The sequence below is a fragment of the Equus asinus genome, chromosome 21 (genome assembly GCF_041296235.1).
Source record: "Equus asinus isolate D_3611 breed Donkey chromosome 21, EquAss-T2T_v2, whole genome shotgun sequence".
Lineage (NCBI taxonomy): Eukaryota > Metazoa > Chordata > Mammalia > Perissodactyla > Equidae > Equus > Equus asinus.
In genome coordinates, this window is record NC_091810.1 from 10,307,651 (window position 1) to 10,451,829 (window position 144,179).

Below are 144,179 nucleotides of genomic sequence, written 5' to 3' on the forward strand. Positions count from 1 at the left end.
AAATAATGGAAAGATCAATTAAATGGTGGCGTTTTAAGAAGGCAATGGTATACCGCACAGCAACAAAGGACAGACTACTAATCTTTGCAACAACGTGGGTGAATCTCACAGGCATAATGTTGAATTTTCATCCACGCAAAAGGGCACGTGACTATGGATTCCATTATGTAAAATACAAAACCAAGCAAAACTGGCCTATAGTGTTAGAGGTCAGAGTACAGATTTGGGGACAATTGTCTGGGAGCAGACCACAGGCTGCCCTCTGAGGAGCTGTGAGTGTTCTATTTCTTGATCTAGGTGCTGGTGACACGAGTATGTCCACATATAAAACTTCATCACACTGTACAATCAAGATTTGTGCCCTTTACTGTAGTAAGTTGTCCTTTAGGAAAGGAAAAGAAAGAAAAATGCCAAACTTCATCCTTTACCTTTCTCCTCAAAACAATCAGGTGTCAGAGACCTGTGGCAGAAACTTCTGGCGCTGACCACAGCCAGTTCCTGCTCCATTTGTAGTTAGCCAAGACCATGTGACCAGTTCTGTCCCATAGGTTGTGAAAAGAAATGATGAATGTCAATTCTAAGCTGAAGCTTTCCATTGCCAGCGCTGGGCCCTCTGGTCCTATTTTCCTTCTGCAGCAATCCCAGTGAAGTTCCAAGATCCATGTGGTCTACACAGCTGAGTCCTTGCATTGAGAATACCATCTGGACATGCAGTGGACTCTGGGGTTAAGGGAGAATACAGCTTTATTGTGTTAATCCAATACCATTTCAGGGTTACTTGTTACCACAGTGTCACCTTGCCTTTCCTGACTAACACAAGGGTGTTCAGGAGACTGACAGAGCTTGTTCTTGGCCTTGGCCATGTATCACATCTAGCATCAGACCACCAAAAGTCCTATGTCTACATTTGATGGAGCCCACTGTGGTGGTCCCCGGGGTGACATTACAACCGAGGTGAAGTGCTGGCCTGCAGCCCTCTCAGAGCAAGCCTCCTCAGCATGCTGCTCCCTCTCCAGCTGCCCCAAGTAGCTGACATTCTGTTCGGTGCACACCCACTGCCCACAGCAGATAGCCTCCACTGGGCATAGTCGGGACTAATAACTTCTCTTCCTGGGGCTATTTCCTTTACTACTTCGAACTCTTGTTTCTTGGCAATGGAATCTGCCCAGCATTTTGGGTTACCTGTTAACAGGAGGTGGAAAAATGGTCCAATAATTTTGACCATGTTGAAATGTGTGACTGAACACAGCTTGGTGGGGAGGTGAAGAGCTCGGCGCCAGGAGCCCAGATGGGCCGAGTGCAAACCTCGTTCCCTTCCTTGGCTAACCATGAGGCATGGCCATATTATTAACCTGGTGCTTCAGTTTCCCCATTTGTACTATGGACAGGATGATGGTACCAGATTAGAGGACTATTAAGAGTATTAAATAAGTTAATATGTATAAAGTGAAGTAATTTTTAAAAAATAAGCTATAGAAAGACCTCAAAGTGTGTCCACAAACTTCAAAAACAGTCTTGAGGTTTCCAAATGGAGTAGTTGTTTCTTCTCGTTTTCTAGAAAAGTGAGCATAGATCCCCAGCACCTGCATCCCTCTGGGGTAAGACAGATCCGTCTCACTAATCACACTGCTTGGCAGCATCCATTTCAAGCGTCATACCTGGTAGGTCAAAGAAATCAAAAGATAGTTGGAGATGAGCAAACTCTCGAATTTAGCGAGCAGGCAGTCACCTTACATGTTAGCTGACTGGTCACAGAAGACTTTGAAACAGAGACTTGTAGTGTGAATCAGTGATGGAAGTGTGCAAGACACAGCAACACAGGCATGCTGCTATAGGAAGAATTAAATAAAAAACGGGTAAGGAAACTAAAAATGCAAAACAGAGAGAGCTCCAAAGGCAAGATGCCAGTGCTAAGGGCTGGGATTATCAGGAGACAGACTGGAGGTCAGTTTTCAGAATTAGAGCTTAGTGACAAGGTAGCCTTGCGCAAAAACCCACCTCAATTTTTACCACTCATCAATGAGGCCTCTGCTTGGCTCTTATTCCAGAGAACCTGTTCTCCTAAACTGCCTCTGCCAGGCCTCCTGCATGCCAGCCCCTCTCTTGCTTATTGGGCATTGAAACTTCCTGGAGGTTCTGGCACATCAAGGTGAGTTTCCTTTTATAGGATGCTCGTGGCTTCATCCATGGCAAATGGGATACATTAAGGAGTTATTTCTTCTAATATGAAAGCTGAATAGAGAAAAGATGGACCGTGTTCCAGAAGCTCCCCATCTCATATCCAACAAGATGATGAGAAAACAATGCAGCCACAAAGTGTTAATTTTCCTTTCCTGGTTCCATGGATCTACTGAATAGCTTATTTAGGGAAGTAATTTTAGATGAACTAAAAAAAATAACAAGTAAAGAGATTGAATCAACATTAAAAACCTCCCAATAAAGAATCAGGACCAAATGCCTTCACTGACGGATTTTTAAAGAAGAATTAACAACCATCCTTCTCCAACTCTTACAAAAAAATTGAAGAGGAGGCAAGACTTCCAAGCTCATTCGATGTGGCCAGTGTTATTCTGATATTAAAGGTATGTAAAGACATCATATGAAAAGAAAATTGTAGAATATCCTTTATGAATATAGACGCAAAATTCCTCAAAAAAAATACTAGCAAAATACTAGAAAATCAAATCCAACATCACGAAAGGATTATACTTCATGACCAAGTGGGATTTATGTTGAATTTTGCTTTGTTCAACATAAAGGAAAAAATCCCACATGAACATCTCAATCAATGCAGAAAAAGCATTTGACAAAAGCCAACACTTTTTCATGATAAAAATAGTAAAAGAACTAGGAATAGAAGGAAAATCCCTCAATATGATAAAGGAAGTCTGTGAAAGAAACCACAGCTAACATCACACTCAATGGCAAAAGACCATTAGCTTTCCCCCTACGATCAGGAACAAGACAAAGATGCCTACTGTGATCGTCAATTGTGTGTGTCAACTTAACTAGACCACAGGGTGCCCAGATTAAACATCATTTCTGGATGTGTCTGTAAGGGTGTTTCCAGATGAGATTAACATTTGCATCAGTGGACTCAGGAAAGAAGATTGCCCTTCCCAATGCCAGGAGGCATCATCCAATATGTTAAGGCTGGAAAAGAACAAATAGTGGAGGAGGGGAGGAATCATTCCCTTCCTAGTACCTGCTTGATCTAGGACATCACTCTCCTTCTGCCTTTGGACTAGGGTTTAAATCATCAACTTCCCTGGTTCTCAGGCTTTTGGACTTAGACTGGAACTACACCACTGACTTTCTTGAGTCTCCGACTTGTGGACAGCAGAATATATATAATCTCCCTTATTTGGTCTGTTTCTCTAGGCAAACCTGACTAATATTCATTATTTCACCACTGCTATTCAACATTGTACTAGAAATTGTAGCCAGAGCAATTATACAAGAAAAAGAAATAATAACTATCCATATTGAAACAGAAGGAATAAAATTGTTTCTATTTACAGGATGGCATGATCCTACATATAGAAAGTCCCAAAGAAGCTAAAAGAAAAAACCTCTAGAACTAATAAATTCAGCAAAGTTAAAGGGTATACAAAATCAATGCACAAAATTAAGTTGCATTTCAATACAACTGAAATGAACAATCTGAAAAGGAAATTAAGAAAACAATTTAACATACCATTTAAAAAAATAAAAAATCTAGGAAAAAATTTAACCAAGGACGTGAAGGAATAAACTGATTAAAAAATGAGCAAAAGATCTGAACAGACACATCACCAAAGAAGATAGATAGATTGAAAATAAGCATATGAAGAGATGCTCAACATCATATGTCTTTAGTGATTGCAAATTAAAACAATGAGATACCACTACACACCTATTATAATGGCCAAAATCCAGAACACTGATAACACAAAATGCTGGTGAGGATGTGGAGCAACAGAAACTCTCATTCATTGCTGGTGGAAATGCAAAATAGTACTGCCACTTTAGAAGACAGTTTGGCAGAAACAGAAAAGAAATAGAAAACAGAATAGCCACAAGAAACAGAATAGCCGTTTGCAAGCTAATGTACCCCAATATCAAAGTTTGATCAAGGCAGGGAGAGAAGGCTTGGAAAGTCAGAGGGCAAAATGCTTTTTAAAAATCCTTTAAAAACAAGTCTGGCATTTTCCTTTTCCAAAATGAAAATATCCTTACATTTTTTAACTATAAAAATAATAGATAGTTGAAGTAAAATATTCAAACAAAAGATAAAAGTTTAAAATATAAAGGGAAGTAATATCAACAAGATGAAGGACTAGAAAACTACAGTCCCTCTTTCCCCCACAGAGACACCAAGTTAACAATATATGGACCAGAATAACTTTGTGAGAACTCTAGAGACTAGTTGAGAAGCTACAGCACCCAAACCATTGTAAAACTAAGAAGGGATTCAAGCAAAAAGGGTGGAAAAACTCACAGCATTGGTGTGTTCATTCTCGCTTCATCCTACACAGATTTAGTGGGGAGCAGCAAGGAAGACACTCCCCATACTGGGCCTCCTCTCTTGCAACAGAAAGAAAAGAATGGACCGTGCATCCAATGTCCTGTCTTGTCTGGGGGGTGCCTGAGGGACTGGGATTCTGTCTTGATGGACTCAAGGTGTTGAAAGAACCAGTGACAGAGTTTGGAATATAGAAAGTGCTGAAAATAGAAGCGAGCAGCACATTAGAGTGGCAGTTCTGCAGGCAGATGCCAGAGGGAGCAAGAGATCAGAAAAGGTTTAGAGCTCCTGGAACTTCCAGCCAGTTTGATTGGTGAAGGTCTCCTCCAGCAGCAGGCTAGTAGGCATAGACTAGGAGAGGTGGTTGTTTTTTCAAACGCCCAAATCCTAGCAAAAAAATTACAAGGCATACAAAGAAAGAGAGGAAAATAGCCCAATCAAAGGAACAAAATAAAACTCCACAAACTGACCCTAAAGAAATGTAAATCTATGAACTACCTGATGAAGAATTTTAAATAACTGCCATAAGGATGCTCAATGAGCCAAAAGAGAACACAGATAGCCAACTAAATGAAATAAGAAAAGCAATACATGAACAAAATGAGAATATCAACAAAGAGTTCGAAACTATAAAAAAGAGCCCAACAGAAATTCTGGAGCTGAAAAATACAGTAACTGAATTGAAAAATGTATTGGAGAGATTCAGCATCATACTTGATTAGGTAAAGAAAGTACCAGTGAACTTAAAGACAGGTCATTTGAAATCTTGACTCAGTGGAGCAAAAAGAAAAAAGAATGAAGAAAAGCAATGAAAGCCTAAGGGGTTATGGGACACTACAAGTAGACTAATATAAACATTATAGGAATCCCAGAAAGAGAAGAGAGAGAGAAAGGGGCAGAGAGCTTATTTGAAGAAATAATGACCCAAAACTTCCCAATCTGAGGAAAGAAATTGACATACAGTTTCCAGAAGCTCAAAGAGAATCACACTGAGCCACATTGTAACGAAACTGTCAAAAGTCAGAAACAAACAGTTGGAATCTCGAAAGCAGCAAGAAAAAAGTGATTTGTCACAAAAAAGGGAGCTTCCATAAGATTATCAGCAGATTTCTCAACGGAAACTTTGCAGGCCAGAAGAGAATAAGATAATATATTCAAAGTGCAGAAAGGGAGGCTGTCAAATGAGAATGCTGTATCTGGCAAAACTTCCTTCAAAAATGGAGGAGAAATTAAGACTTTTCCAGATAAACAAAAGCTGAGGGAGCCAATTACCACTAGATCCACTCTACAAAAAATGCTAAAGGGAGCTTTTTGAGTTAAAACAAAAGGATGGTAGACAGCAACATGAAGCCATATGAAAATATAAGGTTCTCTAGTAAAGGTAAACACATGAACAAATATAGTAGTCTGTACTGTTGTAATTTTTAGTGCATGGAATTTAAATGAAAAAAATTTTTTTAATTATAAATTAATATTTTATGGGCATACAATATTTAAATATGTAATTTTTGATATCAATAAAATAGGGTGTGGAACTATAAAGGAGTAGAGATTTTGTGTGTACTTGAAGTTTAGTTGTTATCAGTTTAAACTAAAATGACATAGCTTTAAGATGTCTTACATAATTGCAATGGTAACCACAAAGAAAATATCTGTAGGATGTGTTAAAAAAAAAAGATGAGAAGCGAATCAAAGCACATTACTACCAAAATAACCAACAAAATACAAAGGAAGGCAGTAAGAAAGAAAAGGATAGACTAAAAGCTACAAGACATACAGAAAACAACAAAATACATGAGTAAGTCCTTCTCTATCAGTGATTATTTTAAATGTAAATGAATTAAATTTCTGAATGGATTAAAAAACAGAATTCAACTATATGTTGTCTGCAAGAGACTCATTTTCGATCTAAGGACATACATGGGCTGAAAGTGAAAGCATGGGAAAAGATGTTCCATTCACATGATAACCAAAAAAGACCAGGTGTAGCTACAATAATATCAGAAAAATAGACTTTAAAACAAAAACTGTTACAAGAGATGACGAAGGGCACTATATAATGACGAAAGGGGTCAATTCACCATGAAGATATAACAATTAAATATATTTATACACCAAACCTCAGAGCTCCTAATTATGTAAAGCAAACTTTAACAGAATCGAAGGGAGATAGACAACAACATAACAATAGTAAGAGATTTCAATACTCCACTTTCAATAATAGATAGAATAACCAGGCAGATCAATAAGAAAATAGAGGACTTGAACAAGACTACAGACTAACTGGATCTCACAGACAGACACAGAACACTCCACTGAACAACAGCAGAATATGAAATCTTCTCAAGTATACGTGAAACATTCTTCAGGATAGACTACATATTAGTCCCCAAAATGCCTTAACAAATTCAAGAAAATTAAAGTCATACAAAGTTTCTTTTTCAATCACAAGGATATAAAAGTAGAAATAAATAGCATAAGGAAAACTAGAAAATCCATAAATACATGCCATTAAACAGCACACTCTTAAACAGCCAATGGGTCAAAGAAGAAGTCACAAGGGAAATTAGACGATACCTTCAGACAAATGAAAATAAAAATGCAAGATACCAAAACTTAGATACAGTGAGAGAGTGCTAAGAGGGAAGTTTATAGCTATAAATGCCTACATTAAAAAACAAAAAGATTTCAAGTTAACAACGTAACTTTATGCTTCAACAAACTAGAAAAAGAAAAACTAACTAAGGTCAAAGATAGCAGAAGAAAAGAAATAATAAAGATTAGAGCAGAGGTAAATGAAATAAAAAATACAAAACATTACAAAAATAATAGAAAAAATCAACAAAACTGAATTGGTTTTTTGAAAAGAAAGATCAACAAAATTGACAAATCCTTTGCTAGATTAACTTTAAAAAGAGAGAGAGAAGATTCAAATAACTAAAATCAGAAATGAAAGAGAGACTATTACTACCAATGCCACAGAAATAAAGAGGATTAAAAGAGAATACTATGAACAATTGCATGCCAATAAATTAGATAAATTAGAAGAAATGGATAAATTCCTAGACACACACAACCTACCAAGATTGAATCATGAAGAAATAGAAAATCTGAACAGATGAATAACAAGCAAGGGTGTTTATTTAGTAATCAAAAACCTCCCAACAAAGAAAATCCAGCACCAGATGGCTTCACTAGAGAATTGTACCAAACATTTAAAGAAGAATTAACACCAATCTTTCTCAAACTCTTCCCAAAAAGTGAAGAAAGGGAACACCTCCTAACTCATTCTGTGAAGCCACCATTACTCTGCTAACAAAACCAAAGACACTATAAGAAAAAACTACAGGCCAATATCTCTGATGAATACTGATGGAAAAATCCACAATAACATACTAGCAAACTGAATTCAACAGCACATTGAAAGGATTATACACCATGACCAAATGGGATTTCTTCCTGGAATGCAAGGATGGTTCAAGATACAAAAATCAATGTAATATACCATATTAATGGAACAAAGGACAAAAGCCACATGAATATCTCAATTGATGCAGAAAATGCATCTGACAAGATTCAACACAATGTCATAACAAAAAATACTTGGCAAAGTAGGGACTAGGAAAAGAAGAGAACTGCCTCAACATAATAAAGATCATTTGTGAAAAGCCCAAAGCTAACATAGCATCAATGGTGAAAGACTGAAAGCTTTCCCTCTGGATAAAGAATAACACAAGGACGCTCATTCTCACTACTTCTATTCAGCATAGTATTGGAAGTCTAGCTAGAGCAACTAGGCAAGAAAAAGATACCAAAGGCATCCAGATTTGGAAAGGAAGATGTAAGATGACCTCTGTTCACAGGTGACCAGATCTTATATGTAAAAAACTCTGAAAGTTCTGCAAAAAAAAAAAAAAAAAAAAAACCTATTAGAACTAATAAATGAATCCAGCAAAGTTGCAGAATACAAAATCAAGACACACAAAAAAATCAGTTGCGTTTCTATATACTAACATCAAAAATCCAAAAAGAAAGTTAAGAAAATAATTTCATTTGCGTTAACATCAAAAGGAATAAAATACTTTGGAATAAACCTAGCCAAGGAGGTGAAAGACTTGTACACTGAAAATGGCAAAACATTACTGAAATAAAATAAAGAAACAAATAACTGGAAAGACATCCCCTACTCATGCATTGGAAGACTTAACATTGTTAAGAGTCCATACTACCCAAAGCCATCTACAGACTCAACACAATCCCTATCAAAATCCCTATGATATTTTTGTAGAAATAGAACAATTCATCTTAAAATTCATGTGGAATCTCAAGGGACTCAACATATCCAAGAAGATTTTGAAAAAGAACTAATTGGAGGCCTCACACTTGCTTATAGGAAAATATATTACAAAGCTACAGTGATCAAAACAGTGTGGTACTGGCACCCAGACAGACAGATAGACCAATGGAATAGAACAGAGAGCCCAGAGATAAACCTTCACGTGTACGATCGAATGATCTTCCACAAGGGTACTAAAACCACTTGATGGGAAAAGGACAGTCTCTTCAAGAAATGATGCTGGGAAAACTGGATATCCACATGCAAAAAAATTAAGTTGGACCCTTATTGCGCACCATATACAAAAATGACCTCAAAATAGCTTAAAGACCTAAATCCAAGACCAGAGAAAACATAGGAGGAAAGCTTCATGATATTAGACTTGGCAATGATTTCCTGGATGTGACACCAAAAGCAAGGCAACAACAACAACAAAAATAGATTAATGGGACCACATCAAACTTTAAAGCTTTCATAAACCAAAGGCACAATCAACAGAGTGGAAAGCAATGTACAGAATGGGAGAAAAATATTTGCAAATTATATATCTTATAAGGGATTAATAGCTGGATTAAATAAAAACTTCTGCAACTCAATAATTAAAAAAGTCACATAACCAGATTTTTAAAATGGGCAAAGGACTTGAATAGACACTTCTCCAAAGATGATATATAAATGGCCAACAGCATATGAAAAGGTGCTTCACATCACTAATCACCAGAGAAATTCAAATCAAAACTACAATGAGATATCATCTCATACCCATTAAGATGGCTACTATCAAAAAAACTCCAGAAAATAGCAAGTGTTGGTGAGGATGTGGAGAAATTGGAACCCTTGTGCACTGTTCATGGGATTCTAAAATGGTGCCATCACTATGGAAAACAGTGTGAGTTTCTTCAAAAAGTTTTCAACCCAGTAATCCCACTTCTGGGTATATATCCAAAAGAACTGAAAGCCCAGTCTCACATAGATATCCGTACACTGTGTTCACAGCAGCATTAGTCACAATAGCCAAGGGACTGGCCCTGTTGCCAAGTGGTTAAAGTTCCATGTGCTCCACTTCAGCGGTCCAGGGTTTGTGGTTTCAGATCCCGGGTGCAGACCTACTCCACTCATCAGCCATGCTGTGGAAGCACCCCACGTACAAAGTAGAGGAAGATAGGCACACATGTTAGCTCAAGGTTAATCTTCCTCAAGCAAAAAACAAAAGGATTGGCAATAGATGTTAGTTCAGGGCTAATCTTCCTCACCAAAAAAAAAAAAAAAAGGAAGAGAAGAAGAAGGCATAATAATTAAGAGGTGGAAGCAATTCAAAGGCCCACTAATGGTTGAATGGATAAACAAAATGTGGTATATCCATACAATGGAATATTACTCAGTCTTAAAAAGGAGGAAAATCCTGTTACATGCTACAATGTGGTTGAACCCTGAGGACATACGCAGAGTGAAATAAGCCAGTCACAAAAGTATAAATACTGTTTGATTCCACCTATCAGAGGTATGTAGAGCAGTCAAATTCACAGAAACAGAAAGTGTGATGGTAAGGGACTAGCGGCTCAAGGGAGGGGTGAAGGGAAGAGTTTGTGTTTAACGGGCACATTTTCAGATTTGCAGGATAAAAAAGTTCTGGAGATCTACTTCGCAGCAACGTGAATATACTCAACACTACCGAACACTTAAAAATGGCGAAGATGGCAAATTTTCTGTTGCATTTTTTACACAATTCCACAATTTATACTTCCAAAATATAAATATATTTATATTTATTTGTATATATTTATATGTTTTGTATATTTATATATGTATAAAATATATAAAGGAAAGGGCCCCCTGTCATCACACACAGTCCCCAGGCTTTCTTTCCATCCTCCCTCCAGCTCCATCATAATTAGCATTTCAAGCTTGGTCCACAAACTATCCTATCACTATGTTTTAAATGCATATATCAACTTTATACATACATGGAAAAGGTTTAAGTAGTATCATGTTATCTACTGGTGTTTCTTAATCATGTTTTGAATAAATAACTCTCGAAGAATCTAACCAAAGTTTACATGTTTCTGATTCTCACGTGTTACATGCAAATCTTAATGAGGACTTCGGAAAAAAATATGGAGTAACTCCTCTGAAAAATGAAACAGAAATACAATTTAACATGAGAAGGCATGGCAGCATGCTCATCACCTTTGATAGCCAATTGATTCTAACTTTGTGTGTGTGTGTGAGGAATATTGGCTCTAAGCTCACGTCTGTTGCCAATCTTCCTCTTTTTTCTTGAGGAAGAGTGCCACTGAGTTCACATCTGCTGCCAATCTTCCTCTTTTTTCTTGAGGAAGATTGTTGCTGAGCCCACATCTGTGCCAATCTTCCTCTATTTTATGTGGGACGCTGCCACAGTGTGGCTTGACAAGCTGTACTAGGTCCACACTCAAGATCCAAACCCGTGAACCCAGTGCCACCAAAGCAGAGTGCATGGATTTAACCACTATGCCACCAGGATGGTCCTTGATTCTGACTTTTTGTTTCAACAGAAACAAATGCATAAAACCCTGACTCAGAAAGCATGCCAGAGCAAACAGAATTTAGCTGGATGAGGGTTGACTTGTGTCAAGGGACAACGGGGTTGTCCAAGACTCTCAGATGAGCTTCTATCACATTCCCTTTGATTTCTCTCAAGCTCACAAAGAAAGAGGCAGATTGATGACTTTTGTACCAAACACCAGGGTTGTGGCTCTGCCACTTACTGACTGTGAGATCTTGGTCACGTTACATAACATCTCTATGCTTCCGTCCTCCCAAATCTTCACTGGGGCATTCATAGCACCTACTTGATAAGGTCATGGAGAAGATGTAATGAGTTAATACTATGCAGCGCTTGGGACAGTGTCCAGGATAAAGTATCATGTAGGCCCTTGTTTATTCATTTGCTAGGGCTGCTGTGACAAAGTACCACAAACTATGTGGCTTAAACAACAGAAATGTATTGTCTCACAGTTCTGAAGACTAGAACTCCAAGCTCCAGTGTCAGCAGGGTTGATGTTCTCTTTCTAAGGACACTAGTCCTATGTGATTAGGGGCCCACCCTATTCCAGTATGACCTCATCTTAACTAATTACATCTGCAGTGACTCTATTTCCAGATAAGGTCAAATTCTGAGGTACTAGGGGTTAGATCTTCAACATACGAATTTAGAGGGACACAATTCAACCCCTGACACCTAGCTATCCTTATCTTTGGCAAGCTCAACATCAAACGGCCAGCTGTCTGGGTTTCCCCTTTAGAGTTCTGTAGCGTCGTATTCCCAGGTGTCTACAATTCTGGCCTGCAGAGAAATCAACAAGGATTATCACTTTTGACTCTGGCCTGAAGAAGCCTTTCCTCCAGCCTTTGGAAGTTCCTAAGCAGAGTTGACTATGCCCAAATCCACTTCCAGTGAGCATCTGGGCCAAAGACCTTGTTATTGCTCACCAGCATTCACAAGGGTCTTGAAACCAATGATTTACCTGATTTGCATAGCTATAAATAGCTTTGAAATAAGCCAGATCATAAATAAACTCTATCAAATGTCATAGAATAGTTTTCTTTCTCTCCCCACCTCCCCACCCCCAAAGGAACACCAGGCAAAGTTCAGACCAGTTCTTTCAGGCTTGTCTTCAGGAAGCTGGAGACTATGCAGTACCTAACTGCTGTCTGGTTCATAGGTGGCACTCAGTAAACTTGTCAAATGAGTATTCTGTTCCCAGTTTTTGGAAAAAGACCTTGAAAGGCTCTAGCCTAGCATGGAAGAATAAGCTAGCATGAGGAAAATATAAATATAATCACAAGGATGTGGAACCCTTTTTATGCACCTGTGCAAAGGCAAAATCAATATGGAACTTATAGATTTGACCACTTAAAATTAACAATGTTTATATATCCTAAAGTGCCATAAACTAAATTAAAAGCAAACTACCAAAATGTAGATACCATGTTAGTGACATAATCGTCAGAAAAAAACATGTACAATATTCTTTATACATATATAATGTAAACACTACCACTGAAGGGAGCAAAGGACATAAGAGGGCCATTCACAAAAGAGAGAACAGACAAAATGCTAGGAGTGAAAGAAAATAAAAACAGCCATAGGGCATCATTTTTTACTTAAACTGGCACAGAATTTTTAAAAGTCTAATAATGGTCATTCAGGAGATGCACACTATTCAATACTTGTGATTCTAATATGTGGTGTTTGGCTGATTGCCACACAGCTGTGAAAATGTGCACATATTTTCACCTATCAAGCCTGATTCTAAGAATTTATTCTAAAGACAGAGTAATGGATGTTTGTCAAGATTTGTCGGTTGCATTGTTTTCATCAGTAAAATATTGTAAGAGTAGAAAATATGTCTTTTTTGTTCATCATTGTAGTCCCAGCCCCTCACACAAGGCCTGGTGCCCAATGGGTATTTAATAAATTTACCTGCGAGATGAACCTAAATGTTGAACATTTAGGATTGTGTACACATATTGTAGCACACCCCCATGAGAAAATATTTTCAGACGTTAAAACAGATGCAGCAAAGGAATATCCGGGGCCAGGGAAACAAAAGGTTCAGTCTACTCATCTTTTTTCCCCCACTCCTTTGTTGTGACTTGGCTTTGAGAATTCTTCTGCTGCCAGACCCGGCTTCTGTGAGCCGACGGCCTCAGGACTGTGCCGGTCACATGGGACCCAGGCTCTTAATGCTTTATTAACTGGTAAGAAATAATGAAAACAAATGAACAAGAACTACTTCCGTGGAATTGGAAAGAGAACCACAAAATAAACTGAGTGCAAGAGAAAAGAAGTTAACAAAGATAAAAGCAGAAGTTGATTAATTAGAAAGCAACAATTAGGCAAAATTGAGAAACCAAATTAAGAATTATTCATTTTGCAAAGATCAGTAAAATAGACAAGTTTCTGGCCAGTCTGACAAGAAAGAGAAAAAGAATGAGAAAGAATACAAATATGCAGTATTAGGAATGTGAAAGAGGACAAAATCACATAAAATAGAACTGATAATTGATTGAGAATAACGTGTATATCTGTAGGCAAAAGATTTTTTTCTTAGAGTTTCCCTCTCTGCTTACATAATCTACCTGTTCTTGCGTGTTGTCCACTTTTTCCTTTAGAGCCCTTACTATATTAATCATAGTTGTTTTAAATTCCAAGTCTCGAAATTCCAACATCTCTGCAATGTCTAAATCTGGTTCTGAGGCTTGTTCTTTCTCTTCAAACTGTGTTTCTTGTCTTTTAGTATGTATTGTGATAAATAAATGAAAAGCAATAGGATATATTTGAGGATATGAGGAAGCCATTTGGCTTAAAACTAATTTGGCCTGAACTTGTCTTCCCAGAAAGCCCTGACATGGCCTGTTGTGCATTCATTGTCCCTCTGCTTTAAACATTTATTGCGTCCCAAAGCCAAGAATGATGCTCTTAAAGATAGGGATGTTGCCTCCCTCATATCAGCATTTCTTTAAGGATAAGCGTTTCTTCTGGGAAACTAAGCATTAGTTACTGACCTGCTGACCACTGACTTCTTGTGCTCACCTTGTGACCATTGACCTGCTGTGCCAGCTAAGCACAGCTAAGCATGTGACCATAGTGAAAGAGATATCCCTGTCATATGTGATGTATGCTCTTTGTTCCAAGACCGTATATAACCCCTCTGTACACCCCACTTCTTTGGACAGCTTCCTTCCTTGGTGGAAAGGTTTTCCCAGGCTATAGTTTTCAAAATTGGCTCATAATAAACTCACCCCAATTTTGATTTACAGATTGATTATGGATTATTTGCATTGACAATTGTGAATTTTTGTTGAAAGCTGGACATGATGTACTGGGTAAAAGGAACTGAGGTAGATGGACCTTTGGTATGAGGTTTGCTCTTCTTCTGGCTAGGGGTCAGGCTGTGTTTACTGTTGGCTGTTGCTGTAGGTGTCAGAGGCTAAAATTTCCTGCACTGTCATTGTTTTTGTCTCCTCTGTGGTGCAGGAGCCTTACTGACGTGGTGGTGAGGTGTGTGGCAGGGAGCATTTTATAATCCTCTGAGCAGGTCTCACTCTTTTAGTGAGGCTGTGTCCCGTGACTGTGACTGTTGTTATTGCTTCTCAGTAGTTTTGTCCCTCTTAGGAAGAGACAGGAAACGAGAAGGGGCTGGAGTCAGGTAGTTTCCTATTGCCAAGACAGCTGGGCTCTGATAAATAGTTTCCCTAAGGGCAGGTCTTACTAAGAAGAACTGAGTGTTCTGGTTTTATTTCAAAATGACTGCTTTTTTCTCCCCCTGCTAGAAGCACAAGAGGCTTTTTCTCCAATCTTCACTGTGATAACAAGCAAAGTTTCTGGAAGCAAAACTTACAAAAGTATACAGACCCACACCTAAGATGAGCCCCCTAAAGTTTACAGCTCTCAAGCTTGTCCATACTGAGCTTCAGCAATTCATCAATTACAGCTCAGGTTTTTCTATCTGAGCACTGATTCCGGCAGAGGTTTCTACTTGGAAGTTTCTCTTCCATTAACTTGCGATTCTGTGTGTCCACCTCTCTGTCTCTCAAATTTGGGGAGCAGAAGTTTGCCTTGTAATCTCAATTGTCCAATGGATCTGTCAACTTAAAAAGCAAATTTGCCAGTTATTTTGCCCTCTAAATGAGTTTACTCAGGAATAGCCAAAGAATCGCAATTCAGGATATGCATGCAATGGCAAACCATAGGCAAATTTAGAGAGACTAAGGAAGGGACTTACTTTTATAGGAAAAAAGGAGTAGGGAGGGGTTTCTCTAAACAAAAGTCCATTGGAGGAAAGTAACAATTCAGGATGAGGATGGCTTCTCATTGACTGAGCTGCAGCATTTCTCATTGGCTGGACTGCGGTGTTTCTCATTGGCTGGGCTGTTGCCAGGTGGGGAGAGAAGTCTTCCTTCAGCAGTAAAGGGGTTATACTTCCTGCCAGAGATGCAAGCATCTGTCTTTTCCTGTTTTGTGTAATTAACAATATGTGATAGGTCATCAGAGCTCCCCTACAGGCCTTCCCAACTCCAATTTAGTTTCTTTCATTCATTCCACATTTTCCCCTTTTGATCAAGATCTTTCTCTGAAAGCATCACTGATCAACAGTCAGGTTCTTTGCACATACTGCTCTTGTCCCTCGGTGCCAGGAAGGACCTTTCTTGGTTGCCATGTCCCACACTGGAGAGAAAGTGCATAGTAGTTGGAAGCCATTTAGGCCACATTTCAGAAATAGGGAAGGTTAAGAGGGGAACTCTTAGGCATTTCTCATCTAAAGTCTATAATCCTCCAAGGTCATAGACATTAGAGTTCATCTCAAAGTGCCGAGCCAGCATCAACTTATTGGGCACATCATTTTTACTGATGCATTTACTGAGCATTTATTGCTCAATAGGCAATAGGTACAGACCTTCACAACAAGGATACAGGGTAAGATTAAGAGCAATACTATAGGCCTGGCCTGCAGGATGGTTCTAAACCAGGAGCCCAGACCTGAAGGTCACCAGCTGAACAAATCAAGAGACGGTGGATTGTCAGGTGAAATTTGTTGTAGCCAATGTGCTTGCTCTATAATTTTATGTAGCTGAGTCTCTACTTCCCAGAGGAATTTATCTATGTGCAACAGGAAGTATTTTCTATTGTACAGATGCCTCCTGGCTCAGCAAGTAGATAATCAAGGGCTATATGATTATCCAAAACTACCTCAGCCAGTGAGTTAAGTAGCCATTGCTGAGCTGAAATTGCTTAGGATGTGGAGTTGGCCTACTCTTCTATTGTCAGGGAGAGATTCCTGATCATTTGTTCATTGGTGCTCACTTTGATCCATGGGAAGAAATCTCTTCCCGTGGAGGCAAACTCAGAATCATGCATGCCTCCTGGAAGTTCCGATTTAAGGCAACTGTGGAGCTTGTATGGCAAAGATGAATGTGTGGTCTCTGGTCATGCAGAAACAACAGGACAGTGAATACAGCAAGGGCACATTGTCCTTGTATTCTCCAGCTGTCAAGTCAATGAGTTGTCTGGGCATAAAGGCCATTACTGAAATCTCCACAGATGAAGATCTAACCAAGGGATGAACATAAGGCTCTCACATCAGTGATATGATCTATAGGCTCATTCACTGTCACAGAGTTGTTAGCATCATATAACCAAGATTCAGATACTATGTTGTTAGATATCAAGGTATTCCCTAAACACATGGACATGTCAAGAAATATACAGATGAGTTGACTTACATTAGTGGTACCACAAAATTTTTTTATACTAATATTCAAAAGATCTTGTTTTTCCTTCAAAGACTGGGTTAAGTTAATGCAAGGTACAGGTTTAGATGGGCTTAGCACCCTGACTCTATGAAATGGGCCAGCAGAGCAATTTAAACAAACAGCAAGATCTGGAATCCAAGTGAAATTACTTGTAGGGTGAACTAAGGGGTCATTATTATCTTGGACAGACTGAGGTTTCTGTTGGAAAATCCAGCAATCAGAGAGGTTTCTCCCTTTTGCAAGGGTTTAGAAAACACAGACAAGAGCATTGTCATTCCAGGAAAGAGTGGGAAAATACAAGTAAAAGACAGCTGTGAAAGATATCTTGGGAAAGATCCAGATATCTTGGGAAAGCTGCCTGCCTCAGACATCAGCTGCTTCTCTTTCTAGTCAATTGGATTTGGAGGTCTCCAGCATTTGTATAGGACCAGATGCCAGGTGGAGCCTTTTTTAGCTGTGAGATGTGTACTCATGACTCGAGTCCCTAAAGTTTGGCTGCCATCTAGGTAGTGAGGAGGACCTAGTATGGTCCCTCCCAAGGATATTTCAAGGGTAGTAAAAATAGGAAACGCTAGTTTAGAGAGTCATAGCCAGACATTTAAGGGGAAAAAAAAGAGTTTATAATCCAGTCAAGTTTGCATGCATATAATACAACATTAAAGACAATTAATAGGACTAGAATTTAATATCTACAAATATGCAAACATACTTTCTCTCTCCAGAATTACCTACAATTTTATTAAATATAATCATAGTAAAATTGATTTGTTTGTATTAAATTTGGTGTTATTATTTACATAAATGCAGGAAGAATAGTAATTGACCATAAAAGCTCCTTTAAGATTGCTTTACTGAAATCTTGTAAGCAAGGTATTATGCTGATTTTTTTTGCAGTTTCTCAAGTTTAGAAGAGTTTTGCATAGACAACACCAAAGGTGATAGACAAATTCGGTTTTACTCTATTTTTAAGGAAAAATGAGAAACAAAGATGCTTTTTTTTTAGTTCATAATAGTTTACATCAATGTGAAATTTCAATTCTGCATTATTTCTTGATTGTCACCACATAAGTGCTCCCCTCCACCCCCTGTGCCCACCCCCACCTCTCTTCCCCTGGTAACCACTGAACTGTTCTCTTTGTCCATGTGTTTGTTCATATTCCACATATGAGTGAAATCATCTGGTGTTTGTCTTTCTCGGTCTGGCTTATTTCACTTAACATAATTCCCTCCAGGTCCATCCAGATTGTTGCAAATGGGATGATTTTGTCTTTTTTATGGCTGAGTAGTATTCCATTGTGTGTATATACCACATCTTCTTTATCCAATCATCAGTCAGTGGGCACTTGGATTGTTTCCACGTCTTGGCTATTGTGAATAGTGCTGCAATGAACATAGGGGTGCATATGTTAGTTTGGGTTGATGATTTCAAGTTGTTTGGGTAGATACCCAGTAGTGGGATAACTGGGTCATATGGTAGTTCTATTTTTAGTTTTTTGAGGAATCTCCATGCTGTTTTCCATAGTGGCTGCAGCAGTTTGCATTCCCACCAGCAGTGTGCAAGGGTTCCCTTTTCTCCACACTCTCTCCAACATTTGTTATTTTAGTCTTGGTGATTATAGCCATTTTAACAGGCATAAGGTGGTATCTTAGTGTAGTTTTGATTTGCATTTCCCTGATGATTAGTGCTGTTGAACATCTTTTCATGTGTTTATTGGCCATCTGTATATCTTCTTTGGAAAAATGTCTGTTTCTATCCTCTTCTCATTTTTTGATTGGGCTGTTTGGTTTTTTGTTGTCCAGTTGTGTGAGTTCCTTATATATTATGGAGATTAAGCCCTTGTCAGATATATGATTTGCAAATATTCTCTCCCAGTGGTGGGTTGTCTCTTTATTTTTGATCCTGGTTTCTTTTGCCTTGCAGAAGCTCTTTAGTCTGATGAACTCCAACTTGTTAATTTTTTCTTTTGTTTCCCTTGTCAGAGAAGACATGGTATTTGAAAAGATCCTTTTAAGTTCAATGTCAAGGAGTGTACTACCTATATTACCATGCAGGAGTTTTATGGTTTCAGGATTTATCTTCAAGTCTTTACTCCATTTTGAGTTTATTTTTGTGTATGGCATGAGATAATGATCTGCTTTCATTCTTTTGCATGTGGCTGTCCAGTTTTCCCAACATCATTTATTGAAGAGACTATCTTTTCTCCATTGTATGTTCTTGGCACCTTTGTTGAAGATTAGCTGTCCATAGATGTGCAGTTTTATTTCTGGGCTTTCAGTTCTGCTCCATTGATCTGTGTGCCTATTTTTGTACCAGTACCATGCTGTTTTGATCACTATGGCTTTGTAGTACATTTTGAAGTCAGGGATTGTGATGCCTCCAGCTTTGTTCTTTTTTCTCAGTATTGCTTTTGCAATTCTGGGTCTTTGGTTGCCCCATATGAATTTTAGGATTCTTTGTTCTATTTCCATGAAGAATGTCATTGGGATTCTGATTGAGATTGCATTGAATCTTTAGATTGCTTTGGGTAGTATTGACATTTTAACCATGTTTATTCTTCCAATCCATGTTCATGGAATCTCTTTCCATCTCTTTATGTCATTATCTATTTCTTTCAATAACATCTTATAGTTTTCATTGAAGTCCTTCACCTCCTTGTTTAAATTTATTCCTAGGTACTTTATTATTTTAGTTGCGATTGTGAACGGAGTTTTGTTCTTGAGTTCTCTTTCTGTAAGTTCATTATTAGAGTACAGAAATGCAATAGATTTTTGTAAGTTGATTTTGTACCCAACAACTTTACTGTAGTTGTTAATTATTTCTAATAGTTTTCTGATGGATTCTTTAAGGTTTTCTATATATAAGAATGATCTTACAGACATGAGTCGTCTGCAAATAGCAAGAATTTCAATTCTTCACTCTCTGTTTTTTGTTTTTTTTTAAAGATTGGCACCTGTGCTAACATCTGTTGTCACTCTTCTTTTTCTTTTCTTTTTACTCTTTCTCCCTAAAGTCCCCCAGTACATAGTTGTATATTCTAGTTGTGAGTGCCTCTGGTTGTGCTATGTGGGACACCACCTCAGCATGGCCTGATGAGCAGTGCCAAGTTTGTGCCCTGGATCCAAACCAGCGAAACCCTGGGCCGCTGAAGTGGAGTATGTGAATTTAACTGCTCAGCCACAGGGCAGCCTCTTCACTCCCTATTTGGACTCCTTTTATTTCTTTCTCTTGCCTAATTGCTCTGGCCAAAACCTCCAGTACTATGTTTAATAAGAGTGGTGATAGAGGGCATCCTTGTCTCGTCCCTGTTTTCAGCGGGATGGCGCTCAGTTTTTACCCATTGAGTATGATGTTGGCTGTGGGTTTGTCATATATGGCCTTTATGATGTGGAGGTAATTTCCTTCTATCTCCATTTTGTTAAGAGTTTTTATCATAAATGGCTGTTGGATCTTGTCAAATGCTTTCTCTGCATCTATTGAGATGATCATGTGGTTTTTCTTCCTCAGTTTGTTGATGTGGTGTATCACATTGATTGATTTCTGGATGTTGAACCATCTCTGTGTCCCTGGAATAAATCCCACTTGATCATGATGTATGATCTTTTTGATGTATTGCTGTATTTGGATTGCCAATATTTTGTTGAGGATTTTTGCATTTCAGTGACATTGGCCTGTAGTTCTTTTTTGTCTTGGTCTTGTCAGGCTTTGGTAAAATGAGTTAGGAAGTTCTCCATCTTCCCTAGTTTTTTGGAATAGCTTGAGAAGAACAGGTATTAAATCCTCTCTGAAAACTTGGTAGAAATCCCCAGGGAAGCTGTCTGGTCCTGGGGTTTTATTCTTTGGGATGCTTTTGATGGCTGTTTCAATCTCTTTCCTTGTGATTGGTCTATTCAGATTATCTATTTTTTATTGATTCAGCTTTGGGAGGTTGTAAAAGTCTAAGAATTTATCCATTTCCTCTAGTTTATTCATTTTCTTGGCATATAGTTTTTCATAGTATTCTCTTATAATCCATTGTATTTCTGTGGTATCTGTTGTTATTTCTCCTCTTTCATTTCTAATTTTGTTTATCTGAGCTTTCTCTCTTTTTTTCTTTGTAAGTCTGGCTAGAACTTTGTCAATTTTATTTGTCTTCTCAAAGAACCAGCTCTTTGTTTCATTGATCCTTCCTACTGGCTTTTTTGTTTCAATAGCATTTATTTCTGTTCTGACATTTATTATTTCTCTCCTTCTGCTGACTTTGGGCTTTGTTTGTTCTTCTTTTTCTAGTTCAGTTAGGTGTAATTTGAGGTTGCTTATTTGGGATTTTTCTTGCTTGTTAAGGTGAGCCTGTATTGTAATGAATTTCCTTCTTAATACAGCTTTTGCTGCATCCCGTATGAGACTGTATGGTACATCATCATTTTCATTTGTCTCCAGATATTTTTGATTTCTCCTTTAATTTCTTCAATGATCCATTGCTTGTTCAATAGCATGTTGTTTAGTCTCCATATCTTTCTCCCTTTCTCAGCTTTTTTCTTGTAATTATTTTCTAGCTTTATAGCATTGTGATTGGAAAAGATGCTGGTTACTATTTCAACTTTTTAAAATTTATTGAGGTTTGCCTTGGTTCCCAACATATGGTCTATCCTTGAGAATGTTCCGTGTGCACTTGAGAAGAATGTGCATTCTGCTATTTTTGGATGAAGTGTTGTATGTATGTCTATTAAGTCCAACTGTTCTAGCTTTTCTTTTAGTTCCACTGTTTCCTCATTGATTTTCTGTCTGGATGATCCATTCATTGATATGAGTGAAGTGTTGACATACCCTACTATTACTGTTATTATTAATATCTTCTTTTAGGTTTCTTAATAGTTGCTTTATGAACTTTGGTGCTCCTGTGTTGGGTGCATAGATATTTACAAGTCTTATGTCTTCTTGATGGAGTGTCTCTTTGAAACGATCAAAGTAATAATGATTATTGCCCCTCTTTGTCTCTCTTTATGTGTCTTATTGAAGTCTACTTTGTCTGATATAAGTATTGCAACATCTGCTTTCTTTTGTTTGCTATTAGGTTGGAGTATCATCTTCCAGCCCTTCATTCTGAGCCTGTGTTTGTCACTGGAGCTGAGATGTGTTTCCTGGAGGCAGCATATTTTTGGGTCTTGTTCTTTAATCCATCTTGCCACTCTGTGTCTTTTTATTGGAGAATTCAATCCATTTACATTTAGGGTGATTATCAATATATGAGGGCTTAATACTGCCATTTTATCACTCATTTTCTGGTTCTCCTGCATTTCCTTCGTTTCTAATTCTGTGTGTTTTGGTCTACCCATTGATTATGTAGTTTTTTATGATGTGTTTCTTTGTTTTCTCTTTATTTATTATTTATGTCTCTGTTCTGCTTTTTTGTTTAAGGTTACCATGAGGTTTGTACTCAAAATCTCATGTATAATATAGTCCATTTTCTGATGGCCTATATTTCCTTAGTCTAAACTGATTCAGTCACTTTCCTCTTCCCCTCCCAAGTTGTTTTTCTCACATCTTATTCCATCTTGTGTTGTGAGTTTGTGGTTAAAATGACAGGCTTATCTTTGTTTTTGGTGTCTTCTTTCCCTTTATCTTTAATGCTACACTTGAGTATGTGCTATCCTATCCTGATTCTATCTACCTATTTATCTCCTTACTCTGTGCTTTGTAACCTGTTTCTCCCTGTTGGTTTTTTTTTTTTTTTCAGGTCGTCTTGAGGATTTCTTGGGGGGGGGGGGTCTCATGGCTACAAACTCCCTTAGCTTTTGTTTTTCTGGGAAAGCTTTTTTCTGGTTTTTCTCCCCAAATCCCCCAATTACATAGTTGTGTATTTTAGTTGTGGGTCCTTCTAGTTGTTGCATATGAGATGCCACCTCAACAAGGCCTGATGAGCAGTGCCATGTCTATGCCCAGGATCCAAACCAGCACAACCCTGGGCCACCGAAGCAGAGCATGCGAACTTAACCACTCAGCCACGGGGCTGGCCCCTGGGAAAGTTTTTATTTCTCCATCATATCTGAAGGATATTTTTGCTGTGCAGAGTATTCTTGGCTGAAAATTTTTGTTTTTCAAAGATTTGAATATGCCATTCCATTCTCTCCTAGCCTGTAAGCTTTCTGTAGAGAAATCTGCTGAAAGCCTGATAGGGGTTCCTTTGTAGGTTATTTTCTTCTGCCTTGCTGCCCTTAGTATCCTTTCTTTGTCATTCAGTTTTACCAGTTTCACTACTATACACCTTGCAGTAGGTCTTTTTACATTGACAGATCTAGGAGATCTGGCAGCCTCTTCCACATGGATTTCCATCTCTTTCCCTAGGCTTGGGAAGTTCTCTGCTATTATTTCTTTGAATATGCTTTCTGCTCCATTCTCCTTCTGTTCTCCTTCTAGAATACCTATAATTCTTATTTAGTATTTCCTAATTGAGTCACATATTTCTTGGAGACTTTATTCACATCTTTTTAGTCTTAGTTCTCTCTCCTCCTCTCCCTGGAGCATTTCAACATGTCTTATCTTCAATTATGCTGATACACTCCTCTATGATGTCCACTCGCGCATTCATAGAATCCATATTTTGTTTTATTTCTTCCATTGCGTTTTTCATCTCTAATAATTCTGATTGATTCTTCTTTATAGTTTCAATCTCTTCTGTGAAGCAGCTCCTGAACTCATTGAATTGTTTCTCTACATTCTCTTTTACCTCATTGGATTTTTAGATGATAGCTATTTTGAATTCTTTGTCATTTAGATTATATATTTCTGTGTCTTCAGTACTGAATTTTGGGTACTTGTCTTTTTCTTTCTAGTCTGGAGATTTGATATAATGTTTGATATTGCTAGAGGAGGTGGCTCTGTTTTTACTCATCCTGGTATTATTTGGTTGCTGTTACCTCCCATCACCCCTGGGTGGGGGTCAAGAGCCACGTATTCGGAGCCCTCCACCTTCAGCCAAGATCACAGGCAGTGGAGCAGGCATGTGTGGGTGGGGGGAGGGGCACTTTCTCCTGTGTGCTCTCTGGGCTTTCTCCCTCTGCTCTTGTTATCTGCTTTCCTGGGGTGGTGTCTTGATGAGGTCAGTCCCTGTGAAAGCTCTCCCCCAGATAGAGGTCTTTCCTCTAGGCTACACAGGCTCCCAGGGATCCTTGCTGTTCCCATGAATGAACATCCCCTCCCCCATTCCTTCCCTCTCAGAGGCCTCAATGGTCCCTGATCACAGTCTTTAGGGGAGGGAGCAAGGTTTTCTTTTACTCCATTCCACCTCCTCCAAGGGGGCTTCAGCCTCTCTGCCATCCACCATATGGCTGTGTGGGTCTTTCTGACATTATTTGTGTTGTGTTTGGATGTCTTCTGTTGGAGTATAAATGTTTTTTCATTGTCTATTGGATGGGAGAGATCACCCAGAAACTTCACTCTGCCATGATGCTAACATCACCCTGTACTATGCTGATTTTTCCAAGGAGTTTCTTAAAGTTGTTTGGTCATATCTGAGTCTGTGTACATATCTCTCAAATATGGCATTCTAGTCAAAGCCCTAGTAATGTAGCCAATATTTTCAATTGTTTCCTGTGACAAGAACAGATTTTCATTGAACTTATGCCAATGCATATATTACTGTGAAAATAATACTTAAGAGTGTTTGAATTCTGGAGCGATCAGGTGGAGAGAAAAAGATAAATGCTTCAAACTTAGTTGCAAAGATACACTTTACCAAATTACTGTAAGTTATAGATAGCTTAAAAGAGATGAAAAAAAAGGTGTCCTTTACATCTGGAAAACAAAACACTGAAGCAATCAATTTTCCATTAGAGTTTTAGAAGTTCTTACCAAGTTCAGTGTTATGATCTTAAAGTTATCAAAAGCTTGTATTCTAGAATACTTGTCAAAATATTTTCCATGAATCTCTTTGAAGATGAAACATATTTGTAAAAGCATCACAGTAAAACAACTATCTATAAACAAATAAAGGTGTTTTTAAAAAGGCAATGGGTAAATGAAATGGACGAGGAAATTTGGGTATTTATAAATGGTGACATACAATTGTAAGTAGTAACTAGAACTACAGTGACAACACCATGGCAGAACATATCAGAATCCCAAGAATTTCATATAGTTTTAGAACATTCACATTAATAATATTCACTCATATAACCTAAAAAAGCATATTATCACTTATTTGACTTATGCTTCCCATGTAATTTGACATATCAAATAAGCTTAATTAGTTGAAAATCTCTCTTTTTATAAGAAGAGAGAAAAGTCCCAGGGACCTTCTGGAAATTCTCAAAGTTACTTTCAGGTCAAAAATACTTCATTTGGAGTTCAATTCTTTGGAAGTTCCTTAAAAATATCAAAAGGTTTGGACACTAGACCAAAAAGAATCACAGGTTATTATGAAATAATATTTGAGTATATATTCAACCAATGTAACAATAAAAGGTGTCAAAATCAAACACAAAAGGTTACATGGCTGTAAGCAAAACTTAATACTAAGAAGATTCAGTTTTTCCAAAGTGATTAAAGAATTGAGAAAAATAACACAGGACACTATTTTGATAAAAACACAAAATCTCTGTTTTTTAAGTGTATTACTTAAAAGGTAAGAAAGCTTTCACAATCTGTTATTAAAAGTAGCTAATAGTTCAAGAAAACCTTGTCCTTTTAACAGAAAAGAAAGCCAAATTTTAATTTTGCATCAGCTTACTTTTGATATTAAAAGTCATTCATTCTAATCTTAGCCACATGGAAAATTCCTCTCCCAAGATTCCTTTCCTCAAGCCTTTTACAACTTTCTCTTTACATTCAGATTTTGTCCTATGTTTTTCTCTTTCCCATTTTGAAATAACAAGCCTCTCTTTAGGAAAAAAATGAATTCTTTTCCCTCAACAAAATACATTTCTATTCCTCATACCTTCTTTTACTGAAACACACATTCTACTTTCCTTTGCATAAGGAGATATTTCCCTTTTATTTCTAGTAGCTTTAGTTACATATATTAGAATTCTTAACCCTTAGAATCCTTAACTAAGAAGTAAGAAGTTGTGAACTGGCTATTATACCAGCATGCTTTAGATCGGCAAATATATAGATGCATTTCATAATCCCTAGCAGTATGTTTTCCTCACAGAAGGTTTTCTGATGTAGCATAAAACTGTTTCCGAATAGGCCCAAATATCTTTCCTTTTCCTGAAATAGGAAGCCAAAAGAAGACAAATCTATTTTTAATAATATTTCAGTATTTCATATTATTTGGAAGTGATCTATATTTTTAATCACTATCTGTCATTTAATTTGATTTAGTGAGACTCTAAAATTTAAAGCTATCAAAAAGATTTTGAAAGCTATTTTTCAAGCACACATACCATAAAACATAATCATTGCACCCAAAAACTCTTATATTCATCCATCTAAATCATTTGTTGTCAACAATTTTTAGATTACTCACAAAAACTTCATGTGACATTAAAGTGGTTAGCCATAATCTTGTTTTTTTGGCTGAGAAACTTTGTAACAGAGATAACATAAACTAAATAAACCCAGGTAGAATGAAAGTTGCATGTCCGCTTTATTCAGTGTTGATAACTAAAGATATGCCTGTTTCAATTAAATCAACAACCTTAAGCTAGCTTTTGTTTACTAAAGATTAATTCTAGATCATGTAAAATGAGAAGTATTGGGGTTAGTTTCCATATTTCTGAGATTTAGGAATACTTAACTTATAAGCACTTAATTTCAAGCCCATTAAATAGACAGCTTTACAAATCAATATGGCAATACTGTCTGGGGATAGAAAAATGTCACATCTGTATAACACACATCCATAGACACACAGACATAAGCAGAGATCTTATAGATTTTGTTTTAAAATTTTTAGTCATGTCTCAGGTACAAAACTTAAAAGATTAGTTGGATCCAAATTGTAGTTCTGGCAGATTGATAAGTTAATGTTACTTGTTCAAATGGCAAAGTCTTTCTACTAAAGATTTCTTTATTTGCATGCTATAACAATCACTTTAGAGCTGTCTTTGGAGTCATTTTGCCTTTTAGAAATTCTTCTAGGAAGCATCAACAAACAAATAGAAAATAAGAGTGCTCACCAGGAAGGGCAATGCCTTCATAAAAACAGAAACAGAAAGCAAGTTTCCTTCTATGAGTTTTGGAGTATATTTGTCTATTATCAAAAGTCTAGGGTAATTGTTATTAAATTTTTTTCTTCTAGGTGTTTATTTGCTCCAGTTAACTTAGAAATAGTAACTACAGTTTTAGTATCTGAATCCGGAGAGAGTCTGATTTTAAAGGGGTAGGTTTTTGCAGAGAAGAGAGAATGATGGTGCCGGGGGCGTCGGGGTGAGGGTGGGGGTGGGGGTTGGGGGGGTGGGGGGCATGGAAAGCCTGAGCACAAGATGGCTGCCAAGGCAGAGTCTGAGACAAAGGGCTCTGGGAGGACAAACAAGATGGTGCCCGAGACAAAGAAGAAGGAGGAGGGAAACATGAGGCTTCAGAAGCCATTTTGTTCTCCTTCAGTTTTTTAGTTGTTTTGGCTTATTTGGATATGGTATCTTGTAGTGAGGTGATTTTAGAGCTTTGTGTGTGTCCAGAAGCCTCGAGATACCAAAGAAAATAGACATATCATTTGTTTTGCTTGATTTTAGAGCCACGGTCTTCCAATTTGGTTTTAAGGAAAGCAATTTTGGGGAGACAGGAAGTTCCCCATAATGGCCATTGCAGTTCTGGACTGCCCACTTAGTTAATAATGCCCATGTAGGGGGCCCACAATTCTTAAACATAAACCCAGCCAGGGTCTGTGAAGGAGGCTTTCCCTCAGAACACTTAAATGACTGGGATCCTATTTGTGAAATTTCCTCTGAAAACCCAAGAAAGTTTCTAGAGTCCTAACTCTGATCCCCAAAGGAATCTAGGAAAAAAAGAAAGTTGCTGGATTCCAGCCCTGATTCCAAAAGGAATCTGAAAACCAAAGAAAAACTCCTGGGTTTTCAATGAACCTGAGCCCCAAAATGAACTGTGCCCCCACTTCAGAAAATAACAAGTACTCATCAGGGACAAAGCCTTGAACCAAAGGATAGAGCCTTGAACTGGGAAGGAAAAGTCCCTCCTTCAAAAGGACAAAGACTCTCCTAATCCCAAATAAAGTCAGAGAGCTCAAAACACAAGGATAACAGAGCTCAGAATCTGAGAGGAGACTTACCAAACAGAAAGTAGGTGGCAGCAACTCACAGAAGCAATGAGCACAAGGATCTCAGTGCAGGTACCTCACTCAATTCCAGGGATGGCCATCTGTCAGGGGTTGCCTCCTGGGATCCCACTTTCTGACCCCATGTATGTCAACTTAAAAAGCAAATTCATCAGTTATTTTACCCTCAAAATGGGTTTGTTCAGGAATAGTCAAAGAATTGCAATTTGAGATGGGGAAATCCAGACAGACAAAGAAAGGAGCTTGCTTTTATAGAGGAAAAAGGGGAGTAGGATGGGGTTTTCTAAATTAAAGACCACTGGATGAAAGTAACAGTTCATGGTGGTGATGGCTTCTCATTGGCTGAGCTGCTGCCAGGTGAGGAGAGAAGTCTTCCTTCTGAAGGAAAGTAGTCACACTTCCTGCCAGAGATTAGTAATTGATAATGTGTGATAGGGCACGAAAGCTCCACCTACCGGCCTTCCTGATTCCAGTTTGGTTGAGGTTTCGCCTAATCATTTCACAGATATAATGAGTTGTTGATTTTCAGTTGTTTAGCTTTTTATTTGTGAAGATAGAATGATGACTACATGCTGGAACAGAAACCAAACTGTTGGTTTGGAAGTTCTAAAACACTTTTAAGTCTAAATATAATGGATGCTTTTCACAGGAAATAGAAATGACCAAAAAGTGGTAGAAAACATAAGTAGATCAATAGATATGGATGGGATGGAAAACACCTTTACTTAATTAAAAGTTATCTGTCACAAGCCAACAGCTAATATCAAGTTTTATGAGTAAATACTCATAAAATGGCACGGGTAGTATAGATAATTTATAACAGAATATTCACAATGCATTCCTTCTGACCTTATAAAAGTATTGTCATTCCTTTTATTTACCCATATGTTATAATCACCCAATAGATGGTTACTATTATTACTTTGAATAAGCATTTACCTATTAGATTAATAAAGAATAATAAAAATAAAAGTTTTTTATTTTACCTTCAGTTAATGCTCTCCAATGCTTTTCCTTTTTTAATGTAGATCAGAGTTTCTGACCTACATAATTTTCCTTTTCCTTCAAGAACTTCTTTTAACATTTCTTGTGGGACAGGTCTGTTGACAAATTCACTCAGTTTTTTCTTGTCGGAGAAAATCTTTATTTCTATTTTACTTTTGAAAAATAACTTTGCTTGATATAAAATTCTAGGTTGGTGGAGGTTTTTTCTTTCAACCCTTCAAGTATTTCACTCGACTCTCTTCTTGCTTGTGTGGGTTCTGACGAGAAGTCTGCTGTCATTCTTCTCCTTGCTCCCCTTTAAGTAAAGCATTTATTGTCCTCTGAGTTCTTTAAATAATTTTTCTTGGTCTTTCATTCTCTACAGTTTAAATATGATATCCCAGGCATAGATTCAATAGTATTCATTCTGCTTGGAGTTTCCTGAACTTCCCGGATCTGTGATTTACTTTATGTCACTAATTTTGGAAAGTTTCAGCCATTATTACTTCAGATATTTCTTCTACTCTGTTGTCTCTTTTCCTTCCAGTATTCCCATTACACATGTTACAACTGTTTTAATTGTCCCACAGTTCTTGGATATTGTGTTCTTCTTTTTTCATTCTTTTTCTCTTTGCATTTCAGTTTGGGGAGTTTCCATTAACTTATCATTGGGATCAATGATTCTTTGGCCATCCCCAGGTTATTGATGACTCCATCAAAGGCATTTTTTATTTCTGCTAAAGTGTTTTCTATTAGTAGCATTTTCTTTTGATTCTTTTTTAATTTTCCTGCTTATGTTTTCTCTGCTTACATTACCCATATTTTCTTGCATGTTGTCTACTTTTTCCATTAGAGCCCTTAACACAGTAATCATAATTAGTTTCAATTTCCTAGTAATTTCATCATCTGTGTCATATTTGAGTCTAGTTCTGATGCTTGCTTTGTCTCTTAATACTGCACTTTTTTTCTTCTAGCTTGTTTTGTAATTTTTTGTTGAAACCTGGACATAATGTACTGGGTAACAGGAAAAGAGGTAGACGGACCTTTAGTGTGAGGTTTGATGTCAATATGGCTGGGAGCTAAGCTGTGTTCAATGTTTGCTGTAGCTAAAGTTCCAGAGGCTTCAAATTCCTCTAGTGTCCTTGTTTTGACTCCCCTGTTATCTTTGGGTTTCCCTAAGAATTCTTAAAAAGTTTCCGAGCCTTGCAGATTTTTCAACAGTAATCCACAGATATTATGCTGGAAGGCTGCTGGTGTGATAGTAAAGAGTGGGAGGAGGAGAGCGTTCTGTAATCTTGTAATTAAGTCTCAGTCTCTTAAAGCACCTGTGTCCCTGGGTTGTGACCTTCACAAGTGTTTCTGAGAGTTTTGTTCTCTCTCCAGCTTAGGTGACATAGGGAGACTAGAGAGGACTAGAACTGGGCCATTGTTGTTTAGCCTATAAAAGATAAGGATACGACAAAGTCCTCTTCAAAGTCCTCTGTTATGGAAGATCCACTAGGTATATTTATAAATGATTACTTTTGCCCTACCCCTGTGAAAAGTTCAAGCTGATTTTTCTTGGCTCTTTACCATGAGAATCTCTGGACTTCTAGGAGGTAAAACCCATGAAAGTGTAGGGACTCTCCCAAGACTATGCCCCATCCCCAATAGCTTCCCACTCTCACCCTAGTTCACACACAGTCTCTAGCAGTTTATCAAAATACCATCTAAGTGTTGTGCACATCTACGGTTGCAGTGGCCTCTGCTCTAGGGAAGCTGATCTCGGCAGTGTTTCTCTGTGTATAAGTTTGCTGGGGCTCCTGTAACAAAGGACCACAAACTGAGTGCCTTAAAACAACAGAAATTTCTTTTCTCACAGTCTGGAGGCCAGAAGTCCTAAATCAAGGGACCATCAGGACCACGCCCCCTCTGAAACTTACAGGGAACGATCCTTCTTTGCCTCTTCGCAGATGCTGGTGGTGGCTGCTGGTCCTTGATGCTCCTCAGCTTGTGACTGCAGCGCTTCAAACTCTGCCTGCAGCATCACTGTGCAATCTTCCCCCGTGTCTGTGTCTCTGTATTTCTCCTCTTCTTCTGGGGACACCAGTCGTATTGGAAAAATGCCCGACCCTACTTCAATATGACCTCTTTTTAACTTAACTAATTATATCTGCAATAACTCTATTTCCAAATACGGCCACATTCTGAGGTACTGCGGGTTAGAAACGTAGCGTATCTTTTGAGGGAACACAGTTAAACCTGTCAACGAAAATAATCCATAGCCAATCTATAAATGAAAATTGAGGTGACTTTATTCTAAGCCAAATGTGAGGACCATACAGCCCGGGGCCTTCTTTCCCCAAGGAGGGAAGGGCACCAAAGAAGTGGGGTGCACAGAGTGGTTATATCCCCTCAAAGAGCATGTTTCACATGTGATTGAAATGTCCTTTTTACAATAGTCACAAGACTGCTCTGTCAGCACAGCAATTAATGGACACAGCAGGGTGGCAGTTCTGTTGTCTCAAGCTGGGTGGTCACAGGTCAGCACAGCACTCAATTCCTAGCCTAGGGAAAGATGCTTACCCTTAAGGAAATGCCAATGTGGGGGAAGTTGCACTTTTATCTTAAGGGCATTTGTTCTTGCCTTTGAGACACAGCAAATGCTTAAAGCAGATATGCAATGCGTGCTCAATGGCCATGTCAGGCCCTTTTGGAAAAACAAAGTCAAGCCGAATTAGGTTTACACCAAATGGCTTTCTCATATATTCCAATATATCCTATTGCTTGCCATTTATTTGTCAAATCCATAACACTCTGTATTCACTTGTCTCTCCAGATTTTGAAGTGGTGGTTTACCCTACAAACTCAATTCTCTGAAAGCTGAAAGAAAACTCAATGATTACCAGTTTCTTCAGTTTCATTCTTGTTGTGAAGAGGGGTGTGATGACTTCCAAGTTTCTTACATGTTGGGGCTAATATTGGAAGTCAGTTACTGATTTTTTAAATAATATACATGTATGCTTCAAAATAGTACATTTTTATTATGTATCCTTTAATAAACACTGAATTCTATATGGAACTTAGTTTGGAAATCTCCCTGTTATATAGTGGCCACCAAAACAGTCAAAGTCAGCTACATGCAGTAGTTTTGGAACATGTTTTTTTTTTCAAAAGTCCATTTGTCCACTTTGGGGTCGTTCCAGCTCACTCTGCATGCGGGTCTTTCCTCTAACTGCTGTGGCTCTATATATTCTTGGATTTAAACAGTATAATCCAAATAAACAATAGTAGCACAGTAATTACAAACTCAACTTACTTCAGTTGTCACTTCATGTGACCAATATAATTTTTACTTGTGTTTAAAATCTAAAACAGTGAAACAGAGTGCAAACTTCAAGATTCAGTATTTTGCTTGGTAAATACAATTTTTAGCTTATCCCTAGAATATTTTACTGAATTTGAAAGATATTCTTTAAATTGAAATTTCGTGTTTTTTAATTGTTCTTTCAAACTAAAGAAAAATTAAGAAAATCGTGATTATTACCTGGAGTTATTCATGAAAATAATTTTGTCACATAGAGTGTGAGAAAAAAGAAGATCTCTTCAGGATGTCAAATATACTGTTACACCAGTGCTTTGGACTATGCGGACTCTGAAAGTGAGACTACGAGAGAAGGCAGTTAGGGAAGGGGGAAGGGAGTGGAAAGGGGAGGCACCAGCTTATAAGCGGTAGAGGAAAACTGCTTTTGCCTAAAGAATAGTCTGAGCTCACAGATTCAAGCAATTTATCAAATTGCAGAGTGGACCGATGGTGTATCCTGGGAAGATTCCTGAACTCCAAGAATGAAGGAAAATATCAACAAACTTTCAAGAGGAAACAACAAATTTCTTACAGAGGAAAAGGAATAAAAATTGACTCTGACTCCTCACTTGCAACACTAGGAGCTGGAAGACAGGCCTCTAAGAGAAAATGAAACATACACAAGAATTCAGAAGGAATGTCAGAGTGTGTCACTTATCTGAAACAACACTTAAGAACAGTCTCCTGACACACAATGAATTAACCAAAGAGACCTCAAGGTGCAGGGAGGTAAAGAGAAGAGAAAATGATGGTAAGCAATTGAGTACACGCATTCATGTATGAACATATACAAATGAATCTGGATGAACTCTTCAAAATGCATGTCCATATGTGTACATATTTATGCTTGCACATTCTAGATAAGATTCTTAAAACAAAAAAGACAGAAAGAAAGGAAAATTGTAATAAAAATCTTGAACTCAGTAAACTATCTTAGCAAAACCTAAGAGTTTGGGAAATATGAGAATAAACAAGAATTAGGATGGAAGACTTTGACATATCTCTCCAAGAATAGGAAAGATGTTACAGTTAAAAAATAAGGGAAGATTTTGTGCATTAAGGGGCATTATCAAGAAAATGAAAAGACATCTTAGAGAATGAGAGAAATTATTTGCAAATTATATGTCTAATAAGGATCTAATATCCAAAATAGATAACTAAATCTTATAAATCAACAACAAAAACACAAACAATCCAATTTCAAAAATTAGCAAAAGACTTGAGTAGACATTTCTCTAAAGAAGATGTATGAATGGCCAACAACCACATGAAAAGATGCTCAACATCATTAGTCATTAGGGAAATGCAAGTCAAAACCACAATGAGATACCACTTTATACTCACTAGGATGGTTGTTATAGAAAAAAACCAGAAAATAACAAGTGTTGACAATAATATGGAGAAGTTGGAATGTTCATGTAGTGCTGGCGGGAATGTAAAATGGTGCAGCCGCTGTGGAAAACAGTTTGGTGGCTCCTCAAAAAGTGTAATTCTATCTCTAGGTGTATACTTAAGAAGTTGAAAACAGGGACTCAAACAAATATTTACACACAAATGTTCATGGCAACATGATTTTCAATAATCAAAAGGTAGAAATAACCCAAATACCTGTCAGTGGATGGATGGATAAACAAATTGTATTGTATCCATACAATGGAACAATAATCAGCCATAAAAAGGAATGAAGTACTGATATATGCTACAATGTGGATGAACCTTGAAAATATTATACTGAGCGAAAGAAGTCAGATACAAAAGGTCACATATTGTATGATTCTATTTATATGAAATGTCCAGAATAGGTCAACCAACAGAGACAGGTAGTCAACAGGGGCTAGGGGGAGAGAGAAGGAGAGAGACTGGCTGCTTAATGGGTACATGATTTTATTATTGGATAATAAAAATGTTTCGGAACTTGCATTAAATGTAGTAGATGCCACTGAATTGTACACTCTAAAATGGTAAATTTTTGTGTTATATGAATTTCACTTCAATTAAAAAATTAAGGAAATACAGGAATCAAATTTGATTCTACATATATGTGTTATTTACATAGACAGATAATTTTACATCTCTACACCAGAGAATGTGCTTTTTTTTAATCCGTGAAACATTTATAAGGATTTATCATGGAATACCTTGTGTCTAAAAAAGGAAAAATTTTAATGACCAGGATCTAATAAAATTAAAAACAACTAATAAAAAGAGGAACAAAAGTGATGTATATTTATAAATTAAAAACATGCTTCTAGATGACCATGTATCACAGGGTGGTTCAAGAGAAGAGTGAACATTAAATACAAGCCAGTAGAAGAGAAGCTCTTCTTAACAGAACGCTATGGCTTAAGGGACAAAGTGAAAAAACAAAGTAAATACTCAGATCTTAACTTTAGACAAAAAAAGGGAAGAGAAAATAGATAAAAACAAAAGATTAAATTATTAAAACGTAAAATAAAATAGAAATAGAAATGAGAAGAAAAGACAAACATAGGAAACATTCAAAGAATTACAGGTGAAAACTAAATATACATCTGTGGCATAAATTTGAAAAGCTAGATGAAATTAATGAGTTCCTAGAAAAATGTGAATGATGAGACTAAACCCAAAAGGAGTAGAGATCTTGAATAGAACATCACCACAGAAGAAAGAGATTGGAAATGTGATGGGAAATCTGCTCTTGGATAAGGCACCAGAACCAGATGGGACAACCGCTGAATGAACTGATAATTCTAATGTTATTTAAAGTATTTCAGCCCACAGAAAAATTCCCTTATAATCAGCAGAACTCTAACACCCAAATTGGATAAAAATAATGTAAGACATCTGTACACTAATTTCACTTCTGAACATAGATTTGAAAATTCTAAATAACATACTAGCCAAACAAATACATTCTCAAGCAGAGTTTATTCCAAGGATGAAAAAGTGCCTAATGTCAAGAAACCAAAAGGAGAAAACCCATATGGTTTTATTAATACATCCTGGAAAGGCACTTAACCTGATTTATCAATTGTTCTTAATAAAATCTTCTGGAACCAAGAGAAATTACTTAATGAAGATTACCCACAAAAATTAACAGGAAATATTATCCCAAACTACAAAATGCTAACATCATTTTAATTACAATCATTGACTAGAGATGGATCCTCACTCTCATATTATTTAATGTCTTGGAAGTTGTGGTGAAGGCAACCAAATAAGAACATGGGAGAATTTAGGTAAACATTGGAAACAGAGAGAAAGTAGCCTCTGTTTAGTGTGATATCATATTAACATATAGAAAACTCAAGAGACTTTTCACGGGGCAAAATCATAGAGACAGAATGTAGGTTAGTTGTTGCCTCAGGCTAGAGGTGGGAATAGGAGTAAATACAAATTGGATTGCAGGGACATTTGTACAATTTTTTAGTTTAATAAAAATCACTGAATTATATGCTTAAAATGAATTATTTTTGGTATGTAAATTCTGCCTCAATTAAGCTGTTTTTTAAAAGAAAAAATGCTCCTAGAGTGAATAAGAAAATTTAAGATGGTTGAATTTAAGCACATTAAAAAATATTTTTCTTGGAAAAATATCTTATTTAGGATATTATTTAATTTAAAAAGTACAGGAACTTTAAAGAAAACCAATAAATTATATTGAAAGACATAAAGTAAGAAATGAAGAAATACAAAACACAACCATGTTCTTAAGTGGGAAGACTGGTAGTGTTAAAATGCCAATTGTTCTAAAATTCATATAAAATTTTAATGCAGTTCTACTTAGAATCCCCACAGGATTTTCCTCCTCATTAGATAAGATGGTCTTAAAGTTTATATGGAAAATAAATGTCAAGGATGTCAAAAGAAAGGTATGGAAAAGATCAACAGCACAAAAGGATTTGTCTTACTGGGAACCAAAGGATATGATAAAACTACAGTAATTAAGTCAATTGGGTCTTGCTGTAGGAATAGACAAACAGTAAATCAGACTAAAGAATCAAGTGTGATTTGTGTGTCTGTGTGCGCGTGCGTGTGTGTGTGGAGGGAGAGTTCAACGCTGACAAAGATTGTGGTTACGTTTGGTAGGAAAATGAGGAATTATGTAATAAATGACACTGGAACAACTGGCCCTCCATTTGCAAAATAACGATACTAGACTCTCATGTCACATACAAGAATAAATTCCAAATATACTGGACTTAAATATAAAAGGAAAATAATGAAAATTATGAAAGAAAATTTATAAGGTTATATAAACAATCTAAACAGCAGGAAAGAATCTTTTAACCAATGTTGGAAACCAAGAAGTTATTTTTTTTTAAAGAAGCATATTGAAAAACAAAAAAAAATGGAAAATCAATTTCTGTTGAGTGAAAGATGGCATAAGCAAAGTCAACAGAAAGATGCTAGATTTGGAAAAATATATTACAGAAAATAAAGCTATATCTTTAAGATATGATGTATTCTCACAAAGTAAAAAACCCTTTGTTGATGTTTGTACAATAGACAAAGAAGATGAGGAAAAACCTCCATGACCTGTTGATAATGATTGACACATTGATAATGATTGACAACATGATAGGAAAGGGCAAAGAGTGAAACAGATGATTTATAGATGGGCAAATTCAGACGGTCACCAAACATATAAACAAGAGGGTTAAATGGATCAATGGACAGGAAAATGCAAATGAAAATAATCATGAGATTTTACTTTACTTCCATAAAACAGGCCAAGTTTTATAACATTCAGAGTACCCATTGCTGGCGGAAATGCAGCAAAAAGAATACTCTCAGATATTACTGGAGGAACACATGTGTTAAAGTCTTTTGAGTTGAGCAACATCAACATTTGTTACAACTAAAAATTGTACAGATATGAATATAGATACAGATAGCCTTTATTGCAACATTGTTCATAGTGGCAAAAAACCAAGCAGCCTGGAAACACCAGAATGGCTATAAGGAGAAGAATGATTGAAAAACTATGTATTACCACACTAGGGTCTATTAGTCATTCATCAAAAAAGACTGAATTAGAGCTAGACCAGTTGCCTTGGGAGGATTTCCACAAGGTACTGTTGAGTGAGAAGCAAGATGCCAAGAAATGCATATACTCTGATCCCAGGTTTTGAAAAATGAGCAATTATAAGGAGATTGCATATATGAATATTATGTGATCGTATATGTATATGAATACGTCTATATATGTCAGTTCATCCTTATTAGAGCATGGGCAAAAATAGGAAAGTACACACTAAAGTTGTCATGAATTCTCTGAGGGCTCCTATATGGGTGCAATGGGGATGGGAGAGGAAGGGGCAGAGGATGTCCAGCAAAATTATTTTAAGAAAATAGAGAAGGTGATAATAATTATGTATAATATGCTTACCGTCACAGATGTATGAAAAATTATGGATGTACGTATGCATACTTTTTCAAATAGAAATAAAACCAATTTTCCAGTTAGGGGACTAGAGGGCAGAGTTGGAACAGGAGGAAAGATGGCAGCATAGATTAGAGCTGACAGCTGGGACTCCACTCACAGCTTCACGCAAACCCTCCCAGGTAGGTAAGCTCTTCAAGGACGACTTCAACTCAGAACTCATTCCTTACTCATTAGCTTGGACAAACCCAAGCAGGACCTCATATTTGTCACGTTGTCGGGGTCTTTTCTTTTGCCCTCTTTCTTTTCTCCCTTTTGTTCTATTAAACGCAACTAGGTGAAGGAAGAACCAACCTTTGAAAGAACACGAGGACCTCTCCTTTTCTCTCACCGTGGGGCAAGAAAGTTTGTTGCATAGAAGCAATTAAAAACCTCCATTAGGGATTTTAAAATTTAAAATTTTCCTTGACTTTATAAATGAAATAAAGAGGATGAGGAAATATCTACTTGATATGTTGATAAGGGAAAAATTCAAGTTGCATGAATAAAGGATTTCCATTTTAAATATATTTCCCAACTTTTTTTTTTTTGCTTTTTTTTTAATTTATGTTATGATAGATTACAACCTTGTGAGATTTCAGTTGTACATTATTGTTAGTCATGTTGTGGGTACACCACTTCCCCCTTTGTGCCCTCCCCCCACCCCTCCCCCTTTTCCCTGGTAACCACAGATCAGATCTCCTTGTCAATATATTAACTTCCACCTATGAGTGGAGTCATATAGAGTTCGTCTTTCTCTGACTGGTTTATTTCGCTTAACATAATACCCTCGAGGTCCATCCACGTTGCTGTGAATGGGCCAATTTTGTCTTTTTTTATGGCTGAGTAGTATTCCATTGTGTATATATACCACATCTTCTTTATCCAATCATCAGTTTCTCGGCATGTCGGCTGGTTCCACGTCTTGGCTATTGTAAATAATGCTGCGATGAACATAGGGGTGCAAGGGACTCTTGGGATTTCTGATTTCAGGTTCTTAGGATAGATACCCAGTAATGGGATGGCTGGGTCATAGGGTATTTCTATTTTTAACTTTTTGAGAAATCTCCATACTGTTTTCCATAGTGGCTGTACCAGTTTGCATTCCCACCAACAGTGTATGAGGGTTCCTTTTTCTCCACAACCTCTCCAACATTTGTCATTCTTGGTTTTGGATGTTTTTGCCAATCTAACGGATGTAAGGTGATATCTTAGTGTAGTTTTGATGTGCATTTCCCTGATGATTAGCGATGATGAACATCTTTTCATGTGTCTATTGGCCATCTTCATATCTTCTTTTGAGAAATGTCTGTTCATGTCCTCTGGCCATTTTTTGATCGGGTTGTTTGGTTTTTTGTTGTTAAGCCATGTGAGTTCTTTGTATATTATGGAGATTAACCCTTTGTTGGATAAGTGGCTTGTAAATATTTTTTCCCAATTAGTGAGCTATTTTTTTGTTTCAATCCTGTTTTCCCTTGCCTTGAAGAAGCTCTTTAGTCTGATGAAGTCTCATTTGTTTATTCTTTCTATTAGTTCCCTCCACTGAGGAGTTATAGTGTCCGAAAAGATTCTTTTGAAACTGATGTCAAAGAGTGTACTGCCTATATTCTCTTCCAGAAGACTTATTGTTTCAGGCCTAATCTTTAGGTCTTTGATCCATTTTGAGTTTATTTTGGTGTGTGGTGAAAAAGAATGGTCAATTTTCAATCTTTTGCATGTGGCTGTCCAGTTTTCCCAGCACCATTTGTTGAAGAGACTTTCTTTTCTCCATTGTAGGCCCTCAGCTCCTTTGTCGAAGATTAGCTGTCCATAGATGTGTGGTTTTATCTCTGGGCTTTCAATTCTGTTCCATTGATCTGTGGACCTGTTTTTGTACCAGTACCATGCTGTTTTGATCACTGTAGCTTTATAGTATGTTTTGAAATCGGGGATTGTGATTACGCCGGCTTTGTTTTTCTTGCTCAGGATTGCTTTAGCAATTCGCAGTCTTTTGTTGCCTCATATGAATTTTAGGATTCTTTGTTCAATTTCTGTGAAGAATGTTCTTGGGATTCTGATTGGGATAGCATTGAATCTGTAGATTGCTTTAGATAGTATGGACATTTTAACTATGTTTATTCTTCCAATCCATGTGCATGGAATGTCTTTCCATCTCTTTATGTCGTCATCAATTTCTTTCAAGAAAGTCTTGTAGTTTTCATTGTATAGATCCTTCACTTCCTTGGTTAAGTTTATCCCAAGGTATTTTATTCTTTTCGTTGCGATTGTGAATGGGATTGAGTTCTTGAGTTCTTTTTCTGTTAGTTCATTGTTAGTGTATAGAAATGCTACTGATTTATGAATGTTGATTTTATACTTTGCTGTAGTTGTTGATTATTTCTAATAGTTTTTCTATGGATTCTTTGGGGTTTTCTATATATAAGATCATGTCGTCTGCAAACAGCGAGAGTTTTACTTCTTCATTACCATTATTTGGATTCCTTTTATTTCTTTTTCCTGCCGAATTGCTCTGGAATATTTCCCAACTTTTTATCAAAAGTGTTAAACATACAGAAAAGCTGAAAGACTACCACATTAAACACCTGTGTATCTGTATAGTCCAACCTAGATAACAATTATTAAAACGTTGCAAGGCTGGCCCCATGGCTGAGTGGTTAAGTTCTCATGCTCCTTTTCAGCAGCCGAGGATGTCACCAGTTTGGATCCTGGGCCCAGACCTAGCACAGCTCATCAGGCCATGTTGAGGCGGTGTTCTACATAGCAGAGCCAGAAGGACCTACAGCTAGAATATACAACTATGTACTGGGGGTCTTTGGGGCAGAGAAGAAGAAGAAAAGATTGGCAACAGATGTTAGCTCAGGGCCAATCTTTAAAAAAAAAATACAAATAAAATGTTGCCATATTTGTTCTCTCTTGATCTATCTCTGCTCTGTCATTTGATTGTCAATGCTTCACTCCCAAATACTTCAGTCTGCATGCCCTGAGAAGAAAGAAAATCTACAAACCATAATGCCATTATCACATCTAATAAAATTAACAACAATTCCATATCATCTACTATCCCATCTTTACTTAAATTTCTCCAATTATCCTACGAATACCTTTTACAGCATTTTCTTAAAGTGGGATCCAATCTACATTTATTCATTGCATTTGGTTATTGTAGCTTTTTAGTCTCTGTGGGTCTAAAACAGTTCCCCTCCCTTGCTTTTCCTTTCTTTTTTTTTTTTATGGCATTGACTTCCTGAAGAGTCGGGGTTTGTTTTATTGTAAAATGTCCCACATTCTGATTTGCCTGATCTTTCCCTATTAGAGTTATCAGGGGGGAGGAAATTCCCCCCTCTATCCCCCTTGAGTTCTTATGGCTGGACTAATAAAATTGACACAAGACCAGATTCACAGAAAGAAACAATTTAATATGTACATATTGGAGATCATAAAAAATGATGCTCTCTGAGATGAGCAAAGCAGGCTGCTTTTATATCCTATTACATAAAGAAATAATAAATTTGTGAGGAAATGACAGGACAAAGAAACTTAAGTTTGGGTATGTAATTAGTGAGGAACTTAAGCACAGTTTAGGCTTGAGGTAGTAAATTAGTAAAAGTAACAAAGTGGTTTTTTTTTTAAAGATTTTATTATTTTTTTCCTTTTTCTCCCCAAAGCCCCCCAGTACATAGTTGTATATTCTTTGTTGTGGGTCCTTCTAGTTGTGGCATGCGGGACGCCACCCCAGCGTGGCTTGATGAGCAGTGCCACGTCCACGCCCAGGATTCGAACCAATGAAACACTGGGCCGCCCGCAGCGGAGCACGCGAACCCAACCACTCAGCCACGGGGCCAGCCCCAACAAAGTGTTTTTATACAGGATTCTTGACCTGACTTCCCTAGCCCTGGTGATAAGGATGTCTCTGTCTCCTGGTGTGGAGAGGGTATCTTTCACAAGAGAGATTCATTTCCTGCTTTCAGGGGGAACAGAGAGAGAAGGGGGAAATGCCCTTTGTGATTGGCTGCTTCTCAAGTAAGCTTAATTCAAAATAATCAAAATACTATTGTGGGATATTTTGAGCTGGCCTGCCCTGGGCCACAATAGTTCCCTCCTCTGAAACTTCCCTGAACGTTTCACATAGTAAAAGTTGAGCTGGTAGCTTGTTCTATTATTTCATTGACTAGGCCAGTTTAGTTAAATAGTCGTATCTCATTTCAGGAGGTGGTGATGCAGATGGGCTTCCAAAGTTAGTTTTATGGCGCAAGCAATTAGTTATTTAATATAAGGCATTTCTATGGAAACAAAGAAAAACAAAGGTTAATGTTTGGAGAAAATTACAAACCAGTTTCTGAGCCTAGGGGGCAGCCAGTCAAGGATTTTTCTAGAAGTCAGGGTAAAAGTATATTTTTCAGTTTTAAATGTCTCTGATGATGTCATTAGTGTCCAGGTAAACCTGAGTGGTCTACACAGCAACAGGCATAAAGATTGTTTAAACACTGGCCACTGTGGTTCTCTCTTAAGTTTATATCAAACTGTTCAGCTTCAGTTTGCACGGCTTCAGGGAAAAGGGAAGCTTGAGTTCTCAATGATTCTGAGTCAAAAGTGGGAGAAAAATTGGAAATGTTAGTTTGGAGAGTTGTAGCCAAATGTTTTGGGAAACCAGAAGAATTTAGGGTTCAGTCCAGTTTCTAGGTAAATAACAAAACTTCAAGGAAAATTAACAGCACTAGACTCTCCTATCTAAAAGTGTGTATTATAGTTTCTACTGAAACATAACTTTTCTCTCTGAAATCACTCTCATTTTTACCAAAGATAGTCAAATCAAGACTAACTTGTTTGCAAATAAGTCTAGTTATGGTAAAGTTGGCTTAGTTATTTGAATAAGTGCAACAAGCATAGCAATTGATCATATAGGCTCTTTTAATTGCTTTGCTGGAAGTTTGCATAAGGAATCTCTAGATTAAACTTTTAATAACCTCTTGAGGCTAAGTCAAACCAAATACCTACCACCAGATTCTACCTGCACTACCTATAGATATGGGAGAATTCCCCTTTTTGAGGCTACCAACATATCTTGAGGTTCCTGCACCTGCCAGGAAGTGACCTTCTTTACTCACCTGGTTAGGTTATTTGGAACCCTGTGAGTAAGGCACCAGGCTGTTTTTCCAAAGGGTTTTATCAGCTCCATAGAATCAATCTTAGTTCTTTAAAGCTGTTCGGTCATATCTAAGTTTATGCATGTCTCTCTCAAATATGAAATTCCAGTCAAAGCCTTGGTAATGTAACCACTGTTTCCAATTGTGTCCTGTTACAAGGAAAACAGATTCTTACCAAACTTATGCAAATAAATATATTGTCATGAAAATAAGAATACTCAAGAGAGTTTCTAAATTCTCAAGGGATCAGGTAGAGAGAAAAAGTAAATGTTTCAATTCTGCTAACAAAGGTGTAATTCACCAAATTGATGTAAGTCATAGACAGCTTAAGAGAAAAAGGAAAAAAGTTTCCTTAAATCTGGAAAAACAAAACATTTAAAAAACAGTAATTTTTCAGACAAAAGGTCATAGAAATTAAATCATCCTCACCAGTTAATTTACTCCCACGTAACTAACTCTTGTTCTGCTTGAATTCAGTTTTTTCATTAGTCCTCTTGACCTTCTCTGATGATTGAGGGTGATAGGGACAGCGATAATCCCAAGAAGTTTGCAAGTTTTTTGTTAAGGCTTGTATGATTTGGCCAGTGAAATGGGTGCCTTCATCACTGGAGATTGTGGAAGGTGTACCCCAAATGAGAAAAAAATTTTCTAACAGTTTATTGTTGGTTTGAGGGCATAAGTTTTGCAGCAAGAGAAGGTTTCAGCCCATCCAGAAAACATACGTACAATAACAAGAACATATTGATGACCTGTACTAAGTGGGAATAGAATGAAGTCCAGCTGCAAGTGCTCAAGGGACCCAGACAGAGGAGTTCTGAGGCCTCAAGGGACAAAAATAGTTTTTTCTAGGGTGTGTAAGGAAGGCAAAAACTGAAAAATGGGGTTTGCCAGCGATCCAGGAAGAGCCAAGTGGCCGTACTGGGTTTCTCATAGCCCCCACTGTTTGTTTAATTTGCAGCCATTGTTTACCCAACTTAATTTCTCTGATTCAGGAGCAAACTGTTTGTATATTATAAGGTCATTAGGATGGGAAAAGTTTGGCAATGAGGGGTCATTTTTGCAGAAGCAGAATGGACTTCATCTATGTGTGCTACAATCTTTATAGATTCTGTTGCTGCTGTCATTGCATGAAAATCAGCCAGGGCATTTTTCTGATACTCAGGTTCAGTTCATTTAGTGTGAGCCTCAATTTTGATGATAGAGACCCAGTTCAGTCTTACAAATTTCCTTTCTATAAAGCATTTTTGCAAAAGCATCAGATAACTATAAATTACAAAAGACTTAAAAATGGGTCAGTATAACACAATTGACAATAAAATTGGTTATTTCTGTGACATGGAACATTTTAAGATAATAATTAGAATTACGATTAATAACATTAGACTAGGGCATATCAGAATTTTATGAATTTCACACAATTTCTGGAACTCTTTTAAAAGTATAGATGAAACATAAAGAAGGCCTAATGTTACTTCTTATTTGACAATACTTCCCATGTCATTTAACATGACAAATAAGCCTAATTAGTTTAATATCTTCCTTTTTATAAGGAGAGAGAAAACATCCTTAGAACTGTTCCAGGGGCTCTCTGAAAAACTTCAAAGTCAGTTGAGGTCAAAAGACTTCATTTATAATTTGATTTTGGGAAATTTGTCAAAAATATCAAAGAGGTTTTAAAACATTTGGTCAAATAGGATCATAGGTCACTATGAAACAATACTTAGTTATCCATTTAGCCAAAGTGATAATAAAAGATTTTAAAGGCAATTACAGAAGCTTACATAGCTGTTCACAAAACTTGGCTCTTACAGTTAAGAAGGTTCAGATTTTTTGAGTAATCAAAGATCTAATATAGCATGGAAAATCACCTTGATAAAACATAAAATCTTTGCTTTCCTTTCATAATCTCTTATCAAGAACAGATTAATATTCCAAGAAAGCTTTGTTCTTTTAAGAGATGGAAAGAAAATTTAATTTTAGTTTACATAAGTACACTATTGATATTTAGGCTTATTTTTTAAATTCTTATAATAATTTAATTTTAGCTAATTTGACCACATAAGGTAAGATTTTTTCTCTCTCTCTTCCCCACTTTCTATTTAATTTGTACTTTTAACACAGGAAAAAAAACAAATTTTAATTTTGTACCAGCTTACTTTTGATATTAAAACTCATTTACTTCATTCAGCAAAATACCCTCAAGGTCCATCCATGTTGTCACAAATGGCCAGATTTCATCATTTCTTATGGCTGAGTAGTAGTCCATCGTGTATAAATACCACATCTTTATCCATTCAAATACCATATGATCTCACTCATAAGTAGAAGATAAACACAACAACGAGCAAACACATAGCATTGGAGATTGGATTGGTGGTTACCATAGGGGAAGGGGGGAGGGCAAAAGGGGTGATTAGGCTCACATGTGAAGAGATGGAATATATTTGTTTTTCGGGTGGTGAACATGATGTAATATACAAAAAATTCAAAATATATTATGATGCACATCTGAAAATAAATAAATTAATTAATTAATTAATTAAAATAAATAAAATAAATAAAACTCATTGACTTAATTAAAATCATTCTGATTTTAGTTCACCTTGACCACTCATAAAATGTCTTTCCAAAGATTCTTTTTACATAAACCTTGTATAACTTTCTATGTCATTGTAGTTTGTCCCTGTTCTCTTTTTCATTCAGAGATAACCAGATGTATTTTGGGACAAAAATATTTTTCTTTCCTTCAACAAAAATACTTCTCTATTTTTCATATCTTTTTTTTACCAAAAACACGTCAGAGAAGGGAAAGCTTCTCCCTTCCTTTCTTTGTCCTCCTGGCTGGTCAAATGATTATATAACAGACTAATAGGAGTAAAACCAACGTATTCTGTGCATGCAGGGAATCCACATTAATACAAGATTCCAAAGACAGACTGACAAATTGAGGTACACATGTCATTGTGGACTAAGGAGAAAGGGGTTGGGGGTCTGGGACTTCAGAAGGAAAGAAGACAATTCACAGGTAGGTGAAAAAGAGCAACTGTTTGGAAACCAAGTGTTTGGCCACACAGAAAGAGAAGAACAGAGATAGTGCCTGATAAATAGGCTTTTCTAGGATCCTCCCTGTAGACCACCTCGTTCATGTGAGGCTAAGGTGACAGCTCACTTCCTGAGACAGGTTTTTTTCTATGAATTCCTCCAGGCAGGGAAGGAGCAGGGAAAAGCTCTTCTTGAGTTTTTTGGGCTTTAATTGTCTTCAACTCAAAATAATCCACAAGCCAAAGTGGTATGGTTTAAGGTGGCCTGCCCTGCACCTCTTCATACACATCTTATTTTTCTTGCATACAGAGATTTTTAGTAGCTTTAATTACATTTATTAATTAGAATTCTTAACCCTGAGAAACCTTAATTCCTAGTGGAAACTAATAAGTAAGCAATTGTGAACTTTATGTTATACCCGCATTCTTTAGACTGGCAAATTTATGAATACATTTTATAATTTCTAGAAACATATTTTTTATAATGTAATCTTGCAATGTGGCACAGGACATGTTTATTAAAAGACCCAAATTTATCTTTAGTTTTTCTGCAATAGGAAGCCAAAAGTAGATAAACCTCTGTTCTGTAATTAATGTTTTACTATTTTATCTTATCTGGAAATGATGTAGATATTCAATGAATTTCCCATCATTTAACTTTGCAAAACTCTAAAGTTTCAAGTTACAAAAAAACTAGGGGGAAGCTATTTTAAGTACACATACCATAAAACATAATTATTGCACCTAAAATTTTTATTTCATTTACATCTATATAACTTATTTGTTCTTAAAAATCATACTTAGATTATTCACAAAAATTTCATGAGACATTAAAGCAAACTATTATCTTAAATTATTTTATTCTTGGTGATAGATTTTGTAACAGAAATAACATGAGCTTATTTTACTAATAACCCAGGTAGAATAAAAGTTGCCTGTATGCATCATATCCAATGCTGACAATTCTGAAGACATGCCTATTTTAATTAAATCAACAAACTTAAAGTTTTTATTTACCAAATATTATTTTATATAATGTTAACTTGAAAAACATTTGGATTAGTTTCTACTACATTTAGAAATAATTTACATAAGTGCTTACTTTAACCAAATAGAGCTCTTTCAGAAATTAATTTTGCTAACACCATCTGGAGGTAGAAAAATTATCATGTGTATATAACATATATCCATAGACATACATAGATACATAGACACAAGCAGAGACTTTAAATAGTTTTTGTTTTGAAATTTTAGCAATGAAATAGGTATGATAATGCAAAACTCACCAGTTTATAAATAGCTGTGTTTCTAGCAGATGGAATAAATTTACCTGCATAAAAGTGGGTTTTTTTCTTAATTTTTGTGGAGAAGACTTTTAAGATTTATATTTGCCCTAGATAAAGAAGCTGTGAATTACATTTTGGAAAGACAGCCTTTCCAACATCTTGCCTTTTAAAACAGAATACTTTCCCCTTTATTTTTCTTTAACCCCAGGCTTTACTGATTGAGTTAGCCAAGCTTAGTCTTAGGCAATTGTGGGCTGTTATCTCCTGGAGTGTTTACATTCCAAAGACATGGTCAAATTTACAAATTCAAAGGACATAGAGAAAAAAATGCAAGTTTTCTCCTAGGACTTTCATAATTGCTATCTAAATTTTCCTTTTTTCCTTAAGTGTAGGAAAATTGTATTTCCAATGTCCTGATTTTTTTTTTAAACATAGCCAATATAATAGATCCAAGTTTGGCCATTGATGAGTAGAATCTTTTTTTTTCTTTTTTTTTTTGGTGGGGAAGATTTGCCCTGAGCTAACACTTGTTGCCAATCTTATTCTTTTTGCTTGAGGAAAATTGTCCCTGTGCTAATCTTCCACTATTTTGTGTGTGGGATGCCACCACAGCATGACTTGATGAGTGGTGTGTGGGTCTGTACCCAGGATACAAACCTGCAAACCCTGGGCCACCAAAGCAGAGTGCGCAAACTTAACCACTATGCCACCAGGCTGGCCCCAAGTAGAATCTTAATAGCAACTCAAACCGATAAAATTTTTTATGACTTAACCAAAGGTGCAAGAGGCATCCCCATAGGAGAGTGTGAAGGACGCAGCTCTTACAAGATCCAGAAGGTTTATTCCCAAAGGCTGGTCTAAGGAAGTGAAGACGTTCATGGCATAGGCAGTAAGGATGATGTAGTGAAAACACTGTCTCCAGTCTCCCACAGAAACATGGGACACCTCCAGTCACAAAACCACTAATTTGTGACACCAGGTAGGCACTACTGGAATGGAACTTTTCCAGTACTAACAGCCAATGAAGGTTGAGGTGACAAAAGCCCCTTACAGACTGTGACCCCTTATGACAAATTCCCCTGAGAGCAGGCACAGCTGGACAAAAAGAGTGGTGCTTGTGACTTTGTGTCTCAGAACCCCAGTCTATTCAACTGACCCGCAGGTGCACTCCGGTAATGCACCTTCCAGAGAAAATATCCTCACTGGTCATAAAGCCAAGCTCTCAAGACATAGAATAAGATGGAAGAGAAAAACCTCATCCAGTTTTTACATAGAGGACGCAAGGTAAAGTTTGTCTAAATAGACGTTGGTCTGGTGAGAACTGTAAACCTCACCAGTCTGTGAGGCCAGCTTGAAAACAGGCTTAGAAAGGACATGTACCTGCTGTCCTGCCCTATGGTTCTGCCTCATTACGACAAACAACACAATAGAGAGAGATAAAAGAAAACAATGAGCATCTCTGGGAAGAAAGAATCAACAAAAATCAAGAGTACTCAACCAAATTTATCAGTCACTAGGCCCCAAGAAACTAATTCTACAAATATTTTCTCCTGTCAATCTAAATTGAGAGAGAAGAAGAAAAGGTTTTCAACACTTTAATTTCCATCAGACCCACAGACAGAGATCTGGGAGGCTGACGTGGTAAGAAAGTTCACTTTTTCTTGCTGGTTTCTGTGTCAGGTAACCCAGCATCTCTTAGTTGCAGTAGTTACAGGGAGAACACAGTTTCCCAGTAGGTGACGTTCTTGGATGGCTTGCCAAAACCGTCAGGGAGGAGGAAATTCCCCCCTCTGTCCCTTTGAGTCCTTAGGGCTGGACTAACAATAAAACTGATACAAAACCAGATTAACAGGGAAAAAACCCAACTGAATATGTGCATATGGGAGGTCATAAAAGTGATGCTTTCTGAGATGGGCAAAGTAGGCTGCTTTCATGTTTTTTCACATAAAGAAATATTAAATTTGTGAGGAAAAGACAGGACAAAGAAACTTAGGTTTGATTTACATAATTAGTGAGGAATTTAAGCAGAGTTTAGGCTTGAGGTAGTAAATTAGTAAAAGTAACAAAGTGCTTTTATACAGGATTCTTGACCCTGAATTCCCTACCTCTGGTGGTAAGGATGTCTCTGTCTCCTGGTGTGGAGAGGGTACCTTTCACATGGGAGACTTATTTCCTGCTTTCAGGGGGAACAGAGAGAGAAGGGGGAAATGCCCTTTGTGACTGGTTGCTCTCAAGTAACTTTAATTCAAAATAATGAATATTTTGCCATTGTGGTATATTTGGGAGTAGTCTCCTGCGCCCCAATAGGGTCATTTAACTTGTTCCTCTACCCTGCTGAATCTCTTATGAACTGGAAATTAAGTCTTGGGGTTTATTGAATTCAGGTTAAAAGTTTTGGGCAAAAACAGTTCATATGTGTGTTTTCTTCATGTTGCATCCCAGCTGAGGCACCCAGTGTAAAATTATTCCGCTATGAATGATGCTAAGTGTGGCCACGCAGTAATGATGGTGACTGGCAGAGCTCTCCACTGGAAAGCATAAAGTTTTCTCTGCATATTTTGGTAAAGGAGAACTGTGCAGACTACCAACACTGCCGACTACCAAAACCCGTCAACTGAATATCGGTTCACAAAATGCAGGCCATGCATGCGATGGTACACTCTGCAGCTACAAGGAAGGCTTCCCTGGGGCCAAGGCATACTCAGGGCTACACAGGGTGATTTTTATATGTAATATTGTGATGGGGAAGATTTTTTCTAAGCATGATATCAAACTTAGAACTCAGGAATTAAAATATTCACAGATTTCACTATATTCAAGAGTTAAATTATCCCAGGAATGGAAGGCGGTCCAACATAAGGAAATCACTGTAATCCACCACATTAGCAGAATGAAGGGCAATAACCACTTGATCATCTCAATAGATGCAGGAAAAGCATGGGACAAAATCCAACACTTTTTCATGACAAAAACCACTCAGAAAACTAGAAATAAATGGGAACTTCCTCACCATGATAAAGGGAATTTATGAACAAGCACAGCCAACACCACACTCAATGGTGGAAGGCTGAAAGCTTTCCCTCCTAAGATCAGAAGCAAGACAAGGGTGCCTATTCAGGATTATAGTGGAAGTTCTAGCCAGAGCAAATAAGCAGGAAAAAGAAATAAAAGGCATTCAGATTGGGAAGGAAGAAGTAAAACTATCCTTATTCACAGATGATATGATCCTATGTATGGACAATCCTAAAGAATTTACAAAAAAACTACTAGAACCAATAAACAAATTTATCAAAATTGGAAGATACACAAGATCAATATATAAAATTAAATTGTTTCTATAGATCAGCAATGAATAAGCTGAAAAAGAAATTAAGAAAATGATTCCATTTATAACAGCATCCAAAAGAATGAAATAACTAGAAATAGATTTAAGCAAAAGAATGAAAGATTTGCACACTAAAAACTACAAACATTGCTGAGGGAAACTGAAGAAGACAGAAATAAATGGAAGCATCAGTTGGAAAATGTTCATCAATTGGAAGAATTAATACTGCTAAAATGTCGACACTACCCGAAGCAACCTACAGATTTAATGTAATCCCTGTCAAAATTCCAATAGTCTTTTTTGCAGAAATGAAAAAGACAGCTCTCAAATTCATACGGAAGTGCAGGGGGCCCTGAATAGCCAAAAACATCTTGTCAACAACCTAAATGTAAGAGCTAAAACCATAAAACTCTTAGAAGAAAACATGGGGCAATGGGTTCTCAGATGCGACGCCAAAAGAAAAGCAACAAAAAAATAGATAAATTGGATTTCAGTAAAATTAAAATTTGGGGGCATCAAAGGACATTCTCCAGAAAATGAAAAGACAACCTATAGAAAGGGAGGAAACATTTGCAAATCACATATCTGATAAGGGCCTACTGTCCAGAATATATAAAGATCTATTATCAAAAACAAAAACACGAACAAACCAATTCTAAAAAGGGCAAAGAACTTGAAGAGACATTTTTCCAAAGAAGTTGTATAAATGGCCAATAAATGCGTGAAAATATGCTCAACATCATTAGTCACTAGGAAAATGCAAATCAAAGCCACAATGAAATACCACTTCACACCCAATAGGAATTTTAAAAAACAACCCAGAAGATTACAAATATCGGCCAGTGTAATGGTCTGAATGTTTATGTTCCCCCAAAATTCATATATTGGAGTCCTAACCCCTGATGAGATGGTATTAGGAGTTAAAGCCTTTGAGAGGTACTTAGGTCATAAGATTGGGGCCCTCACAAGTGCAATTAGTGCTTAATAAAAGAGACCCCACAGAGCTCTCCAGCCCCCTCCACCAGGTGAGGACACAGTGGGAAGGCTCCAGTTATGAACCAGGAAGAAGGCTCTCCCCCATCCATGCTGGCACCCTGATCTTGGACCTCCAGCCTTCAGAATTATGAGAAATAAAATTCTGTTGTTTATATTCTACCCAGTCTGCGGTATTTTGTTGTTATAGCAGCCTGAACAGACTAAGATAGCAAAGACGTGGAGAAATTGGAACCCTCGTATGTTGTTGGTGGAATGTAAAATAATGCAGTTGCTGTGTATGATGTGTTTAGTGGCTCCTCAAAAAGTTAAGCATAGAATAAACACGTGACCCCGCAATTCCACTTCCAGTCACATGCCCAAAAGAACCTCCCATCCAACCAAACACACGTTCACGGCAGCACTATTCACAATAACCAAAAGGTGCAAACTGCCAGAATGCCCATCAAGGGACGAGTGAATAAACAATTTATTTGTGATACGCCAACAATGGAATATTATTGACCACTAATCTGGGAAATCTCAACTGAGTATACTGCAATTCAGCTCTAATGCTAACCACCTGGAGTTGGCGTCAGACTCCCCGGGCCAAGGACACTGTCCAAAGGATTGCCCCCACTTCAGTGCCAGGTGCCAGTCTCAGGGGATCCCCAGGCCGCCATGCTTCTGATTGACTGGCTATAAACTCAGGAGTTCTTGTGATCCTTTTGGGTTCGATAATTCATGAGAATGACTCACAGAACTCAGGAAAACACTGTCCTTGTGATTGCAGTTTTGTTATAAAGGGTGCAGATCAGGAGGACCAGGGACATGGAGAGAGGCATAGGCAAGTCAGAGAGGTGACACAGAGCTCCTGTGCGCTCTCCCCTGGAGCATGGTGTGTCACCCTCCTGGCACGTCCCCGTGCTCACCAACCAGAAGCTCCGCTGAGCTTCAGCGTCCAAAGTTTTTGTGGGGGTTTCATTACATAGGTGTATTGATTAAATCATCAGACACATTACTGAACTCAATCTCAAGCCCCCCTCAACTCTCAGGTGGAAAGTCCCAGCCCTCCAGTTGTGCGGTCGGCCATTCTGGGGACCAGCCCCTGTCCTGACGTCATCTAGGGGCCTGGGCCGCCTCATCAGAATGACAAAGACACTCCTATCACTCCGGAAATCCCAAGTTTTAGACGCTCATCCCCTGGGACAAAGATCAGACAAATTGTTTTTTATGCCACAGTCCTCCTTCACAGAGGACAGGAACAAAATACCGAGATGTGGGTGAACTTCAAAGGCATTTTGTCAAGTGAATGATGTCAGACACAAAAGGTCACATATTGTAGGATTCCTTTTATCCGAAATATCCACGAGAAGTAAACCCATGGAGACAGAGCACAGATTGGTTGTTGCCAGGGCCTGGGGAAGGGAAATGGGAAGAAACCACCCAGGGGGTACAGGGCTGAGTTGTCGAGCCAGTCCTGAAGCCCTAGCTCTCAACTCCTTGTCAGGTGAGATAATAAACATGCTTCTGCCCATTGACTCTTCCCTTACTTGCAGCTGAAGGCACCCAGGAGATACATGCCAAGGTGGCCCAGGCAAGACCAAGTTCATGGGCATCCCTTCAGGCTCCCAGCTCCCAGGAAGAGGGAGTTGCTCAGAAGGCAGGCCTGCAGTGCCAACACTGCTCTCCCCAAGCCTGTGTGAGCAGAGCTCGTGGTGCTGAGGTAGATGGTCTCAGGACGCGCTGCTGGGGAGGGGCTCTTCGTCCTCTATGAGTCGTGTGAGGCACGGAGCACTCTGGAAGGGGATCTCGAGGGTTTGTGCTCTGGTTATTCACTTTATTCTCCCTGTGCTCTCATCCTGCTCTATCCTGCTTCCCCAGGTGGCTAAACACAGACTCCATCATCCAGACTTCCTCTGGCTTCCAGGCAGTTTGGGCCTGTGGGTGGAGGTGCCTGGAGAGCAGGAGGGGAGAGGTGAGGGGGGCTAGTCCCCTCAGTGCCTCTCCATCTCACTGTAGCTCTGACAGTTGCTGCTTCCTCTACAGCCAGTGTTCCCGCTGGGAAATCCCCTTTGAGTGTCTCCAGCCATCACGGGTCCAGGAAACCCACACCCTCCTCGCTCTTACAGAACGAGAGCTAACAGGTCCCGGCAGCACCAGCCCCAGCTGGCCCCTCACCCTGCGCTCATCTCAGCAAATCACCCCTTCACTTAGTTCTCTCCAGTTCACCTCTGTAAGGGTGCCACTGTCTCCTGCTGACACTTGGCCTGATACGTCACCTATGCAACTCCTTAGATGCAAAAGGAAAAATGAAAAAGTGTACCTTACTGCCAGTTATCCTATCTTTATCTTCTCTGAAGTTGCCACAGGACCCACAGAGAGTCACGGCTGCTGAAGGGGGTGGGCAGTGGGGTCCCTGCGTCAGTAATAAGGTGAGGAAGCAAATGGCAGTGAAGTGTGTATAATAGGATTCTGTTCCACTTAAGTATTTAGATAGATAGATGATAGATAGATGATAGAGAGAGAGAGAGATAGAAAGACAGAGAGAGAGAGAGAGAGATGATAGCTAGCTAGATAGATTGATGATAGATGATAGAGAGATAGAGAGAGAGATAGACAGACAGATAGATAGATAGATGATAGATGATCGAGAGATAGACAGAGAGAGAGAGATGATAGATGATAGAGAGATAGACAGACAGACAGATAGATAGATAGGTAGATAGATGATAGATAGAGAAAGAGATACAGAGAGAGAGAGAGATGATAGATGATAGAGAGATAGATAGATAGATAGATAGATAGATAGATAGATAGATGAGAGAGAGAGAGAGAGAGAGAAAGATAGAGAGAGATGATAGATAGATAGATTGACGATAGATAGACAGATGATAGACAGATAGATAGATAGACAGATAGATAGATGATAGAGAAAGAGAGAGAGAGAGAGAGAGAGATGATAGATGATAGAGAGATAGATAGATAGATGATAGAGAGAGAGATAGAAAGATAGAGAGAGAGAGAGAGAGATGATAGATAGATAGATTGATGATAGATAGACAGATGATAGAGAGATAGATAGATAGACAGACAGATAGATAGATGATAGAGAAAGAGATAGAGAGAGAGAGAGAGAGATGATAGATGATAGAGAGATAGATAGATAGATAGATAGATAGATAGATAGATAGATAGATGAGAGAGAGAGATGATAGACAGATGAAGAGCATGTTTTTAGAAAGGAGACTTTGGAAGATTTACCTGAACGCCGACAACAGTTACCTTTGTTGGTGGAATCACCTCGAGGAGGGACCTCACTTTGCTCGCTTCCGCGCTGCCTGCTTTCTGCATCCGGTCCATCCCGTCCTTCTCTTTATGGAGGTGGGTTGCGTGGAGGGTGTGTCAGCTGTCTATAGCTGTGTAACAAACTGCCCAAAGTTCAGCGGTTCTACTTTCCTCGCAGGCAACTCAACCTGGCTCTGTGGGGCAGTTCCAGCGGCCTCTCCCAGCTTCCTCGTGCATCTGTGGTCAGCAGCAGGTCAGCAAAGGCTCTGCTTCTGGGTTTGGCTGGTCATCAGCTGGAGAACCGAGGGAGAGGATGAGGGCCACACACCGTGTTTCTCTCATCCTCCCACAGGTCAGCAGGCGGATTTCCATGGTGGTCTCACATTTCCAAGAGGAACACCATCGCCCCAGAGGACACAACTATAAACAGCATGGCATGAGTTACTTAAACCGTCTTCCACACGCTGTATGTGCATTTGCAAGACACACTACATGAATGTGTACACATGCATATATACAAAGTTATTTTCGCAAACACGTATTATTCTACAGCTGGCTTTCTTCCCGTTGACCTCTGATGAAACTATTTCCATAGTGGTGCGTAGACATTTATCTTATTTTTTTAAAGGCTGCATAACATTTGTATGAATTATCTTCTGCTGTATAACAAACTATCTATGTCAGTCAGGATTCTCCAGAGAAACGGAACCAGTAGGATGTGTAAATATTTATAGAGAGATTTATTTTAAGGAATTGGCTCATGCAATTGTAAGGACTGGTAAGTCTGAAATCTGCAGAGCAAGCCGGCAGGCAAAGACCCAGGAGCAGCTGATTTGCACCTGGGGTCCGAAGGCTATCTGGAGGCAGAATGCCTTCCTCTTTGGGAGTCCGGTCTCTGAAAGTCTTCAACCGATTGGGTGAGGCCCACCCACACTGTGGAGGGTCTTCTGCTTTATTCAATGTCTACTGATTTAAATGTTAATCTCATCTAAAAACTACCTTCACAGCAACATCTACATGTGTTCAACCAAAAACTGGGTACCATAGCATAGCCAAATTGACACATAAAATTAACATCGCGCCATCCAAAGCCTTAGTGACTAAAAACAACAATGAGCTATTTTTCATTTCTCATGGTGCTGAGGCTGCCAGCCTGGGCGGGCCTTCTGCTGGTCTCACCAGGGATTGTGCATGTGGCCATGGTCGTGGGACGGCTTACCTAGGGCTCGTGGGTCCAGGACGGCCTCGTGCCTCCAGCAGTTGGTGCTGGCTGCCAGCTGCAGCGTATCCCTTCCTCCCCACGTGGAAGCCCCTCCTCAGCAGGCCGGTCCGGTCTTTGCCACAGCATGGAAGGCTTGGGGTTCTCAAAGGACGACGGCAGAAGCCACAGGGCCTGTAGAGGCTGTGGGACTCACACACAGTACCCCTGGCACGTTCTGTGTGTCACGGGCCAGCCAGCGTTCACGGGTGAGAAATAGATCCCAGCCCCCGACCCACGGAGCAGCAAGATCTTGTTGAGAGGAGTGTGGGCACAGCTGGCGCGGGCCATCTGTCCACGTCCGTGTCGTAAGCCAGCTCCCTTCCCTCTGGACAGAACCTCAGCACACCTGCCATTTCTGCTCTTTCAAAGAAAGCTGGGTGGTCACTCTGGACCATAGGCCAGCATCCTGTGTGCAAGTCCTTCCTCAGGGCACACCCACGGACGGGCACTTGCTCAGAACAGGGCACCCGCCGTCTGATCACCTCCTTCTCTGCATCCTCAACCACGCTGGGCGTTCACAGGCTGTTCCATGTTTGCCAGTCTGGTGAGTGATAAATGACATAATACCACAATTCACATTTTTATTCCCATGATTACTGGGGAAGCTGAGAGTAGTTTCATGTGTTCATAGTACTTTCATAACTGGAAAAATCTGCAAAGAGATCTACATTTTGAAATAAAAAGTATCAAAAAGGAACAGAGACCTAGAGCACCCCTATCGCCCAATCCCCCCCGCCCCCGCCCCTGCCTTGGGGAAAGGCTCCCATCAGCCATCTGTCCTCAGGGTCTGGGAAGCCACTTCATTCATCCTGAGCCTGAGAATCTGAGACAGTGCCAAAGCTGTACCTCCGAGCCCAAGAGCTCCATTCTATGGATGGAGAAACTGAGGCCCTGGGAGGGACACCACCTGGCTGAGATCTCATAGTGCGTGACAAAGTAGGGGCCAGTCCCCAGATCTTTTAACTCTCACGAAGGAGAAAGACAGGAAGAGACCAAAGGAAAGAGGGCGGCAGCTGTGTGCTGTGCTTGTGCTCAGCGGTGCCAGGCTTGGCAGAGGTTGGCCGGTCCCTCCCCAGCTCATTCAGAGGCCAGGGAAGGATGCTTCCTCTTCTTACTTCATGTGGGTAAGCATCTGCAAGGCCCTGGAAGAAATAACATAGAAACAACAACAGATGGTTCTATGAGTGGCACATCCCGGCACATCCCTTAGAGGTGAGGGGCTTTTCTCCAAGACAGATCAAAGGCCCATTCCCAGGGCACTGGGGGAGAGGGAGCTTCCCACCTCCTGTCTCCTGGTGCCTTGTCCACAGACCAATGCTCAGGACTGCAGATGGCCCCGCACCCTGACCAGAGGGGGGCAGCAGAGTGCAGCAGACGAACGTGGACTCCCTGTTCTGCCAGAAACCTCTCTCCTGGCCGGAGGTGCCCCCAGGATCACGTTCTAAGGTCAGAGCAGAGCCGAAGGCAAGACTGGCCTAAAGTCTCGCAGAAAACGCCTTAACAAGTCACCACACTTGAGAGCCACTGGCCTCACTAAGTCAGCACAGCTGAGTGTCCCTCTGACGCTGGATCAGATAGCTGTTTATCTAGCCCAGCCATGGTTTTCAGGACCTTGTATGAGCCATGCCTATTTTTACACACTAGAGTCAGCCCAGGGAGGGGCACAGAGCTCTCCAGGACTGGAGACCCACTGCGGGAGCAGGAGGCACCAGGTTGCCACGTTAGCAGCGCGGAGCACTCTCTCTCCTGGGCTCTCAGGGCAGGCATCGCTGCATGGCAGAACCAGCTTTTCTGTCTCCTTCCCTCCCCATCCCAGACTCTCCATCCAAATGTGTATAATTGATTTTGACCCAATTCCATGTGTGGATGATGCAAAGCCCCTGTGTGTGCTGTCCCCTCCCTGATGGCCCTTTCATCCCGTTGCACAATGGGGAGTGGGGTTACATCAGCTCAGAGGCCCAGGCTAGCACACGACTCAGCATATCCAGGGCTTTCTGCTGCCTCTCGGGTAACTGCCCTTTGACGCGCCGGGGACGGGAGCTGTGGAGATGCTACCACCAGGAGCAAGGCCCCAAGACGTCCAAGCTCTCCCCGTGGCCCTGCTGAGCACATGGCCGCTGCATCCTCCCTCACTCCTGTCTGGCCCGGTCCTGGCTGCTCCAGCCCAGACTCTCAGAGCAGCGGCTCCAGGTACAGGCCCCAGGATAAAGGGTCTGGAAGACGGGCGCCTCCACTGTCCCTCCAGGACGGGCGGGATCTCTGGCTCCAAGCTGAACTCCCCCAAATCCAGGACCCACGGCTTCAGGAGGCGGCCTTGGGGCTACTTGAGGTGGCTGAGGGTCTGCCCAGGCCTAAATTAGAACTGAAACGTGAGAGTAACGCGAAATAAACAAAATAAAATCAGCTAAAAATGATCAAATTAAAAAAGAGTGTTCCTTAAAAACTAGGAAGGGGCTGGCCCCGTGGCCAAGTGGTTAAGTTTGCACGCTCCGCTGCAGGCAGCCCAGTGTTTCTTTGGTTGGAGTCCTGGGTGCGGACATGGCACTGCTCATCAAACCACACTGAGGCAGCGTCCCACATGCCACAACTAGAAGGACCCACAACAAAGAATATACAACTATGTACCGGGAGGCTTTGGGGAGAAAAAGGAAAAAAAATAAAATCTTTTAAAATAAATAAATAAATAAATAAATAAATAAATAAACACTGAAGCCCTGTGCGGTCAGGACGGGCTTTAGGCCTCAAAGGCTCTCTGGCCATTCTAAACAGGATTCCCCGCTCACATTAGTCTCTCTCCATTTCTCATTTTAATATAACCAAGTTCCCAGTCAGTTCAGGGACTTCCCACCCCTTTTCTGGGTCTGTGTCCACCTCTGTGCATCTAGAAGGAATTGGCAGGCACGGGGACACCCCCGTGTTCATGCTGGTCCCCTGCTCTAAAGCCAAGGAGAGCTGAGGGCATGTGTGTGTGACTCAGGGCTCGCACCACCCAGCCAGCGTCTTTGGGAGGCAGAGGAGTAGAGCCACCTTGGAACGAGGGGAGGAAGGGAACCCACAGGCAGCTGCCAATGTGGGGCTTCCCTCCTTCGAAGGGCACTGTCTCCCCGAGGTGTAAGGATCCAGACCCCAAGAGTTGAGAGAAAAGGGCGGCCTCCCTGGATAGCAGGACCCCAGGATAGGGTCTTCATGGCAGCATAGCAGGGGAACAAGCAGACCCACCCAACAGCATTACCCTGTCTGTCGGCACGATCTATGCAATTGTCCCAAGTTCTTGCACTTTCTTTTCATTATTAGAAGAAATAAAGAGTGGCAAAGAGGAGTGGAAGGGCAGACACCAGGGATGAGAAGCATAGCTCTCCTGAGTCAAACCAACTAAACCGAGATGGACATGGCTTGGGGGCTGAAGGAAGAGTGTTGGAGTCACTCACTTGGGCTCTGGACCTCAGTCTGCAAGCAGATGTCCACTTGAGAAAGCAAAGGCTACACAAAAATACTGGTCAGAATACTGGAATGTGTCTAAAGAGTGTCTCCCAAAACAGGGAGATGGCTTAGGGATTCTGTCCTGTTTGAACTCTCTGGGAATGGACCCCCCCCCACCACACACACACACACACACACACACACATTATTGAAGCCTGTCAGACAGTTTGCAATGGTGCAGCGCCTTCTTTAGATGGATATTAAGAACAGAAGTGGGCAGTTGCTTCTCTTGGCTCCACTGGAGGTCAGCATCTGAGATGCTTCAAGCTACGTTTATTTATGAAGAATCCAAAGTATGCCCCTCTTGGTTCTGATCAGCCTTTCTCCCCAAATACTTGCACACTCTCCCTCCCTCACACTTAAAACACACGTATGCCCAGAGTTCTGAATTAGAGGAGTTAATCCGGTCTCTCCAGCCACACTGGGGCCATCCCTGCCTGGGCTGGGGGCCATCCCCTGGAGGTGGCAGGCGAGTAGACCGCTGCCACAAACACCCTGTGGAATGAACACAAAAGCCTACTGCAGGTCAAGCAGTGCCCCACATGAGCCACAGGCCAGAAAGAGGCAGAGGGAGGGCGGGACCGGCAGCAGTTGGCAGCAACCAGGCCTGTCAGAAGGGAGTGGTTGGGCAGGCAGATTTTCCCATTCTTCCAAAGAGACAGAAACGTGGATTCTTATAGGAAATCAGAAGTTTTAAAATCACAGCAAGGCCAAACAAAGCATATCTAGTAGCTGGAAGTTTGCAGGGGCCTGGGTCAGAGACTGGAGTGTCCTGATTGACTGGAGTTCCTGTGGTTCCTGGCATGTCATGGGCACTCAGCAAGTAATTCCTGATGGATGAATGAATGGATGGATGGATGGATGGATGGATGGATGATGAATGAACAGATGGATGCATGGACAGAGGAAGGAATGGATGGATGATTGAATGGATGGATGGGTGGAGGGAGGGATGAATGGACAGATGGATGGATGGATGGATGAACAGATGGACGGATGGAGGGAGGGAGGGATGGATGAATGGACAGATGGATGGAGGGAGGGAGGGATGGATGAATGGGCAGATAGATGGACTGATGAACTGATGGACAGATGAACAAATGGATGGAAGGATGGAAGGATGGAGGGATGGATGGACGGATGAACAGATGGATGGATAGATGGATGGATGGATGGATAAATGGATGGATGGATGGATGGATGGATGATGGATGGATGGATGGATGGATGGATGGATAGATGGATGGATGGTTGAATGAAAGGTTTGACAGGAAGCCCAGTTCCCATGGGGCCAGGAGGCTTGTTTACCCCATACCCCGTGAGAGAACAGGGTGTCCGGCAGGAGCATGCCCACGGAGGTGCTGGGGCTGGCATGGACATGAGAACTAGCTGACAGCATTGCAGCAAGGAGACCGAGTGGGGAAGGTTAGCCCTGCGAGGTTACACTTAGGCGTCCTTGTTGGCACTCCAGTTCTCTAGGCAACAGCTTTCATTCCTTAAGCCCTCATTTGTGGTTTAACACAACACAAAGGCACAAACACAAGAATCTGAGTTAGCACAAGCCCCTGAGAAAGGAGTGCCCCCCTCCCACCTCAACACTCCCCTTGCGCAGCTCTTCCCAGAAAGCCTCAGTTCCAAGAGGCCAAGCCAGTCAGGTCGAGGTTTGGGGCTGGACTAGAGAGAGGAATCAAAGTCGCTCCTCCCCTTACAGACTGGACTAGCCCAGGGAGCCGGGGGCTGGCTCTCTGGGCCCAGGACTTCAAGGCTGTTTGCCGTCCACCTGTCCACTAAGGAGACTGAAGCTTTTCACCCAGGGTCCTCCCTCCAAGTGTGTTTGGGGGTCTCTGTGTATGCACACTATGCCCCTTTGATGTGTGTGCAGGACCTGCTGTGTTTTCTGTGCACGCCACTGCAATGTGTGTGTACAGGGGGGAGTGCACATGTGTGCAAGCGTCTGGTGTGTGAGTGCATGTCTCTGTGTATGCAAACACCCCCTACCATGTGTATTTGTCTGTGAAGAGCACGGTGTGGATGTGTGTATACCATTGTGTGTGTCCCACCTGTGGTGTCTCTATGGACGTGCACAAAGGCTGTGTGTACACCTCAGTGTATGGGCACACCCTCTTGTGTGTGTGCCTGCTGAGGTGTGTGTGTACCCTTCTGTGTATGCACCCAGCTGTGTGTGTACCCCCTGTTGTGTGTGTACACTCTGGTGTGTGTGTGTGCACCCTGCTGTGTGTGTGTGTGCGTCTGTGTGCATATACTCTGGGCTGAAGTGAGTGTGCCACCGTGTTGTCCCAATGGAGTGAGGTGTGCCTCCCACCTCTCTAGCCTCCTCTCCCGGGCCTGTCCATCTGGCTCTCCAACCAGAGAGGCGGGCCGTGTGGCTCTGCATGTCAGTGACGGTGGGGCCGTGGGATCCACAGGCTGGAGACTCTGGGGGGAGCGCCCCGCCCGGAGTGAGGGTCGCTGGCTGCATTCCCGGGCTGGAATTCGTGCATTCCACTCATAACATTCCTTTGGTTGATGAGGAGGCGCAGGGAGGCGATGAGGAGGCAGGGAGGAAGGACAAAGCCCAAGAGAGTGATTAAAAGGGAAGAAGACAGAGAGGCTGTCTGCAGCTCGGGGATGGGAGTCTCCTGCGCGCTGGCTGAGCCGCGGCGGGCACGTGAGCTGCCTGCGGAGCAGCCCAGCCAGCGGCCAGTCTTAGAGGACTGGGATGCGGCCGGAGCCTCGGGACCTAGGAAGCCGAAGCCACTCCCTCTCACAGGCGGCCTTTGTGGTTGTGGCCAGAAAAGGTGCCGCGGTGCAGAGGCCCAGAGGGGCCATGCAGGTCAGAGGCGGCTGGGGTGCCTCTGGGCAATGGAGGGGCATAAAGTCTTCCTCCTCAGGTTCCCCATGAGTTAGGTTTTATTATGACCCCCATTTTGCAGATGGAGAAACCCAGGCTCAGAGGTATGACGTAGCTTGTGCCATTCATTTCCAGCCTGGTGCCCCCTCTCCCTTTTGTAGCAATGGCACCTGCCTTTGCAAAGGACCCTGCCCATGCACAATGTGCTTTGCTTGTGTGACATCCACATGTCCCTTGGCCGAGTCTTGTCCTCCTCTTTGGAGGGCTCCGTGGTACCCCGGCCCCTTCTCTTAGCCCTGTGCATGCTGTTCCACTTCCTCTTGGGGGGATCTTCTCTCTCCAGCTGAGCTGTGCTTTCCCCAAGAACAGGACCCAAGTCCCTCCCATATCAGGCCAGCGGGCAGTGGGATTTGGGGGCGGGGCTGGGGTCTAGCTGGTGGGACATTCTGATCTGTGGACTAATAAGTCATTGCCCCAGTCGAGGCAGTGGCAACGAGAACAGGAGAGAAGGAGCAGAATTCGACTTGGCTTCCAGTAGGCAGGGTAGGGTGCAGAAAGGGGTCTGCTTGAGGGGCCAATCAACATGGCTGGGACAAGCGATGCCAAGATGCTGCCGGGACAGCTGTGGCCATGTCCCAGAACTGAGTAGGGACGACATAGAGAAGACAACTTAATTCCAAGTTCTGCTGGCCCTGACCGGGGCTGGGGCCAGCAGGGCGCAGGCTTCCCTGTGTATCTCTGAGCACGCCATGAGGAGTTGGGGGCACCAGGGAGTTGAGGCAGGGGCTGGCAGGGCAGCTCTGACCAAGGGACCAGCAGGAGAAAAGGCTGTATGGCTGGGGGCACTGGGTGGGTCTTAGAGTCACCTAGAGGGCAGATGGGGGCAACTGGAGGATTGCAGAGGCCCACCCTCAAAAGCCAGAGGAAAGGTTGACACCCCCGCTTGTCTACCGCAGGACTCATCTGGTTGGTGCCCTGTATCGGTTCAAGCATCAGTTCATGTCTGCCTCCGGATCTGTCCACATAGCGGAGAAGGGCTTAGAGGTTCGATGATTGGTTGGAGAAGGTACTAGATTAGGCTGGTCCTACAGTTCTGCTCCATCAACCAAGCACCAAGCCAAAGTCCTGGTGAGGCCTCCCCTGGGCCAGGAAGGCCTGAGTCACTGAAAGCCCTTCCACAAGTCACTGTCTCATCAGTCTTATGGCTCCCAAAGCGCTTCACTCACTGTGTGACCCTGGGCAAGCCACTTCATCTCAGTCCGCCCCAGCAGGCAGCGGTGGTCCTGGTGTCTCTGTCAGGGGCTCAGTGATGGCAGTCACTCAGCAAAGGTGCATTAGCTCCTCTGGTCCCCACCACAGTCTTCCTCATCCTCCTCCCATTTCCTTGTCACGACTAGTTCATACGGACTCAACTCTCCAGTGCTGAAGCTCTCAGTCGCCCTGACTTGTGCCCACCAGGGCCCGGTGCTCAGCAGGTCAGAGAAGCTGTTCTCAGAGTGTGGCCCAGAGAGCCCTGGGGCCCCAAGACCCCTCAAAGGGGCTCTTCCAGGAGAAAATCATGCTCACAATAATGCGAAGATGTTATTCCCTGTCTCTTTCTCTCATGAGGGTCCAGCAGCATCTTCAGGCCTCACGTGCGATGCTGTCACAGCACGGACAGCCGATGAGGTGCATGCTGTGCATTCTCACGCTTTAAAAGTCTCTCAGTTCTAATTCCAAATATGTTAAATAATGACAGGTGTAACTCACCTGTTTAAAAAAGAGCCTCAATAATTTGTAATTACTGAATCAAGAGTGTCAAGGGATGCTGAGACCAAAACATTTGAGAATCGCCGATTTAAACTGGGTTCACATCCAGGTTCCGTCCCTGAGCGTGTGAGAGACCTGGAGCGAATTACTGAAACCTGTGAAGCCGCAGTTCCTTTTCTTAAACAGGGGAGAGTGGCACCTTCCCCCCGGTGCTAAGGGGGATGGGAGATGCTGGACACACAACACAGGGGTACTGTCAGTCGGCAGCCCCGCAGCTCTGCACTGCGCAGGCCCGTCCTCCAGGGGAAGGCTGCCAGCTGTCCTGGCTCGCACACTAAGGACTGGGGTGCCCCGTGGGGTTTGGCGGGACTCTTAGCAGCTATTCAGAGTCCGCAAACAAGATCAAGCCGAGCCCCGGCCCCAGAGCATTCCTCTGGCCTGGCACTTTCCCCAGGCGGGCGCCCGGCCAGCTCCCTGAGCACACATTTTCCTACATGTCCAAGGTGTGAGAAAAGTAACACATTTGTTGTTCCTCTTGTTGGAAAAGGCCTGGTTTTAAAAAGCAGTGTGTTTTGAACTTGTTGCGAAGTACATCCTGTAATTCCTGACCAAAATACCAACTGACGTAAAAGAACCTCCTTCATGGAGAAAATATTTTGCTTGGAGATGGACACCTGGATGCTCACGGAGGGTGAAGGGCCTCTTCCCCGCGCTGCAGCCGAGGGCCGGGGGGGAGGACCGACCATCCCCTCAGAGAACCGGAGTCAGCCTTTATTGACTAAGCTACTGCCTCAGAAGGGGACAGGGGCAACACATCCAAAAGAAGCCACAGGGGGAAAAACCCTATTCCAGCTGAAAAGAGAATTCAGTTCAGTGGCCAGTTACAAAATAAATACACAAAACCCTGTGGCTTCCCAAACTCCCCAAAATAACTATCACAAAATATATTGGAAAAAAAGATCCCATTCACAATTCAATGAGAAATTAGGAATCCTAGGAATAAGCTAAATGAGGAAACACACACAGGACCTGAGAGAGGAGACTCCAGCTTCACCTGAAAAAGGCAAATTGTTCAGTAAGTGGAGAGACGTGACGTATCCCTGGATAGAAACATATAATGTGGTTTTTAAAACATCCATTTTCTAGCAAGAAATACTAGAGAAGGAAGACAAGTGGGTGGGCAAATGGGATTTGCCTTATCAAATATGAAAGCTCAGATCTTTCAAACACTGAATTCCTGATGCGAGAATGGAATGGAAAAGAACAGAAAATCTAAATGTCAAGCTGAAGTTACATAAATCTTTAATACGTGAAAAGATGACCTTTCCAATCAGCGGGGAAAGCACAGACCTTTTTCAATAAACAGTTTGGGCAAATAGCACGTTGAAATTAAAGAATCTTCCTGTTTCTTGTTCTGGATAGATTAAAGATTCAAACATAAAAAGAAACTATAAAAACATTAGAAGCATATTTCAGTGAATATTTATGTAACCTTGGGGGCAAGCAAGAACTTAATAAACATGAAACCCAGGAGTAAAACAATAAGGGGAAAGATAAACGGATTTAACCAGAAAAACATTTTAAACTTCACTGTGTCAATAAATACAAACAGATCTTCTCTTTAGCAGCTTTGACGGCAACCCTCCCAAGTTCTCACCAACACAGGAAAAAATGAAGCTCACCACATTCACCCAGGAGTGAATACTCATCTAGGAGCTGTGAGAAACACAAACAGAAAAGCTCCCCGCCCGCATGGAGTAGACATCTAGAATGGTAGACAGACAGCTAAGAAACAAACAAACAAACAGAAAGATTGCCGGTTGAAAACTAGGATCGAAACACAAAGTAACAAGTATTTGGAAGAGCTGCTAACAATCAGGCAGATGGCGGCGGCGGGGGCGCGTCCAGGCTGCCGCTTGGGGGAGCTTCCTGAAATCTTCCTCTGGTCCCGCCGTCGATCATTTTCAGAGGGTTCTTCTTCCTCCATAGTTTTTTTTGCGCTCTTCAGTATTTTTTCATCATCCCACACTATTTTCTTTTGCCTCTACTCACTCTTGAAAAGTTGAGTATTCACAGTGTGTCACATAAATAATTCCAAATAAATGTGTGATTTCAAATGGTGCTAAGAAGAAAAGTTCCTCATTATACATGGTCCTTGGATGAGTCTTTTAAATTTTAATAGTTTTCCATTTATTTTAAGGTCCATTAGAAAAGCACTGCTTTGGGCGCTGAACATGATGTAATCTGCACAGAAATCAAAATAAAATGATGTATACCCGAGATCTATATAGCGCTATAAACAAGTGTTACCACAATTTAAAAAAAAAGCACTGGTTTTACTTCTATGGGAGAGCTGTGACATCACCTTTTAAGTAAATATATTTAAGTAAGGAGTTGATTTGAAGAACTAGGTTAAGTGCATTAAATACAGGTGGTTCAAGTACACAGCAAAAATCATGACCTAGACCAGGGAAACAACTGCGATTTGGGAGACGCTGCTGTAGGTGAGGGCAGCCGTGGAGGGCTTCACTGAGGCTGCGTTTCAGGACTACCAGTGAGAAGCACTGAGAGATTAGGGGTGACCGTGAAGAGCAAAATGGTGAGGCCTGCGCTGGGGCGGGAGAGCAAAGGGGTTAGTCCGGAGGGGTTGAGGGCAATCAAGGGAGTGGAAGTGGAGGATAAGAATGAGGGCACCTCAGCTGCAGCAAAGCCTTTCGAGGGGATCCCTTGGGACCACCCCACGGCTCCTGGCAGGGCTTGGACAGGGCCGCGTTTAGGAGCACAGGCTCCGATGCCACATTTGTGGATTCATCCTCCTAGGTGAGGCAGCGGATGCCTCCGTGCCTCGCTCTGCCCAGGTATGCAATGGGGTGGTGAGAGCGCCCACCCTCATGGGACGGTGACTATGCCTCCACTTCCTCCTCTGTGAAACAGAATCAGAACAGCCCTCACTCAGAGAGGTGTGTGAGCATTGAATGAATTCATAATGCGAAGCACACAGACAGTGCCTGACGCAGTCAGCACTGCACAAGCATCAGCTCTCATTCTCTCCATGGGCCCCCATCCTAAGCCCTCCCACACGAGCACGGGGTGCAGCAACACCTTGTGTCGGTTGCTCTGCGTTTGCCCATCTGTTCTTTGCCCACTCTGACTTGCTCAGTGTCCCAGGAGGTCACCTCTAGGACGCCTACGGTCCCTTCACCAGGACTGAAGCACTCCAGCGTAGGAGGACAAGATCAATGCCCCGTTTCACTTCCCACCCACCCCCGTGGGGCAGGGCCACCAGCCTCCAGTGGCCTGCCAAGAATGTTGACCAGTGTTAAGCTAGATTCTGCTTCACTGTGTGGTGAAATCAAACCCAGGAAGAGCCTCGGGTGCCATGTTAACTCTGGAAGCGATGGGATGTGCAGAAGATGTTTGAACAAGAAAGGGTCAGGATGATACTCAAGAGAGGAACCTGGTCACAGATTCAGTGTTTTAAAAAAGATCCGTAACGTTGTCACCTGGTCTTTCTGTTCCCAGCAGCCTCTGTCTACTCCTTTTCTCCCTCCCTTCCTCCCTCCCTTCCTTCCTTCGTTCCCTCCTCCCTTCTTTCCTCCCTTCCTTCCTTCCTCCTGCGTTCCTTCCTCCCTTCCTTCGTGCTTTCCCTCTTTCCTCTGTTCCTCCCTTCCTCCCCTTCTCCCTTTCTTCCTTCCTTCCTTTCTCCCTTCCTTCCTTGTGTCCTTCTTTTCAGGGTGTTGGGGGCATTTTCTGTTTCCAAATAAATACAGTTCAATACCACTGTTGATAGCAATGCTTCAACAACTCATGACACAATCCCCATACCGGGACATTGCGGAGGCAATGCTTGTGAAACACAGCAGTTTCAACAGTGCTGGAAATTAGAACTATTGCTCAATGGCCGGTCAGAAACCCGCCCTGAGCCCCACAGTGTGAGAGCCGTGTGTGCGGTCAGCAGCTATTCCAGAGCCTCCCCTGAGCCCACACTCCATCTCCAGAACCAGCCAGCAAGTGGAAGAGCCTTCTGGGAAGTGACAAGCGATACACCTGGGGGAGCCTGGGACACACGGGAGCCCTGAGTTCTGGGTTATAGTTATCCTTCTGGCCAGGAAAACCCTACAGATTGCTCAAGCTGCAAGAATACACTCGCGGGGTCGGCTCCGTGGCCGAGTGGTTAAGATCGCGCGCTCCGCTGCAGCGGCCCAGGGATCGGATCCTGGGCGCGGACATGGCACCACTCGTCAGGCCACGTTGAGGCAGCATCCCACATCCCACAACTAGCAGGACCTGCAACTAAGATATACAACTGTGTACAGAGGGGGTTTGGGGAGACAAAGCAGAAAAGAAAAAAAAAAAAAAAGAATACACTCGCTCCTTTGTAGAAGGATAGCCAGACCACAGGATCAGAAAATCACACCCTCAGGACAGCAGAGGCTCATGAAAGCAAAGTCCACAGGCCACTAGGAAATTGGCAAGGAACTGTCTGCTCAAGCAGCCCTCTTCTGAAGAGGCGGGGGGCAGAAGTAGGAGACCCACTCACTCTGTCTATGACAAGCACGAGGCGCGGCTCATCCCCTTCCCGTTCAAGTGTGAGCAAAGCGGGGAAACAGGGCCTCAGGCAAGATCGGAGGAGACAGAGGACCAAAGGAAGTGAGAACGTTGTCGAAGAGTTACACGCACAGAAGACGAGCACGGTTGCTGAAATGACCTAGTATAAAAATGCAATGTAACTTTCAGAAATCATTTGCAAAGCAATCTCAATCAGATTCTACAAAACTCAGGAATCTGTGGACTAAGACTTTAATGATAGCAAGACAACAAGCTGAGATTACATGGGAGATGCTGAGGGGCAGGCAGATCTAATAAGGGACATGAATGGACTTTTAACTTTTTATGTGGAAATAATTTTAAACTTACAGAAAAAAAATGTCAGAATAGGACAGAGGATATCCATTTATCGTTACCCAGAGTCACCTGTTGTTAACATTTTGCCACATTTGCTTTATTATCTTCTCTCCCTCTGACCTGTAAAAGTGATACAGTCCCATAAAGTGTGACAGACTGAAGCCCCGTGCTTCTCTCAAAAGAGCAAAGCACTCTGCCCAAGAGCACTATGACAAGGGAGAGGGGCTGAGAGCAGACAAGCGATGGCAACGCTCTGGAAGACAGAGGCAGGTAGCCCTGAGGTCCTCGGGGCCAGATGGTCTCTGAACTTGGATTATGTCTTGTTTCAGAAGGGTACGATGGTACATATACCACACAGCAGATAACACTGTCCAGGGTTTGAGGCGGCACCCCATAATCAAACACATATGGTGATAATCATGAACATTCGTACCAAGTAGAATAAATTAAGGTGATAATGGCTACAGTCAGTTCCCATCAAGTTTGGCCTGTGACAGGAGTTCAGGTCAGTTCAGGGTTTTCTGGCAAATAGTTATGAGCAGAATGTCCATTTTCAGAGCCATGTGGACATTGCAGACGTGGATGCAAACAGTGGAGGGTCCCTGATGGAGCCAATGCAATACTGAAATTAAGCCGCCAGAAAGAGAGCAAAGGGTGCTGGTGCTGGTTTGCTCCACAGAACCAGAGGGCCAGCAGTGGGAGGGACCGGCGCTCCCAGAGGGAATGCAAGCGGGGCTGGAAGCAAGAGGCTTGCTTGCAAGGTTTCAGGAGTCTTTTCCAGAGCCACCTGCCTCCCCACTCCTCGCCCTGCCCTTGCTTCTCCTGGGACGTCCTGTTCTTATTCCTGGAAGAAACTGGAGGAAAAGCATCTCTGAAGAAAAGGCATTCAGCTGTGATCTAAAGGCCAAGGTGACAAGAAGGAAGGCCAGTGTGCTGGAATGTGGAGAACAGGTGGTGGGTAGGTCATTTCCAGGGTGGGACTGTCCTCGAAGTGCAAGCCTGCATGGGAAGCTGAGGGGTGGGGGGCGGCTCAGGTCCGGGAGTAACCTGATCGGATCTGCATTTTAAAGAGCTCACCCTTGGCCACAGTGTGGAAGTAGAAGGTGGGGGCCAGAGGTTAGGCAGAGACCAGCTGGAGAGTGCTGCAGCCAGCCAGGAGAGGGTGGGTGCTGAGACCCCAGGAGAACGTGGATGCGCTCCAGGTATCTGCTCACTGGGTTCAAATGCTACCTCCACCACCTCCTGGCTGGGTGATGGTGGGTAAATTACTTACCTTCTTTGGGTCTCAGTGACAAGCAGCTGCGTCCGTGTTTAAAAGTACCTGAAACAGAGGCGTATCTGAGGAGCCTCTTCTCCTGGCAGGGCTATCAGAGTCTCCTCTGCCAAGATCCCTTCTCGCGGGCATTCACGAGGGCCCATGTCCTCATATTCTGCCGAACTAAGGAGTGTGTGCCCTGCTAAGGATCTTTCCAATTCATTTGGGAAAAAAATCCTCTGATGGCAAACAGAGCTGTGTTCAGGCTGATAAATCCAGCTCGTGTAATTTTTGCATAAATGATATTTGAAGGCTGTCTGTGTTTTTCTTATTGAATTTAAGAGCACTTCATACTTTTCAGATCTTAAAATATCCTCAAATATTGAAATTATTAAACAGTTTTTCATTTCATCACTTAACTTTATTTTAAGGCCTTTTGCCGTGTGGATATTTTAGTTTTTATGTGGATAAATCCATCCAACTTTTCCTTTTGGCTGGCTGAGAAGGGCCTTCCCCAGACCAAGTTTCTAGAATTAGTTTCCTGTGTTTCAATTCCTTTAAGGTTTTATTTTTCACATCTTAACGTTTATTCTTCCAAAGAAATAGACCTTTTTAGGATTTGGGCCATTGAGCCTAGCATTACTTACTAAGTTATCTATTTCATTGTTTTCAAATCCCACTTTCATCCTCTGCTAAAGGCCATGTGTTCACGAGGCTGGTTCTCGTTTCTCCGCTCTCTTTCACATTTCTGTTTGCCTTTTCCTGCTCCCTGCAGGATCCTCTTAGTCCCTGTACCTTTATAATATCTGATAAGACAAATAACTCCCATTGCTCTTTGTATTTCAAAAATGTCTAATGCAATTCTCACTTATTCCTTCTGATGAAATTTAGGATCAATTTATCAAATTCCAAATAAATTCCATTAGAATTTTGAATCTGGTTGAAATGAATTTGTAGATTCATTTAAAAGAAATTGCTATCTTCATGGCTTCTCTGGAGAATTCTACAAAACAAAGAAGAGTTAATACCTATCCTTCTGAAACTATTCCAAAAAATTAAAGAAGATGGAACACTTCCTAACACATTCCATGAGGCCAGCATCACCCTGACACCAAAACCAGACAAGGACAATGCAAAGAAGGAAAATTACAGGCCAATATCACTAATGAACATAGTTGCGAAAATCCTCAAAAAAATATTGGCAAATCAAATATAGCAACGCATTAAAAAGATCATACACCATGACCAAGTGGAATTTATAGCAGGGATGCAGGGATGGTTCAACATCCACAAATCCATCAATGTGAAACACAACATTAACAAAATGATGAATAAAAATCACACGGTCATCTCAATAGATGCAGAGAAAGCATCGGACAAGATCCAACAGCCATTTATGATAAAAATCCTCAATAAAATGGGCGTAGAAGGAAAGTACCTCAAGATATTAAAGACCATCTATGACAAATCCGCAGCCAACATCATACTTAATGGTGAAAAACTAAAAGCCATCCTTCTGAGAACAGGAACAAGATAAGAGTGCCCACTCTCACCACTCTCATTCAACGAACTACTGGAGATTTTGGCCAGAGCAATTAGGCAAGAAAAAGAAATAAAAGGTATCCAAATTGGAAAGGAAGAAGAAAAACTCTCGCTGTTTGCAGACAACATGTATAGAAAACCCTATATATAGAAAACCCTAAAGAATCCACCAGAAAACTGTTAGAAATAGTCAACAACTACATCGAAGTTGCAGAGTACAAAATCAACCTACATAAATCAGTTGTATGTCTACACACTAATAATGAACTAGCGGAAAGAGAAGTCAAGAATACAGTCCCATTTATAGTTACAACAAAAAGAATAAAATATCTAAAAATAAACTTAACCAAGGAGGTGAAAGACCTACACACTGAAAACTACAAGACATTATTGAAAGAAATTGAAGAAGACAAATAAATGGAATGATATTCCATGCTCATGGATTGGAAGAGTAAATATAGCTAAAATGTCCATATTACCAAAAGCAATCTACAGATTCAATGCAATCCCAATCAGAATTCCAATGACATTCTTCTTGGAAATAGAGCAAAGAATCCTAAAATTTACATGGAACAAGAAAAGACCCAAAATAGCCAAAGCAATCCTGAGAAAAAGAACAAAGTTGGAGGTATCACACTCCCTGAATTCAAATTATAGTAGAAAGCTTTGGTAATCAAAACAACATGATACTAGCAGAAAAACAGAGACACAGATCAATGGAATGGAATTGAGAGCCCAGAAGTAAAACCACCCATCTATGGACACCTAACCTTTGACAGAGGAGCCAAGAACATGCAACAGAGAAAGGAAAGTCTCTTCAATAAATGGTGTTGGGAAAACTGGACAGCCACGTGCAAAAGAATGAAAGTAGACCATTATCTTACACCATAAATAAAAACTAATTCAAAATGGTTTAAAGACTTGAATGTAAGACCTGAAACCATAAAACTCCAAGAAGAAACTATAGGCGGTACACTCTTTGACATCAGTCTTAGAAGCATCGTTTCGAATACCGTGTTTACCCAGGCAAGGGAAACAAAAGAAAAAATAAACAAATGAGATGACATCAGACTAAAAAGCTTCTGCAAGGCAAAGGAAACCATGAACAAAATGTAAAGACCACCCACCAACTGGGAGAAAATATTTTCAAATCATATATCCAGCAATGGATTAATCTCCAAAATATGTGAAGAACTCATACAACTCAACAACAAGAAAACAAATAACCAGATCAAAAAGTAGGCAGAGGATATGAACAGGCATTTTCCTGAAGAAGATATATAGATGGCCCATAGGCACATGAAAAGATGTTCATCACTAATTATTAGGGAAATGAAAATCAAAACTACAGTGAGGGCCCAGCCTCGTGGCCAAGCGGTTAAGTTCCGCACTCCGCTTTGGCAACCCGGGGTTTCGCCGGTTTGGATCCTGGGCACAGACATGGCACCGCTCATCAGGCCATGCTGAGGCGGTGTCCCACATAGCACAACCAGGAGGACCTACAACTAAAATATACAACTATTACCTGGGGGGCTTTGGGGAGAAGAAGAAGGGAGGAAAAAAAATGATTGGCAACAGATGTTAGCTCAGGTGCCGATCTCTAAGAAAAACAAAACTACAAGACATCACTTTACGCTCATCAGAATGGCTATAATTAACAAGACAGAAACTAACAAATATTGGAGAGGGTGTGGAGAAGAGAGAACCCTCACACACTGCTGGTGGGAATGCAAACTGGGGCAGTCACTATGGAAAACAGTATGGAAATTTCTCAAAAGATTAAAAAGAGAAATACCATATGACCCAGCTATCCCACTAATGGATATTTATCCAAAGAACATGAAATCAACAATACAAAGAGATTTTTGCACCCTTATGTTCATTGTAGCATTATTCACAGTAGCCAAGATGTGGAAGCAACCCAAGTGTCCATCAACTGATGAATGAATAAAGAAGATGTGGTATATACATACAATGGAATACTACTCAGCCATAAAAAAGACAAAATGGTGCCATTTTTAAAAACATGGATGGACCTTGTGGGTATTATGTTAAGGAAAATAACCCAGACAGAGAAAGACAAACACCATATGATTTCTTTCATATGTGGACGATAAACACATGGACAAGGAGAACAGATTAGTGGTTACCACAGGGGAAGTGAGTGAAAGGGGTAAAGGGGCACATATGTAGGGTGATGGATAAAAATTAGACTACTGGTAGTGAGCATGATGCAGTCTATACAGAAATTGATATATAATAATCTACCCTTGAAATTACACAATATTATAAACCAATATGACCTCAACAAATTTAAAAAATAAAATAAAATAGAAATTGCTCTCTTCAAAATGTTGACTCTGCTTTTCCAGGAATCAGGAAGATTGCTGCTTGTTCAGGTCTTTTTATGTCCTTAGTTGACTGTTACCGTTACTGTTTTCCTCACATGGGTTTTTGCACACATTTTATTTTTGTGGAAGCAGCTTTATTGAGATACAATTCACACCCATTTAAAGTGTATAGTTCAGTGGTAGATACACAAAGTTGTGCAATTATTACCACATTCAATTATAGAACATTTTCATCTCCTCAGTAGGAAACCCTGTACCCTTTATCTATTGCCTACTCCCCAATCTACTAGCCATGCCCCAGCCCTAGACAACAGCTAATATGCTTTCTATCTCTACATATTTACCTATTCTGGACAGTTCATATAAATGAAATCATATAATACATGGTCTTTTGTGATTAGCTTCCTTCAGTGAGCATAATGTTCAGTCAAGTTGCAACATCTATCAGTACTTCATCCATTTTCATGGTCAGATAATATTCCATTATATAGATAAACCACATTTTGTTTATCTATCCATCATTTGTTGGGCTCTTGAATTGTTTTCACCTTTTGGCTATTACAAATAAGACTGCTATGAGCATTTGTGTAGAAGTTTTTATGTGGACATACTTCAATCTCTTGGAAATAGGATTGCTGAGTCAAATGGCAGGTCTACGTTTAACCTTTTGTCTTAACTTTTTGTTAAACTGCCAGACTTCTTTCTAAAGTGGCTGCCCCATTTGACATTCTCACCAGAAGGATAGGAGTTTCCAATTTCTCCAGACTCTTGCTGACACTTTTTATTATCTGACTTTTTGATTAGAGCTGTTCTAATAAGCGTGAAATTGTATCTCCCTGTGGTCTTGATTTGTCTTTCCCTGATAACTAATGATGCTGAGCATCTTTTCGTGTGTTTATTGGCCACTTGTACATCTTCTTTGGAGAAATATTTATTCCGATCCTTTTGTAATTGGGTTATTTGTTTCTTGTTTAATTGGGTCATTTATTGAGTTGTAAGTGTTCTTTGTATATTCTAGATACAGGTCTCTTGTCAGATATATGATTTGCAAATATTTTGTCCCGTTCTGTGAGCTGTCTTTTCACTTTCTTGAGACTGTGTTTTGAAGCACAAATGTTTTTAATTTTTATGAAGTCCAGTTTATCTATTTTGTCCTTTGTTATTTATGCTTTCGGTGTCATATCTAAAAATCGATTGCTAAATCTGAGGTCATGAAGATTTACTCCTATGTTTTCTTCTAAGGGTTTTATAGTTTTGGCACTTGCAGTTAGATCTTTCATCCTTTTCGAGTTAACTTTTATATGTGGCATGGTGTAAAAGTCCAACTCCCTTCTTTTGCATGAGGCTACCCAGTTGGCCCAGCACCACTTGTTGAACAGATTATTCTTTCCCGGTTGAGGGGACTTGGCACTCGTGTTAAAATTAGTTGGCCATAGATGCTTGGTTTTATTTCTGGATTCTTGATTCTATTCCATTGTTCTATGTGTCTATCCTTATGCCAGTATCACACAGCCTGGATTACTGTAGGTTTATAGTAAGTTTTGAAGTCAGAAAGTGTGAGTCTTCTAACTTTGTTCTTCTTTTCAAGATGGTTTTGCCTATTCTGAGTCACTTAAGTTTCCACATTAATTTTAGGATCAGCTTATCAATTTCTGCAAAGAATCCAGAGCCTGAGTTAAATCTGTAGACCAATGTGGGGAGTATCGCCTCCTTAACCATGTTAAGTCTTCCCATCCATGAACATGGGATGTCTTCCTATTTATTTAGGTCTTTAACTCCTTTCAATGGAGCTTTATAGTTTTCAGGGTATAAGTTTGCACTCCTTTTGTTAAACTTATGCCCAAGTATTCTATTTTTTGAAGTCATTGTAAATGGAATTGTTTTCATAATTTCATTTTAGATTGTTCGTTGCAAGTATATAGAAGTACAACTAATTTCTATGTATTTCTCTTGTATCCTGCAACATTGTTGAACTTGTGTATTAGTTGTAACAGGTTTTTAGTGAGTTCTTCATGATTTTCTCTGTACAAGATTATGTACAGTCATGTGTTGCTTAACGATAGGAATACATTCTGGTAAATGCATCGTTAAGCAATTTCATTGTTGTGCGAACTTCACAGAGTGTGCTTACACAAACCTAGGTGGTATAACCTGCTGCACAGCTAGGCTCTATGGTACTAGTCTAATGGGACCACTGTCATGTATGCAGTTTCTTGTTGACCAAAATGTTATTATGCAGCGCATGACTGAATCTGCAAATAGAAATAGTTTTACTTGATCTTTTCCGATCTGGATTTGAGTCATGTGTTACTCTGCTTCACTCCCATATCATTCAGTGACCTTAAACCAGGGTCCATAGATGTATAAAAGGTCCACACATATGCTTCAGACAGCCCATAAGCCCCTTGAAAATCTGTTCAAAATGTTGCATGGATGCCCACTTGTTTATTTTTGTAGGGATATTGTTCAAGTTTTTCATCAGGTGTTCAAAGGCGTTTATGATCACATTTGAGTGTTTCCCTGAAAGTACAGTGATTTCTGTTGGATTCTAATAAAATTCTCTGTTCCGTTAAAGATATTTTTTCTTTTCTTTTTTTTTTTTTTTTGAGGAAGATTATGCCCGAGCTAACTGCTGCCAATCCTCCTCTTTTTGCTGAGGAAGACTGGCCCTGAGCTAACATCCATGCCCATTTTCCTCTACTTTATATATGGGATGCCTACCACAGCATGGCGTGCCAAGCGGTGCCATGTCCACGCCCGAGATCCGAACCGGCGAACCCCAGGCCGCCAAAGCAGAACATGCGCACTTAACTGCTGCGCCACCGGGCTGGCCCCAAGATATTTTCTTTTATTCCTATCGGGAAAAGCTTTTTATACTAAATATGGTATTAAATTATATGAAATAGGGCCCAGCCCCATGGCCCAGTGGTTAAGTTCTCACGCTCCCCTTCGGCGGCCCAGGGTTTTGCCAGTTCAGATCCCAGGTGCAGACCTGGCATCACTTATCAGGCCAGAGTGAGGCAGCGTCCCACATGCCACAACTAGAAGGAGCCACAACTAAAATGTACAACTATATACTGGGGGGATTTGGGGAGGAAAAAAACAGAAAAAAAAATTGTATGAAATACTTCTTGGGCATCTTTTGAGGTGATAATTTCTCATTTTGCCTAATAACCTAATGAATTGCATTAATGGATTTTGTAATGATGATCCATGCCCACATTCCTTAAATTTTTCTTTTTCTTGTCTTGGTGGTTTCTTTTCATGTTCTGCTACATTTGCTTTGCTAATATTTTATTTGAGACTTGCATCTAAGTGAGATTTCTTCTCCTGTGCTATCTAGAATGTATAAAGAAACTTATAACTCAATAATAAACAAATAACCCAATTAAAAAATAGGCAAAGGATCTGAATAAATATTTCAGAAGTACAAATGGTCAACAATCACATGAAAAGATGGAGGGGCATCTTGACACAATCTAAAAACAAACCATTTAAAACTTTTTTCCCAAAATTAAAATAGCTTTTCTTTTGTTTGCGTTTTTGGTTTTGTTTTTGTTTTTGTTTGAGGAAGATTAGCCCTCAGCTAACTGCTGCCAATCCTCCTCTTTTTTGCTGAGGAAGACTGGCCCTGAGCTAACATCCATGCCCATCTTCCTCTACTGTATATGTGGGACGCCTACCACAGCATGGTTTGCCAAGCGGTGCCACGTCCGCACCCGGGATCCAAATGGGCAAACCCTGGGCCGCCAAAGCAGGGCGTGTGCTCTTAACCGCTGTGCCACTGGGCCGGCCCCAAAATAGGTTTTCTTTTTTTCTGCCTGCAAAATCTATAAATTTAGTCCTATTTCAACCAAAATCCCAAGAGGACATTGAAACTTGAGGAGCTGATTTGAAAGTTCATTTGAATGAGAAAATACTTGAAAATATACAAGGTATTTTTGAAAAGCACCCAAAAGACTTTGGTAATTAACACAGAAAATTGAGAAACAGATTCATGTTTATGTGGAAATGTATTATATGACACATTTCAGGCAGCATTTCAAACCAAGCTGAAAGGATGGAGGGTCAACACATGCTTTTGGGGAAACTCACTCTCCTTTTTGAAACCAATAATGTTACTTTCTACTTCACACCATTCACAAGAATAAATTCCAGCTGTTTAAAGAGCTAAACATAAAAAATGTTTGTAAAAGTTTTAGAACCAGATATAGACAAATATTTTAAAAGTCACGTGATGAAAAAGGCTTTACTAAGTGAGAAGGGAAACCTGGAGACAGAAAGGCAATGACTGGTAGATCTGAGTATGTAACAACTAAATGAATTACAAGGCTAATCGCAGACAATAACATTATGTACAGTAGATGTGCAAATGGCTAATATCTGTGCTGCATAAACGTTCCTTACAAATCAACAAGAAAAAAGTTAATTAGGAAATGAGTAAGGATCAAACAGGCAATTCACAGAAGAGAAAGTAAATGGGCCACCAAATGTGACAGTACATTCAGCCTTACTCGTAATCAAGAAAGTGACTTTAAAACAAGACACTAGGGGCCAGCCCCATGGCCTGGGGTTGAGTTTGGTGCACTCCAGTTTGGTGGCCCAGGCTCACCACTTATCAGCCATGCCTTGGTGATTACCTGCATATAAAGTAGAGGAAGACTGGCACAGGTGTTAGCTGAGGGCTAATCTTCCTCAGGGGAAAAAAAAAATAAGACACTAGTGCTCATTTACTTCTTTCATCGTGGCCGTATTCTCCCTGTGGTTCTGCAGCCTGCTCTTTTCATTTAACATAAGCATAGATTAATAAATGCAGGGCTATAGCATGTTAATATCTTCTTTCTACGGATGCGTAAGTTACTTTATTGTTCCCTTTGTGACTGAAATTTAAATTTCTTTCTATTTCACTCTTGTAAACTCTGCTGCTGTGAGCTTCCCTATAACACATCCTCAGGCTAGACTCTCACAGGGGAGCTGGCTTGGCCAAAGGGAAAACACATGGACACTCGCATGTGGAAGGACAAGCCCAGCCCCAGGGCCCTGTGTAGATGGAACCCTACCCCTGCCCTGTCCTGGAGCCCGGGAGGCTGGTCTGCCTCTTCCTGGCCCATCAAGGCCTTCTCATTCTTTTGAAATTAGCTGTAATTGTTTTGCAATATATACAAATATCGAATCATTATGTTGTACACCTGAAACTAATAAAATGTCATATGTCAATTATATTTCAATAAGGAAGTTATTTCTAATCTGTACATATTGTTATAGCCCTTTTATCTATTAGGGTGCTGCCTTTTTTTGCTTATTTTTTACTGACTTTCAATACTCCCTATGGTTCATCATTTGCCAATTTATGTGGTTAAATCTATTAAACTTCTGCTTTCCGTGTTCTGGCATTGTTGCCAGGTGTAGGAAGTGCTTCTCCATTCCAAGACTGTGGACACATCACCTGGATTGTGTCTTGGTGTCTCACAAGCCACAGCACCCTGCACTCTGGAGAAAGAGTCTCTGTCCAGAGCAGCCCTTCCTACCCGCCCCCAGGGTAGGGCCTGGAGGGAGCGCCAGGCCGGCCGCGGCTAGAGCAGGGAGCGAGGGCTCTTTCACAGATGGTGTGGCGAGTTAAAAATACTTACTGTTTTTATATTTTAATGCAGCCATTTGATGGAGCTGCTGCAAAATTGTGATATAAAATCGGCCTCGTCTAAGCATGCCATTCATCCAGTTCTCCCATTCTGTACTGTCACAGTTTTTTTGTTTTTATTAAGATTTTTTTTTCCATTTTCTCCCCAAAGCCCCCCAGTACATAGTTGTATATTCTTCGCTGTGGGTCCTTCTAGTTGTGGCATGTGGGACGCTGCCTCAGTGTGGTTTGATGAGCAGTGCCATGTCCGCACCCAGGATTCGAACCAACAAAACCCTGGGCCGGCTGCAGCGGAGCGCGCGAACTTAACCACTCAGCCACGGGGCCAGCCCCCTGTCACAGTTTTTTTAAAGCAAGAAGAAAATGTGACTTTTGCCCTTCTCTGGTTCCATCTTGTTAGAACCACTGACTTCAGAGAGGATGATGGAGTGCCGTGTTTGGAACATTCTCCCCAAGTCCTGAAAAGGCTCCATAGTAACAACAAAGGAGGGGAAGTTCACCTCAGAGAGTCTAAGTCAGTGGAGCGGAATGTTGCCTCTGGCTCCTGGTGAAGGTCTCCCTGGACAGAAGCAGTGTCTCCCCGCCCTGTCGGTGCCCCCGCAAGGGGCACGAGGAGGTTTCGGAAGAGGGCTGAGACCTCCTGTCAGGGAAATAAAAGGAGGTTTTGAAACAAGACCAGGCCATGGTTTTTTAAATGAGGGCAAAAATATAAAACCTACTAAAGACCCGTGTAAATAATCCACAGAAGCTGCAAACATGGAACTGACACTGTCAAAAAGAGGGTCAGCTGAAAGGAAGAGACACTGGAGAAACAGCCAGAAGGAAGTAGGAAGAGAAGATAAAGGGGGGAGAAAAGGAGAGGAGCCCACACAGAATGAATAATGAAGGGTAGCAGGAGGGAGTTTGCCAGCATGAGCAGAACTGAGATGGGAACCTACGTCTGGTCAAGACACAGGCTGGTAAATCAGCACACTGCGAGCGCAGGATCCCACATGTTTCTAAGCCACAGCAGAAATGATGCCCACAGGAGGGAAGGGAGCCTGTGCCCACACTCTCCCCACTGCTGTTTCTCCCCTAACTCCAGATGCCCCACCGAGCCCTGCGTCCTTCTCCCACCTTTGGCTCGCGCTTGTTTCCCAGGCTGAGGTTTACATCCAGGACCTTATGGTCTGCCCCCGGCCAGCTGCCCTGGGATGCACTTATTTGGATAGACTGACCATCATCTGCTCTCCACAAGAGTACTAGGGACGACGGGGGCCTGGAACTCCAAATCTTGGCAGCACCAAGAGATGAGGTTTCAAATCCTTCAGCCAGCCAGCTGGGTGCTGAGTGACCCCATCCCTGCTCCTTCCAAGGCTTGGCCTCTTCTTCCTCAGCCCACGAGTGCCCCACTAGGCACTCAGCAATCTCCCTTCCCTCGGCTTTCTGTGGAGAAAGCTAAGCCTCTCTAATTCACTCCCTCTACACCATAGATGCCCACGGAAATGGCCAGAAAGTATCAACACAGAGGAGCGTCTGGTCCTAGACCCCTGCCCTCTGTCCGCCGGCCTCTTTTGCACCCACCGTTTGGTCAATTTCTACTTCCTCAGCCAAGCCAGGTCCAAAACCGTGCATGGCTCCCCAGAGGTGCTGGGCCAGGGTCCCCTCTACTCCCAGGCTAAGAGTTCACGGTGGGAAGCGTCCTGCTGCTGAGGGACTGGGGGCTCATGGGCGGCCTGGTGGAAGGCACATGAGATCTCTTGCTACAGATTAGCCGCAGGGTCAGTACGTTCCTGCTAACATCTCCGCTCTCCAAAAGCCTCTGGAGATCGCCTCTCCTGCCGAACTTCTGCTCTGCCCCACAGGAGGGCTGGAATCAAAGACAGGAAGCAGCCAAGTGACTAATGGGTTCAACAGGTGTTTACTGAGCACATGCTGTGTGCCAGGTCCTGTCCTCGACTCCGGAGACCACAACAGGGAACATACAGACTCTCGAGGAGCAGAGACAGAGGAGCGTGTCCTCTCGTGGAGCAGACGTTCTAGAAGAGCAAGGTTGATAAATTCAGGAATCAGTAAACAGGACCATTTCAGCTGGGGAAAAACACCACAGGGAAGCAAGATGAGATGATGAGGGAAGAGCGGATTCCTCTGACCCCAGCAACAGGGGAGGCGCCTCTGAAGAGGGGTCACTAGAGTTGAGCCCTGAGTGATGGGGGAGCAGCCGCGCTGGCCGGGGGACAAATTGGGAAGATAAAGTGGGCGCACGGTGTGCAGAGGGCCCACAGCTGAGCTGAGGGACCTGAGGTCAGTCACACAAATGGTGGGGAGGAGCACGAGGAGGTTGAGGCCCGCAGAAGCCTGTGGACCTTGTGGAACAGAGCGGGCAGGAGGCACTGGGGGTTCCAAGCGAGGAGTGGGCTAATCTGATCGACTGTTTAAAAGGTCCAATTGACTGCTGGGTGGAGAGCGGACAGTGGGGGTACGGAGGTAGATGAGGGGAGAGGATAGAAAAGTGATGCACTGAGGATAGATTTTGGAGGCATAGCCAACAGGGGAGAGTGAAGGAAACAGAAGAATCAAAAACGACTTCTCGGTTTGGGGCCATTTTTTGAGATGGGGAAGAATCAAAGAGGGGTGGGCTTGGGGGGGCGGAGATTCAGGGATCTGTTTTGCCCAGTGCTGTGGACTGAACTAGGTCCCCCCAAAATCCTTGTGCTGAAGCCCTAACCCCCAACGTGATGGGATCTGGAGGGGGAGCCTTTGGGAGGTTATCAGGGTGAGATGAGGTCATGAGGGTGGGGCCCCCGTGATGGGATTAGTGTCTTTATAAGAAGAGGCCAGAGCTCGCTCTCTCTCCCCTCTGTGTGAGGACACATCGTGGCTGTCCGCAACCCAGCCTAAGGGACCTCACCAGGAGCCAAATCTGCCAGCACCCTGATCTTGGACTTCCAGCCTCCAGAGCCATGGGGAATCACTGGCTGTTCTTCCCGCCACCGTCTGTGGGAGTTTGTTAGAGCAGGCCAAGCAGACAGAGGAGCCCTGCTCACATTGAGATGCCTCCTCTGCCCAGGCACGTCGTTATGGAGAGACATTCTTGTCCCTTGTGTAAGCCCCAGGCCTAGTGACCACAGGCCTGGACTTTCTGGGAGAGGCCTGATTTTAGATGTGCTGTTGGTCATCAGACTTTAAATGCCCATCTTTGGTTCAGAACCGCAGTCACCCGCAGGACTCGCACAGACCCTTCCGTGCTGCCCCGGAAGATCACGCAGAAACTGTGCCGTCATGACCTCATGCTGCATTAACCACCACACATGTCCCGCCTATGCTGAGGCCTGGCGCATTCTGGGTGGGCACACGGGGCAGAGAACGGAGCAAGAACTGCTGAGCACATGTGGGAAGTCATACCCACACCCATGGCCTAATTCTAATAGTGAACTCACATTGTAAAAACATTTCGTTTCAAGATAACGTTAGACTTACAGAAGAGTTGCAAAACCAGTGCAGAGAGTTCCCATATGTCCTTCACCCAGCCTCCCCTCACATTAACATCTCCCACAGTCGTGGTGCATTTGCCAAAGCTAGGAGGGCATCCAGGCCCCAGTCCTGCTCAGTGGACTGCAGACTTTATTGGGACTGGACCAGTTTCCCACTAGTGCCCCTTTTCCAGGACCCCATCCAGGATCCCAGGTTCCATTTGGTTGTCACAACTCCTTATCTCCTCCAGTCTGCATCAGCCCCTCCACCCGTCCTTGCCTTCCGTGATGCTTTCGAAGAGTGCTAGTCCATTAATCTGGAATGTTCCTCCTCTTGGGTCTGTCTGTCTCATGACTGGACTGAGGTTATGGAATTTTGGCAGTTCTGTGGCAAGACCACAGAAGTGAGGAGCCTTCTTGGTGTAACCTGGCAGAGGCACCTGATGTCGCCATGTCTTATGACGGTGGTCACCGGCTGAGGTGGTGCCAGCCCAGATTCTCCACTGCCACTGACTGTTGTCCCCTTTTTAACTGTAAAATAGTTTAGAGGAGATATTCTGAGACTGCAGATAGCCTGTTTCTGCTTGAACTTCCCCCACCTCTGACGCCCACCGGCAGTCTTGCCGTTGGCCGTACTGCGGTGATCTGGTGGTGACCTTCTTTTCTTCTCCTTCTTCCCACATTTATTGATTGGAATTTGTACAGAAGACAGTAACTCACTTTTTGACGTCAGTAATGCAGCCACACTCTGGTCGTTAGAGCCTGGGACAGGAAGAGAGTGAAGCTCGCAAGGACAAAGGGTGCCCGAGTCACTCTTTAACCAAGCACTTTCCTCTGCTCACGGCCTGACCCTTTGTCACCTTCGCCCTCCCTGGCTGCGACTGAGCTCTGCTGCTGAGCGAGCGGTCAGCAGTCCTCGCTGCACCCTGTGTGCGCTTCAGTGCGCTCCACAGAGCAGGGCCTGCTTCCTTCTTCTATCTGTGAGGACACGCCCCTCTTGGGGTCTCCTTTCTCTTACAGCCAGGAATCCTGCCACTGGCTCTCCCTTCCACACACACGCACATAGATAGATCCACATACGCATACATGCATGTGAGCACATGCATACACACTTACGTAGATACATATACACCCACAAAATACACATGCATGCGCTCATACATGTCCTGATTACAGATGTCAGATCACTGTTTTTAAAAACCAAACAATGAAAGAAGATAGGAACAATAGCTTAGGCTTCTCTGTAGCTCATTTAATCCTGGAACAACTTGAAGGGCGGATCGTGTTATTATCCCCCTTTCCCAGAGGAAGAAGTTGCCGCTCCCACAGCCTCTGCCCACACGTAGAGTGAGTGACACGGCTGGGAACCAAATCCGGGCCTTCGGACTCAGCCCTGTGCCGTGAGCTGGTCTACACGTTCATCCTGGACTTGGTTTGGTCAGAAGGCGTGCACATTTGTGTCTCTAGTGCCCGTGGCCAGATCAGCACGTGCGCCCTCCCGCTCCCTCCTCGTTCCACGCAGAAAGGTCAGCTCCAGCCGTTCACCAACAGTGCCTGGCGCTGCCTGTTCCTCGCAGTGTCACCAACGCTGGGCAGTGGTCACGTTGTTAATGTTTGTCAGCCTGATGGGATGCAAGGTCTTGGTGCTTTTCAGTGTGTGGTAAATTTGTGTAAATTTGCACTTAATTTGCATTGGATACCAAAGTTTTAAAATTCTTAGGCATTTAGCTCTCTGTTCTTGTCTTTCCATGGAGGCCGTGGGGCATGCCGGTTGACACCAGCAGACCTGGGGTTGCTGCCCTCGCTCCCCGAGTCCTTAGGTGACCTTGGGGGGCTTGGTTATACTGTCTACACTTCCCATTCCTTACCTCTAAAATGTAGAGAACACAGTGCCGACTTCAGAGCCTCGTTCTGAGGGGAATACAGGTCAACCGTGGGGAAGTTGTGCCCTCAGATAGCGGGGTCGGCCGCCATCGCTGCCCCGTCTCCTCAGGGGGGCTCATCTCTTTTCTTTCTGGTCTGTAAAAACTCTTCATACACTTAGGGTACTCACTTGGTGAAACAAACATTTACTGTTTCTGGTTGACTGTTTATTCACTTTATTTGTGATTAATTCTAAACTTAATTTCTAAAATTTTGTTGGTCAAATATAGCCATGTTTTCTTTTAAGGTTTCTGACTATAGTTGTGTTTATAAAGGCCTGCCCTGTATTATATTTATTCGAAGAGTCACATGACGTTGTTTCATAATACAGTATTTTTATGGCTTTATTTATTTTCACTCTTAAAGAATAAATCTGGAGTTTATTTTGATGTAAAGTGTGATGTAAGGTCTCCAGCTTTAATTCTCTGGCAAATGATGAGCCTGTTGACCTAACACCACGTTTTAGTTAATTTATTCTCGCCCGCTGTTTGAAAATCTCACTTTCTATCACATGATGCGCCTCACAGAAGCTTGAATCCTTTCATGGGTTTGCATGCGGTTCATTCTTAGACTGAAGATGCAGTGCGCTCCGCGTGGGGACTATGGCTGGGCGGGTCCCCTCCCCTGGGCAGCCAGCAGCGTGGGCAGGCGGAGGCCGAGCTCAGGCCGGGGCAGCACCAGGAGACCCTCTGCTCGTTGCATGTGCTGCAGGATCCCAGGCAGATCCACCAAACATTCCAAACCAGTTTCCCGGCAGGCAGAGTGGGTGAGAACTCTCACTTTTGTTTCCTTGGGGTTGTTGAGAGGATCAAACAAGATGAACCAACACCAGTCAGGGCTGGTGGAGGTTAGGGGACTGTATCTGGGGTATTTTACAGGCTGAATTGTGTCCCCTCAGAACTCGTATACTGAAGTCGTAACCCCCAGTACCTCAGAATGTAGCTGTATTTGGAGACACGGCCTTTAAAGAGGTAATTAAGGTAAAACAGGGCCGTTGGGGTGGGTCCTAATTCAATATGACTAGCGTCCTTATAAGAGGAGGACATTAGGATACAGACATGCATGGTGGCAGAGCCACGTGAGGACACAGGGACATGATGGCCATCTACAAGCCAAGGACAGGGGCCCAGAAGAAACTGTCACCAACTAGTTATCCCGAGGAACTCAAGCATAGGTTTGGAAGCATTTCACTGTTTTTCCAAACTGTTCTTTTTCTTTTTGTTATGTTCAGGACATGCCATCACCAACCTCCCTGAACTGGACCAGGCCTCGCCGCGAGAGCTACACCTGTGACCTTTGCCTTATTTTTAGGCTACGAGCTCTCCAGGAGGAGCGTGGGCCTGATTGCCATCACCTGCAGTGTACGCAGAATCACGTTTTCCAGCTGAGCTTGTGCAAGAGGATTCCCACCTCTCCCTTTGGAATATTCATTCCCTGTCCCAAATAAACGTCCCTCCTTCCCTTTGTTCGGGGACACCATGACTCTGGAAATGATCCCTCAGGGTCTCCTATTTGCCGCAAATACACTTTACTTTGTGAGACAACTACTTCTGGTGGAGAGTCTGATTTAACTCGCCAGGAGGGAACCCACTTTGGTTTCGGTAACAAAACCAGCCCTGCTGACACCTTGATGTCAGCTCCAGCCTCCAGAACTGTGCAGGAATAAATCTGTTAAGTCGTACTTTAGAATGGCAGTGTGAGCAAATGAACAGGCGTACGAGTGCACCCAGCGGTGGTGGCCCACTGGGACAGCATGAGGCCCTGACAGGAGGCACAGGGACCCTGTGATAAGCTTGGCATCCTGGTATGTGTCAGACAAAGGAGAGCTGGGGGCCCAGGTCCCTCCCTTTTCTGGGCTCTGCCTTTCTCTTGCTGGTGGTGTTGCTTGTTCCTGTCTCTCTAATCACCAGACAGACCACACCAAAGCTCGAGTGGTTCCTCTCCCAGACTCTCATCTGCTCTGCACATCTGTCATCCCACAGTAGGGGTAGGCCAGTCCCCTTGGTTGGTGACTACCATGGTGCCCACAAGGTGGGCCCAGAGCTTCCAGTATCTTTCTACCAGTCAGGTTTGGACAGATGTCCTCAACGTCACCCTTCTGCACAAAACTCAATAATAGAAACCAAATATCTCAATTTAAGAAAATACATAAAGATTCGAACAGACATTTTACCAAAGAAGATATAAGGATGGCAAATAAGCACATGAAATAATGCTTGAAATCAGGTGGCTTTAGTCCTCCAACTTCATTCTTTTTCAAACTTGTTTTGACTATTTCTAGTTCTTCTGCATTTCTATATGAAGGTTGGAACCAACCAGCCAATTTCTACGAAAAAGACTGCTGGGAATTTGATTAAGATCGCGTTTAGTCTATAGATCAATTTGGGTACAACTGACATCAAATGCTGCTTAGTCTTCCATCCTATGAACAACTACCTCTCTGCAAGCGTGTCTTAGAGATACTGCAGCTTGAGTTCCAGGCTACCATAAGAAAGTGAAGGTGGCAATAAAGTGAGTCAAACAAATATTTTTGTTTTCCAGTGCGTATAGCAGTTATGTTTACAGTATATTGTAGTCTAAGTGTGCAATAGCATTACGTCTAAAAAAACAATGTACATGCCTTAATTAAAGAAATAGTTTGTTGCTAAAAATTACTAACCATCATCTGAGCCTTCAGCGAGTCATAATCTTTTTGCTGGTGGAAGGTCTTGCCTTGACGTTGATGGCTGCTGACTGAGCAGGGCGGTGGTTGCTGGGGGGTGGGGGGGTGCTGTGGCAATTTCCTAAAGTAACACAACAATGAAGTTTGCTGCACTGACTGACTCTTCCTTTCATGAACGATTTCTCTGCAGCGTGCGGTGCTGTTTGATGGCATCTTACCCACAGCAGAACTTCTTTCAAAGTTGGAGTCAGCCCTCTCAAACCCTGCTGCTGCTTTATCGACTGAGTTTATGTAAATTCTAAATCCTTGTCATTTCAACAGTCTTCCCAGTGTCTTCCCCAGGAGCAGATTCCATCTCAGGAAACCCCTTTCTCTGCTCATCCACAAGGAGCAACTCCTCATCCCTTAGAGTTTGACCATGAGATTGTAGCACTCAGTCCCATCTTCAGGCTCCACATCTAATTCCAGTTCTCTTGCTGTTTCCACCACATCTGCAGTGACTTCCTCCACTGACGTCTTGAGCTCTCAAAGTCGTCCATGAGGGCTGGAATCAACTTCCTCCAAACTCTGGTTAATGTTGATATTTTTGACCTCTCCCCATGAATCATGAATGTTCCTAATGGTGTCTAGAATGGTGAATGCTTTCCAGAAGGTTTTCAATTTACTTTGCCCAGATCCATCAGAGGAATCATTATCTATGGCAGCCATAGCCTTACAAAATGCGTTTCTTAAATAATAAGACTTGAAAGTTGAAGTTACTCCTTGATCCATGGGCTGCAGAACGGATATTGTATGAGCAGGCATGAACACAACAGTAATCTCACTGTGTCTCTCCATCAGAGCTCTTGGGTGACCAAGCGAACTATCAACAAGCAGTAATATTTCAAAAAGAATCTTATTTTTCTGAGTAGCAGGTCTCAACAGTGGCCTTAAAATATTCAGTAAACCATGTTGTAAGGAGATGTGCTGCCATCCAGGCTTCGTTGTTCCATTTATAGAGCACAGGCAGAGTAGAGTTAGCATAATTCTGAAGGGCACGAGGATTTTCACAATGGTACATGAGCATTGGCTTCAACTTAAAGTCACCAGCTGCATTAGCCCCCAACAAGAGAGTCAGCCTGTCCTTTGAAGCTTTGAAGCCAGGCAGTGACTCCTCTCTAGCTGTGAACGTCCTAGAGGGCGTCCTCTTCCAATATGAGGCTGTTGTGTCTCTATCGCACACGTGTTGTTCAGCGTAGCCACCTGCATTAATATCTTACTTAGATCACCCGGGTAACTTGCTGCGGCGTCTACATCAGCACGTGCTGCTTCGCCTTCTGTGTTATGGGCACAGCTTCTCTCCTTAAACCTCGCGGACCAGCCTCCGCTGGCTGGTTCTTCAAACTTGTCTTCTGCAGCTTCCTCCTCTCTCCGCCTTCAGAGACTGAAGAGAGTCAGGGCCTTGCTCTGGATTAGGCTTTGGCTTAAGGGAATGTTGTGGCTGGTTTGGTCTTCTGTCCAGACCACTCACACTTTCTCCATGTCAGCAATAAGGCTGTCTTGCTTTCCTATCATTCGTGTTCACTGGAGCAGCACTTTTAATTTCCTTCCAGAACTTTTCCTTTGCATTCACAGCAGGCTGACTGTTTGGTGCAAGAGGCCCAGCTTTCAGCCCATCCCAGCTTTCGACATGCCGTCCTCACGAAGCTCAGTCACTTCTAGGTTTCAATTTAAGGTGAGAGACGTGCCACTCTTCCTTTCACTTGAACACTTAGAGGCCATTGTAGGGCTGTTAATTGGCCTCATTTCAATATTGTTGTGTCTCAAGGAATAGGGAGCCCCAAGGGGGAGGAGAGAGAAGGGAAAAGGCTGGTCAGTGGAGCAGTCAGAACACACACAACGGTTATCAATTAAGTTCGCTGTCTTATATGAGCGTGGTTGGTGGTGCCCCAAACAATACAATAGTAACATCAAAGATCACTGATCGCAAATCACCATAACAAATATAATAGTAATGAAACAGTCTGAAATATCGCGAGAATTACCAAAATGTGACACAGAGACACCAAGTGAGCAAATGCTGTTGGAAAAATGACGCTAATAGACCTGCTCAACTCAGGGTTGCCACAAACCTTCAATTTGTAAAAACCACAATACCATGAAGCACAATAAGGCAAGAAAACAAAGTGTGCCTGTATTTATTTAGGCCTCCTTTGATTTCTCTAAAACGTTTTGTAGTTTTCAGCCTATGGATCTCATAGATTTATCCCTGTTTAATAATTTTTGTTTTACTATAAATGGTTTGATTTTTTGTTTCAATTTCTAACTGTGGCCAATATAGAGAAATTGATTTTTGTATGTTGCTTTTGTATCCTGCAATCTTGCTAAACTCACAGATTAGTTCTAGTAGCTTTTCTGCAGATTCCTTTGGATTTTCCCTGTAGGCAATCATGTCATCTGCAAATAAAGGTGGTTTTACTTTTTCTTTTCCAATCTTGCTGCATTTTGTTTCTAATTCTTGCTTTATTGAACTGGATAGAACCTCCAGCACAAGGTGGAGTAGAAGCAGAGGAATTAGACCCGTTGTTGCTGATCTTAGGGCAAAAGCAATTCGCTCTTTCCCCGTTAAATACGATGTTAGCTGTAGGCTTTTTTATAGATGTCCTTTATTAGATTGAAGACATTCCTTTTTTTCCCTATTTTTCTATGTGTGTGTGTTTTTTTTTTATCAGAATGGATGTTGGATTCTTTTTTCAAATGTTTTTTGTTTCTATTGAGATGGTGGTATGGTGTTTCTCATTTAATTTATAATATTGTGAATTGCATTGATGGATGTTTTTGAAATGTTAATCTAATCATGCATTCCTGAGATAAAACTGACTTGTTTGTGATGGTTTTTGATATGCCAGCGTGGCTAGGCTGAACTATAGCCCCTAGAATTCCCTTTCTGGTATGTTTCCAGTGAGGGTAGGCTATAAAAGATATTCTTTTGCAAGAACAGAAGAGAGAAGAGTGGCCATGTAATAGCTACATAAACCTCTCAGTTATTCACTCAAACACCAGCGTAGGTGATGATGTGAGGGATTTTGCAGATCTGATGACATATATGATATATATATTCTGTTGGTTCTTTTTCTCTGGAGAACCCTGACTAAAGCATGTAGTACTATTGATCTTAAAGAATTTTCTTTATTGATTTTCTATTTTCTATTTCGTTTGTTTCCAACCTGTTCCTTATTGCTTCCTTCCTTCTTCTGTCTTTTGAATTTAATTTGCTCTTCCTTTTCCAGTTTCTTAAGGGGAATACTAAGGACACCGATTTGAGACCATTCTTCTTTTCCTAATATAGCCATTTCATGCTATAAATTTACCTCTAGGTAAATTTATGTTTATGTGGGATGCTTTACTAACACCCCGCAATTTTAGTATGTTATATTTTCACTTTTATTCAGTTCAAAAGATGTTATAATTTCCCCTTTAATTTTTTCCTTGGCCCATGAGTTATTTAAAAGAGTTTTATTTACTTCTCAAGTATTTGGGAATTTTCCAGGTATTTTTCAGTTATTGATTTATAATTTAATTCCGTGTGGTCAGAAAATATGGTTTGTATTACTTGAATCCTTTACAATTTATTGAGACTGTATCTGGCCCAGAGTGTGGTCTCTTTTGTTCCGCATGCGCGACAGGACGTTGCGTGTCTGCTGCTGTTGGGCTGACTGTTCTGGAAATGTGAACCAGGTCAAGTTTGGTGACAGTGCTATTTAGGTCTTCTCTATCATTGCTGATTTTCTCTCTACTTGTTCTATCTGTTATTGAGATTGAGGTTAAATCGTGATTGTGGATTTTTCTATTTCTCCTTGAAGTTCTATCAGTTTCTGCCTCATGTGTTTTGAGGTTCTGTCATTAGGTGCACAAATGTTTAAGACTGCTGTGTCCTCTCGATGAATAGATTCTTTTATTATGAAATTGCCTTTTTATTTCTGGTAGCATCCTTTGCTGGGAAATCTACTTTATCTGATATTAATATAGTCCCTTCATATTTCTTTTTATTTGTGTTGGCATGGTATATCTTCTCCATCCTTTTGACTTTTACCTATTTGTGACTGTATTTTTGAAATAGAGTTCTTGTAGGTGGCATGTAATTGAGTCTTGCTTTGTTATCCGATCTGGAAACGTCTCTCTTAACTGGGGTGTTCTGCCCGTTTGCAGTGATGTGTGCGTTGATTGGTTAGGCTTACATGTACCGACTCACTCCTGGTTTTCTATTTGTCCCATCGTTTTATTTTCGTTTAATCCAGTGTTTGTTATTATTTCATTTTCTCTCTTTTTTGGCTTATTAGCCACACTCTTTATTTCGTTAGTTTATTGGTTGCTTTAGGATTTGTAGTATATCTCACTGATCTTAGTCTATTTCCAGTGGGAGTGCACCTCTCACTTACAGCAGCAGAACTTTCTAACAGTCTACTTGCTCATCTGCCCTGCTGGCCTTTATCCTATTGTCTTCACACATTTTACTTATATTTATGTTATAAATTCCAAAATACATTTTTGTTAAAAGCATCAACTAGCTTTTGAAGAAATTCTAATAATAAGAGAAACATCTTCTCTACTTACCCAGGTAGCTACCACTTCCAGTGCTCTTCATTCCTTAGTATAAATCCATATTTTCATCTGGCATAAATTTCTTTTCTGTAATATTTTTTACAGCATGGTTCCACGAGTCATTAATTGTTTCAACTTTTGTATGCTTAAAATTTTCTTTATTTTGCCTTTGTTTTCACTGAGTTCTAGGATAACAGTCCTCCACTGGCCCCCCCTAAGTATTAGAAGATGTCATTCCACAGTCCTTACAAGTGCTTTGTTTCCAACAAGGAATGTGATCGTCCTTAATTTCGTTCCTCTGTGTGAACGTGTCTTTTTCCTGTGGCTCCTTTTAAGATTTTTTATAACTGATTTTAGGCAATTTGATTATGGTGTATCTTGGTGTCATTTTCTCCATGTTTCTAGTACTTGGGGTTTGTTGATATTCTTGTATCTGTAGTTTTATGGTTTGCATCACATTAGGAAATTATTCAGTCATTATTTTTCCAAATATCTCTTCTTCACCAACCTCCCTTCAGTGTGGGAAGCCTAATTACACAGTCATTAGGCCATTTGAAGTCTTCTCATAGCTGACTGATGGGCTGTTTATTTATCTTATTCTTTTTCATCTCTGTTTCATTTTATATGATTTCTATTGCCATGTCTTCAAGTTTGCTAATCTTTTCCTCCTCAATGTCTAATCTGTGATTAATTATATTTCTCATCTCAGACATTATAGTTTTCATCTCTAGAAGCTTGATTTGGGTCTCTACTTCAACTTTTAAATATATATAATGCAATTATAATTGCTTTAATGCCCTAGTCTGATCATTCTAACATCTGTGTCAGTTCTGGTTTGGTTTTGATTGGCAGGTTTCTCTTTATTAAAGGTCATGGGTATTTTTGCTTATTTGCATGCCTGATGATCTTTTATTGGGTACCAGACATCATGAATTTTACCACGTTAGTGCTGAATATCTTTATATTCTATAAACTTTCTTTAAAGATTTCATTTTTTTCCTTTTTCTCCCCAAAGCCCCCCAGTACATAGTTGTATATTCTTCGTTGTGGGTCCTTCTAGCTGTGGCATGTGGGATGCTGCCTCAGCGTGGCTTGATGAGCAGTGCCACGTCCACGCCCAGGATTCAAACCAACGAAACACTGGGCCTCCTGCAGCGGAGCACGCGGACTTAACCACTCGGCCACGGGGCCAGCCCCTATAAACATTCTTGAACTTTGTTCTGGCACTCAGTTAAGTTACCTGGAAACGGTTTGATCATCTCAGGTGTTGCCTTTCAGATTTGTTAAGTGGAGCCAGAGCATCATTTAATCTACTGAAGCGAGGTCATTCTGAGTACAGCATCCAATGAAATATTAGGTTTTCCAGTCTGGCTGGTGGGAACGGGCACTAATCCCAGAGCTTTATGAGCGCCAGGTACTGTTCCCTCTAATCCTTTCCAGTAGTCCCTCCCCCAGCCTCGGTTAGTTTCCTCACATGCATGCTCTGGCCTGGATTTCTATAAGAAATAAAGTTTTATTTTGTTTAACATGATTAATATGGGTTTTCTGTCACTCACACCTAAAACTAATGCTAACAAATACAAAAAACAAGAATTATAGAGGCAGATGAATCTCAGGGTTGGTCCGTGATGCAGAGATACTATCGAGAACCCAGCTCTTTCCATAAGCATGCTCCACCCTCCTTAGCATGATGGCTTTTTCTTCTGATATTTGGAACTTCAGGGCTGCAGGATGGCTGCCACAGATCCAGGCGTTACATCCATGTTCAAAGCAAAAAGGGAGGAAAAAAGCAGCTTCCACCATTCTCATCTGCCATCTGTCTTTTTTATCAAGAAAGAAAAAGCCTTCCCAGAAGCCCCTTTCACACTTTATAACTAAGGACTAGCCCTCCTGGTTACCCCACTGCAACAGAGGCTAGGAAAGTGGCGGGAGGCAGGCAGGGAGAAAGTGGGTGTGGGGGCTGAGCAGCCGGACAAAGTCTCCCCGACACAATAGGGATTACAGCCATCTTAAAGGCAAAAGCTTTGAAAGCTCAGATGTCTGAATGGAGACTCTTTCTTGGGGAAGGGGAGGAAGAGAGAAATGAGTGGGGAATGTCTTTATTAGACTACTTTTGTGATTCTCAAACTTACGTGTGCGAAGGATTTATTGATCAGAGTTGTGTGGAGAAATCAAGGCATAATGGATTTTCTGAGTGGCTGAGGAGATTTTCACAGGTAACTTTGACTATATATGTATTTCCTCCCTTAGATGCTAACTGCTCTGTAAAATGCAGCCTTATATGTTCTTCCTGATTGAACGCTCGTGGCCACGGCGTCTCAGATTTTCATTCAGTTTCAGAAAAAGCTTTCTTCTCATGTTTTGCACTTTGGGAGTCAAAGACATGGGAAGCTGGTTATTTTTGGCATCAAAAATCCTCAGAGATGTTCTCCCCTGCCCCATCCCTGCCCAGGGCTGTACTTTCCTGCAAAAGACTAACCACAGTCCTGGAATCCTTACTCCCCTTGGAAGAAGTCCTGATGAATGTTGCTTAAAAATCACATTGAGAGAAATTCACGCTATGGCACTTCTCCCCCACTCCCAAAAATATTTACTCCACGAAAATAAATGTGTAACTCAGACTTTGACTCGTTGAACCTCTCTCCATGCCCTGCTGAAGTCCAAAGGCCTCTGTGAGCTCCCCTGGGTCTGTGGTCTCAAGACCTAGGCTTCTGACTTTGGCATAAAATAGTCATTTTCTTCTACATACACACACACAAGCACACGTATGTACACATGCATACATTTGAAAACACATGCGCATGCGTGCACACAGTGTATGTAGGCACACACACAAACACACACAACTTATGTCCGGTGTGGTGAAGTTCTAAGAAGTTAGAACTGAACGTTGTGTCTCTCCAAAATTCGTCTGTTGAAACCTAATCCCCAGTACGGTGATATGTAGAGGCGGGACCTTTAGGGGGGCATTCAGTCGTGAGGGAGGCGTCCTCATGAAGGAGATTACTGGCCTGGTAAAAAGAGGCCAGAGAGCTAGCTCCCTCGCTTTCCCCCAATGAAAAAATAGCAGGATGCTACCAGGAACCAGGGTTTTTCCAGAACCCAACCATGCAGGCACTCGGACCTTGAACTACCAGCCTCCTGAACTATGAGAAACAAATTTCTGTTGTTGACAATCCACCCAATTTATGGGATTACGTTAGAGCAGCGCCAGTTGACTAAGACAGCAAGTGAAAGAGGACTGAGAGGGTGTTTTCCCTGCAGACAAAGACAGCTTCCACCATAAGTGGCCATGGCTGGTTGTAAAGATGCTCTTCTATCTCCTCCCACCATGGTTTCTCATTACACCTTTGCCCCTGTAGCCCAGCCCTAACCGTCTCTCCTGTAGCCCGGCCCTACACCATCTCACCTACTTGTGGAGGAGATGATAGAATTCAGAAACATTGAAATAGGTGGCAGAGGAACTGCTGTGCATGCAGCGAGGCAAAGAGATGGCTCTGATACCTGAGGAAGAGGTAAGAGAGAACAGAGAGGAGGAGTTTACCATTTAACAGTCTGTAACCTTCAGCAGCTCGGGCGACACTGGGCCTCCGCTTTCACACAGCACAGTCAGAGGGGCTGAGCTCGAGCCCAGGCTCCGTCTCTGGCTGGCAAGTGCCCCCATTCTGAGAATTTCCTCTCGTGTGCCAGCTTTGCTCACTTACTTCCCCAGCTGGGGCCACCTGAGTGTCACACGCGGGTGATAACCCCAACGGTGAACTTGACAAGCTTACCCAGACACACCATGTCTTCTGGGCATCACTAATTTTTTTCCTGCTCTGTGGCCCTGGACTGAAGACATGTTGAGTCTGGGTAGAAGGTGCTGGGAGCAGAAAGAGGACCACACGCTGGTCCACTAAAAGAGCAGCAAAAGCCAGCATACCAGCTCCCGAGCTCAGGTCCCCAGCATGAGGGGAGGCAGAGCTGCAGCCTGGCCCCTCCCTGCTGGCTGTCTGCTCTGAGGTGCAGCGTGCCCTCCCCAGGGGCAGACTCTGAAATGGACACCGACATGCAGGACGTGTGCTGCCTGGAACATCAGCTCCCTGGAAGGCAGGAAGGCAGCAAGCCGTCTCAGTCAGCTCGGGCTGCTGTACCTAAATACCACAGCCTGGGCCTCCTAAACAACACACGTTTATTTCTCACAGTTTGGGAGGCTGAGGGTCCAAGACCAAGGTGCTGGCCGACTTGGTTCGTGGTCTGCAAACACACCTTCTTGCTGTGTCCTCACATGGCGGATCCTCTCCCTTGTGTGTCTTCTTGTAAGGGCACAAATCCCATTTATGAGGGCTCATGGCCTATGGTGTCCCAAAGGCCCCGTCTCCTGACACTGTCACACTGGGGGTTAGGGCTCCAACAGGAGAATTTCAGGGGGACACAAGCATGCAGTCCCCTTGCTCAAATGTTGGTGCAAGGACAGGTCAAGCTGCAATGCAGGCCTGACACAGGCCTCGGCCAGTCTGTGGGGGGTCTGGAGCTGGGGGCTTACGGAGTTGTCCCGAGCTGGGCAGACAAGGCTGGACCTCGTTCATGGTGTCAGTGCACACTGGAAGGAGCCATGAGTGAGCCAGTTCCCTTTAGATGAGGAAATTCCCAAAAGGCTGGTCACTGCCCTGCCCGCAGCCAGGGGAATAGGTCCTCTTTCCTGAAGGGGAGCCTGAGCAGCACATCCCAGCGCCCACCACCATGCGAAGCTGAAATAAACCCCGGGGGATTCCTCGAGGGCAGTCCACAGGGCAGCGGCCCCCGCAGAGGCCCTGCTCTGCTCTCGTTTTCTCATCCTGGAAGTCATGACCCAGCAGCACTGGCCTCAGAGCTCGGTGTGGAGAACTCAAGGGGAAAGTTTTCAGAGCGACGATCCGAGGAAACTCTCCTGGTGAGCACAGTGTGGACAGAGCTCCTGCGCCGCTCCCCAGACAAGCTGACTGCACCCTCCACGTGTTTCTTCTTCCTTCTGGAGATCTTGAAATGACCTGCTGAGAGACGTGGGGAGACATAGAGAGAGGACAGAGAGGGAAGCAGACGGCTCGGAGGGGAGGGCCAGGCTCAAAGCAGGCCGGTGAGGAAGGTGGTGTTGCAGTCCAGAAAGAGGTGACAGCCGACTGGGGAGTGGTGGTGGGAAGGGGACAGAGATGAGGGCTGACGTAGGACTCACACCTGCTCAGATGTGTGGGAGCAGGAGTGGAAGAGGAGATCACCAGCCCAGACAACGGGGTGAGCAGCTGCCATCAATCACCCAAGAAATACAGCATGAGTAGTAGACTTGGGAGGAAATAGGAACATCAGAAATTAATGGGTTAATTCAATAATCTATGGAAAAGAGTTTGCATGAAAGCAGCCCTCTGACGGGAATGGGGACAACATGCTGACCTAAGTGTCTTGGGAAAGGTGCGGAGACGCTAAGGGTAATGGCGGAAGAGGACACGAGCGCCGAGTCCAGCTGGGGAAGTGGTTTGCTACAGGGCAGCAATTCCAGTGCCTCTGCACCTGTATCCTGGAACTGTACGGTTCACTGAGTGGAGGGCAGAGGGAGGGAGGTGGGTTCCTCATTGTGGGAGTAAGAGATTACAGACAAGCCAGGGGAGGAGGCTAGCATGACCCAGGCATGGAGGGTTAGAGCTGGAGACAGAAGGAACTCATATTCAGCTTACTGAAGGCACAGACGGCCACACACAGAAATATTTATAGATATGTGTAGACGCACATATATTTGTGTGTTCTGCTAGTTAGAAAGGCCTAGAAGAAAGGGCCCTCCGTCAGCACAGTCTAACACCCGGACCGTGGTTTCTGATACTGTTCTCCAACAGAAGGAACAGGGCTCCCTGGGGAGACGGCTGAGTCTGGGGCAGGGAATTTCTGGGGTGTCCCGAATCGTCTTGTAGTGCCAAAAAGGAAGGAAGTGCTCAAAAAATACAACCACGACGGTGAGGGCAGGAGCCAAGCGAAAGAGCTCCCAAGGGCCAAAGCTGGAACAATTTCAGCAAGAAAGTGAATAAGGGCGTATCGGATTATAACCCACAGTACAAAACACGGGTGAACGAGTCCTGGGACACGTGTGCCAGACAGCCTTCTCGCCCAGGCCTGGCCTGCACACTCCGCCTTTAGCTACCATTCAGAGTTGTTTCGCACTGACTGCTGCTCAGGTGTACCCCAATGTCTGATAGGAGGCAATACCACAGCCCCTCCCTAGCGCCACTGAGCTCAAGGAGCCCTGGGGTGGGGGGGGGGGGGGGGGGGGGGGGGGGCGGGTCAGTCAGCTTGGGCTCCATAACAAAGACCACGGGCTGGCAGCTTAAACAGCAGGCCTTTATTTCTCCCAGTTCCCAAGGCTGGAAGTGTGAGGTCAAGGTGCCATCAGCGTTGTTTCCTCTGAGCCTTCTCTTTAGCTTGTAGGTGCCGTCTTCTCCCTGTGTCCTGGCCTGGTCCTCCCTGTGTGTGTCTGTCCTGGTCTTCTCTTCTTAAAAGGACGTCATCAGATTGGGTTAGGGCCACCCTAACTGCCTCATTTCACCTTGGTCACCTATTTCAAGGCCCTGTCTCCAGAGCGTCGCATCTGAGGTACTGGGATGAGGGCTTCACCACAGGAGTTCGGGAGGGGGCTCAGTTCAGCCCATCCAGGGGCTTCCACACGCTCACGAGCCACTCTGGGGCGAGTCCCCACGCGGTTTCTGCCCTGCTCTCCATCATCTGCTCAGGCTCCCCCGGTCCACCACCATCTCAGCCCCCCGACAGGAGGCGGAATTCTGCCGGGTGCATCCACCTCTTCCTACAGCTGCCCTTCTCAGGCTCTTCAAGGTCCCTTCCAGCCATCATAACTGCTCCAGAATCTCACCCCATGCCCAGAGAGGGGCCCGTCCCCAGACTCCAGAAGCTTGAGCCAAGGCCAAGGGGCCTTTGGGGGAACAGAAGCCCTGGCATGCACCCTTCTCCCTGCTCTCTCCCCAAGCCCAGGGGCTTCCCCAGGAGGGATGCCCGAGCTCCACAGCCTACATCAGATGCAAGTCAGACCCCGGGGCAGAGCTGGAGGTGTTTATGTCTGGGCTCCTGGGCTTAGCCAGCCAGAGGTGCCCATGTAGATCCTCTGCCTGTAAAACCGTAGCCATCCCTTCCAGGGCCCTCTGTCCTCCCTGCTCCGCCCACCTCAGGGGGTGAGAAAGAAGCGTGACCTCAAGCCGGGGCAGTGCAGCTTTCTCCTGGCTTGAGTCCCACACCTGCCACAGCGGGTATTTCCCACCCCTCCTCTGGAGCCACACTCACAAGCCCCTCAGAGGGAGGGAACCCCTGTGCTCTGGTGTCTCTCTGCCCCAAGGCTCAGACCTTTATTTCTCCTGAACTTCACTGACCTCTGAGAAGGTCAGCCAGGTGCAAAGGCACTGGATAAGGTGAGAATGGACAGGAGAACGCAGTGCCCAGCCTGAGCTGCCACCTGCCACTATTTATTGAGCCCCCTCCCTGTTTACTAAGGGCTGGGAGTAAGCCAGGAAGGTGGCCCAGCCCCCAGCCCTTTGCTTATCAGCTGGCTGGAAGGTGGGCTCAGCTGGTCCAACCACTTCCCTATCAACAGTAGAGAGTTGGGTTGACTCCCTTGGTTGGATCCATTTCTATGCATATCCTGTGTTCCAGTCCTTCCTCTGGAATGGGAAGTCACTCTCCAATCACTGGCTCGTTTGGGCCCACCAGGCAGGCCCCAGGTCTGCAGCCCCTCCAGCCACCTTCTGGCAGCATCTGGCGTCAGAGTCAAGGGTGTTACAGACGCCTGTGCCTGTCAAGCTGCGTCTGAGAGCCTGAGTCTTTAGTGCCTTCACGGGTGGAGTTCCCTCCCTCTCTTTACTTCTCAGTGACGCGCTCACCAGGCACGCTCCTTTCTACGCTGTTGACAGCCGCTTTCACGCCATGACAACAGAGTCACACGGTTGGACAGAAACCACATGTGGCCCAGAAAGCCTGAAATACTTGCTGTCTTGCTCTGTATAGAAAGGCTTGCTGCCCCTGGTGTGAGGGACATCACTGCCATGCTTGGTGGTCAGTGCTGACAGTCACCCATGGGGACCCTCATCCTCAGGGAGGACTGCTCAGCCTTCCTCAGGCAGTGGTCTCACATGGGGTCTCCAAGGGGGTGGGAGCAGAAGCTGCAAGGCTTCCGGAGGCCCAGGCTCAGAAACCACACATCAGTCCCACCTCACTGTTCAGGGAGTGGGAACAGGATGTCCCCTTGATGGGAGCTGTGACAGCCACATCCCCAAAGCCACACACCAAGGGACGGGAAGAGCATTGACGTAACCATGTTGCAAGTACCACGCAAGTGTCTTCTCCCGAACAGCCCAGCACAGCTCAGTCCAGCCCAGGGTGCTCGGCAGAGCTTTCCTGATGGAGAACAGAGGACAAAGCTGAGTGACCTCCCCTGCGGCACTGGGGGCTCTGTGGCTCTGAGCTCACACACACACTGCCAGCTTCCTCCCCTTCAGCACCCACCTCCTGCCTCTCTCTACTCCTCTGAGCCCCAGGCCCCTGCTACGAGCCCCCTGAGAGGTGAGGTCTACAGTTCCCAAAGTGACCCTGGCGGGGCCCAGAGCCATTTATTTGACAGCTGGAAGAATCACGACTCAGCAAACACACATTGAGGCACGGAGCCAGAGGCAAAGCCTCAGAAGGGGCCTGGAGATGAGCTGGGCATCCCCCCACTTCCCCATGCTCCCCACAGACCCCCTCCCCGCTCCCACTGCACTTCCACAGTCATCTCTGTCCCCCTTGGTGAACTAGCCTCACTCTCTCGTATTGCACACATTTGAGCAAAGAAAAGTAGCCGCCCACAAACCCAAGATCATTTTTCACAGGTTGCTTCACATGAGAAAGAGACAGTCCCTGTTTAGGGCTGCCGTACTAAGGCACCACAGACGGGGGCCTTAAACAACAGATGCTTATCTCTCTCAATTCTGGGGCTGGAAGTCTGACATCAAGATGATGAGGGCTCATTCCTTCTGAGACCATGAGGGAGAATCTGTTCATGCTTCTCCCGTAGCTTCTGGTGGTTGCTGGTAATCTTCGGCGCTCCTGGCCTTATAGAGCCATCGCCCCGTCTCTGCCTTCGTCTTTGTGTGGCCGTCTCCCTATGTGCATGTCTGTGTCCACATTTCCACTTTTGATGAAGACACCAGTCATATTGAATGAGGGCCCCACTCACTCCAGCTGACCTCATCTTACTAATTCCATCTGCAACCACCCCACCGCCAGGCAAAGCCATGTACTGACCCACCGTGGGTTAGTACTTCAACACATCTTTATCGGGTACGAGTTCACCCCCTAATCCCCTAAATCTGGGAAGACGAAGTAGTAAGATTGGCCCAGCCTGGGTCACATGACCAGCACCCCCCCCCCTCCTTCCACACCCACTGCACTCAATCTTGGAGGGAGAGAGCAGGAGTAGGGCCCCACCTCATCAGCATGGAGCAGGATAGTTTTCCAGAGATGGGGACACTGGACAAACATGGGGATACTGGCCTGAGATGGGAATACTAGTCTCAGATGGAGGTACAGGGCTGAGATTGGGATACTGGACTGAGATGGGGACAAGGGAGTGAGAATGGGGATACTGGATTAAGATGGAGGTACTGGATTGAGACAGGGATACTGGGCTGAGATGGAAGAATTGGACTGAGATGGGGACACTGGACTGAGATAGGAACACTGGGTTGAGCTGGGGACACTAGATTGAGATGGGGACACTGGACTGAGATGAGGTCACTGGGCTGAGATGGGGTCACTGGACTGAGATGGGGATACTGGGTTGGGTTAGGGACACTAGACTGAGATGGGGACACTGGACTGAGATGGGGACACTGGGCTGAGATGGGGACACTGGGCTGAGATGGGGACGCTGGGCTGAGATGGGGACACTGGACTGAGATGGGGACACTGGGCTGAGATGGGGACACTGGGCTGAGATGGGGATGCTGGGCTGAGTTGGGGACACTGGGCTGAGATGGGGACGCTGGGCTGAGATGGGGACACTGGGCTGAGATGGGGACACTGGGCTGAGATGGGGACGCTGGGCTGAGATGGGGACACTGGACTGAGATGGGGACACCGGGCTGAGATGGGGACGCTGGGCTGAGATGGGGACGCTGGGCTGAGATGGGGACACTGGGCTGAGATGGGGACACTGGGCTGAGATGGGGACGCTGGGCTGAGATGGGGACACTGGACTGAGATGGGGACACCGGGCTGAGATGGGGACGCTGGGCTGAGAAGGGGACACTGGGCTCCCCAAACAGTGGCAAGAAGGCAGGGAACAGGAAGAAAGAGGAAGCAGGGAGGGCAGGGTGGACCTGGTGGCGTGGGCCTCCTGGGCTTTAGAAGCTGACACATCCGTGCCTCACAGGAAACCCGCCAATTATATCTCCATATTACAGATGAGGAAACTGAGGCTCAGTGGAAATGCAGCAAATGAGAGGCAAGGCCTGGACTAGAACCCAGCCCTGTCTGACGCCAAATCCTCTCACGGGTTGACTCCAATTATGTGTTGTGGAATGGCGAGGGCGTCACTGGAAAGGGCCCGTTGTTCGATGCCCAAGAGCTGAGGCTTTATTTTCGGAAGGCAGGTGTGTCACAGCAGGCAAGGACAGTCACCTCCTTTCCCTACTGCCGCCACCTGTGGACGACCATCGTCTGTACGCGCCGTCCTCATGTGCGATCTGAAGGACAGGTTCCTCCCGTTTGAGGACGAGTCCTCTCAGCATCCCTCATCTGTCTTCTTGGAAGTGTTGCTCCATCAGTTACCCTCTTTCTCCTACCTCCCTGTCTCCTCCCTTTGGATTTCTCCTCAGCCAATAAAATCACCTGTTGTCACCCAAAAGTGTGGGAGATATCTCTGGGCTTAGAACTGGGAGGAGCCTGAGGTCAGGGAGACCAGTGAGGGGGACGAAAGGTTCAGGGACCTTGGGTGAGGCACCGAGAGCCAAGGCTTTCTGAGAGCAGTCATGGGGGATCTAGAAAGGGAGCCTGGGGGCGGAGGAGTGAACAGGCACAACTTAGCAATCCCCCTGCCCAGATGGACCGCTCTCATGCAGGACAAGCCTTTCCAGGGGCCGTTTCACATGCTGGCGCCCACTGCCTGGGAAGGGGCAGAACCTGGGAGAGCCCAGAAGGACAGAGGGGCCGAAGGAAGGTCACAGTGACAGACAGACTGCACTGATCAAGGCTCCTCTTTGCAAACAATAAACTGACTCTGACCTAAATAAACAGAAAAGGAACTTACTGGACAGATCCAGGGTAGCTCACTGAATCTATTGGAGAACCAGGCTCAGAACAATGGGCAAGAACCGTGGGCAGAGTCCCAACCAAAACCGTGTCACAGGGAGAGACTTGTTGGTCTTTGATGCCCCTGCTGCTGAGCCCTGGGCACTCACACCAGCGCTGCTGTGAGCTCTGCCCTGGGCACCATACGCAGGTCATTAACGCCACCACAAGGAGTGATAAGCTGCCCTCCCTTCTTTTGATCACTTGCTCCAGATCCAGGGCCCGGTGAAGAAGCACTTGCACTGGGCAAGCTGAGGTGACAGGCCCATGACCCGCCGAGGGTCAGGGGGAGCCAGGACCCACAGCATCAGATTCGGCAGCCTGGTGAGGAAAGAGGATGCTGGGCAGCCGGACACAGAGACGCCACAACAGCCACTCCTTCATGCGCTGACCACCGTGCACATGTGGGCGTCCTCAGTGACTCCAGCCCGCTCCAGACCCCAGCGCTTGCCTGACGACTGCTTCTCTCTGGTTGTTAGAGTACCATCTCAACACGCTGAACCTATGGCTAAATGGTAATGTTTACACCACAAGGCATCCCAAGCACACCAATGGGAGAAAGAGAGGAAAGAAAAGGAAAGTTAGGTAAACTATACAAATGTACCCAGGACCTAACCAAGGAGGGAAACGCGAATATCCTCTTTACAACAGTGCTCAAGAGTCAACAGCCGACACACGACGTCCATCTTTCCTTCCCATCCTGGGCCCTTCACTTTCAGTCAGCACTGGAAATCCCTTCATTTCATTCCCGAGTGATCTGGTTCCCTCGTGATCTTCCACTAAATTTTACCATGAGATTCGGAAGTACTAGGAATCCTCTAGGTCCCATCCGTTCTCCTCCCCACCTCCTGTGTGGCAAAAGAAATATCATGTCAACCACCAAAAGCAGCACCATTAGCCCCAAATATAATCACGTGTAAATTAGATGTCACCTGGGGCTGCCCTCTGCTCTGAGATCTAATTAACATTGCTTCCACATCCCTGATTCTATTTCTTGTAGATGTTCAAATCCCTCCAAAGATGTCTACAAATTTCCAGGGAAAAAACATCTTTATGGTCACCGTGCATCCTGAGCCCCTGATTCCGGGCTAGCTGTCCCTGTTCTGCACAGACCAACTTGGACATATGAAAAAACAGCTCATCCCCCCACCCCAAACTCCACCATTTTTCTGCTTTTCTGCCGTCACTCTCCCCTCTCTAGTCTGCCATCTGGTCCTTTCCCCACATTCCTCCCATTTTCTCGTGCCGAGCAAATTTACTGCAACCTCATTCTAAGGACTCACCTGATACATGCCTCTAATTTATGGGAACTTAACTATAGCGGTTCCCAAAATATGAGGGAGAAAAATATATATTAATTTAGGTTGTGTAGGATAATCCCTGACTCATTCCATCCCACATGTCTTGGAATGAGCATGGGACGAGAGATTAGAATGTTCTCTTCCCACTCTTGACCCCAGTTCTCACAGCATGAGTTTCCAGCTTCATTTATGGTGATCCTAGTGTTGAAAGACATGTATTTATCACACAAAACTAGTTGTCTGTAAATGCAAGCTTGATCTGACCCAACATGAAGGGAAATGTGCCCATGATGGGCACACAGAGAAATAGGATGTCGGTGTCCAACATGGCCAGTATGCATGGCACACTGCGATTCATGGATGGTTTAGGAAAACTTTCTAAATAATTTTGGTTAATTGGGATTTCATCTTCTGAGATGGTTTTAGAATTTGACTCCCTTTTAAGACATGACTCAACTTGTCTTTTTTGTTTTATTTTTTTGGTTAACAAACTTTACTTTTAGAGCAGTTTTAGGTTCACAGCAAAACTGAATGCAAAGTACTGAGTTCCCCTATACCCTGCGTCCCCACAAACACACAGCCTCCCCCATTATCAACATCGCCCACCACAGTGGTGCATTCGTCACAGTTGACGGACTTACACTGAGACATCATTATCACCCAGAGTCCACAGTCTACATGAGGGTTCACGCTTGGTGTGGTACATTCTACGAGTTTGGACAAACGTGTAATGACGTGGATCCACCATTATAGTATCGTACAGAGTATTTTCACTGCCCTAAAAATCCTCTGTGCTCCACCTAGTCATCCCTCCTTCCGCCAACCCCTGGCAACCACTGGTCCTTTCACTGTCTCCGTAGTCTCACATTTTCCAGAATGTCTCATAGTTGGAAGCACACAGTGTGCAGCCTTTTCAGACTGGCTTCTTTCACGTGGTGACGTGCATTTAAGGTCCCTCCGTGTCTTTTCTCAGCTTGAGAGCTCCTTTCTTTTTCACACTGAATAATGTTCCACTGTCCGATGGACCACACTTGATTGGTCCATCCACCAACTGAAGGGCATCTTGGTTGCTTCCAAGTTTTGGCAATTACGAATAAAGCTGCCATAAACGTCCGTGTGCAGGTTTTTATGGGGACTTGTTTTCAACTCATTTGAGTAAATACTAAAGAGTGTGACTGCTGGATCGCGTAGTAAGAACAGGTCTAGTTCTGTTAGAAACTGCAAACTTTCTTCCAAGGAGATTACACCATTTTGCATTTCCACCAGCAATGGTTTTTTGTTCTCTTTTTTAAAGATTTGGCACCTGAGCTAAGATCTGTTGCCACTCTTCCTTTTTTCTTTTTTTTCTTCTTCTCCCCAAAGCCCCAGCACGTAGTTGTATCTCCTAGATGTAAGTCGTTCTAGTTCTGCTACTGGAATGCCACCACAGCACGGTTTGATGAGTGGTGCTAGGTCTGCGCCCAAGATCCAAACCCGCGAACCCCTGGCCGCTGAAGCAGAGTGCGCGAACTTAACCACTTGGCCAGGCCCCGGGCCCTACCACCAGCAGTGTTTTGAATGAGTGCTGCAGTTTCTCCACATCCTCATCAGCACTTGGTGCTGTCAGCGTTCCAGATTTTGGCCATGCTAATTGGCATGCAGTGGCATCTTGTTGTTGTTTTCATTCGCCTTTCCCTGATGACATCTGAGGTGAGCGTCTTTTCATATGCTTATTTGCATCTTTGACGAGGTGTCTGCTCAGGTCTTCCGCCCATTTTTCATTTTCTTCTTGTTAGTCCTCTTACTGTTGAGTTTTAAGAGTACTTGATTTGATTTTAGTGATTTGGCTCCTAAGCACCTTTTACGCCATGGCTTTTCAAGATTTTTCCCAAACAAAGATATTTCTCTCCCTTAGAGGATTTCTAGTCCCAGTTCATAAGATAACAACCTTTTCACACACACCTGCCAGCAAACACTCAGCAGTGAAGCACGGCAGGCCAGGGAGCACAGAGGAGGCAAGACTGATGGCTGGGGGATCATGGAAGGCCTCTCGGAGGAAGCGCACATCTGAAGTGGAGCTGAAGAAAGAGTAAGACTCCACCTGAGACAGAGGTGAGGAGGGCGCAGAAGGCGGGGAAGACGGCATCGGGAGAAGCATGGGAGGGAGGGAGTGATCGCGTGGGCAAAGCGGCTGAAGGTGGACAGGGGCGGGGGAGCTGCCCAGGCTGGATGCGGATGCACACTGTAGACCAGGATTAAGCTTGCTGCTACATTGTTGGGACCTCATCCGAATATCTCAAATACCTAGAGAGGCCGAGGAGGTAAGATAAGTGGGCGAGGCAATAGGAAGTGGTGAGGACTTCAACAAATGGAGGTCACCTGACCCCCCAGAGGGGCAGGGCGGAGCCTGTGGGCCACAGTTAGCAGATGCCCTTCAGGAACAGGGCCCAGGACCGCCACATCACGCTTCAAAAGAAGCTGAACATGCAGATTTTTATGCGAAATCTGATTTTTAAATGCTGGCTCTGGTGTTTTTAATCATGAAAGCCAAACAAAATGTAACCATGGGCTGAAATTGGTAGCAGGAGCCCATGTGCTCTCCAGGCAACAGACACACATGTGAACACCCATGTGCCCGCCACGCAACAGACACACACATGGATGCCCACACACGCACACAAGGGCCCTGCACACTCATATGTATCTGGACATAGGCACACTCAGTGCAGCCTTGGATGCACACACACAGACGAGCGTGTATGCCTGTGCACACGTGCCCAAGCTCACTTGGCTACATATACACACATTATATGCACACAAGTGCCACATATGTGCACACACAAGTACTGCACACACATATGCATATCCACATAAATGCACAAAGGGTTGTACCATAACCCCCAGAAAATGCCTAGAGAGAAGTCTCCTGGACCCCCAAAATCTTTCCAGTGGACGCTGGGACCCCTCTGTCAGCAATCTTGGGCAAAAGCCAGAGATGTCCTTTAGGGCCACTTTCCTTGGTCTTCCCCAACTCTGCTGGAAGCAGAGTTCAGAGAAGGAGGGTCTCTGATGAAATCTGGGACGTGATCAAACAGCACATCAGGTCCATGGACCTCCACTGCACAGTGTCAGAACTCAATTCCCTCCTTTGACCTTCAGCCCTATAACAAAGGCAGGTGGGTAAACTGAGGCTCGGGGAAGGACTTGTCCCACCCAGGTGACAGTTAGAAATGGTGGGAGCTGGTGGTGAAGCCTCAGTCTGTGGTCTTCACCTCTCCATATCTTCAGAGAACTCTCAACACTGGACATGAGGTGAGAACTGAGTCCCTCAATGCACGTTGGCAGGTCCATAGAGGAATAACTTCCATTTGACCCCCAAGAACCTAAAGCTTGAATCAGAAAGGGCCCTTTTCAACCCCTCCCTTGACAGATGAGGAGTCTAAGGCCTCCAAGGGACAGGGACACACTTGAGAAGCCACTCTGGGGTTTGCTGAGCTCCTAAAAGTGCTCTGGCCTCCTGCTCCCAGCCAGAGCTCCACCCAGCACGCAGAGATCTAGAATGCATACAGAAGGCATAGAAAACATTGATGTATAAATTCCAGAAGGACAGCAGAGGAGCCCCCGGGTAGCCCATGGCCTTGCGGGCGGGCCGCAGTTGCTGGGCCTGGTTGAAGACCAAAGTCGGTCTGCAATCACCCGCGGGAGGCGTGGGGAGGAGGGGTGCCCACGGACGTCTCCTGGGCTTCTGCCCGCCCCTCCTGCTTGGACTCACTTCCTCTGGGTGAGGCATCTGCTTACTGTCAGAGGCCCAGGTGCCATGTCGTCCCCAGCCTGGGTTGTGTTGCCTGCTGCCTGGCCACCAGGCTCCCGTGCAGGCGCTTCCAGGAGAACACAGAGCACGTCTCGGGAGCACCGGCGTGGGAGCAGGTGTTAAAAGTGCGCTTTTGTGCAGGTCGCATGAGCCCGTGATGACCAATCTTGAGGACCAGAGCGCAAATGAGGGCTGAGGACAGCTGGGCCACCTCTTCCCAGCCCTCGGCCCCAGCAGCCTGTTTTAACTGTTTGGTGTCAAGCCGTCTAACGATTCCGTCCCCAAGTGTAGTTGACGTGTGAAGCGACCTGTGTCTGGAGTTGTTGACTCTGAACTCTACTCGTTCCCTGTGACAAAAGGTGGGGCTCCAGCTACCTTCCCTTCACCCCGCCTCCTCCCCACCTCTTCCACAACTCATGTTTGGGATTTAGATTTTTATTTTAGTTCTTTCAGTACCTGGGTTAATTTCCTACTGCTGCTGTAACAAATCACCATGAACTTGGCTTCAAACAGCACTAATTCATTCTCTTTCAGTTCTAGAGTCCAGTCCTGGGATCAAGGTGTCAGAAGGCCGGTGTTCCTTCTGGAGTCTCCAGGGAAGAATCATTTCCTCACCTTTGCCAGTTTCTAGAGGGCGCCTGCATTCCTTAGCTCATGGCCCTTTCCTCCGTCCTCAAAGCCAGCATCTTCCAATCTCCCCTCTGCCTCCATTGTCACACCTTCTTCTGATCCTCTTATAAGGACCCTTGTGATTACATCAGGCCCAGCAGATAATCCAGGATCATCTCCCTGTCAAGGTCCTTAACTTAATCACACCCGCAGAGTCCCTTTTGCCGTGGGAGGGGACATGCTCCCAGGTTCTGGAGATTAGGACGTGGACATCTTTGGGGGCCACTATTCCAACAACCACACAACCTTTATCACTTTAAATAGCTTGTTTAAACCTCTGTATCTTAGTCCATCAATTTCAGCAGTAGCTCTTGCCTACCGCCTTCATCATTTGCTCAGCAAATGCGTGTTCTGGGAGCTGGGTCTATAGCACCGAACAAAACAGGCAAAACCCCTCTTCTCAGAGAGTTTATGTTCTAGTGAAGGACAGACAAAAACTGAATAAACAAGTGAACTGTATTCCCAGCACAATTGTTTTTTGGATGATAATTTGGCAAAAGATATCAAAATTTAAAATATACCTACTCTTTGACCCAGCAAAGCCACCATTAAAAATCCAGGCACAGGGGCCAACCCGGGGGCATAGTGGTTAAGTTCAGCACACTGCACTTTGGCGACCCGGGTTTGGTCCCATGTACAGACCTACACCACTTATCAGCCATGTTGTGGTGATCCACATACAAAATAGAGGAAGATTGGCACAGATGTTAGTTCAGGGCTTATCTTCATCAAGCAAAAAAAAGAGGAAGATTGGCAACAGATGTTAGCTCAGGGCTAATTTTCCTTAGCAAAAAAAATCAGTGTATAAAGCTGTGTGTGCAAGTCTGTTCTATTTTATAGCATGATTTATGACAGCAAATATTTAGGAACAATTTAAAAATTTATTAACGGTGCATAATTTACCATTAAATGTTAACGGTAAATAAACTGTGGTGCCCAGAATCTAGAATTAATAGATTAATATGATGATATTGACTCTAGGATCTGGGTTTATAGGCAATCCCGTCCTCACAGAGCTCAGTCTAGCAGGGAAAGACAGTGAATGGGCCAAGCATGTTGGTACGGAAGGTGGTGAGCCCTGTGGAGAAAGATCAAGAAAGGGAGGGGATGAGGAGTGCTGGTGGGTGTAAATTTTGTTTGTTTTTAAACATTTTATTTTGAAATAGTTTTAGGTTTAAAGAGTTGCAAAGATGGCACAGAGGGTCCTGAATGCCCCTCCCCCAGCCTGCCCTACTGCTAACACGTCACATAACCGGGGGATGGCTGTCAAGACTAGGAAGTGAAGGGAGGTACGCACCATTATCTAGCCTCCTCTCACGGGCAGGAACGTCTGAGCATACGCTTGAAGGAGGAGGGGAAGGAGCTGTGGGACAGCTGAGGGAAAAGCCTTCCAGGAGGAGGGAACAGCCAGTGCAAAGCCCACAAGGTGGGAGCTGCCTGGTATTTTCCCAGAACAGCAAAGTGGGCCAGAGCCACCCGAACCAGAAGAGTGGTAGGTGGTGCTGTCCAAGGGGTGCAGGGCGGGCAGCTCTCTTAGGGCCTTACAAGGTCTTCCTTCTCCTCTGCGTGAAACAGGGAGACCCCTGGAGAGTTCTGAGCAAAGGAGGGACACAGTCAGACAGATTTTATCCAAATCCTTCTGGCTGTGGGGGTGAGTCCAAAGCAGGGAGACCCCTGGGAGCAATAGTCTATGTGAGAGGTCAAGGGTGGCTTGGGCCGCAGTAGGTGGAAGGAGCAGTCGGATTCCAGGTACGTTTTACTGATAAAGCAGAAAACATTTCTGGATGGACCGGACTCGCTCTGTGGCTCTCAGGGGCTGCGTTCACTCCTGGGCAGGCCTCTCACACTCTTGTTCACCTTCTGTTGGCAGCACTAGTGTCAACTTCTGTCCCGCCACATTAACCGAGCCTTTCATTCTTTGTGCGTTAGGTGATTCTAAAAATTAAAACCATAAATACTTTTTATATAAGATGCAAATTGTATATAATTATGAACATTTCACTGCCAGCCAAGTAAAGAGCTAGTTTCTGGGCACCTTAATTTATCTACCCAATTCGCTGTTAGTAAGTTTTTAGATTGCTCCTCACTGCTTGCTGTTACTAAATCATGCTAAAAAAGAACAAACTTGTACACATGTCTTTATACGTGGATTTTTTTAATATCTTCCTTAACTGTTGCTTTTTCTTCCAGTTTTATTGAGATATCATTGACATACAGCACTGTGTAAGTTTCAGGTGTACAGCATAATGATGTGACTTACATGTATCATGATATGATTATCATAATAAGTTTAGTTAATATCCATCATCTCATAGATACCAAAAAAAAGAAAAGTATAATGTTTTTGCTTGTGTTGAGAACTCAGGATTTACTCTCATGACGACTTCCATATTTGCCACACAGCGTGCTAACTGCAATCATCACATACACTACATCCTGTATAACTGGAACTTTGTACCTTTTGACCCCTTCATCCAGTGCCCCCTTCTGCCAGCCCCTGCCTCTGGTAACCACAAATCTGATTCTTTTTCTATGAGTTTAGTTTCTTCTTTTCTTTTTTTAGATTCCACAAATAAGTGAGCTCACATGGTATTTCTTTCTCTGTCTGACCTGTTTCACTTAGCATAAAGCTTTCTATACATGGATTTTTAGTAATGGGTTTGGCGGGTCAAAGAACAGGCAGATTTTAAATGTTGATAAATCTTCCCGCATTATCCTCCCGCAAACAATTGTGCTGCAATCAATGGTGAGGAGAGGTCATTCCTCACCCTGGATGTTCTCAAGCTTTTACACTGTTTCAATCTAGCCAGCATGAATAGGATACATTGTTATTTTTATTTTCCTGTGTATTTCCGAGGTCAAACATTTCGTGGACTTATTTGCGGCGCGCACTTCTTTTTCCGCCAGTTGCTAGTTTATCTCCATTGCCCGCTTGTCTACTGGAGCTGCTCCTTTCCGGCCGGGTGCACAGAACAGCCACACGCCTTCCAGCGACAGCGGGACTGTTAGCGCACGCAGTCCTCTCCACATCCAGAGCTTGTTTTTTTTTTTTTTTTTAAAGATTTCATTTATTTCCTTTTTCTCCCCAAAGCCCCCAGGTACATAGCTGTATATTCTTCCTTGTGGGTCCTTCTAGTTGTGACATGTGGGACACTGCCTCAGCGTGGTTTGATGAGCAGTGCCATGTCCGCGCCCAGGATTCGAACCAACAAAACACTGGGCCGCCTGCAGCGGAGCGCGCGAACTTAACCACTCAGCCACGGGGCCAGCCCCATAGAGCTTGATTCTTCTAACTTTAGCCACGACATCCATTCTTAAACAGAGGTCTTAATATTGGCATCAAACAGACCTACCGTTTCCATTTTGGCTTGTTTTGTTACTAGAACAAATTTTGTGTGTATGGTGTGAGACAAAGCTCTGCCTTTCTTATGACCAATCGGCTGTCGCACTGCTGTGTATTCAAGGTACTTCCCGTTAAATTCCCACATGTACTTAGGTCCTTTTCTAGAATCTGTTTTCTGCTCCAGGACTTATTTTCCTTTGTCTACTCCAATACCACATTTTCAAACTCTCTTACCTCTATAGGATGTTTCCATACCTTGTCAGGCAGTCTCCTCCCCACCACCACCATCATGCAGAATTGTATTGCACACTTGTACATTTACACTTCTAGATAAACATTAGCATCAAGTCAAGTTCCGTTAAAAACAATCCCCTTAGGGTTTGTACTGGAATTGCACTGAGTTGTAGATTACTATGACAAAAACTGGAATCTTTACAATGCTGGGTCTCCCATACAGGAAAAATGGTAGGCAGGTCCATCCAGTCCATTTATTTAGTCTTCTTTACCTTCTCCGTTAAAGTTGCATCATGTTCCTACAAATTTTCAGTCAGTTTACTGTGAGTTGTTTGCGGCTCTCTCGCTGTCGGGGAGGTCATGAATGCTGGTGTTAAGCATTTAGTTGGTTTTTGACACATGGGTGGCCCCAGTCACCATCCCTCCGTTTATCCACGCCATTTGCCATGTGGCTTTCAGGTGCTCTCACCCGGGCTGCGGTAACCTGCCCCACCTCCTGATACTGAGCTTGGCCATGACACCTGCTTTGGCCAGTGGGATGCAGTAGACAGGACACGAGCAGAGGGCTGAAGGGGGCTTGCACACTTGCCCTCACCATGGGGATGTGCCCCAGATGGTCTGCTGGTTCCAGGAGGAGAAGTGACATGTGCAGCAGAACCCCAGTTAAGCTGCCCCAGCCTGGCCCAAGTTAGAGTAGAATCCCCAGCCGAACCGCAGACACGTGAGTGAGGCCAGGCTCGGTCAGCAGACCTCCAGCCAGTCCACAGATGCATCAGCTATAATCGTAAATTATTGCTGCTCTAGAGCACTGAGGTTTGAGGCCAGTTGTTATGCAGCAATTGCTAGGTGAGACAATGATACGTCCCCCATGTTTCTCCTGCGTCTGTTCATTGAGTGAACAGTCGTGAGTTCTGACCAATGTGTGGCTGATCTCTGACTTTCTGGATAACCACATCCTGTCTCTTCTTTTGCTATTGTTGTCCCTCATTTTTTTCTTGTAGTGTTACACTGGCAAGGGTTTTGCAGACAATACCAAAGCTGTGTTTATGTTTGTGTGTGTGCTGCCCTTTGTGGTATAGGTGCACTCGTGGGAGCCAGTGTCTCCAGCAGCCTGAGAACCTCTCTTTGGACATGGAACTTTGTCCAGAATCCCTCTCATGGATGTGGCAGGGAGCTGGGCCTGGCGGGTACTCAGGTGGCACTGGTACGGAAAGTCGGAGGTGAACTGACCTAAATGTGCTCCTACCCACAGGAGACGGATGGCAACATGGTGGCACAAGGAGTGCGGGAAGAAAACAGGCACGTGAGATGCTCCCTCACCCTCAGCTCCACAGACACAAACTCAAGAGTCACCAGCCCCCCCACGGGGCGCCCAGGGTGTCCACCTGGCATTTTTAGGTGTGGCTCAACTGCCCCGTTGTCTAGGGTACAATCACCTCCCTGGAGACAGGCCCCTGCCCTCAGGCCTCAGGCCCCGCAAGATGGAGGCAGATTATTTGGGAGTCCTTCTTTTGGGATGCAAGGCCTGGGCCTCCGTGGGGGTAAAAAGGGTGATGCTGTAAGGGAATCTGGACCCGGGCAGAATTCCCAGCTGTCTGGCATCGAATGGGCCATCCAGTGATTAGCTTCCTGTCTAGGAAAATGCAAATAAAACTCATGAAGCGCACGTGGCCTGTTAAAGCCCCACAATTTCCAGCTGGGTTTGCCTCATTTATTGCCGGACATTCAGCCAGCGGTGGCTTGAGCACACTGCATGTAGTTCTCTCTACTGTTAAGTGTTTAATGATCTGTGAATGAACACTGAGAAGACGCTGCTTAAACAGAGCCCGCCGACCCCTTTGTCAAGGAATGAACCCGCGCTCTAACAGACCCACCTGCGAGCAAGAGGTCCAGGTACCAGAGCGAGAGAACGTTTGATGGGAGAAAATGCCTGTTGGCAGAACATTGTGTAGGAGAAACGTCTGATGACGCCTCTTGGGGTGACGGGATGGGGATGGGGTTGCTGAGGGAATGCTCAAGTAACGATGGGTAGTGATAAAAATACCACCAACAATAACAACTTTTGCTACCTGCCAGATGCTGTTCTAGGTATGTTCCACGTTTAACTCATTTTGTCCACACAATGACCCTGTGAGGACGGTAACCTTCTCGTCCCGGGCAGAGGAGGAGCTGGAGGCCAGGAGGGGTTACCGGAACGCAGGGTCTGGCTCCACATCCCTCTGTGTATTTAAAGAGGCGGGAATTTGAAGTTCCAAGAGGAAGAGAGAGATGCTTGCAAGGTGGCAGAAGGGACAGACGCAAAAGGCAAGTCCCTGGGTGCCACAGAGCAGGCAGCAGTTTTGTGCCGTTACCGACTTTAGTTGTGTTATATGTGATATAGCTCTATTATTTACATTAGAAATAACTATGTGTGATATGGTTGTATTATTTAAACTCTATGTGTGTATGTAGTTATCATTACATGTTATTTAGTTATGTGTCACATATAAGTATGCGTTATGTTATAATTATATTATTTATATTACAAATTATAACAGTGCATATTATAATTACATTATATTATTTCAACAGAAATATCACATAAGGGTTTTCCAAGTGAAACCATCAGGGCCATGGGACCCCACAAACCTTCAGTAAAGGCCACATAGCTGCTGCTGGCCAGCGTCTCTGAGGGGTCACGCACCACAAACTGGCGGGGTGGGAGTCTGCTGAGCCGCCAAGGGCATCATCGTTCCCTGAGAAACGTGTCCACTAGCGTGAAACCAGGGAAGAGGATGGGGTCCTGGAAGGTGCAGCCCATTCCACCTTGGAATTTGCACGGGATGTCCAGTGGCCCTCAGCCCGGGAGGTGGAATGGATTTCCAGCTGTGCACCCACATTTCTAGCAAGGTCCTCCAGCTCAGGCTGGCTGGGAGTGGGGACTAGAAGGGGCTTCCACTGCTCACCATGTCGCCATCCCCAAAGTCCTCCCTCCAGCTGACACGCCCAGGGAGGCCCCCACGGTGGGCCCAGAACTCCTCTGCATGGTGCACTCATGGGGCCTGAGCATCCTCGGTCGGGGCAGTCATCCGCTTGTCCTGCCAGCAGCCCCAAGCCAGTGTGAGTGTCCACTTTTTGTCCAGGGCTTCCCTGGGAGGAGGAGCACCCACACCCACTTTGTGGTGGGACCAGACAGATGGCTTCATTTCTCTTTCCAGCTGAGCCCTCTGGGGACAGCTGTTCAACCAGTTACCAATTTGCTCAACAGAAATGGTGTCTAGCCTCATTTCTTCATTTTGTGCATGAGACAAAGACTTTTCAGGGAAGGGAGAAATATAAAACAGGATATCAAGAAACGTGACTGGGGGCCAGCCCGGCGGTGTAATGATTAGGTTCACACACTCCGCTTCGGTGGCCCTAGGTTCGTAGTTTCGGATCCCAGGCACAGACCTACACACCGCTCATCAAGCCATGCTGTGGTGGCATCCCACATACAAATAGAGAAAGATTGGTGGAGATGTTAGCTCAGGGCCAATCTTCCTCACCAAAAAAGAAAGAAAGAAAGAAAGAAATGCGACTGGCCTAAATTGTTCTTTTAAAAGCCACAGACTTCCCTAGGAAAGAGGAGGATCCTGAGAGAAGCACTTCAAGCATTTGCGCAACTTCTAGTCTGTTTGTATAACCTGGGGCTTTATAGCCAGACTGGTATTATTTTATTACTTGCACACTGTAAACCCGTCTAAAACCCATTTGCAGCTATTTAGACTCATTTCTACATAAATGCATTTCCACTGTTGTAGTGAGATATTTGCAGCTGTGACCACCCTGGTTTTGAGCTAGGTCTTCCTTCTGCTCATCTCCCGTTCAGCCGGCTCACACCTCTGACACAATCTTCTGATGAGCGCTGTGGCGGCCCCTCCTCACTAGCACCAGCAGCCAGCCCAAGCTGAGCCTGAGGGCATGTCTTTCAATAGCTCAGCTCAGGGTTGAGGCCAGTCCACAGAACCAGAGCTTGGGAATAGGCAGGGCTGCCCCAGCTGATCTCGGGGAACAGCCCTGGGCCAGCCTGGGATCTCTCTCAGAAGTGGATGCCCGTGTGTCCTCGCACCCCCAGGGCTCCAGAGTTAGAGCAGATGCACCAACATGGGGAAGGACCAACATGGGTTGGAAGGTTACTTAGTCTCGGGGTCTAGCCCTCCCTCTGCGAGGGGCTCCTTCTTGCGAGGCCCCCAGGTGTCCCTGCCTGACCCCACAAGTCATGACCTGAGTCTGAGCTTCCGAGTCTTTATCTCAGACGCCTTCCTCTGGCCGGACGCCCTTCTCTGCTTTGTGCATTTTTCTCCTTTCCCCTCATTACTCGTTGTTGCCCCTTGCCCATCAGGCAACAGGTCTGCTGTTTCAGATACGCTTACTCCATCTTCACACAGCCTGGGCAGATTAGTGGGGTCGCACTGGTTTCACAGACAAGGACCCTGAGGTTCAGAGAGGTCAACGGGGCTCACATGGCCTCAATTCCAACTGCCTCTGAGACCCACCCACTATGCTCTCCTGCCTTCCACGGATGGGACCTTCTTCCAGTCCTCCACTTACATTATGTACATGGTTATAAATATAGATTATAGCATTTAGTCATGTATTATATCCTTGTATCATAATTATATTACCATATTGTTATATATTAGTATATGTGTTAATGTATTAGTATATGTTATATATTCGTAGATTACATATTACGTACTAGTGTGTTATGTGTTGTGATCAGTATGTTACATGTGTTTATAGTGTGTTATACATGCTACACATTAGTATGTTACACGTCGTGCATTTGTAGATTACATGTTATATATGAGTGTTATATATGTATTTGTAGATGACGTGTATGAGTGTGTTATGTATGTTGATTCGTGGATGGCATGTGCTGAGTGTGTTATGTATGTTATGATTCGTGGATGGCATGTGCTGTGTATGAGTGTGTTATGTATGTTGTATATTTGTAGATGGCATGTGCTGTGTATGAGTGTGTTATGTATGTTGTGTATTTGTAGATGGCATGTGCTGTGTATGAGTGTGTTAGGTATGTTGTGTATTCGTAGATGGAATGGGTTGTGTGTGAGTATTTATGTTGCTTGTTCTGGAGTCTGATCCAGAACCCCCAGCGCCCCGCTATTGGTTTTGCATTTTCTGCCCTCCATACCAATCCACCTCGTTGTCATCCTTCCCCCCCTACTAGGTTCTGGAAGACTGCGGTAGGCTTGTCCTCCAGGGCAGCATTCGGAAGCCCACTTCCCCTCCCTGCTGTCTCTAGGCAGACATTAATTCTGCCTGTGCCATTTTTGTCCCTTGGCGATGTCCCCTCATCCCCTCCATCCCTCTCCGCAACCCCTCTTGTTGCTCTTCTGTTTCGGCCAGGGCTCCCTTGTGGCCTCCCAGGAGCCAGGATGACTTTTCAGCTGTGGCAGATAGAAGGACACTCTGAGATGCCCTCTGGTCCTGCAGTGGATGGAGGAGGTGTGCGCTCTCCTCCAGTCTCCTCAGGGCTGCCCCTGCGCCTCCATCTGAAGTCTAACAGCCCACGTGTTTGTTTTCATCTTTGCCTATCCTCCAACAAAGTAAGGTCCGTTCAGACACAGAGAGGACTGACTGGCTCCCATGCTCAGTGCCCTTATGTGACATTCAAAGCCCCTTGTCACGTGGACAGCGCGCAGGTTAACCCACCCGCTCCAGCTGTCTCTCCCGGTACCCTCGGACCAAGCCTTTGATACACATCGGGCCTTTGAACTGATGGAGCATAAGAAAAGCTGCAATTCCGGAGAAGCCCTGACCTGGGGCCTCTCTGCTTCTGCCTCGGCCCCTACGGCACGCCTAGAGACCCCAGCCCCATTCAGGAGTAGACACTGGTGACTATGATGCTTTGCTTTGTCTGTCTGAGTCAGGATTCTGTCATTTGCAGCCTTGGCGTGTCGACCAGAGTATCTTAGCCCCTTTATTCCCACAGCATTTCCCTTCATGATACCCTGATGCCCTTGGTCACCTTACCATTGGTCCCATCCCTGTCAGTGACACCCATTCTGAGAATGTGGACAAGGCCATGGGTGAGCTGAACCCACCAGGCCCTGCCAAGACAAACCGGTGCTGTGCAGACGCCGATGTGCTGGGTCTTGGAGGGGAATGCCTGCTGCGTGCACAGCGCCAGGCTCGGCGCCGGGAAGCCCCCCTCCACTCCTTCTCCCGGAATAGAGCGCCGGGTCTCAGCCGTGCCCATAACCTCCAGGTGAAGACACATCCTCCAGCTTTCCTTGCAGCAGATGAGGCCATGCTATGAGGTTCTGGCCAACGGAAGGCAAGTGGATGCCCACGCAGTGAGGGAGCAGACACACAGCCCCTCGCCTGCTTTCCATGGGCTGGCCCAGCTCCCTCGGGCGTGGAGGTTGACGAGGGAAAGGAGGCTGGGTGCCCCATGCTGGAGCCGCCGTAGCAGCCTGGACTGCTTACTTTCAGACTGCTCAAACAGAGAAAAATACAGCCCTCCCTGTCTAAGCCAGTGCTGGGGGCTTCCTTGTTATAGCAGCCTACCCATGCTCTGCCTGGCGCTGTGCTCAGGAAATGGCACTGCCCCATGGGCCTTGGGGGCGGGGTATTGGCCAGGCGGTTGTTACGGCTGTATTTCTGCTCTGCCATCTTCCAGATTCCCTCCCTGTTAGAGACAATTGTGGGTACATGGGCTTACGTCTCCATCTGCTTTCTTAGCTCACAGACCAAGACTAACACCCCTCTCTCAGCCACAGAAGTCCCGAAGGGTGACAAAGGTGGTGGCATGGGGGTCTCCCAAGGGCAGGAGACAAGCCAGGCGCCTCAATAGAACTCTTGCTGCTTGCAAGGGTCCCACTGAGGTGGCGCTGGCAGTGGCTTCAGCAGCAGAATGGAGGCCCTGTGTCCCCACGCTCTCCAGGTGGCTGAGAGACAGCCACACCCAGGAAAGAGTCCTTGCTGTTGTTCCAAGTCACACGCACTGTCTCACTTACCATTCACCACCGTGCTGCCCCCGGGGACTTTCATGTCCATTCTGCAGGGGGAAAAAGCTGACATCCAGAGAGGTTTAAGAAACTCGCCCACAGGGGTGGAGCGAGGATCAAGGGGAGTCATCGGCACTGCACGTCCCTCGCTCCGCGCCCCGCTCACTCGGCTGTGCTGCCCACCCAGGGCAGGTGCAGGACAAGGAGCCAATACCCACACCAGGCGAGGGGTCTGGAAGCTCTGAATGAGCATGACAACGATGCCACCCTGCATGTGGCCAACCTGCCTTGGCCGGGCAGGAGGCCAGCCCAGCAGTGCCGCCTCAGAAGAAGTAGGTGGTTGGGACACACAGAGATGAGGGGAGCGATGTCCTGGGCCGGGCCTGACAGGAGGCTCCCATGCTCACAAGCTTACTCCTCCTCCAGTGAGGCCTCCCGTTTGCCAGGTCCCTCTTGTCTGGGCTGCGCTGCTCGTTTGTGGCTGAGGAGAGGCTAGGTCAGCACGCTTGGGATCAACACCTCCCTTCCCCAGAGCCGGTCTGGCCACAGCAGGCGTGTCCAGTCAGGGGCCAAGGGCAGAGGTCACAGGCTGAGCCCCTTCCCCAGGAGCAGGGCCCGTCAGGAGGGGGTGTCCATTCTCCAATTCCTCACGCTGTGAGCTGGGTGCACATGAGAGCCCCATGTCAGCCAGCCCCCACCGGACAGGACAGACAGCTCTAGAGGACAGTTCCCAAGTCACAGGGAACAAGGGCCTTTGCCACAGAGATGTGCGATGTCTCTCACCCCTCCCCGGCTTACACATCTCTCTGGTGGAACTCCGTGGGTGACTCACCACCTGCCTCCAGGGTGGCGCCCCTGAGAAACACCTGACCGACTCGCGTCAGGTTCCGGCAGGCAGGGCCGCCTCTGGAAGGCCCTCCTCTCTCACCTCACGTGGTTGGGACTGGGGGGAGCCTTGTCGCTGTGGCTGCCAAGTCCAGCCTCCCTGCCCAACCTTGGCCACCCCGTTGAGCCCCCTGGCTAGCTCATGGCCTCTCCTTGCTCACCGGTCCCCACTGCCCCCAGCTCCCAGCCCACTGGGGACATATGGATGGGTCGGGACCTCCACTGTGCAAGGCGAGATGGAGATCCAAGCATCTGGGGGAGTTCGGGAGGACTTGTGTCCCCTGAGCTCAGAGCAGCCTAACTCCCTACACTGGCGTCTCCAAGTCTCGCCTCCGCCGAGTCAAGACTCCTAATCCACTCACAGTCGCCCCCGCAAGTGGGAAATAACGTGCCATTTCCTAGGGGGAGTCCACGGGCGGAAATGGTCTGCTCTCCCAGCATGCAGTGCATGCACAATAGATGCTTGACGGACTACACAGAGGGCAGGAAGTGCCGAGTGAGGGCTCCAACAGGAAATGGGAGAAGTGACCCCGCAGCGGCTCCCCATAAACGACACTGGCAGATGTGGTTTGTGTGGAGATGTGTTGGATGCAGTTTGTGGAGAGAGGAGAGGGAGCCCTCCGCAACACTGGAATGAGCAGAACCCCAGGGGCCGGCTGTGTGGGCACCCTGCACCACCGGGCCAGGGGTTGGACCCCAAAGGGGCCTTTGTACCCCTCTGGGTACAAACCGAGGTCCATGGGCACTGCAAATGCAGACACAGACACACAGCCTAGAATGACTTCCATTTCCTGGCAGAGCAAAGAAAACAGCACAACGAAAGCCACAAAGTTAGTGAGTTTTTTCTTTTTATTGGCAAAGTAAATATATTTTTATGAAGGACCAAAGAAAATATACATAATTGTAACATATGTACACCAGCTTTATAGATTTTTAATTTCAAATTTACACAAATGTTGGTATGTTATTAAAAGATATTTTATGTCGATGTACCTATGTACAGTTTATTTACATACATTCATAGGATGCGAAACAGACCTGTCAGAACGAGCGAGTTCATTTGAGATTAATTTCTAGACAAATAAGGAATGGTTTCTAAGCCAGGCCTGGGAGGCTCGACCTAGGTCTTCTGCACGCAGCCAACCTGCTCCCCTCTCCTCCCGAAGCGACCCCGGAGTCTGGGGTCTGGATTTGTCTGGAAATAGGATGGAGGACGGGCTGAGCCGCACTGTGCACACGCTCTGGGGCCGGCCTGCCTCTGTCGTCTGCCCAGCACATTTAACTCAAGCACATGCACTGCCAGCCCCCCAAAGACAGGGCTTTTCCCCCCAATTCTGCACCCACCTGGAGGCCAGGTCCTGCACTCCCCGAGCACCCAGCGTACCTCTGGCAGTCAGGCAGCGCGAGGCACCCGGACAAGCTCCCCTCCCACCCCCCCAGCGCGCCCTGGACTTTCGGCCTGCTTCCCTCTTCCCAGCACGGCTCCCTAGGACCTGACAACCAAAATGCACCTTTCTTCTTCCCGAGCAATAAAGTGCTGGCCCAGGCGGGGCGCGGGGGCAGAGCCGGGCCGCAGCAGCCGCCGCGGGAAGGCACGAAGGCGGGAGGCGGCAGGCGCGGCGCGCGGGGCTCCCCGGCGCGGCGGGGGCTCGGCCGGCCCCGGGCGGGCGCCCTCCTGCTGCAGAAGGCGGCGTGGGCCCCCGGCCCGCCGTCCGAGGGAGGCGAATAAATTATTGCTGCGAACTACCGGGCGGGGCGGCGCTCAGTTGAGGGCGCGCCCGGCGCGGCCGGCCCGCGGGAAGCGGTGCACCTTCACGTGCTTGGAGAGGTGGTCGCTCCGCGCGAACTTCTTCTCGCACACGGGACACTGGTAGGGCTTCACGCCCGAGTGCGAGCGCCGGTGCCGCGACAGCTCGTCCGAGCGGGAGAACCTGCGGGACACGGCGGTCAGCGGGCGTCTGCGGGCTCCGCTGGCAGCGGCCGTCCCACCGCCCCGCGCCCGCGCCCGCGCCCCGCCGGCTCGGCGAGGACTGGGGACGATGGTGCCGCCCCGCGCGCTGCGCAGGACCTGCGGCGGGCGCCCCGGGCGCGCGGGCTCCCCCGAGACCAGGCCTCGGCGCCTCCGCGAAGGTCTGCCCGGGGAGCCCGTCCAGAGGGGAAACTGAGGACCCGAAGAGGCGTCTCTCTCCCCAGCACTGCAGGGAGGTCGCGGCTCCATTACAGCAGAGGCACACGCCTCAGGCTGAGCCCACCGCACTCCTGGACCCTGCTTTCCTGAAAGCCGGCCCAGGAAGATGTCCTCAAACAAAACTGAACCCCTGCGAGCTACTGCTAAGAGTTCCCATGGTTCCCGGACTCTTCCTTTCTCGGCCTTGGCCAAAGTGCTCCCGCAGCCCTGGGGCCACTGGGAAGGAGCAGCTGATAAAGGGAGAGGTAAGGACCAGAGCTGGGCCACGGGCTCAGACTGCTGTCACTGACTTCAGAGATCTGAGGCACTCCCCACCCCATGACCCTGGTCCTGGCAGTGAGACCCCGCTCCTCTCACATACAGACTCCTCTGTGCTCCACCTACATTGCCCTGTCCTTAGTCCCTCCTGCCACAGGACATTTGCACATACTGTTCCTTCTATCTAGAATGCTCTTTTCTCTTCTCCTTGCTCCCTTGGAGCTCTGCTCAAATGTCACTTCCTCAGGAAAGCCCCCCAGGACAACATCCTACTCCAGGCTCCTGCAGCACTATGCACCTGCTCTTTCCTGGCCCCTGCCTCTGTTGTTGCAATTTTAAATTAGTTTTCAACTTTTTGATGAATGTCAGTCTGTGCCACTAGAAAATCTGCTCCATGAGGAAAGACGCATCTGTTTCCTGTGGTCCACCCCCCCACAACCAGCCCAGTGCCTGGTGCATGGCAGGTGCCCAGTAAGTGCATTTACACAAAACAGTGGGCACAGCTAGCACCCACAGGAGGAGCTGCCACAGGGGCAGTCTTCTCAAGTCCACGTGCACACACACACATGCACCGGTACATACATGCCACACATGCCACACATGTGCCCATCACAAACATGGTGCGCTGCACAGACATGTGCATGCACTCACATGTATGTGCACATAAATGAACACGCACAGGCACAGAGTATCAGGCTCAACAGCCCCATTCCTGGACCTGGGGCCACAGCAAGAGGTAGGTTAGGGGGTGCCCCGGAACAGGTAGCTGATGGGGAGGGGCTGGTGGCCCATGTCTGGCCTGACCCTGTGGGTAGAGGTCTTGACCCCATAGCCCACAGAGGAGCAGGAGGTCCCAGCAGAACAAGCGCCGCGGGAGGCTCAGATGGGCGCAGGAGGGCCTGAGCCCCAGATGCGGAGCCTGGCCTGCAGGTGGAGAGGACAGTGCCTCAGCCTGGCTCGGCCGCCCCTGGCGCCCATGCCCTGCCATCAGAGAGCAGCCAGGTCCCGGCGCTGGGAGGCTGGTGCTGCACCTCACACCCCAGAGCATCGACTGGGCTGCCACAGAGCAGGGCTCTCCGCCTATCTGTGGAATAAAAGCAGCCCAGCTGGCCCGTCGGCCAGATGAGGAAACAGGCTCTGTGATGAGGGCCTGGTCCAGAGTCACCGGCAAGGCAGAGCAGCCGGGGTCAGAGCCAAGGGTGCCCTGCCCACACTGGTGACCGCAGAGGGCCTGGCTTCCTCCACAGAGCCTGGCTGGGCAGCGTGTGTCACTGGTGTTGGTGAGGAAGTGACGTCAGTGTACCTGGACCCGTGCTCCCAGGCCAGGGCCCCCACCCTCAGCAGGAGTGAGCACACAGCTCCTGAGCAGGTGGGCCTGCCCGGGGCAGGGGCAAGCAGAAAGCTGCAGAAACAATGCCACCAGTAATACCCGAGTCCTCCCAGGATCCAGACACCGGGGTCACCTGGCACTTCGTGGCCAGGGAGCCAGAATCAGCCCCATCAGACTGACTAGACCAGAGCAAGGGCTCAAAGAGGCCAAGGGGCTGGCCAGGTCACACAGCAGCGAGACGGCAGGATCAGCCCAGGCCCCCACCCCACCGGGAGCCCCGAGTGGTCCTGAGCAAACCCGAGAACCAGCCTGCTTCAGCCGCCTCACGCACCCAGGGGAGACCAGGGATTCCCACCAGCCTTCCAGAACTTGTCTCAGAGGCCAGAGGTGGTGACACAGGGCCACAGAGGCCCTCTCGTCACAGGGGCACCCTGAGAAGGACCGCACCAAGGGAGAGCCAGGCCTGAGAACAAGCTGTCCGCACCCACCCCTCCACCACAGGGTCTCGTCACCTGAGAGGTCCGTGCCCAGGAACTGAGCCCTCAGGGGACCCCGACCTCACATCCTCACCCACACCCTCCTGAAGAGCAGCCACCGAAGAGGCCTGGGGACCACAGGGGAGCGGGGGCCGGGTGGCAAAGATGCAGCCCTGCAGCCTGAGCTCTGTCACCTGCTGACTCAGCGACCTGGACAAGTCACCAAGCTCTCTGAGCCTCAGTTTCCCCATGTGGAGACAGGGAGAATAAGAAATCTACCTCAGAGGACTGTGAGGATCATAAGAAGCAACGAGCATTTAGAGCAGTGTCTGGCACGTGGCACCCATTCAACAACTGAGAACTTACTGCCTGCAAGAGTGTGGCACGGGACCGTCCCCGGGGAGGCCCTGGAGCTGGGAGCCTGCACCACGATCCGTGTTGCCGGGGTACAGGACATGGAAGCACTGGGTACGGGGGACTCTCCTGGGACCCTGTGGCATCTGCACCAACCCTGGCACACACAGCACCATGGGGTGAAGGCACTCCTTCCATCAGCCAGAAAGCCATTATCGTAAATAGTCAAGTGACAAGGACTGCAATGGGCATGACACCCCCTAGAGTTGTGCAGTACCCAACCTGTCCAACAACACTTGGGGCTTCTGCCCACGATGAGGATGGAGTCAGAGAACGCCTCGTCAAATAGGGGCAGCAGTGACAAGGGGCCAAGAGGGCAGGCCAGCAGCCGGACCACTGGGTTTGAATCCTGTCCCTGCCTCCTCCTGGCTCTGTGGCCTCAGACCTGCAACTCCGCTTTTCTGGGCCTCCTGTGTCCACTGTGGATGACAACAGTACCTGCCACAGAGGCTGCAGAAAGTTATTAATATTCATATTAGCCATGGCAGGAGGGGGTTCTTTCTGGACGGAATGGCTTGGCCATTCTGGAACAGGACGTTCTGCTGCCGGGGACAAAGGAGGCCTGTGTCTGAGAGTGATGCAAGGAAACTTCTAGGAAGGCAGGCAAGCAGCCACTTCCCAGACAGTTCGATGGGACAAAGTCTGGCCTCAGCCCGTCAAGGTGCCAGGACGTCACAACAGGGGAAGAGACAAGGAGTACTGGGGTCAGGACCAAAAGCAGGAGGAAGTGGGCTTGGCTCCCTGGGCATGTGGTGACCTCGGGGACATCCTTCATTACGCAGAGGGGCACAGGGTAGGGCACAGGATACAGCACCAGGGCCAGCACTGGCCCGGGAGGAGGAAGAGCACACTAGTCACCAAGGCTTCCAGGAAGAAGAGAGACGCCCTCTGGAGTGGGGAGCCTCCTGTATGGGGAGGCAGCGAGCGTGTCAGGCGCCGCCCCACAGACCAGGCCCGGCCACAGGTGGAGATGGAGGTCCTCCCAACACTCAGGCAGGCCACCCCCACTGGAAGCGTGCAGAGGGGGCCGCAGAGAGGTCCTGAGTTCAGGGGTGTGTGTGGGGGGCAGACAGCCTGGGTTGAATTCCTGGCTCTGCCACTTATCAGCTGTGTAATCAGAGAGAACTTACTTGACTGCTCTGTGCCTCCATTTCCTCCTCTGTAAAATGGGTACAACATCCCGGCACCTACCGTGGACTCACAAGGACTGGAACTGAGTCCTCTGCAGGGTGCCCCGAGCTGCCCCCAGCAGCTGTGAGAAGCGGCTGGCACCGGTGCTGCTGTTGTCAGCTCTTCTCCCTAGCCCATATGCATAGCACCTGACAGAGCTGACGGCCTCGTGGGGACAAGAACTTTCTAGGCCTCAGTTTCCCCTCTGTAAAATGCAGATTGGTGCCCACACTTGATGGGTTGTTGTGAGTACTCCACAAGCTTTTGCACGTGACGTGCGCAGAACACAGCCGAGACCACCCAAGACCAAGCACAGCAGCTGTGGTGGGGAGGGCCGCAGACACAGGGCACCGAGGGGAGGCTGGCAAGCAGACCATGCAGGTCTGTGGCCAGAACGAGAAGTCTGGATGGGAATTTAAGTGGACCAAAGTGCACCTAAAGGCTCCAGCAGCCTTAGGAAGTAGCAAATCCCCCATGGCAGGAGGGATGCAGCAAGGGGGGCAAGTGGGGAGAATTCCAGCTCTGAGAACCTCGGAGCAGTGCGCAGCATGCAGCAAGCCGGCAGCCACAGGAGTGTCATAGTCACTGTCCTGCTTCCCCGTCCTGTCCAGACTGAGCTGCCCCAATGCCCGGCCCAGCTCACACGGAGCTATAAGAGCTCCCTCCAGTTTCTGGCCCTTGGTTCAAGGCTATGGCCACATTTAAGCGACACACATGTCATATGTACATCTCCAGGGGCTCAGGACCCCTAAAGGCCAACCGAGGGCTCCCTCATCCTCAGAGAAACAGCCTTCCCAAGAGGCAGGCGCCCCCAGCTCCCAGTCAGACAGTGCCTCTGCCACAGGTGACACCATAAAGGCCAGACCCCACTCGAGGGGAACTTGGGAGAACCTGGGGAGGCCCTATGGAAGCCCTAAGAGTGGCTGACGGCAGCAACAGCTCCTGGGTTGGCTCCACAGTGACCTCACCCTGCCTTCCCCTGTCAAGTGGGTCCTTGGCAAGAAGACCAGTGCCAGAGCTCAGACAGTGGCAGAGATGAATCCTCTCCACAAATCCCACTCTTGCTTGCACACCTCCTGCCATGAGGAACTCACTACCTCCAGAGGTCACTGTGTCGGAGACTGAGATCTGCCTCCCTAAGATACACTCTGGGCTAAGGGTCCCATCTGTTTTCTGGGACAGCCAGGAAGAAAGCAGGTCCTCTCCTCCTGGGGCAGTGGGCCAAGTGGGTAGCCTTGACCAAGGACCACATCCTCCCTGTGGCCCCATCCAGCCTCACCCTGATTGGAGGGGCCACTTGCCAACTGTCAGCAGTGGCCAGGGGACTGCGCCCAGGAAGGTGAGCCCATCACAAGAGCCAGAGCTGTGTTCTGCCGAGCAGGCTGCCCAATCTCTCACAGACCTGCCCCCGAAAAGGAGAATGCAGCCAAGAGGAGCCGCCGTGAGTCTGGGATGCCTCTGAGATGGGGTACTGCCTGCATGGGGCGGGCAGGACAGCTTCCAGGTCCCTTCTCAGACTCTGACCTTCCACGAGAGCGACAATAATCAGCGAAAAGGGGGCACTGCTGGGCACCCCTGCAGGCCTGGCCCCGGGAGGGATGGGGAGAGGAGCAGGCCCTCCACTTTACAGATGAGGAAACTGAGGCTTGGCCAGGGGGACCGCCCCGAGAGCACACAGCAAGTTGGAGGCAGACGAGGGCTGGGGCTCCTGACCACTGCCGCCAGCTGCCCCCCACCCAAGGTGTCACCATGCCCCTCCCTTCTGCCTCTCCGGCCCCATGTCTCTCGCCTGCCCCCCAAGCTGTGACCACCCACCAATGCACACCTGCCGCCACGTCAGGCCTCATGAGCTGCCCTGCAAGTGCGCAGGTCACCCAGGGGCCCACTCGGCAAACTGTGGCACGAGCCCCAGAGAGGCGGGCGGCCCGGCTCTGACAGCCAGCGCTGTGTGGCTGGAGCAGCAGCTCTTACAAGGCCTCCAGATCTGATGGACGCCGTCAGGGCAGGGACGTGGCGGGGTAAGTGACACCCGCACTCAGGCAAGGCCACTCTAACCCAGGACGCTGTGTGGACAAGTCCCTTCTCTGGCCATGGAAAGGGGCCGTCAAAGGTTAGACTGGTCACATCTAACCTCCCAGGAACAGCTCCCATCTGTGCCCCAGCCTCAGCCAGCCAGGACGCCAGCAGCCAGCACCTCCCGCCTGGGGCCAACTCTCACGAGCTCTCAGATGAGTCTGGTCAAGAAACAAAAGCTGTAAAGTGCTCCCCAGGTGCCAATCCACCGGCACGTCCACACACAGGGAGCACAGACACACACAACACGATGTGTGCAGACACGTATGGTGACACAGCACACAGAGACAAACGAAGAAAGCAAGATGCATACACGTGTGCACACATAACTAGACACCCACGTGCAAGGTCCGGTCCTGCTCACAGACGAGCTGCTACATGGCTCTCTCACACACACTCACATATACAGATGGGGAACGTGCCAGGAGCACATGCCACCCTCCCAGGCAGGCCAGATTCCTGCGGAGTGGGCATCCTAAACTTGGGGGAGCCAGGTGGGCAGGCACCCCCGAGCAGGCGAGTCCCGACCTGCTGCGGAGATTCAGGAAGAGCTGGACATGCCCTCCCGAAGAAGAGGCTAAGCGGCACCTGGGGGTCCCGGGATGGGGGGGTCCACAGGGGCTCCATCCAGCTCTGCTGCCCCTGGGCTGAGTGACCCGGGCAAGGCCCCGCCCTCTGAGAGCTGGTTTCCCCCGCTGTGCCAGAGTGGAGAGCCTGGAAACATGCCTCCCCCGCTGGGTCTGCACGCAGCCAGGCCCTCGCTCTCGGTTGGCCTCTGCGGCTTCCCAAACACACCTCCAGGCCCCCATGGGGAGCCCAGCCCGTGTGCCCAAGGACGTCTACAGTAAAAGCTGGTCCCTCTGGCTGGGGAAGCAGCCTTTCGCAGGATGTGACTTCTCTGATCTGACCCCTGGGTTCAAATCCCACTTACAAAGTGGTGTGACCTTGGGCAAGTGACATGGCCGGTGTGAACCTGTTTGCTCAGCTGTAAGCAGGAGTCGGTGGCACTTACCCTTGGGGTCGCCGAGCGGTGTGGAGGGGAAGGGCATGCAGTTGCGGTGTGTCCCTCAGCCACCCGTCCCTGCTCTGAGAGCCCTCTGTGTAGCATGGCCTCGCCTGGCCACTAGGGACCAGAGACGAGCTGGGTTCTGGCTTTAGTGCTCAGGAGGGACAAGGAGACCTGTGGGCAGCCGCGCCGCTCAGGCCCTGGCCCCCACTCACCCCTCCCTTTCCTAAGCAGCCTTATCTAATGGTGGAGAACCTGGCCTTGGCCGCACACCCAGGGTGGCAGAGGCCAGCGGGCCTCGCTGGCTGCCCGGCCCGTCACCCGTCATACTGACCTCCAGCCGCAGCCCGGCCAGGTGCAGGCGAAGGGCTTCTCGCCCGTGTGCCGGCGCAGATGGGCCTTGAGGTGGCTGCTTTTGGTGTACATCTTGCTGCAGCCGGGGAAAGTACATTTGTGCATTTTGATGAGTTCTGCTGCCGGGTTCTTAGGGAACTTCTGGCCCATGAGGAGGCCAGCAGGGCCGGGCCCCAGGGCTCCCGACCCAATAGGCTTGGCAGCAATGGGCACGGGGGCGATGCGCACGAACTTGGAGGGTAGGTTCAAGTTGGAGGAGGGCGCCACCTGGGGCACGAGTGCGAAGGTCTGCCCCTGGATGTTGACCAGGAACTGGGCCACCTTGACGCTCTCCGGGGCCTGCCCAGGGGAGGCGGGTTCTGTGCTCGACTCCTGCTTCACCTGCACAGGCTGGATCTGCAGCAGCACAGGGGTGGGGCCCTCAGGCGCCGGCCCCCCACCTGGGCCCTGGCTGCCACCTGCACTGGCGCCACCTGATGGGGCAGCACAACGCTCTCTCCCGCCAGACCCAGGATGGAGGTGGCTCCTGTGTGGCCCAGCCGAGAGCTGGCCGCAGGCCTCCAAGTCCTTGCTGTTGCTCTCTGGGGCCTCCTTGACCCCCAGCTCCATGTTCTCCTCCAGAAACTCTTCGATCTCCTCCAGGGTGGGCTGAAAGGGCCTCGGGACGTCATCGGGATCACCCACAGGAAACTCAGAGAAGCAGAAATGTTCCCCCTTCACAGATGCCGGTGCCCTCCGCCAGGCCCCCCAGGCCATGGGGCCACTGCTGGCCTTGATGCCACCACCACCACCCAGCGTGGCCTGGGACAGCAGGAAGTCCAAGATGCTGTCCTGGCCTTCCAGGCCTGGGCCACCGCTGTAGCAGGAGCAGAGGACTTGCGAGTCAGGGCTGGCACAGGAGCAGAGGCTGGAGGCGTCGCTGTCGTCCTCTGAGAGGGGTGAAGGCAGCATGTGGTACACCCGGCCACTGGCCAGCCTATTGCCCAGATAACCAACCGGGCATTTCAGTGCCGAGAATGTCTCATCCACTGGAAGCAAGTGGTCCACCATGCTGGCCTGGCCGTACCGGTGGCGGCTGTGGAGAGGAAAAAGGGAGGCCTGGTCAGGAGGACAGCGTGCTCACCTGCCGCCTCGTGGGCCTGTTTCTCTCCCTCCACTGCCTGCCCACAGCCTCCCATTGCCAAACGCCTGGATCCTGCCTCCATCCCGTCCCCAAGGAGAACGCTGCCACAGTGTTTTCCGAAATTGCACCACCTGTTTGCAAAAGCGCCCTCTCCAAGCCTGTTGCACAACCCAGGGCACTTTCGCTCCGAACAGATTTTCCAGAATGATTCTGGGAAAGCTCACGAACGTGTCTGTGAACGAGTGAGTGTGTGTGAGTGAGGAAGTAAGCATGCGTGGAGGCTCTCTGCACCCACAACAGCCGAAGTCGGGGCCCCTCCAGCTGAGCAGTCGCCGCGTCTCTGAGGACTCCTGACCTCAACTTCATTCCTGTTGAGTCCTGGGAGCAGGCAAGAGACGGGCCGTTTGCCCTCTGACCCCTGTGTTGTTAAGGCTTGGACAGGGCTGCCAGATTGAGCAAATAAAAATACAAGCCATCCAGTTAAATATGAATTTCGGATTTTAAAAAAGAAACAACTTTTAACAAAAGTATGTCCCAAACATTGGATGGGACATGCTTATACTAAAAAAGTGTTTTCTCTGAGATTCCAATTTAACCGGGCAGCCTATATTTCAATTTGGCAAGCTAAGTTTGTGGCAAAAAATTAGAAACCCACGGGCGCCTGCCCTCTCGCAGGCTCTGTTTCCCCAGAAAGGGGGGCAGCTCACCCACTGTCCAGGTCTCAGGCCCCTCCGTGCCTCAGCTGCCTCCTCTGTGAAATGGGAGACACAGGGACGGCGTGAACAAAAGACTCTCCCTGGTGCCCCAGTTCTGCACTGAGGCTTCAGCCCTGGGTGGACGGCCCCATGCAGCGGATATGACGCACATGCAGACGTGCGGCCAGCCAGCCCATGCACACGCACGGCTGCGACCTCCTTTGATTTCACAGCTACCTGGTGGGATTGGAGATAAGACCCCTGGGCCTGCACCTCCGGAGCACTCGCCACCTCAGGAAGGTCCAGCCACTCCTGCCTCCCCACTAGACCAGGCGTTCCATGAGGGCAGGCAGGGTTGCTAGGGCTCCGCTGTGTCCCCAACTCCCAGAGTGGCAGCTCGTGCCCAGGAGGGCCTCAGAGAATGTCAACAGAGACAAGAGGGGAGAGCTGTGTCCTCTGAAGGCCATGTTAGCTCCAGCGTCCAAGGAGAGTCAACAGTGTCCAGCTGTGACAAGGGCCATCTCTGTGGACCTTTGTCCCCGCCCAGTAACCACCGCAGGCTGTTTACTGAGGTTAGGAAAGGAGAACATCCTGCATTGGAAGCCAGAGACTCTGCTGCCAGGCGTCACCTCTGCGCCTGCCCCTACGCTCTGTCTCAAGGACCACTCTTGGGCCTGGCACCCAGCACCGCCCAATGGTCAACAGGCCCAGCCACAGGCAGAGCCCAGGGTCATCGTCAGCTATAACCCGGGCTGTAAACTTTGCTCCCCCCGCATTTCAGTTCCCTCATCTGTTCCCTGTCCCAGTGATCTCTAAGCCTTCCTGCTGTGAGGCGCCCCCTCTCTGACCTCAGCTCCCCACTCACCTGGGAAGCTCCTCTGAGCCCCAGAAATCAAGGCAAATGCCTCAGCAAGTCTGCATCTTGGGCAGTTCTGCCAGGATATTTGGCTCTTTGGTTTTAAATACTCAGCTAAGGATTTAACACTGCGAGTTTTAAAATACAAACTATTCACTAAATCGGGTGCTGAGAAGGTAGGAAAGTGCCAGGTAACTCATTGTGAGGGGCCATGAGGCTGGGCAGAGCCCACACTCAGCCCGGGACCTGCCCCACCTGTCACCCCCGCTCTGAGCAGGGGCTCTGCTGTTGCCTCTGCAACTTCTCAGCTGGCGACCTGGAGCAAGGGGCCCGCCTCTGCATCTGTGTCTTGGTCTGCGGGCGGGGATGCTGCCAACAGCACCTAGTTGCCAGGTTGTTCTGAGTCCAACGGGCTCTCACTGCAGGGGCTGACACACGTGCAGGCGCTGGTCAGCGCCAGCCGTGCCCGCAAGTGTGAACACATGGTCTCTCTGCCCCCTGCCTGACGCGAAGGGATCAGGGGGACTGCAGCCTCTCTGAAACCCCGGAGAGGCCAGGAGCCGCAGGGAGGGGCAGGCGGGGCCACGTCCTGCCTGCTTAAAATTCTTCCCCGAAATCTGATCACCAACTCAATATTCCAGGATGTTAACGAATTACTAACATTTTTAAGTGTGATGATGGCATTGTGGTTGGTACGCTCTTTTTAAAGGAGGCCTCCCCTTTCAGAGATATTACCTGATATACTCACGGATGAAATGATATAAAAAGAAAAGTGGGGCAAATAAGTTAGTACAGTACATTGAGCTGGGAGGAAACCTTCAACCGATTCCCAAGGAAGCGTGACCAGCCTCCTCCAGCAGCCCAGCGCCTGAGCCCTGCGCTCTCTCCAGACCTCACCTCCGCCTGCTCCACTCCACACTGGCTGTGCACCCAGATCACCAGCTTCGGGCCACTGCCCTGGCTTCCCTCTCTGGGCTCCCTCTCCCCGACTCCACTCCACGTGGAGGGTCTTATTTAAATCTCAGCTCAGAAGCCACTCCCCGTGGGGGCCTCCCCCGACCACCCTCTGTTACATCACCCCTTGTTAATTCTTCCTAGCAGTTGCCACAGTGGGAAACTATCTTGGTTATGTCTTTGTGTACTTTATTTTCTCTCTATCTCCCCACCAGAATACAAGTTGTTCTGACTGTTCAGTTCATCGCTGTATCCCAGAGTCTAAAGCAGGACCTGGCAGAATTTACAGACGGGCCCGCGGGTGGGGCGGACGAGAGAAGAAGTAAAACGGCCAGTCAGGCAGCAGGGTCTTAAAGCACGGCTAAGCAGCCTGGGCAGTGGCAGTGAGACCCCAGAAGGGGTCCTGGGACTGCCCGGGGCGCTGGCGTTAGAGAGAGGCGCGCCAGGGCGGGAGCAGCTCTGCCGCTGAACCACAGCAGCACGTGGCACGGCCGGAGGAGCGGGCTGCATGCAGGGGGAGGACTCGCTGTTCCGGGCACAGTCCCCGGACGGCGGCCGGACTCCGCCCCCTCCCCCCCACCCCTCCCTCCCCCCCGGCCGGGCCAGGCCTGCTGTTTATCCTCCCGGGGACACAGCGGCTAGAGGAACAACATGTAATTGATAACAAGCCGAGCGCCGGCCAAGGGCTTGCCATTGGGTCAGCGTGCAAAATCACGGGGGTGGCAGGCGGGGGCTGCCCTTCAAAATAAGAGTCTCCGCTCCGCGCGCCGCCCGCATGCCCCAAAGTCGCCGAGCCCCAGCGTCCTCGCACCTGTAGGACGGCGGGGGCTCTCCAAGAGCCAGGCCTTTGGGGATTTTGTCACCACCCGGAAATCGGGCGAGAAAACGGCCCTTCTGTATCCTGGGGGAACAGGGGTGGGGAGAGAGTTTCATGGGGAACACCACAGTGGGAAGGGAAGAGGGACTCGGACGGCCATGGCGGGCGGGGTGGCCTCTCCTCTGCCCCGCCGCCACCCCTCGGCCGTCGCTCCGCTAACGTTCAGTCGAGGGGGCCAGGGCACCGCGTGGGGGTCGGACTGAGAGACGTGGGAACAGTGCGGGTGTGCGCGCAGGGGTGTGAGTTCCTGTCGTGTGATTGTGCGTGTGCGGGGCGTGGTGCGCGGCGGCCGGGGGGCTGTGCGGGAGGGTGTCCGCGACGTCCCCGCGCGTGGACCGGCGTGGGCGCCCGCGCGTGTGTGCGGGAACGTGCGTGGGAAAGGAAGGCACGGGGAGCCCGCCCAGACCCTCGGCAGAGCCCTGGAGCGCTGCCCGCCGGGCACCATGCCCTCGGCCCGAGCCCCCTCCCCCGAGGCCGCCGCCACGGTGACCGACAGTAACCCCTCCGCACAGGCCCCTCTGCCCCGCTCCCGGCCCCGGGCCGGTGGGCGCGTCCGCCTGCCCGCCCCTCTCGCCAGACCCCGCCAGGCGCCCGCCATATGGGAGGGCCGGCCCGCAAGACGGACGCGGACACGCGGGCCGGGCGCGAGCCGGCGGCCCAGACCTGCGCGTGGAAGTGCCGATGGGCAACGGGGGTCACTGTCCCACGGGCTTGTCCGATCCCCGGCCCCGAGCGGGGGCTCACCCCACTCCTCCGACATCTCCTCGGACGCTCGTGCGGAGCCCGGCCAGCGCCCCCCCACGTCCCGGCCGGCCCTTGGGCGCCCGGGGCCGGGGCCGCACGGCGTCCGCCTCGCCGCGCCCTCCCACCTGGACTCGGAGCACGCCCGGCCGGCGGCCAGGCCCCGGCGGTCCTGCGGCCGGCTCTCGTCCGGCGGCGGCGCGGGCCGAGCCGGGTGCTGCGCTCGCTCGCTCGCTCGCCCGCGGGCCGGCGGGTCGCTGCGGCGCTGCCTCCCGGCTCACGTGACGCCGCGGGCGCCGCGAAGGCTCGCAGGAGGCTCGGCCCCGGGCGCGCGCCCCATTGGCCCGCGCCGCGCGTCACGCGCCCCGCCCCGCGGCCCCAGCTCCGCGCCGCCGCGCGCCCCGGCCCGAGCCCCGCGCCCAGCGCCGCCGGTCCGCTTCCGAGGCTCCGGCCCCAGCAGGGGCGTGAGACGGGGCTCGGGCCCGGCGGCAAGCCCTGCGATCGCCGCGAAGCGCGGTCCACGTGGGGCCGGCGCCGTGGGGCCGTCCTGGCCAGGGCTGCCCCACCCCCACGCCCACCCCCAGCCCCAGCGGCTTAGGGGCCGCCCTGTCTCCCATTGAGTGCCAGATAAAGTAGGGGACTTGCCTTGGGGAAATACGGTACTGTCGGAGAAATACGGTATGGTCTTTCCGCTGAGCAATCTCAGTGACCCTCGGGAAAGTGCGCGCTCGCTGTGCTGCCACCGCCGCCTCCCGACGGTCTTAGGAGATTTGCTGACCCCTGCCTCACGCCAATGACCCCCGTCTCTGGGGCATCTTCCTGAAGACTAAGCAGTACTTCTCAGTCTATGAAGGCCGTTCGCAGACTGCCGCGGTCCGCAATCCCGGAGGCGTTTGCGTCCGCTCAGAGATGGGAAGAGCGAGGCTCAGAGAGACTTTTGCCCAGAAGAAACACGTGAGCTGAGGGTGCCGTTGACCCTGCTGTGCCCTTTAACCCACACTCCTGTTGGGTCCTCCCCCAAGCATTTTACAGATGAAGAAACGAACTCTGAGAGGCCATGAGATCCTCCCGGGTCCCTCGTCCCTCCCGCCCTCCAGAGCAAGGAGGAGAGAGGAGGGGCTGAGGCAGAGTGGTCTGTCTGCCCCAGGGAAGGCATCCGGGACACGTGGGCAGAGAGCTTCGGCCACGGCGCTGCCATCCTTTGCCCTCCTGGCCTGGCAGGTGGCTGGCGTTTCCCGTGCTCCTCTCCAAGGGCACTGATGGAGCCAGAACTCAGGCAGGCCCCTTCCAGGCTTTCTGGAATGCTGTGCTCCAGGCGCCTAAGTCTGTGCCAGCACCTGCCCCGGGGTCCTGGGCCCTCCTGGTGCACCCAGTCACAGCCAGGGATGCAGCTCTGCTGCCACCAGGAGCCAACCGAGGAGACACGTTGAGGACAGGGATGACGATGAGGCTGTCTGTACACTGAACCCATGGCAGCCCTGGCTAGCATCTGCAGGACAGGTGGAATTCACCCGTTATAGAAGAGAGAGGTCTGGAGGGTTCTGTGACACACTGTCTTGTCTCTATGCGGGTGGGAGCTGGGCACATGCACAGAACTTCCCCGTCTACCCCACCTGCCATCGATCCTTCCTCCTTACACACTCCCAGCCCGGTGTCCCCCATACCCTGGGTGCAAAACCCTCCAGAGGTCAGAAGAAGCTTGGACACAAAAATACATCCTTAGCAGCTTCGGCGTGCAGCTGGTCAGAAACCGACGAACAGCCAAGAAGTTTCTGTCACAACCTGAGTCAAATCATGTCCCTTCTTGACTCGGAACATTCTAGAGGCTCCGACCTCAGCACAGCCTGCATGCCCTCCAGGATGTGACCTCACCCTGCACTCCGCTCCCCCTGCCTCACGTCGCTCTGAGCACACTGGCCTCCTCTGGGTTCAGCACAGTCCACCTCGGGGCTTTGTGCTGGCCATCCCACTATCTGGGGAAGCTCTTCCACCACAGGCCACGTGGCTCCCTCACCTCCTGCGTGCTGCCTTCTCAGGGAGCCCAGCCTCAGCCACGCAATCTGAAATGTCAACCCTCCCCTAATATTTCCTATTTCCCTGTCTTGCTTAACTGTTCCTGCTAACATGTGCTACACTTTACATGGTATTTTGTTTGCTCTTGTCTCCTCCACCAAAGCGGCGCTTTCCCTTCGTTCCCGTCATTTCCAGCACCAAGTTCACGGTCAGGGCTCAACTGGTGAATTAATGGATTTCTGAAAGATTTCATGCAAACAGGGTCAGCTTGAGAGAAATTAAAAAGGGCTAAGAAACATACCCCAAACAAGCAAAGGAGTTGGTCACTGGAGAAATTAGGAGAACAATTTTCCCAAAGGAGACCAAGAACCCCCCCCCCCCCAGCTGGTTTCCAGGCACTGCTCTGTACAGGGTGCCGCCTTCTGGTTCATTCTCCCCATGCGTCCAACAGCCTGGTGAACTCCATTCATCCTTCAGAAATCATCTTACACTTTACTTTCTCAGGGACGTAGTCCCGTTCCCACCTTATCTCCCACCTGCAGGCCCATCCTTCGTGGCATGGTGCCCAGAATACAGTAGGAGCTAAATAAATTTGCCAAGTGAACAAACAAATGAGTGAGTGGGGATACTGACCGTCTGCCTGGGCAGCCGGATACAGCATTTACACCAGGCCACATCTAGAGAGAAAACTCTCAACACAGTGGGGAGAATCTGTGGCTGGATTCCTTGCCAAGGAGATGAGAAAGCAGCCAGGCGGTGCTCTTCAAACAGAGATGGCAAAAAAAGAGAAATATTTCTCTTCACAGTGGTGAGAACCTCTAACATAGTTTCCCTCCAAATTAATTCCTTCCCTACTTCTACATCATTGTGCATAGAAAAGTCCTTAAAAGGAAATAAGCTATGTTGTTTGGCTATTTTATGACCTTGCCTGTAAAACCATTGGGGCCTGGTGTCTTTTGGGGTGTCGACCTGTCCTCGGCTTTAGGTTTCCCACATTTTACCAAGATGCATCTGACTCTAGGCTCTTGTCTCTTTTCTTATTCTTGCTTTCTGTGGGTGTATTCTTTTAATCTGAAAACCCAAGTCTTTCTTTGGTTCAGGGAAATTTTCTTCTATTATTTCTTCTCCTTTCCCCTGCGTGTCTGCGTGGTTTGCTCGGTCACCTGTCCAGGTCTTGGCTCAGATGCCACCCTGCAGTGCCTGCCTTCCTGCAGCGCCCCGTCTGAAACAGCACTTCCACCGCTCCCTGTTCCCTGGCCTCGATTCATTTTATTTCATGGTCCTGAATTCATATCCTTCATTTGTTTGTCTGCTTTATCACCTGCCTTTCCCACCAGCTGAAAGCTCCTTAAGAACATGGACTTGTATTCTTGCTTCGCTGCTGTATCCCCAGAACCTGGGGCACTCCAAAAATATCTGTTGAGTGAAAAAAGAGAGTCTACCCTCTCCTTCTACAACTTCTAATAGATTATAGTGAGTCTTAGAAGAATTTCCTAGAGGACTGGCCTTGTCCCACAGCACTGTGGTCAGTGATCTGGGCCTCGTCCGTGTCCCACACCCATGCCCACAATCCTCCCCCCAGCACCCGCGACCTCCAGCCCCGTTCAGTGGCTGGGTGGTCTGGACACAAAGGGACACCCTGAAGCCATCAAGCCCTATGACCTCTTGCAATGACTGACTTCTTCCCCCACCCCTTTCAGAGTGGTAAGCAACAAATCCCCCCCCTCAGCTTCCCGAGTTGAGCCTCAGGGCTCATTGGCCAGAGCCAGTCTCTTCCGACTGGCAAAGGGCTAGGACGCTGAGGAGACCCTACCCTGTGTGGGCTCAGGAAATGGTTTTGAGGTGGGAAAGGCCGTGGAGGTGGCCAGAGGCTGGGTAAAAAATACACTGCAGAGGGTTCCGCATCACAGATTTCCTTTCCCCATCAAGCAGGTCCCTGGAGTTTATGTGTCAGCAAGAGGCCAGTTTTGTCCCTTCTCCAGCTAACCCCCAGGCCCCAGGCCCCAGGCCCCTAGCCCTGGACACACACAGCTCTTAGGGACATCAGCCCAGGGCCCTGGGGGCATGACAGTTAGGAAGAAACCAGAGCAGAGCCTGAGTCCCCAGAGCCTGTCCTTCCAGCTCTGACTAGTGGCAGAGGCCCCAGGGACAGAGTGAGGCTTAACTCTGGGACGAGAGCTCCAGCTTCCCCTGCTTCGTAGCTGTGCACACCGGTGCAGCTCTGGGGATGCAGGGCCCCTCAGCCTCCCTCTCCCTTACCTCCACCGTGAATGGTGGTCTCTCTGGCACCTGCCTGGTTCACAGCCCCTCCCTGGCTGAGTCATCTTGGGCAAGTCAGTTTGCCTGTCAGGGCCTCAGTTTCCTCATCTAGCAAACAGGTGCCAAGACCCCTCTCCTCTTTGCCGCACAGGATCAAATACAGTAATGGATGGAAGAAGGCATCAGAAAGTACAAAGAGTGTACAACGAGAAGCTGTCATCACTCGTTTCAGTATTTATCAAGCGCTCCTTGTCACCCACCCTCCCCTGACCCAGTGCTGAGCAAGGCTGCAGAGTGGGGACCCCTGTACCCCACCCCAGGGGCAGCAGAGTGATGGCACTGCAGGGGGTAGCAAGAGCTCCAATGGGCCAGCCAAAAGCTCCACCTGGGGGAGGGAGTGACTTTGCCAAGAGTACACGTCCAGGCCCAGGGTAGGGCGGGCCTGGTTCTGCCGCACAGGGCATGTAGGGCCCAGAAAACACAAGAAGCCCGTGAAACGGTGGCCACATCGTGGATGGTACCAAGGCTGTGGAATTCTCTGTCCCCTACAGGTTCAAGCCCACTGGCAACTGGGCCATTCATTTGCATAATTCTTTTAAAACTAACACCTGCACATTGTTGTAACGTCCAAGCACTACAGAAAGGCACGAAAATAAAAACTAAATTCTGCCCAGCCCCCGTCCCCTCAGCGTTCCTACCCTGTTTTTGTATCCCTTCCTTTGTTCTAAAGAATATGCTTGTCCCTTCTGTGTGTAAAGGAAGCGTAGACCCCCACGCTGTGTGCTGGACATTCTCTGTTTGACCCTCAGACCACTCCTCACCTGCTCCATGCCCCAGCTCCTCTGCACAGACCGTGACGGGAGACATCGGGCTTCCCAGGGGCCTGGCCAGTGGGAGGCACTGGTGACAGACTGAGGATGTGAGGACGTGCAGCTCAGTGGGTTCCCTCCGGGTCACTGGCAGCTGGCTGTGTCCTCTAACCAACAGCCGCAGCTCCTATCAGGCAGCCTGGCAGAGCTGCCTGAGGCCCCTCGTCTTCTGCTCTTTGCCCCAGATGCCTCTGCCGTCCATGGCCCCTGTCCACAGGCCCATCTGAGGACCCCTCCAGCTCTTAGTTAATAATGGCAGGACACACATCACTTCACACTTGCACGCTGTATTTTGTCTTCACGACTCCCTGAGAAGTCAGCATTATAGATGAGGAAACGCTGCTCAGAGAGGAGGATGTCACCCTGAGGGCCATACGCAGGGGCCAATGACACAGTTACGGTGAGGCCCACACACGCTTGACCCCCGGACCCACACCAGCGCTGTCCTGGTGGGCTCCCGAGGCCTGGGTGAGGGGCTTTGAGTACAAGGCTGAGCCCACAGCAGGGCCCAAGGACACCAACAGCCGGGCTGCTGCCACAAATACCACAGGCAGGCAGCTTAAACAACAGACGCTTATTTCCTCACGGTTCCGGAGGCTGGAAGTCTGAGATCAAGGTGGCGGCAGGGTTGGCTCCTTCTGAGGATGGCCATCTTCTCCCTGTGTTGTCGCATGGTCCTCCCTCTGTGCGTGTCTATGTCCCAATCTCCTCTCCTTATAAGGAACCAGTCACACTGGACTGGGGCCCACCCTGGTGACCTCATCTACCTTGATCACCTCTTTAAAGGCCCCATCTCCAAATACAGTCACATTCTGAGGTCCTGGGGTTAGGACATCAACATGGGAATTTTGAGGGGACACAATGACATTGTAACTCCCTGGGGCACCCCAGCTCCGTCAACTGCACCCCCTCAGCCGCCTCACCCAGAGCCATGTGCAGCGACTCTCACCCCGTTATCTGTGGGACAGTCCACTGGTGGCCGTCCCACTGCATTGTCCTTGCTCCACCTCCTTCACCTTCCCACAGCCAACCAGGGATCTCCTGGCTGAGAGCTCCCGCAGCTCCCCGTGGCAGCAGACAACTCTCCATCTGCAGGACAGGAAGCTCTGCGAAGGCAGGGAGCCTGTCGGTCTTGGTCATCACAATATCCTACTGGCACCTAGAAGGTCCTGGATTAGCACGTGAGGAACACACGAATGACCCTTTGAGGGCGGGGCCGTTTCTCCGCCATCTCAGTGATCCCCGTGGCGCAGCTGTGGCGTGAGGGGTGGGACGAGTTCTAGAGTAGCACCATCCCGTAAGACTTTCTGTGACGGCAGAAGTGTTCCATGTCCCTGTTGTCCAGTAAGGCAGCACAGGTGGCTGGCGGCCGCCGTCCTGGACTGTGCGCATCAGAGCCGGCAGCGGCTGGGAGGAGAGGCGGAGCGACGCAGCCCTCCTCCAACAGAGGGGTCGGCGGGCCGCTGCATTCAAGTGGACATCTGTCCTGTCCCTGACACATGGCCAGGCCACTGGGCAGAGGAGGGCCTCAAGAAGCTGCCCAGGCCCCCCCAGTGAGGGTCCTTTTGAGGGGTTATGTCACGGTGGCAGCAGTGCCAATCACAGCGGCTAACCCTTCCTGGCCGTCCCATCCTCTGCTAACACCACCACCACGGGCGAGGGGAGGAAGACCTTCACTGCTCAAAGCAAGGGGTCTCAAGCAGCCTGACCCATGCCCGGCTGTTGAAGGGGTGGGCAGAAAGAGGTCAGCCTCACCGTGTGCCAGGCCTACCCCAGGCACTTCATGGCCATGCGCTCTGAGACAGACAAAGGAGGGAAGGGCCCATCACACGTCAGGCCGTGTGCCGGGACACACAGGACACCATGCAATCCTTGACTCTTCCCGTTTTACAGAAATGAAAGCTGAGGCCAGAGAGGTGGGGCAACTCACTCAAGGTCACAAGCAAATACAGTGGCACAGGCAGAACTAAAACTCAAGCTACCTCACTCCAGAGGCTGTTCTCTTCTCTTGTTGCCAGGCTGCGGGGCCGGCCCCGGGCTCCATCCGTTCCTGCGCCGCCCCACGGCTCCTCCCAGCTGAGTGAACCCCTGCCCCCCACAGGTGCTCTCCCCAAGGAATCAGTGCTGGGAGGTGGGAGCTGGAGCATGCAAAGTGCATCGCAGACACAGCTCCAGGTCAGAATAAGAAGGTAAAGGGAGACAGGACAGAGGCTGGAGCCAGAACAGCTGGACGCAGCCGGGCCGAGCGGCCTCCGACCTCGTGCCCCACGGTCCTCCTGATCAGCAGGTCTAATCAGACCAGCCAAGTGGTCGCAGCGGCATTTGCAGACCCTCTGTGTAACGGAAAGGGGGGTGTGGTCGTCAGAGCTGGCCGCTGGCCCAGCGAGCTGGTAGGGAAGGAGGGACGCCTTCAGACACCCCGCAACTTTGGGTGGGAAACAACTTGGCGGCCCTGCTGGCCAGAAGGAGCAGGAGGCCCCGGACAAGCTGGCATGGGCGAGGGGAGCGGGGCAGGTGGGCACCTGGGAGGCACCTGCTGCTTCAGGAGAGGGCTTGAGACCCAGGATGGGGAGCCTGCAGGGGAAAGGCTGCAGCAGCTGCCACGAGTGCCAGCCCGCTGTGGGGGACTCAGGACAGAGAGGTCAGTGCTGGCTCAGAGACTCGAAAATAGGAGAGCAGTCTGTGTCACACCCGCCAGTCCCAGTTGCGGTCGGTGAGGGCCGGTATGCCGCGTCTCAGTGCCAGGGACCCAGGTTCCACTGTGGCTGCTCACTGCCCTCTTCCACATGGCCCAAGGGGACTCACACCACATGCGGGCTCCAGCCCGTGGGAAGGGAAAAGAAGGAGGGGAGGGGGCGCCCCTGCCCTTTAAGGCCACCATGCAGAAGGAGCCACTATCACCAGGAGAAAACAAGGCCGGGGCGTGAGGTGCGTGGCCGGGTTTGGGTCTCTCTGCCAGTGGGGCTGGGAACACGGACACCTCGAGCCCAGTCCTGTCTCTAAGTGGATGCTGAGATCTGAGCAAGTCACCACCCCGTGGGTCTCTGTTTTGTCCTCTGCACTAAGAGTTTGGCCGAAACAGCCTCTGAGGGATCCTGAGTGGAAGACTCTGAACCCATAGGTCTTCTGAGGTAGTCAAGGCCCAGTCTTGGGTAAGGAAAGGTAAAATCAGGCTGTGCACGGCTCCATG

At 46.3% G+C, this 144,179-nt stretch overlaps 1 protein-coding gene and 1 long non-coding RNA gene across 3 annotated transcripts; both read right to left on the reverse strand.

Annotated features, from left to right (window-relative positions):
- Positions 1-1,488: 1,488 nt before the first annotated feature.
- LOC139041390 (uncharacterized) lies at positions 1,489-57,087 on the reverse strand. Its single transcript, XR_011496452.1, has 3 exons — positions 56,358-57,087; positions 55,136-55,558; positions 1,489-1,658 (listed from the first exon to the last, which is right to left on the reverse strand). It is a non-coding gene; the product is annotated as an uncharacterized lncRNA (long non-coding RNA).
- A 65,076-nt stretch (positions 57,088-122,163) lies between these two features.
- KLF15 (KLF transcription factor 15) lies at positions 122,164-137,983 on the reverse strand. 2 transcript variants are annotated; one of them, XM_044754652.2, is made up of 3 exons: positions 136,494-137,983; positions 130,583-131,677; positions 122,164-123,264 (listed from the first exon to the last, which is right to left on the reverse strand). In XM_044754652.2, exons 2-3 carry the CDS (start codon positions 131,650-131,652, stop codon positions 123,096-123,098), a joined length of 1,239 nt encoding a protein of 412 aa, XP_044610587.1. In that variant the 5' UTR covers positions 131,653-131,677; positions 136,494-137,983; the 3' UTR covers positions 122,164-123,095. The 2 variants fall into 2 exon arrangements, with proteins under 2 accessions (XP_044610587.1, XP_044610586.1); XM_044754651.2 differs by lacking the exon at positions 136,494-137,983 and adding an exon at positions 135,977-136,150.
- Between the last annotated feature and the right edge of the window lie 6,196 nt (positions 137,984-144,179).

What these genes read in the sequence shown, in the direction of transcription:
- KLF15 (XM_044754652.2), bottom strand. Translation starts at nt 131,652, where the DNA reads ATGGTGGACCACTTGCTTCCAGTGGATGAGACATTCTCGGCACTGAAA. An exon ending in TGGCCGGGCTGCGGCTGGAG is followed by an intron (nt 123,265 to 130,582) that starts GTCAGTATGACG and finishes CGTGTCCCGCAG; the next exon opens with GTTCTCCCGCTCGGACGAGC.